The sequence below is a fragment of the Panthera pardus genome, unplaced genomic scaffold, assembly GCF_024362965.1.
Source record: "Panthera pardus isolate Hobbes unplaced genomic scaffold, ASM2436296v1 HiC_scaffold_7, whole genome shotgun sequence".
Classification (NCBI taxonomy): Eukaryota; Metazoa; Chordata; class Mammalia; order Carnivora; family Felidae; genus Panthera; species Panthera pardus.
The window spans coordinates 16637838-16752508 of NW_026527002.1; the positions used below are offsets into that span (position 1 = coordinate 16637838).

General features: G+C 39.6%; 3 protein-coding genes across 3 annotated transcripts; all 3 read left to right on the top strand.

Moving 5' to 3' along the window:
• The first annotated feature begins 7136 nt into the window (after positions 1–7136).
• LOC109269291 (ubiquitin-associated protein 1-like) lies at positions 7137–66968 on the top strand. The gene is given in 4 exon segments (XM_053896153.1): positions 7137–7310; positions 7313–7504; positions 7506–8264; positions 66657–66968. Coding segments are annotated over 4 exon segments (1422 nt in total). The 5' UTR covers positions 7137–7151.
• RRS1 (ribosome biogenesis regulator 1 homolog) lies at positions 66925–68608 on the top strand. Its single transcript, XM_019453190.2, has one exon. The coding sequence runs from the start codon at positions 67030–67032 to the stop codon at positions 68125–68127; it is 1098 nt and encodes a 365-aa protein (XP_019308735.1). The 5' UTR covers positions 66925–67029; the 3' UTR covers positions 68128–68608.
• Positions 68609–70127: 1519 nt separating this feature from the next.
• Positions 70128–104221, top strand: ADHFE1 (alcohol dehydrogenase iron containing 1). The gene is made up of 15 exons (XM_053896180.1): positions 70128–70237; positions 77392–77429; positions 79329–79375; positions 80185–80238; positions 80431–80585; positions 80729–80925; positions 82018–82025; positions 83774–83827; positions 83922–84046; positions 86174–86326; positions 88276–88374; positions 90161–90239; positions 90652–90748; positions 93346–93503; positions 101369–104221. The coding sequence occupies exons 1-15, from the start codon at positions 70179–70181 to the stop codon at positions 101450–101452; spliced, it is 1407 nt and encodes a 468-aa protein (XP_053752155.1). The 5' UTR covers positions 70128–70178; the 3' UTR covers positions 101453–104221.
• The last annotated feature ends 10450 nt before the right edge of the window (positions 104222–114671 follow it).

Sequence of the window (114671 nt, forward strand, 5' to 3'; positions counted from 1 at the left end):
TTTTACATCTTCCTATTTTCACCTGCATAAAGCAAATCAAACTTTGCCCTCTTTTTTTCATCTGGCTATCCCCCTCTATAACATGCTGGAGACATCAGTCCTGCCTCCAGTTGGAGAGGCAAAGAGACTCCTGGCAGTTATCCAGCTGATTCACACTTGCTTCAGGAGACCTGAAGACTCATTCGCTCACTCATCCACTCATTCAATGTATATTTACTAAACGCCTGTGAGGCATTGTGCTAAGTACTGTTAGAAAATAAAGATGATTCAGATCCAGGGCTTATCCTGAAGGCGTTTAGGGTCTACAAGCAGAGATAAAACATGCATATAAATAAACATTATAATGCCAAGAAAGAATGTGAGGCAATCCATAGAGAAAGAAAGACTCTATAGGAGAGGTAAAGACAAAGAGCTGTTGGAAGGCTGACAGAATCTGACAAAGCTTCATAGAGAAGGTGACATGTGCTGACATGTGCGGATAAGTAGGGTTTAGACCTCAGAGAAGGAGTGAAGGACATTTAAGCTCAACCACGAGCCTGAGCAAATACAGCAGTGGGACAGAGCACCAGAGCATACAGCATCTCCCAACAGTTCAGTACAGTGCAAAGAATCGTAGATTTGGACTCAAAACCATTGGGTCAAGCCCCAGCTTTGCTGGCTTTTAGTCCTGTCCTTTTAACCCTTCTATAAAGTGGAAAAGATAATTCTTTTTCAAACTTGCATGCCGTTGTGGAAACAAAATAGGATAATAGAGCAGTTAAAGTGCATGATTGTAAATAACTTGTATCCCCTTTTCTTAAGACTTTTCTCCCTGTTTGCTCTGCATTTCCGCCTGATTTCTCCCTACAGTTTTCCTCACCTTGCTTTCAATACCCCATCCTCACCCAACAGAAAAATAGTAACAAGAACCTCATTAAATAGTCGTCCCTGCTTCATCCAAGGTTGAATGTAGGTACTACTGTTTCCCCTTTGAAGACGGCTTCAGACTGACACTCTTCCTAAAACTATCCACAGAATTTACCCCTTTGAGACACAGAATTCTTCCAAATTCCAGCATATTGGAGTTGGTATTTTTAGCTCTTCTCCCAGTGCCAGTTTACTGTGTTAGATATGCAGATGAAATGACCTAATCATTGGTCAAAATCAAAGACACCTATACATCCTTAAACTGTTTCCTCTAATCATCATGTCAGCATTTCCTTGAACCCTAGGTTATAAATTATAAGCAATTGTGTTTGCATGATGAAACCCCTTCTAATACAAGCTTATAATCATAAAAGAGGTTAAACATATAAACAATCATGCATATTACAACAGTTATATTGTCGATCTTGATAATTTATAATTATCTATCAATAGAGGAGTGTCTTCTCTTGGTCTTGGGTTAAAAAGCTGGGTATGGGAAAAAGGAAATCGCAGAGTCACGGTTTATGCTTTTCATCTTTGTATTCCCAATGTCTGAAACAGTGTCTGGCATATGCTAGGTACTCAATAAATATTTACTGGACAAATGAATAAGTGAAAACTACATCTCTAATCCTGTCTTTAGTCCCAAATTCCATCACAAACTTCATGTTCCTGTTCCATTAGTACCTTAAATTCAACAGGTTAGAAACCAAACTCATTATCTATCCCCTCAAAAAATATCTTCTTTTTATGATTTTCTATTTCTATTATTGGTCCCACTATTCTTTGAATCACTCAAGTTCAAATCTGCATTGATTTCCTCATCTCATATTCAGTTATCAGTTATCAATTTGTATCAACAGTTTATTTAGGGTATTCCTCACATCTGTTCCCTCTTTTTTCATTCATCTCCACTGATGACCACCAAAGACCATGGACCAATTTACCTTCCGAAGACTCTGATTATTTTGTTCCCTGGAATGTAGGGGTAGGTCTCCTGTCAGATAAACTATCTAAACACTTTAACCTGGCATTCTAGATCCCCCATGATCAGATCCAGAATTACCTTTCCGTCCCTAACTTGTGTAGGTCTATTACATATACCTTATGTCCCAATTCAACAGAATTACTACTCATCATTCTCTTCAGACCCTACTCCTTTTCTTAAACCTAGAAAATCTTTACGTCCAAGCTTCATGTCCATCTTGAACATTTCCTCATCTATATGACCTCCGTGACCTCCTTGACTACAGTAAGTATCCCCTCCATGAACTCCAGGCACCTAGTTCAAGCCTCTCTTACCACAGTTGGCTTTCATTTAAAGCGTATTTGTCTTTATCATCCTCATTAGCTCATAAATTCACCTACTTGCTCAATATAAGTATGCAATACCTACTACTATGTTCAAGGAACCAAGACAGACTGAAAAGTCAGCAGTAAACAAGATAGTCATAGTCTCTGCCTTCGTGAAGCTTCCTCTGCAGCAAGAGATACAAGAGTGTTCAAGAAACAGGAAAAAGCCAGAGTGGCTAAAGGGGGAAAGTAGATGAGGCAGACAGGGCCAGGGGCCTTGTAGGCCATCATAAGAAAGGGGATATTCTTTTAAATGTGAAGAAGCCATCAATGGGCTTTATGCAGAGGAAAGGGATAGTTGGATTCAGATTTGTCTCCAAAGGTTTTCACTGGCTACTGTGTAGAGAATGTATTACAGGAAGACCAGATAAGGAGGCTGTTCCCATATCTAGTCAAACAATGAGAGTGAAGATAGAGAAAAGTAGATGAATCTGGGGTACATTCTGGAGATAAAGTCCATAGGACCTGTCAAGGGATTACATGTAAGGAGAAAGAAAGAGAGGCATTAAGGATGACTCCTAGCTTTCTGACCTGAGCAACTGGGCATATTGCATTGACTGATATGGAAAATGTTTGAGGCAGAGCAGGTTTAGGAGGATGACTGGTAGATGAGAGAAGTTTGAACATATTTGAATATTGATGGAAATGATCCAGTGGAGAGGAAGTGATAGAAGATACAAGGCAAAAAAAGAATCAATCTTCAGGGGCCCAAGGGTCACAAACTCTAGTGTTGGAGGGCTCAGTTTTATTAAGTAAATGAGAACTGAGACCATGGACGCTGGCTAACCAGGATGGAGGAAGACTAGGTTATACATGTGTGAATGAATGAATGAATCTGTTCAATGACTAAAATTCTCTATCCTAATATTTATATCTTTCAGAAGCAACATTAAAAGAAGAAATCCTAGAATACTTTTTGTCATTGTTTTCTATCCAGCCCCTCAAAAAAGAAATCTTCACTGGAAAAAGGAAGGTTACAAAGCAGTATTCATTGTGTAACCTCCTATATGCACATGTGTGTATACACACATATTTTATACATACTGATAATCAAGACCTGTCATTAAAACAAAATAGTATCTTTATAACTGGATTACAAGTATTTTTTTCATTGTCTTTACTTTATAAAATTTCTACGATGAACATGTACTATTTTTGTATTAAGAAAAAAAACTAATAAATTTATTAGATACATAGCTTGGGCTCTCAGACATACCCAAAGTTCTGGATGATTCTTCAAAGGGAAGAAGAGACTAGCAGAGTCAGCAGCATAGTTTTATTCAAGGCATTTGGTCTGCCTGTTTGCCTTGTCTCTCCTGCCACAAGGAGCATATACGTCTTTCCCAAGCCAGTCTCTATGGTCCCAACCACCATTCCCACCTGTGGGAGCTGCCACTTGCCTAAGAGAGTTCCTTTACCCATACAGAAAGTCCAGCCAAGGGACCCACCACAATTTCTCAGGCCACTATTTATAATCTTTTTTATTTTGTTCTTTTTTTCAATAAGTACTGAATTCATGTATTTTAAAATTCCAAAGTACAGACAGTATATAATGAAAACTCCTCAAACCCCTGTCCCCACACCCAGCCCCCTCCCCTGGGGGAAACAAATGTTAACAATTTTTATGTAACCACCTAGAGATCAATTATGGATGGAGCAATAATTTTTAAAACTTAATACATAATGAAGAAAAATTTAGTTTAGAAAATACAAATAACCAAGAACAACAAATAAGAAGACAATAGAATCATCCCTCTGACACTACTGACTTTTGGATGTATGTCATACCACATTTCCTTTTTTTTTTTTTTAATATAATTTATTGTCAAATTGGTTCCCATACAACACCCAGTGCTCATCCCAACAGGTGCCCTCCTCAATGCCCATCGCCCACTTTCCCCTCTCCTCCACCCCCTCATCAACCCTCAGTTTATTCTCAGTATCCAAGAGTCTTTTATGGTTTGCCTCCCTCCCTCTCTGTTTGTAACTATTGTTTCCCCTTCCCCTCCCCCATGGTCTTCTGTTAAGTTTCTCAAGATCCACACATGAGTGAGAACATACGATATCTGTCTTTCTCTACCTGACTTATTTCACTTAGCATAATACCCTCCAGTTTCATCCATGTTGCTGCAAATGGCCAGATTTCATTCTTTCTCATTGCCAAGTAGTATTCCATTGTATATATGAACCACATCTTCTTTATCCATTCTTCAGTTGATGGACATTTAGGCTCTTTCCATAATTTGGTGATCATTGAAAGTCCTGCTATAAACATTGGGGTGCAAGTGGCCCTATGCATCAGCACTCCTGTATCCCTTGGGTAAATTCCTAGTAGTGCTATTGCTGGGTCATAGGGTAGTTCTATTTTTAATTTTTTGAGGAACTTCCACACTGTTTTCCAGAGTGGCTGCATCAGTTTGCCTTCCCACCAACAGTGCAAGAGGGTTCCCGTTTCTCCACATCCTCGCCAGCATCTATAGTCTCCTGATTTGTTCATTTTAGCCACTCTGACCGGCGTGAGGTGTGTCATGCCAGATTTCTATGTGCTTACATTAATACTTATGTATACCTTAAATATTAGAATCAGATAAATAAAATGATAAAAATTTTAGTATCTATAAAAATAAATTATTTCTGCAAATACCCTTTCAAAATTTAGATCATACTATAACCTTTTTAAATAAATATATTGTGAACATATTTCCATAGTAATAGATACTTCCACATATTATCCCCCTTTTTCAGAGAGAGCAAACAAGGGAGAGAAGCAGGGGGTGGGGGGAGAGAGAGAGAGAGAGAGAGAGAGAGAGAGAGAGAGAGAGAGAGAGACTCTTAAGCAGGCTCTGCACTCAGTGCAGAGCCCAACATAGGGCTTGATCCCACATCCCTAGAATCACACCTAAGCTGAAATCAAAAGTTAGACACTCAACCGGACTGAGCCATCCAGGTGCCCCCCACATATTATCTTAATGGCCAAATAATATCCCATCATTTGAACACATTATTTATACAACCCCCTCTTGCAGGATATTTAGATTGGTTTAAATTTTTTTAATCTTGTGATGAATATTCATGAGTAGGTAGGTGAGTATGTACCTTTGTATGTATCACTGATGATATCTAGAGTATAAATTCCTATGTAAGAACTGCTAGGTTAGTTTAAGCCTTCCAGAAACAATACCTCCAACAGCTGCCCTTGAGAACCGGCACTGCAGCTCTGAAAAGCTGCTGATTCCTGATTAGCTGTGAAAGAAAGCCATTGTCATCTTTCTTTGTCACAATCTCCATACCCAGTACAGTGTTAAGAATATAATTAAAAACTCACTAAATATTTTTTGGATGAATGAATTCACTTTAAAATAGCCTAACATAAAGATGTGGAGAAAGGGGAACCCTCTTACAGTGTTGGTGGGAATGCAAACTGGTGCAGCCACTCAGTATAGAGGTTCCTCAAAAAGTTAAAAATAGAACTACCTGATGATCCAGCATTTGCACTACTAGGTATTTACCCAAATAATACAAAATACTGATTTGAAGGATTACACACACCCCAATGTTCATGCAGCATTATCAACAATAGCCAAATTATGGAAAAAGCCCAAATGTCCATTGACTGGGGAATGGATAAAGAAGATGTGGTGTACATACATATAATGGAATATTACTCAGCCATCAAAAAGAATGAAATCTTGCCATTTGCAATGACATAGATGGAGCCAGAGAGCATTATGCCAAGCAAAATAAGTTGATCAGAGAAAGACAGATACCATTTGATTTCACTCATACGTGGAATTCAAGAAACAAAACAAATGAACATGGAGGGGAAAAAAGAGAGGCAAACCAAGAAACAGACTCTTATCTATAGAGAACAAACTGATGGTTACTGGAGGGGAGGTAGGTGGGGGTCATGGGTTAAATAGGTGGTGGGGATTAAAGATTGTTGTGATGAGCACCAGGTGTTGTATGTAAGTGAAGAATCACTAAATTCTACACCTGAATCTAATACTACACTGTATGTTAACTAACTGGAATTTCGATAAAAACTTAAAAAAATAAAATAAAATTGCCTAACACCCACTGCCTGTACAAGCCTCTTCCTGAACCCTTCCTCATCCCTCACACAAGGATGAAGTCAAGCTTTTAAAAAGCTGTAAGCTGAAACACAGAGTAGTAGGAGTGCTTTCTTCACAAAATATTTTAGCTGAAAATGACTAAAACTTATTCATACATAATCCAGTTGCCACTAATTGAAGGCTTACTGTGTGCTCTGCTCTTCTATTTTATTCTATGAGGTAGGTATTTTATTACCCTCAATTTATAGATAGTAGCTACTGATTTTTTTAAAGTTCACATTAATGGAGTGCCTACTATGTTTCAGGCACTATTCCATGCATTACATACTCATTCATTCAACAAAATATTTTAGTATCTGTTATGTGCCAGGCACTTTGTAAGGCAAAATGAGGAGTAAAGAAGAACAGACAAAATCTCTGGCTTTATGGAACTTACACTGGAAAAGGGAGACAGTCGTGAAGATAAACAAGGAAGATAAACAAGGAAACTGTGACGTAAAATCATGAAAGGTACCTCAATGGAAAAATAAAGCAGGCAATTGGGATATGAAGTTCTCATTAAACCTCACAGCAACTATATCCAATAGAGACTTGTACTATATCCTTTTTTCCAAGAAAAAAGAAAAAATTGAGAGGACTTCAACATGGTGGCTGCAGTACTGGCAATGGTGATGGCCTAGCCCAGGGTGGACAGAGTTGGAGGTGGTGGTGGTCATTCTCCCTAGAGACCATCAGGAGCTCAGTGGGGACTGAGCCTGGGAGGCCAGCCAGTGCCAGCACCTTTCAGCTTGTGGGATAGCAGCGGTGTTCAGGTTCTAAATGGCTTCTAAGAAGTTGGGCACAGATTTTCATGAGATTTTCAGTTACCTTGATGATGTCCCATTTAAGACAGGAGACAAATTCAAAACACCAGCTAAAGTTGGTCTACCTATTGGCTCCTCCTTGCCTTATTGTTTACACATTGTTGGAGAAGTACAGTATATGACTTCTCCTCGTAAAAGAAAACTATTGAATGGGCTGAAGATATTAAGAAAATCCAAGAAGCCCAGCAGGAAGCAGAGTACAAGACTGAGGAAATAGTAGCTAAAGTGAATTCTAAGAGTGGCCCAGCGGGTGACAGCAAAACGAGCTTCTCTGAGACATACAGTACAGCCACACTGCCGTCTGCTATCTACCCCCTTCCTTGACAGCTTACAACATAGCATCCTCACCCTGCCTTGGGTCAGCAGCAATATCATGAAACAAAAAGTTGTCAGCCCACCTCACATAAAGACAGATTTCAATCCTGCTGACTTTAAGTGTGAAGAAGACCCTTTGGACAATCTGGAGTTTAAAACTACTGAGAAGGAAGAGCTGAGAAACATTCTAGTAGGAACCACTAAACCCGTTATGGCTCAGTTATTGGACAATAACTTGCCCAGAGGAGGCTCTGGGTCGGTGTTACAGGATGAGGAAGTCCTGGCATCCCTGGAGCGGGCAACCCTAGATATCAAGCCTCTTCACACATCCAGTGGCTTTATAACCTTAACACAGTTGGGCAACTATGAGATGTCACTATCTTTCAAAGTATCCCTCCCCGCAATTCCTGTAGTAAGCAATATCAAATCCCTGTTCTTCCCCAAACTTGACTCTGATGATAGCAAACAGAAGACAGCCAAGCTGACAAGCACTTTCCATAACACATCCAATCTCCATAATGGCACCTTCTGGAATTCCCTAACGCCTTGCACCCAAAGTAGTGCCAGTGAGTTCAGTTGGCATTATACTCTTAGGCTTTCAGCTTTCAACACAGACAGTGGCACAGAGGTGCCAACCCTGACTCCCTCAGGCCTGATCTCCCGGATGCCTTCCCTCTCTGTCTTGTCTAGGTGCACAGAATGTACAAGGAGAAAGGAGCACACTTACCATTTTCTTTTGAGGGTGGAGGGTAAGGTATGGAGACTGTGCTTGCCTGTCTCTGAGCTGGGGAGAAAGTAGGAAAGATTTGGATATATGAAAGCCTCCAGAACTGCTCTGGCTCCTTCCATATTAAATGTATTTGTATTTTGAGAAGTGTCCTCGCCACCTCGGCCCTTCAGAGAGATTTCCTGGTCCTTCTGGGGTCTGTACATCCTGAACAGAAACTTGGCCCAGCTGTTAAAAGGAGTCAGGGAGAAGGGGTGGGAGGGCCAGACTCAGTGCTGCTTTAGGGCTAGATGTTTCCCTCTCCTGCACCGATGGACTGAGCTCTAACCTAAGTTTAGTGCTAGTGAAAGGTTCTCCCAGGATTTTTTTGTTTTTGTTTTTTTCTCCTTTTAACAAAGTCTCTTAGTGCTACACTGGTCCTGCAATGTCTCTGTGATGCAAAGAATGTCCTTTTGCCCATGGGGTATTGAGTTTGCCTCTCTGCCAGTCAGTTACTATGCTTCCATGCCTCAGTCTTTCTTTTGGCATGGTTTGGACCACAATCCTCTGCTACTAAGATTTTGGAGCCTTCTGATTTAGGAAACAGTCATCAGTTTAAGAAATCATTGGCCCTTTCCCAGCATATTGAGTGGGGGAGAAACAGGCTGTGATTTCAGCAGTCCAGCACTAACTCCACCTCAGTTCTACTTGGAGAACAGCCTCTCCCTCCAGCTCCCTGCTCTAGGATGATGCAATAAGTAATAAGTAACATCAAGTCATAGAAATTAGTCTCCTTCTTCTTTTTTTTTTTTTTGGTATTATGTTGTACATCATTAAATATCTAAATACAAAGGAAAATATCTAAATACAAAGGAAAGAGGTTGAGAGAGGTTAAGTAACTTGCACAAATTTTATGGAGCTAACATTGATAAACAGTGGATAACCACTGTTACCCACTGATATCTCTACCAGCACCCCAATCCTAGATTTGAAATGAGTAAATGGTGCTTTCTCAGGATCTTATGTATAGAGCTCTGAAAAGTAGCCTCAAAGCCCCAACACTTACCAACCTAGCTCAACTGCTCTGGAAATTCTATTGCTACACAATAGATGAAGGACAAAGCTGGTACTTGATTTTCCAGTTACAGACAAAAGAGAGACAACTTATAACTCATCCTAAAAATAACCCTGGGAGACAGATATTATCCCAATAGGGACACACCAAGGCTTTACAGATGAGCAAATATAAGTTAAGTTGCTTGTCCAGTGTCATATAACTAACAATGGTTGAGTCAGGATTCCATCCCACATCACTCTGGTTCCTAAACCCAAGGGAGACAATGGCCCAGAGCAGACTACAGCTTAGGACTTCATGATGCCTTCTCAGAGTCCTGTCTTCTGAGAGCAGATGCATCAGAAGGGCCCAGGGCCAGCTGCCTGACTCCAGCAAAGGTCTTTGAGAGAAATCAATAGGTGTACGTTGAAAAAAGGTACTTATGAAATCATTTCTGAAGAAAAAACCGAAAAGACCCTTCACAAGAAACCAGCCTCAAAGAAGCAAGTGTGAAGAGGTTGGCTGAAGGGAGAGGTGGTCTTAATAAGTCTCAAGTACTTTTCCACTCCCTGAACAATTTATTGGGCTCCCCACCCTCACCCGTGTGATTAATAGAGCCTCAAGAGCTGCTCAGTCTCCAGGCCATTTTGCTCTAGGAAGCTTTAATTTGAAAAATGAGACAAGTAGTTTCAGTGCTGTCATCAATAGGAAATTAGGAGATAAAAAGAAATCTATTTAAATGGCTTTTAAATATTCACAAGGAGAGCCACTGGGTCTTGGCCATGTTCCTCTCCTCTGTGCCCCTTGCTCAGATACCCCACTGCATCAGAATAATGAACACAAACTATGCCACTGTTAGCAGATGCTGAAGACAGTTGCAGTGAATACAGCCAACATTGGCCTGAGCCCTCTAGTCCCTCAGTAACTTAAATCTTTGGGGATGAGATTAGATAAAGAATCTTTGAGCTTTTCTAGAGCAGGATGCAAGACAAGATGACTGGAAAGGTACAGGTACGGGGAAATGACAATCTGACTCAAAAGAAGTCTTTAACATTAGTTCTAAATAACTGTTTTCCTTTCTTTTTGGCACCCAAGAAAATCAACCGAATTTGAGGCTCAAGCACAGTATTCTAGAGGTCCCTATTGTCTGCAATTTGTGGTCTTTTTTTCCTTTGGAGAAGCAGGACAGGAAGTAGTTAAGGGCATGAGTTCCCGTATCAAACTGGTTTCAAATACTGGCTCTACTGCTTACAAGCTATGTGACTTTGGGCATCATATTTAATTTCTCTGAGCCTCAGTTCAGGACTCAAAGGACTCTTTTAAGGATTAAATGAAATAATGTATACAAATTCCTTTGTACACAATGAAAATCAGCTGTAATTACTGAAAGAAAAAAAAGAAACTTTTAAGGGAATATAAATTGGTATAACCTCTTTAGATTCAATTTGCTGAATATATCAAAATTTAAAAGGTAGATTTCTGGGGCACCTGGCTGACTTAAATGATAGAACTTGCAACTCCTGATCTTGGGATTGTAAGTTTGAACCCCACGTTGGGCATAGAGCTTACTTTAAAAAAATGTGGATTCCCTTTGAACTAGTGATTGCATTTCTAAGACACTGGAACAAGTATACAGATGTATACACAAAGATGTTTGCAGATACACTATGTAACTAGAAAAACAGCAAAGTAGACATACATCCATAGAGGAATAGTCAAATGAGTTAGAATTCATCTGTACACAGGTACATATTATGCAGTAAGAAGAATAAGATATATATGTTTCAAAAAGGTAACAGATCCACGATATACTATTCTGTGAAAAAAAAAAGGATGCAAGGAAGCATATACTGTATGAACCCACTTATATAAAATATTCAGACACATATTTATATTTGCATTTAAAAGACCATAATGATATAAACCAAACACTAGCAGTCAGTAGCTGTGGGGAGCAAGATGGGCTGGGGCCTGAAGAAAGCAGCCTTTCACTCTTTATATAGTTCTCCATTAGTTGAATTTGACAAGCAAGTGATATTTTATATTTTTTTGAAAGATTAGCAGGCCTCATACTTTTCAGCTTAGCCACTCACAGAATAATGAAGCAAATCAGATACAGGCATACTAGCAAATGAGGCATTAAGCATATAATCATTGTGCTTCATTTCAGGCATTTCAACTGAATAAAATTCAATGTAATAAAAAATAGAATTATGAAAATTTTACTTTGGGATGCACAATACACATTTGATCTCAAACTGTTCGACTGAATATATACTTTGTTTTTGAATCATCAATGCAAACTTTGTTTTCTTTTCTTTTCTGATCCATGAATTCCCTCACAAGCCGATATACCTGCCTGATAGGTATTTCTACCTGGATGTTCCAATGTGCTTAAAACTAACATGTCTAAAACCAAATCTGTCATCTTCCCCAAATATCCTATTTTTCCAAGGATATTCCCATTCTTCCTACCACCTGGGCTTGAAAGTCTAACTCTTATTAAGTAGTCAGTCCCTTGTCTTATTCCATCAGCAGATTGATGGTCAAGTACCTCTTGTTTTTCATCCATGATATCTCTGACATCACTTCCTTCTTTGCCATTCCCCAGGTGAGACCCTAAATGCAGGTCTCCCACCTCAATGTCACCTTGTATCTTTATTACAACATTTATAACACTGTGCACATCTCCGTGCTGCACCCCCACCAACTGTAATCCCTAATAGGCCATAAACTCCTCAAAAGAAGGATTTGTTTTCTATTTACCTCAGCACCCAGCATCCTACCTAGGGTACACTGGGTGCTAGATTAATATCTTTTCAGTGAACAAATAGATGGAAAGAAGTAATTGGTCTTTATTTCTAGCAGATTCTCCTTTCCCCATCGCCTTATCCCCCACCCATTTTCTTCAGTAGTTCTCCCTAGTTGATAATTCAATAGCATCATCATCATTGGTAATTTGCCACTTCTCAGATGAGAGCATAATCCTTTCAAATTCAGTCATGAATGGAATTTAAAGGGCTTTATTTGATATATTCAGTGCTTTTCTTTTTTTTCATATTCAGTGCTTTTCAAAGAAAATTTGAAAAATTCAAAACTATAGGACCTAAAAAAACTCCAATAGGCCTTAAATTTCCATTTAGACTTTAACAAAACAGTAAAAATGAGCATTTATGAATCATTAGAGGATTAAAGACCAAATCCTTTAATTATCAATCCTAAAATATTATTTTATGAGGGGAATGCACAAGTATTAAGAACAGAATCATGTAATTTACAAATCATTTTTAAATAGCTCTCTATGATGTTCAGCTTATTAGGAATTGTTAATATTCTATTACTCAGAGGTCATTAGCACATTCTGCTAGCAGTATAGATCACATAACATCAAGTGACAAGGAGAGAACATGAAGTATCCCAATTATGATTTCTTTTAAAAAGGGCTGCCGTGACCTTCTCCCCAGAATGTGAACTATATCTTACAAAGTCTGAAAAATGCTACAACCTTTCTCCATTAAATGGGACACCATTAGGGGAGGGGAAGATTACTTAAATAGAATAATAGCTAACATTTATTATGTGCCAGTCACAGTTCTAACGGCTTTTCAATAATTCACTAAATCCTCACAAAAACTTTAAGAGAGAGGTAGTTATTATCCCTATTTAACAGATAAGGAAACTAAGTCCCCACTGAGGTTTTAAGTAACATGTCCAAGATTGTATACCTTTTAAAAAGGGAGATGTGTAGCAGATATGGAGCTGTGCCACCCAGACAGCACCCCCCCTTCCCTTCAAGGAAGGACTTCTCCCAGCTCCTGAGAGTGCTATCAGTGACAGCCTCAAGCTGTCAGCTCCTTCAGGATACTCCTCAGCTGCAGACAGTACCTCACTCAAAACCACACCCTTCCCAGGGCAGCCCAAGCCATTTGGCTGAGTACCACTGAGGTATAAAGGTCTGACCTTTTGGGATCTCTGAGGGACAGGTGTAATGGCTCATACACACTCAAGGACTCCCCAGCGGGCCAGCGGGTACTGATGCTATGCTGGACCTACACTATAGTTCCGCTCCTCCCTCTACCCAATCCTGCTTCCTCCCTCTCCTGTCCACAAGAGTTGGTAGCAATAAATACTCTGCACACCAAACAGTATCCAGAGACCCCTCCACCCACAACACCAGGATTGGACCAAGTTGTCTAACTCCAAGCTCTTACTCTGGACTCTCTACTGTCTTCCCAGGAAGAACAACAGACAGAAAGAAAGCTGCAAATCACTCTATAGTCTCATCTTAGCTACTTATTTCTGCTTCCACTTACACCAAACATTTGTTAGAACTGTTAAGCATAGAAGTGCCTGGGTTTCCCAGTCAGTTAAGCGTCCAGCTCTTGAATTCAGCTCACAGTTCATGGGATCTCACAGTTCACGGGATCTCACAGTTCACGGGATCAAGCCCTGTTCTCACAGTTCATGGGATGATCTCACAGTTCATGGGATCGAGCCCTGTGTCAGGCTCCATGCTGAAGCATGGAGCCTGCTTGGGACTCTCTCTCTGCCCCTCCTCAGCTTGCACTCTCTCTCAAAATAAATAAATAAACTTAAAAAAAAAAAAAAAGAAGAAGAAGAAGAACTGTTGTTAAGCATAAGTAACATTGTGCCATGCTTTTGCCCAAATTTTGGAAGGAGAAAAAAAAATTAAAACTTTGGCTAATATCTGTAGATACACTAGTGTAGTGTAGATACACTAACATTAGGCCCCAAAATACGGCTTTCTGTACTTTGAATACCCTGAGATATACCTATTCATTATTCATAATTCCATAACTAACTCACCAATCCATATGCTTTTCTTCTCTCTCTCCTGTTCATCTTCCATCACTCACTGCTTAAAGTGTGGGCTGAATGTAGGCATGCTGACAAAGTTGAAGGTTTCCATTCACTCTAAATGGCTGACTGTACACTCAATGTCCTTATTCAAGTAACTCAGAACTTTTAACTTTTCTATGGGAAAATTACAGCACACAAAGGAAAATAACAATGAATCAATATCTCTCTTTCCTTCCCTCCATCTCTCCCTCTCACTTGTCCTTCTCCTTCTCTTGGCTTTCTTGCAATGTATCAGTGGGGCAACTTAGAAACAAAAGCTAGTAAGAACAGCGCAGACCCAGAAGTTCTGAGAGAGTTTTCTCAGTACGCAAGCTCCTAGGTGGCACACAAACATGACCTCCCCCAACTTCTAATGGAACTGTCAGTTCAGCACTGATACATGTTTAAAGTGTACCATATTTACATAGAAAAATAATAAATAAATAAAGTGTAGCATATTGATGAGAATCTTAAAAAAAAACTTATTCTTCAATACACATGAATTTTTTTGGATTCCATATTTCTAATATTTATACTAATAATTCAAATAGAAAAATAAATGCTAGTGGTCCTGGTATCTATTCTTGATGGTTCACCAGGAGAGCACAAATAAGGCACTTATGATTTCTGTTTCCTCACTGACAAGGAGCCCACATGTGGCTTTGCTGTCAGGGAAGAATAATTCTACATCCAGAGAGGTTCTTTGATGAGAAACAGATCAATACTTCATGCCATGACCTCAAGGGTCAAGAATCAAATATTAGCACTACAGATAATATACCACGATACAGAATATGAATAACATATGGGTTCTGATTTTGTCAGAATATTATCATTGGTTTTTAGGAAATGTGCTGGTAAAGGAAAAGGGAATTAGATATTAGAGTACGGAATCATTCCTACATTAAGATGGTCAGTCATGCCAAAACCATGAGGTTAAAACCAACAAACGAAGTGAAAGCAATAATCTCTTCAAGTAGCAGATGACACAAGGACCATTTCCTGGCTCTTCCAAACTCATCATGAGTCTTCAGCTTTTTCTTCCTTCCTTTGGCTGTTCCTATGTTTCCTTACCAGGGGAGGGGAATGAAGCCCAGGCTGTGGGAGCAAATGTAAAAAGAACAAGAAGCAAAAAGCATCCCACTCTTGCTCTGTTTTTTCCCTGGGGGATTCTCTAATTTTTCTAATCCTATCTCTCCTTTACTGCCTTTCCCAGGAACTTCCATTCCTTAGCAGGCTAGGGTTTTTTTTAGTATTTCATTGAATACCTCAGGAATTCACTACTAAGGACAAACATTTTTGACCAATACTGGATTAATTCTCCCAGTCAGGCATCCAGGATCTCCTCTGGCCTCAGCTAGACTCACCATAGAGACCAAGCACTCAGTGCCAGAGCATGCTGCAGAGCATGCCTTCCAAGAAGTACGACACTAACCCTCAGACCTTTCAGTAAAAAAAGAAGTCCCTTCACCTCTACAGACAGCTTGCACAGGAAACACCTTCTTTCCCTCAGCATCCTGTAAGGAGGGCAGGCCAGATCAGCACATCAAGCAGACCAGCCCAGTTTGCTTACAGTCACCTATTAGCCAGGGACAGTTTAAGCCCAAATCCTTACATGCCTTGTGTGTTCTTCTATCACACTTAATTTTAGTTGCACTCTGAAGGTAATTTTATCCATTAGTACCCATATACATTCACAAAACAGAAGTCTAAAACTAATTATGACTGGCTCAACAAAAGGGAATGACTCTGGCTCTGTTATAATGAGTAAAAAAGAAAATGCACTAAAATAAAAAAGATGGCCCACATGTATATTTCTAATTCTATCAGTAGAAAAAGGACTAAAGATGTCCAGTGAATTTTACATTCCTGTCAGTAGTTTTTGAGCTTTGGGAAGGCAGGGGTAAATAATAATTACAAAGGTATAGTAATAATAACAATAGCTAACATATATTAGGCACAAATTAGTCAGGCACTGTTTTGAACTCTTTATATGACATAGTTCATTTAATTCTCACAACAACCCTAGAAGGCAGGCACTATTATTATCCTTACTTTATAGATGAGAAACTAAAATTTTGAGTAATCAAATAAGTAGTATTCCACAGATACAGGATTCAAAATCAGGCTTTCTGATTCAAGTCTGTGCTCTCCTCTCTGCTACAGTGAGTGCATAACCTTGTGAAAGTCCCTCAACCTCCCAGGGTTTCCTTTTCCTCTGAAAAGTGAGGGAGTGGTAGACTTCCCATTAAACCTGGAGGACTGGCATTTATCTCTGCTCCTTCCAAAGCCCATAAAGTAATTCTTTAAAAAAATAAATAAATAAAATGATATCCGATCAGAAAAAAAAAAAAAAAAGAGAATGAGAGAAAACAACAGCAGATGAGAGATTTCAACATATTTTTGGAAGATGGAAATCAGGAGGAAAACAACTGTCTAAAACTGTGTTAAAGAGTGGATGCTGTTCCAACCTTAGAACCCACAGAAAGGGAATATGGCCAGAAATGAGCCATGTGCCTTGCATAGACCCTGCAAAGTTCAGCACTTAAAAGTAAGAGTTGGGAGAAGAGGATGCCTGGGTGGCTCAGTCAGTTAAGTGTCTGACTTCAGCTCAGGTCTGATCTCACTGTGAGTTTGAGTCCTGCACCAGGCTGTATGCTAACAGTCTGGAGCCCACTTCAGATTTTGTGTCTCCCTCTCTCTCTGACCCTTCCCCACTCACACTCTGTGTCTCTCTCTCTCTCTCTCAAAAATAAAGATTAGAAAAAAAATTTTTTTAAGTAAGAGTTGGAGGTATGGTTAAAAACAGGTATATACCTTAAAAACCTGTGCTAATTAGCTGATCTCTAGCTTCCTTCACTAACCGCCCTATCAGTGACAATCCTTCCCCCAAAGAAAACAGGAAGATTATTCTCCAGAGAAACAAACTGAGAAGCTCTAATCTTGGGGTATACCTGCCACACTGGTATGACAGAAGAAACACCATGAGAGGGAAGGAAAATAATGAAAGTCCCCTTCCTCCGCCCCACTCCCAGAATATCTTTAGACAGGTATACATACACACCCATGCATGCACAACACATGCACATACACACACAATCAGGAAAGGAAGATAATGTAGTATTCTGTGAGGGAACTGAAGGTCTCCTCCTGAAATACTTTAATATACTGCCATTTGGAACTCATTCTTGAAATGAAACTCACCAGTTGACAAGCCCCCAACAAGCACCCAGAGCGTTTAATCATCGTTTCATTGCTTCCCTTTTAAGTAAAAATGAACAGCCAAAGATTTAAAACACTCAAGGAAAGAAAACTCAAAACAAACAAAAGGGAAAAGAAGACTGGAAAAAAAAAAAAAAACCACACAGCAATAGAGGAAAATGAAACAAACCTTTAAAATCTATATCTTCAAAGAATAAGAGAATCCATCATATTTATAAAGTAAAACTGGGCTGTGAAAAGGAAGCATCAGAAAATAAGAAAGCACCGCTAGAAATTAAAAATTATAACCAGGTGAAAATTTTAATTGAAGTGTTGAAGGAAGAAAATCACTCAGAAAATTAAAACTGGGGCCAAAAGAGAAGTCATTGGAAATAAAAAGTGAAAAAATAAAACTCAGAGGATCAGTTCAGAAACTCTGCAACCAATAGAAGTTCCCCAAAAAGAAAACAATGAGGAGGAGATTATCAAAGAAAGAATACAAGAAAAATTTCCAGAATTAGGCAGAAGTCTACCAGAGAGTACACAGCACAATGCATTTTTCAAAAAAATCCAATCTACAGCTCATCATCATGAAATTTCAGAATATCATGGGTAAAGTTCCTTACAAAATCATATTCAAAGGAATGGAATCATCAAAACTCATTAAAGTCTCAACAGCAACACTGTATTCTAGAAGATAAAGTACCTTTAGCGTTCTGAAAGAAAACCAAATCTAACCTAAACTTATATACCCAGCCAAATTATTATACAAATGTAAGGGCAGAATAAAGACATTTTCAAAGAAGCACTCAAAAAATTACTTCTCATGCACCTCTTCTTGGGAAGCAACTCAAGTAGGGTCTTCTGCAATTTAAGAGAGCTCCAAGAAAAATGAAGATACCATATCCAACACAAGAAAAATGCAAAGGAAGTCCCAGGCTGACTGTGGTAGATGAGGTCTGGAGAACATCAGTCCTAATCAGAGCAAGAGGCCAAATGACTGTGGGAGAGGGACCTTGAGCAGGGATGAAACTAAAATATTGTTTAATATGCTAGAGATTTTGGAAAAACTACTGCTAAGCCAGATACATGGAGTATTGTAAAAAGGGAGAAGGCAGGAATGGACATAGATATATAGAAAACTAAGCAAATGAAAAACAAATAAACTTAGGTAGTTATCAACTCCAGAGAGAAAAAGATACCATTGTTTAAGAAAGGAAATACAATTGAAGAACACTTCTTAGCTCAACACTTCTTAGCTCCTAATCTTATAATGTAAAACTGATTCTTTAATCAAAATCTATAATATAGGAGCTTAGGGGCACAAAAAAAATGAGGTGATCATGATATAAGAGAGCTAAGTATTCAACAACTGAAGCAAAAGATTAACATCTACACAGGGCAAATCAAGAAACAACATGGTAAACATTGTTTAGATAGATGAAAGCAAAGAAAAAAACAGATATAACAAGGTGAAAGATTAAAATGGCTGTTTCTCAGAAGCAGATGGCTGTTTCTCAGAAGCAGACTAGGAGATTGAGAAGGGAAGAAAAAAGGAGTTGTTGTTTTTTTTAATGTTTATTTTTGAGAGAGAGAAAAAGAGCGGAGGAGGGACAGAGAGAAAAGGGGACAGAGGATCTGAAGCTCTGCGCTGACAGCAAATGAGACTGATGCATGGGCTCAAACTCACGAACCGTGAGATCATGGCCTGAGCTGAAGTCAGACACTCAACCGACAGCCACCCAGCCACCCCAAAAGAAAGGGTTTTTTTTTTAAAATACGTTTTTTAGCACCATTTGATGTTTTAATTATGTATGGATTGCTTTAATAAAAAATTCTAACAGTAATCAAATAAATATTATGATATCATCAGAATGGATTTATTTTATGCTTTGTGGCTAAACACTGCAAAGATGAATTTCTTGCCCATGATACATGTTCTCTGCAGGTGTTAGGGTGGCTTTGTTCACTGTGGTCCCTCAGGAACCCAGACTGATGAGACAGTCATCCTCTTGAATGCTTCTGACTCTCAATCCAAAGGCAAAGAGAGACCCTTGAAGGTCTAGTACCACATATTAAACGTTCCCATTTTAAAGTGGCACAGATCATTTCTTCTCATAGTTTACTCACCAGAATCACAAAAAGGCCAGAAATGGCAACCCCACCATGTAATCAGAAAGGAGGAAGAAATGAAAATATTTGATGAATTGTACGAATCTCAGTCATAGCTAGTGAAGGATAGGCAAGGTCAAGGGCTCCCAAGGTTGGCTACACATCTTGATTACCTGAGGAGTTTTGGTTTTTAGTACAAATTCCCAGATCCCACCCCATATCGACAAAATAGTAATGTCCACAGTGGAGGCTGGGAATACATAACACCACTTGCAGGCAGCTTGAAACCAATCCAAAACTGTGTACCTGAGATTCACACCACTAGAATGGCTACAAGGTTCCTTCCAAAGAAAGAATGCTACAACTTGTGTAGGACACAAATTTTGGTGGACCAAAGGTGGACCAAGTTGTTTTATGTATGTGAATTTTATTTTATTAATAAAATGTTTAATGTTTTAGTCCCTATTAAATCCCTCTAAAATATATTTTATGTCTTCACAAATTATATAGAGTAAACCCCTCCTTGTTGATTCTGATTGATCATTTAATCAGCAAAGAATTCCCACCTTCATTCCAGTCCTTTTTTGTCATTATGGTCCTGACTTCAGGAGGCTCAGGACCTAGTATGGCCTAGTATGGCCTAATGAACCATCTCCCTGGAAAGCACAGTCTGTGGCCATGGCCAGTCCCTTGTCTCTCCAATGCATGGCCCTGACTTCCAATCCCCACCCGAGTCTCATACTCTGAGCTCTGCTTGTCATAGAGAGAATTCTGGTGAGATATGCCCTTGACAGAGTTTATCAAATATATATAATGACTTCTTCTGGGTGGGGAAAAAAAAGTGCTTGTAAATACTTAAAGCTGAATTAAACTATTTTGATTATACATTACTTAAATATATACAAATACAAAACTAGTTATAAGTATATTATATTCTATCTCCTGTACAACTATAAAAACAAAATAAATTCATGAAATAAAACAGAACAGCTAAGAGACTGGGCACTTAAAATCAGAATGTCTAAGTTCAAACTCTAATTCTACCTGTTATAAATTATATCTTTTGAGTGTTATTTAGATTCTCCAGGCTTTAGTCTCCTCAACTGTAAAATAGGAACAATAATTCCTATTATGTAGGTTGCTTCCGGATTAAATTAAATAATCCATGTAAAGTATTAATGATTAATGTTATTACAAAATCAATAACTTTTATTATGAAATCAGATAAAATGCAAATTGAATGAATATAATGTGACACATGATATTTTGCTGAAACCAAATAACCAACATGAATATGGTACTGAGCCATGACAGGCTGAGTCTCACATACCTATACTACTATCTGTATGATGACTCAGATTACCCATCATATTCTGACTACTGGGAAAACTGCATTTGCCCAGTCCACCAGGACGGCTATGACCTTTTCCTGAGGTGAAATGCATCATTTGTCCATTGTCTTCCTCTATTCTATGCCCATCAGTTTATAACAAAGTATTACACGAAGGCGGGCTCTGAGATTACTTATCTGTTTTTGGCAAAAAGATGGTCAATGGCATTAGCCAGAAAATGTGTATTCCTATTTGTTAAATTATCATCAAAATAAAAATATAATAAAGAACATACCACCGAAACTTACAGGGGCACCCTGACCTATTGTGGGAAGCCAAGAAAAAAGCCAATGGTGCTAGATGTCAGAATTTAAATAAAATTAAAGTTAATATAAATGCAAATTCCTACACTTATGTCCAAAAGATAAACCACACAAGTATTAAAAGGAACAATCCAAATGACAGCCCTGCCTTAGTTTAAAGCTAGGTTCTCTTTTCTGCTTATTATGGATCTTTGATAAGAAATACAATTGCTGAGAAGTCTGTTTTGCTTGCTGTTTGCTACGAGCATTGTGAGGCCTTTCCTGAATGTAACCCGCTGTGTAGTAAAATGGGTTGTAAAACTTCCTAAATGTAGTCTGATATGTAATGGAATGAGTGATTGTACATAAACTAACCGGCATTTCTCGCTTCTGTAAACCTGCTTGCTTAGCACATTCCTCACCTACCCCCTTCCCCCTTTCTTCCTCCCGCCACAAGTAACGGACAAAGCCTTCCCGCCAAAGGACAGACAAAGGATGCCCAGAGAACAACAAATGTCCTTACTTTAAAATCAACTAATCAGGCCCCTCATAATTTGAAACCTCCCCTGTGCTATTTGTCTCTGTCTATAAAAACGCTATACCAACCAATTGGGGCGCCTGGGTGGCGCAGTCGGTTAAGCGTCCGACTTCAGCCAGGTCACGATCTCGCGGTCCGTGAGTTCGAGCCCCGCGTCGGGCTCTGGGCTGATGGCTCGGAGCCTGGAGCCTGTTTCCGATTCTGTGTCTCCCTCTCTCTCTGCCCCTCCCCGTTCATGCTCTGTCTCTCTCTGTCCCAAAAATAAATAAAAAAAACGTTGAAAAAAAAAATTTAAAAAAAAAAAAAAAAAAAAAAAAAAACGCTATACCAACCCTGATTGTGGCCTCTTGCGTCACCAGCGACGAGTGCGCAGAGGACCAGGTTCGAACCTGCAATAAACGACCCTTGCCGCTTGGCTTTGACTTACAACTCTGGTGGTCTTTTGTGGGAGGTTTAGGGACTTCAGGCATTACAGTATAACTAGGAAGACATACCCTGATAAGAGCACATATTTTAAGAACCAAGGAATTGTTTGTCAATAGCATGATGTGTTTGCCAAAGAACTCGTAAGATCTTGACTACAATATCAGAAGCAAAGTCTCCAAAATAAAGTGAGTTCTGCTCTGCTCCATGCAAGTGAGATCATACCGAAAGTCATGTATTTGGGACCAGCTATGGCCCTTTAATAGGTTCATTAGTAAATCAGAACCGATCTATTGTGGTGACTAATAACATGGAATCCTAAGTTCAAAAGATAGAGATTAGAATGTCAGCTCCAGCACCTCAGGCATGTTGGTTCACCACTCTGGGCTTCAGTTTCCTTACTGGCTAAGTGCTGATACTAGTAATGTGTATCTCATGAGAGTGTTGTGAAAATTAAATCAGAAAATACCCAGTAATATTTACTGTAATCTAAAGGTAAAATGTTGAACACAATGTTTAGCCAAGGTGAGATTCCCAAAAAATAGTTTAAATACTTTTAAATGCAATGAAGGATATAAGACAGTGAATTTTCCTTGATTTCATTTCATATAAAAATTATTAATAAAACCAGGAAGATTTAGCTGGGAGAAGAGTCATCTTGAAAAGAACATGGGGTTGCTATGTTCAAACATTTGAAGGTTGTCACAAAGATGAAAGACCGAGGACCAATAACTCTAAGTTACAAGAGGATAAATGGTTTTAACTCAACATAGGTAGAATGCTCAATAAGCAGTTCAAAAGTTATGCTGTTGCCACGGAAAGTGGTGAATCTTTTAGTGGTGGGAAGTTCCATAACTACTCTGACACTCTTGTGAATCAGTGAAAATCCTCTAATGCCCCCTCCACTCTGTGGACTCTCTCTCTGAATGTCTCACTGGTTAAGTTTACTTCAAGGCTGCAAAAATCTAAAGACCAAAATCCTGTATCTCCAAATTCCAGGATCATCGGAGCTTTCAACTTTTGCCCTATATTCCCTATGCCAACTGCCCTTCTCTCCTCTCATAAAACAGAAACAGCCAAAGATGTTTCTCATTTGGGGAAAGATTAAGAGGAAGCTATGAGCACAAAACAAGGTTATCACCTCCTTCAATGTCTAGCCCGAAGACAGCCCAATTTTCTTCTAGGGGAATCTCACTTCTTTTTACATAAGGCTTTAAAAAGTTCTGTCCCACTGGCAGCTAAATAACCCAAAGGGAGTCTTCTCATTTTTGCTGTTTGGGACATATTGTATTTTCATTTGTCCAGAGAATGAAGCAAGTTCAGCAGAGTGAAGTTTTATGGTATCCATTTTTAGTTTAATAAGAGAAAGAATTTTTTAACCATTATTGCTGTTTAGTAATGGGGTGGGGTGTCTTTGGGGATAGCAATGGCCCTGTCAGTGGAAGTATCAGAACTGAAGTTAGGTGGGTGTGGGCAGTTAAACTAGATTATTTTTAAAGTCCCTGCCAACCACAAGAATCTATACTTCTATCTATACGATGGTATGGTAATTTCAAATGGAGTCAAGGAAGAAACATCACTTGAGTATATAAATAAATGAACCCAGGTTGAAATGATACACATGTGCACTTACTATAAACACTTTAATTTAGAAAGTAAAATGAAAACATCCATTTCAAATAGTTTTGTTGCTATTTTCTTCACCAAGGTATTGTATTTTGAAGATTATTTAAAAATTTTTTAATGTTTATATATTTTTAAGAGAGAGACAGAGCACGAGCAGGGGATGGGCAAAGAGAGAGGGAGACACAGAATCTGAAGCAGGCTCCAGGCTCTGAGCTGTCAACCCAGAGCCCGATGCAGGACTTGAACTCATGAACTATGAGACCATGACCTGAGCAGAAGTCAGACACTTAATAAATCCCAGACACCCTGGCACCCCTAAAGATTCTTTTTAAGTAATCTCTACACCCAACGTGGGGCTTGAATTCATGACCCTGACATCAAGAGTTCCATGCTCTTTTATGAAAATTTTATGAAATCTTTTAAAGATTTCATTTTTTTAAGTAATAGGGCAGGGTATTTTAATGATAAATGCTTACAGTATATTACAAAGAAACAAGTTTTCTAAGAATATATACATAAATAACAAACAAAAGACTGGGTCTATAAAAGCTTAAGTGAAATCCCAGAACAGCAATTATATAATGTCCTCTGAAAACGTGTAACAAGGCTTGACTTTGTATGAATCACTGCGTTGTACACCTGAAAGTAATATAACACTGTATGTTAACTATACTGGAAGTTTAAATTTAAAAAAAAGGGGGGGGGGGGCTTGATTTTGGTTCCTCCTTTCACCTTCAGACCATGAAAGAAATCACCCAGTAACGTATGAAATTCAATGCAGTGAGCATAGGTGAACACAAAAATGCATGTAAGAAAGAAGCTACCACCAGATCATCTCATAGCTATTCCTATAGTTAAAACTGCCTATCTGGGGCACCTAGGTGGCTCAGTTGGTTGAGCATCTGACTCTTGACTTTGGCTCAGGTCACAATCTCAGGTGCCACGGAGTCTGTGTTGAGCTCTGTACTGAGTATGGAGCCTGCTTCAGATGATCTCTCTTCCTCTCTCTCTGCCTCTCTCTCTCAAAAAAAAAAAAATAATAATAATAATAATAATAATAATTAATTCAATTAAAAAGTAAAAACTCTGCCTTTGTGACTCTCATGTAAGAAGCAATGGTGTCCCACTGAACAATTTCATCAGGTGCTTTTGTAAAAATGAATACGGAGGCTTTTGACACACTTCCTTCATATTGCTAAGCAATATACCTCCCCCAGAGAATGTTCATTCTCTGCCTTTACAAAGAGCATGGTTGTATCAATACCTGGCATTTCCTCTTTAATAAACAGGGAACTCGTACATGAGCTGAGAAAACATCATTAAACACACTTCCTTTAGTCATTCAGTAATTTAGTTGCCATGGTAATCTTTAGTAAACTTGAAATGTACTTTGGAGGGGTCATTTCCAAAGCTTATTTTTAAAATTCTAGAACTTTTATAAGTTGTAGAGGATAAAGGAGCTGAAAATGCTTTTCTCTTCAATGCCTTACCGTGGACTCAATCGAATAGAGCACAGCTATTCACAATATGACATGCATTACACCTCTGACAATGATCACTTCATCATTTCCTACCTCAAGATCATTCTTATAGACTGTCCATATCTTCCCAACTGAGTGAAAGTATTAACTCAGTTCTCCGTGGCAGCAAAGGGAATTAAATCATGAAATAAGCACTTCCTATAATAGTCTCCAAAGCTTTTCACAATTGAGCAGTGTCATTTTTGGTCTTCCATCAATAATAGAGTGACAAAGTACACTCTGAAGCAGTTTAACAAAGGAACATCAGATAACTCAGGACTTGAACAGATCCAGGCTGCTACCCAAGGAAACACTGTCGGACAGGAGGCTCTGATGATTCACAGCTCTAACCCGCTCTGTTCATCAACCATGTCAGGGCTCAAAAGGTTTCAGGAAACACTGTCTGGAAGACTTTTTTTCTGGCTAATAGCTACATTTGACAACTGACCTTTAATCTTTACTTCACATTATCATCCTATCATTAGCCAAGGATAATACACGAGCATTTTTCAAATATGATTTGATGGACTGAAGGTGTTCTAAAGACTTTTCATCCAAAGAAAGACACTATTATTAGCTTTACCAGACTCTGACTCTACCCTGAATTTTTAAAAAGAACTTAATTAAGTAAAATTAATGGTTCCACTAGAGTTGAATAAGCAGTCACACACTATTTGTTTCCTTCTTTTCTGTGGGGCTCTGTTGGTCACATTAGAATAGGATAACACTCATGAACTAAAGCAGTGCAGGCTGTGTGGTAGAAAGAGCACTGACCTGGAAAACGAGAGTCTGCTTTGACCTTAAGCAAACCATTTAATATCCCTCATTCTGTTGTCTCATCTATAATATCTGGAGACTGAACTGAATAGGAGAGCACGTGGCTCCTATCAGCATAGCTGGAACACAGAGGAAGAAGTAAAATATGAGGTTTGGCCCTATAGGAAAGGGCCAGACCATGGCTTGTGGGTCTCCTCAAAGATTCTGATATTTACCCTCAGAGAAGTAGGATATAATCCACTGAAGATTTAAGCAAGGGGGTGATGTGATCAGAGATGTATTTTGGAAAGCTCACTGTGGAGACTGGATTAGAGATCAAAGCAGAGACATGGAACCCAGTCAATAAACTACTTCAGTAGACTTGGGATGATCTGCTTATGTTCCTGCCACTGTAGCAGAGGCCATTTTACTACTACCCAAGTAAATCTAGCCCTGCCTCAATGCTGAACTACTCTTTTAGACGGAGATCATAATCCTGCCTTCACAAGATTGTTAAAAAGCCAGCACAGCGCTTTATCAAACTGACAGCTGTCGTGTTCTCCATTCATCCCACCTTGGTCCCAGGATATGGTTATGGGATCTTGGAATACTTACTTGCCACCTGGGACCCTTCTAGAGACTCAAAACTTACCACCAAATCCTACTTCCATAGCTCACCCTTTATTTCCCGCTGCTAGAGCTCTGCCCTCCTCCCAAAGTCAGGTAATGCTTGGCACACTGTTAGAATGTCCATCAGTTTGGTCTTGAAGCCAGAAGTCCTAAGTTCCAGTCCCCATTTTGATACTTCCTGGCTATGTGAGCTTGGGCAGTTTGCTTACTGCTTGCAGCCTTAGAGTCTTCATCCAAAAAGTAGGGTAATAACTATCTCACAGTGTGGTCAGGATGATCAAATGAGATGACCTATTAAAAGCACTTTGGAAATCATTCTGCATATCCTAGGCCTCCTTGCATTCTCCATTTCCAGTAATCATATGGCAGGCCCTAGACCTTCCAGCCCATTCCACCGTGGATGAGCCCTGGTATGACAGGCTCATTTTTGCTCTTGGGAGCTACAATACATAAATCACCTGCTTCTTCAAATATATGAAACCATCGTATCATCATATCAGAAGACTGCCCTATCTGAAAACCCTCCTTTGGCCTCACTCCTATTTAGTGTCAGCTCTGAATTACCCCTTTTTTCCAATGTCACTTCTTCTCACTAGTAGCTTCAGTTTCTATCAGATTATTCCCCTCCATTCTCTGCTACAATTTTCCAAGTAATGATACTAGTTCAGACTCTTCTAAGAGAATTGAGGGTAGGAAGGTAGGAGGAGACTAGGAAGTCCCATGAAAGTTCCTAGAATGTGTGTGCATGAGGAGGGTGGCTGCTGCTTAAACAAACCTCATTAGTTTTCCAGCTGCCTCTGTGTGTGTATCTTTCCATCAACAGCGATTATGCAAATGTGATATTTGTTTTAATGAGCATGTCAGGTGTGTTTTGCTGTAACATTATGTATGACTGACTGTGGTATTAAAATAACAACTTGATGACAACTGCACAAGAATATGTGAAACTGTGAAATAGAGGTCTGGTAAACTTCTCTCTTCTAACAGGAGCACAATCTCTGCTGGACAGTAGGAGCTTAGATCTTCTAAAAATCAATTCTCACAATGTGAAGAAAATTCATATATTCAGAATCCATACCGAGTCATCCATACCTACCAAATTCCTTTGGAGGCACAAGATTGGCCTGGGGCTCCAGCTGGCCAGTTGACTAATCTTAGGGAGGCAGTCTTCAGACCATAAGTGGCCTTTTTTTGTGAAGCTGTACAGGTTGAGGAAAGGACAGATTTTATTCTGGAAGATGCAAAATGGCAGAGTGGTTTTATAGACAGACCACAACTGAGTATGAGTTCTGGGTTCCTACTCTTTCTTGCTGCATAATCTTAGCAGAGTGACTCTCTGCAGATCTTAATTTTCTTATCTATAAAGTAAGGATATAGGATAATGCCTACTTCATGGGGTACTATAAGAATTTAACGAGGTGAAGTGCTAGCTGCAAAGCACTTAGCATAGTATACAAGCCCTCAATAAGTTGTTCATGTTAGTAGAGGCTAGGACTGCCAAAGCATTAATTTTCTGTTTACTAGTCTAGACTCTGTTCACTGTCTTAGATGTTGGTGAAAATACTCCACCCTAGATTTGTAATCCCATATGTTCCTCCCACCTCCAGCTGCAATTCACCCTATCCTGACAGCTTCTCTCCACCTGTATTAAAAAAAGTCAAACCTTCTTCTGAAGGATATATGTAAGTGACCAAAATAATGGGAACTACTGAAAAGAAAGAAAGGGAACTACTGATATCTCTTCTCAAGGACTCTGACAGTTGTCTGGCAGGATCAGGAGAGGAGCTTATTGGCAAGAAGGCTCTCCACTTCAACTCCTGCTTTCATTACACATAGTTGGGCAGGGAGAAAGGTGGCCTACTAGAGGAAGATCCCCCATCCTTCTTGGAACACAAACAGGGACAGTTCCAAGAAAACCAATACACCAATACTGAGTAAGTTACAAAGACAACTTGATCAAAATCCATTTTCAGTTCCTTGATTTCACCTTATGGCTTCTAGTTATTGCTCTGGCCCTCCCTATAACAATACTTGTAGATATTTCTTCCAAATCATGTAAGGTTGGTAGTAAAGGACCAAACATCATGGGCTACCATTTGGTCATTTTATCTTTCTACTCCTGACTCTAAAAAAGTGTATGAATGGAAATTCTTAAGCAACAATAAGAACAACAACAAAACTGATGGAATACCTGCATTCTTATGACAATGATAGCAAGTCTGAAGGTTTTAGGCATTTCCTGTTGTCATAAAGGCAAAAACAAATTTCATTATCTGAAAAGTCTGAACATCAACATGGACAACAACCCCTTATCCAATATACAGCTACAAATATTTTGTCCCATTTCATAGGCTACCTTTTCATTTTTTTTTATGGTTTCCTTTGTTGTGCAAAAGCTTTTTAGTTTGGTGTAGTCCTATTTGTTCATTTTTTTCTTCTGTTACTTGTGCTTTCGGTATTATGGTCAAAAAATCATTGCAAAGACCAATGTCGAGGAGCTTCTTCCCTATGTTTTCTTCTAGGAGTTATGAAACAGGAAATTAAGGAAATATCTGCACTCCCATGTTTATTACAGCATTATTCACAACAGCCAAGACATGGAAACAACCTAAGTGTCCATCAACAGATGCATGGATAAAGAAGATGTGATATGTATACAAAACAGAACATTATTCAATCATGAAAAAGAGGGAGATCCTGACACTTGCAACAATATGGATGGACCTTTAAGGCATTATGCTAAGTGAGATAAGACATACAGAGAAAGACAAATACTCCATGATACCACTTATACCTGTAATCTAAAAAAGCTGAACTCATAAAAACAGAGACCACACAGGTGAGGGCTTGGTGGGGGGAGGGGAAGGGCAGGATTGGGGAGATAATGTTTAAGGATATGAACTTGCAACTAATAACCAAGTCGTGGAAATCTAATGCACAATATAGTGATTCTAGCCAACAATATTGTTGACTTTTTATAAACTTAAAGTTGCTAAAAGACTAGATCTTAATTGTTCTCACCACAAAAAGGAAATGATTATTATGTGACATGATGAAGGTGTTCATTAATGCTACAGTGGTAATAATACTGCAATATATAAATGTACCAATCAACATACTGTAATCTTAAATTTACACAATGTTATATGTCAATTATATCTCAATTTTTTTAAGCAAAAAAAAATATTACAAGCAAGGACAACAAGTCTGATATGTAGGCTTATTCTCTTTCCAACATCATCCCAGTCCTTTTTAACTTTGGGGTGAGCACTGGTAGTACTCTATTATCTTCAAGTACCACTTGGATCCTGCACTGCCCCAGGTGCAGGTGTGGGTGTCAGAGGAGGATGCCCCAATAGCTTCGAGCAGGGCCCGGAGATGAAAGCAGGGGCCAACATGGCAGAGAAGTTGGGGGATCCATACTTGCCTCGTCTCTCAAAGAAGTACAGAAGCCAAAGGACTTTGAACACCAGAGCCTGGGAGGAAAACAGACTGAATCTACTAGGAAGAAAATGGGAAAGCTGGAAAAAAGATGGGTGGGTAACTCCAAACTGGGGGAGATAAAAAAAAAAAAGGCCGCATGGGCACGGAGGGGAGGGACTCCCTTCTGGGGAGAGACAAAGGAAAGAGAAAGAGCAGCTAGGGAAGTGTAGGACCATATCTGGACAGGAGAGAGACCTCGGACTGAGACTGAGAGGGATCCGATCTCTAACTGCAGGGCTTTCTTCCGACTGGGGCCGGCTCCTTTTTCGCGCACTTGGGGAGGAGGGGAGCCAGGGGCCTGGGTGTAGGTCAGGGGCTCAGACCACAGTTGGAAAAAGCAGTTCCCTCCCTGGAAGGCTGCATGATAGTACAAAGCCTGCCTGCATCCTCAGTGGCTGGGCCAAGGGCACAGTCTGCAGTAGGAAAAGGCAGCCGTCTCCCTGGAGTGCTGTGGGAAAAGACAACCACCAACCCCAGGGGCTCACGGCAAGGGTGGCAGCTCTCACTCCTCAGTAGGAGAAGGCGGTCCTCCCTGAAGTGCGGTGGCACAAAGCCAGCCGGGACCACACATCGGCCACACTGAGAGGCGCTTCCCCAGTGCCAGAGCACACGGAGCGGGACTTTGAATCTTAGCCAAGCCTAGGTTCAGGGCAGTTGGCGGAGCGAGAAGGACTGCCCTGTCTGCACCCCTGGCACAGGGAGGATGACTCAAACGGAGTCCACCGGGTCGGCTCCATGGAGAAGAGACTGGGGGGTCACCATTCCCCGCCCCCCCCCAACAAAGGCGAGGCCTCAGGGATCACTCCCAGGGCTCATAGCTGAGGTGGGTCCAGATTACAGCACACCATGCCCCTTCACACTGGGTAACTGCATATCCACCAGAGCGGCACAGACCCTGCAGACAGCTACTCCCGACAAACTCTGCAGCATGGCCTGGACGGACTCTAGATCAATTCTGGATGTATAGATATATTCTCCCCCCGCCCCCACTTCTCCTCCTTATCTCTTCCCATCCTTAGGCTGGTTACTCTGGTTATTGGTCTGTCTAAACAGACATATTTAATCCATTGTCTTGCTAGTGTTCTACACCTCCTTCTTTACCCTCCTTTCTCTCTCTCTAGAATAATCAAGCCATATAGTTTCTCTGTCTGGGTAACTTTATCTTCCTTTCGTTTCCCCGCCTCCTTCTTTATCTTCCTTTCCCTCTCTCTGGATTAAGCCTTTCAGTCTCTCGGCCTAATCAATGTTTACTTTTTCTCCCCCCCACTCCCACCCCCATTTCCCTGTATGTGCTCTTCCATCAGCACCACCTCCACCCTCCTCTTTACTTGTAGTTAGTGTTTCGGGTTTTTTGTTTTTAGTCTTTAGTTTTTTGTTTTTGTTTACTTATTTGTGTGTTTGCGAGTTTTTATGTCCTGTTTGTCTGTTTTCCTTTACAGGGCTACTCCAAGGAACAAATCAAAGCACACCTGTTGGAGGGTCCAAAATATCACTATGAGTAGGGTAATAAAAAAACCAAAGTCACAACAACAGAGAGCAAGTAACAATCTCTGAAAAAACACCTCCTGAAGGGCCAGGCCCTGGATGGTGTATGACTGTCCTTTAATAGAGCAGTGCTCCCAGGTGCAGAGCACACAACAAGTTTTTAAAATGCATAAGGGACAGAGAACTAGCCAAAATGACGAAATGGAAGAATTCTCCTCAAAAGAAACTCCACGAAGTGGCAACAGCTAACGAATTGATCAAAACCGATTTAAGCAATATAACTGAACAATAATTTAGAATAATAGTCATAAAATTAATTGCTGGGCTTGAAAAAAGCATAGAGGACAGCAGAGAATCTATTGCTACAGAGATTGAGGGACCAAGAAATAGTCATGATGAATTAAAAATGCTATAAATGAGGTGCAAAATAAAATGGAGGCAGCCACAGCACAGATTGAAGAGGCTGCGGGGAGAATAGCTGAATTAGAAGATAAAATTTTGGAAAAAGAGGAAGCTGAGAAAAAGAGAGATAAAAAAAACCCAGGAGGATGAGGGGAGAATTAGAGAACTAAGTGATTCAATCAAAGGGAACAATATCCGTAACATAGGAATTCCAGAAGAAGAAGAAAGAAAGGGGCTGAAGGTGTACTTGAACAAATCATAGCTGAGAACTTCCCTGATCTGGTGAAGGAAATAGGCATTGAAATCCAAGAGCACAGAGAACTCCCTTCAGACATAACTTGAATCGATCTTCTGTACAACGTATCATAGTGAAACTGGAAAAAAATACAAGGATAAAGAGAGAATTCTGAAAGCAGTTAGGGATAAACGGGCCTTAACATACAAAGGCAGACACATAAGGATAGTAGCAGACCTATCTACTGAAACTTGGCAGGCCAGAAAGGAATGGCAGGAAATCTTCAATATGATGAGTGGAAAAAATATGCAGCCAAGAATCCTTTACCCAGCAAGTCTGTCATTCAGAATAGAAGGAGAGATAAAGGCTTTCCCAGACAAACAAAAACTGAAGGATTTCATCACCACTAAACCAGCCCTACAAGAGATCCTACGGGGGACTCTGTGACTGAAATGTTGCAAGGACCACAAAGAACCAGAGACATCACTACAAGCATGAAACCTACAGACATCACAATGACACTAAACCCATATCTTTCAATAATAACACTGAATGTAAAGGGACTAAATGCTCCAACCAAAATACATAGGGTATCAGAATGGATAAAAACACAAGACCCATCTATTTGCTGTCTACAAGAGACTCATTTTAGACCTGAGGACACCTTCAGATTGAAAGTGAGGGGATGGAGAACTATCTATCATGCTACTGGAAGTCAAAAAAAAGCTGGAGTAGCTATACTTATATCAGACAAACTAGACTTTAAATTAAAGGCTGTAACAAGAGATGAAGAAGGGCATTATATAATAATTACAGGGTCTATCCATCAGGAAGAGCTAACAATTATAAATGTCTATGCGCCGAACTCAGGAGCCCCCAAATACATAAAACAATTAATCACAAACATAAGCAACCTTATTGATAAGAATGTGGTAATTGCAGGAGACTTTAATACTCGACTTACAGCAATGGACAGATCATCTAGACAGAGAATCAATAAAGAAACAAGGGCCCTGAATGATACATTGGATCAGATGGACTTGACAGATATATTTAGAACTCTGCATCCCAAAGCAACAGAACATACTTTCTTCTCTAGTGCACATGGAACATTCTCCAAGATACATCACATACTGGGTCACAAAACAGCCCTTCATAAGTATACAAGAACTGAGATCATACCATGCACTCTTTCAGATAACAATGCTATGAAACTTGAAATCAACAGGAAAAGTCTGGAAAAAGTCTGGAAAACCTCCAAAAGCATGGAGGTTAAAGAACATCCTACTAAAGAATGAATGGGGCAACTAGGCAATCAGAGAAGAAGTTAAAAGATATATGGAAACAAATGAAAATGAAAATACAACAATCCAAACCCTGTGGGATGCAGCAAAGGCAGTCTTGAGGGGAAAATACATTGCGATCCAGGCCTATCTCAAGAAACAAGAAAAATCCCAAATACAAAATCTAACAGCACACCTAAAGAAACTAGAAACAGAACAGCAAAGACACCCCAAACCCAGCAGAAGAAGAGAAATAATAAATATCAGAGCAGAAATAAACAATATAGAATCTAAAAAAACAGTAGAGCCAATCAATGAAACCAAGAGCTGTTTTTTTGAAAAAATAAACAAAATTGATAAACCTTTAGCCAGGCTTCTCAAAAAGAAAAGGGGGAGGACCCAAATAGATAAAATCACAAACAAAAATGGAATTATTACAGCCAACCCCTAAGAAATACAAGCAATTATCAGGGAATACTATGAAAAAATGATATGCCAACAAACTGGACAACCTGGAAGAAATGACAAATTCCTACTCTCTTCAAGTTCTTCTGGAGAATTTCTACTCAATTCATTCTTATTAAATTGTCAAACTCTTTAAATATTTACACAAAATTGTTTACCTTATGAATTAAGGTCCTCTATTTCCTGTACCATCAGCAGATTCTGAGGGTCTCAGAGCTTGATCAGCTAACGTTGGGTGTAAATTTAGTCTATACTCTTCTTAGATTTTATTATAAAATGAATTTGCACCTTTCAAATAATGGAGGCTTCTTGGAAATGGAAATATCTGAAATTTTAAAAATAGCTTGGCTTTAAGATCCACAAAAAATCCAAAAACTTAAAAATAATCAAAGGACTCAGCCTTCTCATTCATGAAAAATGTAACAAGAATTCCTAACGAGATAAACTTTAACTCATTATAACATAGGATTAAATATTTCCAAACCAGGTTGCTCAAAAGATCCAAAAGGCCTAAATAATTAATTGACAGCCAGGAATTGGGTATCATTTCCAAACCCCCAAAATGGGGTTGAGCTGGATGAGCAAAGAAATGACATATCAAGTTAGACATGGCTTGGTGAGGCCTTCCCAAGCAGACGGCACAGTAACACCTCATCCTTCATAGCAGAAATAGCAATTCATCGTCATATGCTACTATCTTTTTTATTTAAGAATAGCATTTAACAAGCCTATTTTGGAATCTGATTCATTATCATTTTTAGGAAATGTAAAGACCTTAAACCTCCATACTGTGAGTATAGCTAATTAAAGTTCACATCTTTTGCAGAAAGGTGGAACATCAGTTCTAATTTTATATACTAGTGTGATCAAGGGCATAAAGCATCAATTGAAGGTCAGGACACGCAGGTTCTATTCCTGACCTGGTCACTGCTCTTCTGGCTTTCTTAAATGCCTCACTTTTTTCCAACCATAATATATGGGCAGAGTTCATTAGAACTTGGCAGAGTTCATTAGAACAAATTATGTCATCAGTATTTGTTTATAAATTATTGAGACCATACTGTGTATTAGACACCATCCTATTTGCTAGAAATACAACAGTGAACAAGAAAGGCATGATTCCTACTCTCACAGAGCTTACATTTGTTCCAAATATGTTTACTGCTATCCAGTCACTGATATGATACCCTCAAGAATCACTGAGGACATGTGAAGTGAGTAAGTTAACCAAGTCAACAAATATTTGTTGAATATTTACAATGTACAAGTCATTTTTCTATGCAATGAGAAAAAAAATGTCCCTCGTTAGATTTTTGCTGCAAAAAGATAGAGGTCATATTTGTCATTGCACTCTGTGTCCCCAGAGTCTACCCCGATGCCTGGTACTCAGCAGGTACTCAATATATACTGCTGAATGACCAAATGAGTACATTTGCAAGTGGAAAAAAATTATGGGCCCCTCTCTCAAGGCACTGGAATCTAATGGGTAACTTAAAGCATCTGTGTATCAACTACAATAAACCACAGTACGTTATAAAAAGACATAAAGGATACAAATGAATTAAAAGCAGGAACTCAAAACAAATCTAGTACAGCAATGTTCATAGCAACAATTTTCACAACAGCATAAAGGTGAAAACAACCCACATGTTCATCAACAGATGAACAGATAAACAAAACACGGAATATCAATACAATGGAATTAAAAAGAAGATAATTCTGACACATGCTACAACACAGATGAGCCTTGAAGCATTAGGCCAACTAAGATAAGCCAGACACAAAAGGAGAAATACTGTACAATTCCAATTATATGAATACCCGGAATAGGAAAATTGATAGAGACAGGAAATAAAATAGAGTGGTAGTTACCAGGGGCTCAGCAGGTGGGGGTGGGGGGCTTGGGAGGGAGGGAGAGGATAAAGTTCTGGCAATGGATAGCAGTGATGGTTGCACAACAATGTGAATTTACTCAATGCCACTGACCTGTATGCTTAAGAACAGTTAAAATGGCAAACTTTGTTATATATATATTTTACCACAACAAAAAATGATGATAATTATAAAAAGACACGAAGGAGTTTCAGAGGCAGTGATAACATCTGCCTGGTTATCTGCCTGGCCTAACCAAGGATGGGTTTCTTAGAGCTGGTATCATTTCAGATTGCTCTTCCTCTTAATGCCTACATATCAGAGTCATCACTGTTACCAGTAAGAAACAAGCATTCATTTTCTCAAGGTTCATGAGTTTTATGTGACTTCTTATACAAGAAATTGGTAAGAGTAGTTGCTTCTGGGGAGAGACACTGAAAGTCTGGAGGGTTAGGGATATAATGATCTGGGGTAGGAAATGATGTACTTTTCACTGTACATTCATTTTTTTTAAATGAATACTTTTTTAAAAAATACTTTTTTTTTAAATACTAATATTTTTTAAAATACTAATTTTTTTAAATCAGTATTTTTTAAAATACTAATTTTTTTAAAAATACTTTTTTTAAAAATACTAATATTAAATTTTAAAACAAAGGACTTGGGATACTCTTTACAAACATTCCCTAAATGTGATCCAAAAGATACACCAATTCTTGGGTTCCTATACTCCTTTATTCAAAGGACATAAAAACAGTCAATGTTGCATGTCAGCGGCATAAAGCATATAACTACAAAAGCACCATTTCAATTTGAAATTCTCACCATCTGTTCAAGGGACATCAGTTTTGTAACTTTTAAATCTCCCTCCTTGCTAATCACCCTCAACACTCAAATACAAAGAACTAGTGATATATCAAGTTATGCATATCAAGTTATGCAAACGGTACAATTCTAACTACCAACCCTTCCTACCAGATATGATTTAATCAAGGTCTTGGTTCCAGCTCTTGTATGCGCTGTATTTTAATCTTGAATTCTCTTCAAATAAATTGCAATTTACCCATTTATTACTATGGCAAAGATAGTTGTGGTGACAATGCTCTGGATTAAAAGACTAGTTTCCTTAGACTCCTTTGCAGCTAGGTGTGGCCAGGTGATCAAGTTCTAGCCCATAAGAACTATGTCATTTTCTGGAAGGTTCCTTTGGCCTTTCCTTTTGCCTCCTTCCAGGAAATGATTTTGAGGACAGAGGCATGTGCTGAGGATAGTGGAAGAGATGGGACACTCAGTCACTAGTGGAATCCTGAAGCTTCCACCCAGCACCTGGCTCCCTCATGTGGATTTCTTTTATGTGATAAAATAAACCATTGTGTGGTTAAGCCACTATTATTGGAGTTTCTATTATATGCTGTTTACATAGCTTTCTTTCCTTTTCCCCCACAAATGCTTTCTTGTTTGTGTTCACTATTTTTTTTCCTGTAATTCTTACGCTTTCGTATACTGTAATTCACTCTCTGGTTTTTGGAAGTTTTCACTATCCTGCACACCACAGCTCTTGTGGTCCACTCTGTATTTTGCAGAGGGCACTACTAGGTATTCTCCTCCAACTCTGACTGCTGTGGCTACTTTATCAGCCCCACTGTGCTGGTCTCCACACAAAATGCTGCACATTCTGCAGTTCTGCTATTGTGCAGTTAGTTCCCACTAGGAATGTAAGCTCCAAGAAGGCAGAACTGTCCTGTCTATTCACAGCGGTGCTCCTCGAACTCAGAGCAGCACTTGACTTTCAGTAACTACTCCATAAACATTTCATTGAGTTTACTCAGCAAATATTTATTGAGTACCTTTCTAAGAACTGGGACACCTCAGTGAACAGAATTGCTAAAAATTGCTTCCTTGTGGCTATTACATTCCAGTGTGGGAGAAACAAAAATAAACAATCAATCAATCAAAAAAAAAAAAAAAAAAAGCTAATCTAGAATCAATGTCAGTGGCATTGAGTAATCTAGAGGTGCTTTGGAAAACCAGAGCAGGACAAAGGGGATTAGGGGACTCATGGTAGAAAAGATGGGCAGGAGGGAAAAGGGATCACAGTTTTAAATAAATAAAGGAGTAAGAGTTGGTCCTTGGAGAAGGCAACATTAAAGCAAAGACTTGAAGGAGGTGAGGAAGGGAGCCATTCAGATATCCCAGGGGAAGATCATTCCAGGCAACTAGTACAATGAGGGAACAGCTAGTACAAAGGCCCTGTGGCTTCAAGAAATAATGTGGAGAAGAGTGGACCTACAAGAAAGTAAGCAGGAAAGAGAGAGATGTAAGAAAAGATCAGAGAGATCTCAAACTTTGTAGGTCAGTCTCAGTTTTTTTTGGCTGTTACTCTGGGTGACACAGGAAACCACTGCAGGGTTCGTGATGTGGTTTTAATTTTAGAACACTCTGGCTGCTGGGCTGAGAACAGATTATAAAGGAATCAGAATGGAAGCAACAATAGTAAGGAGACTTGCAATAATTCAGATGAAAGACAGTTAAAAGCTTGAGCCAGGATGTATCAAGAGGTAGGGAGAAAATGATCAGACTCTAGATATATTCTGAAGGTAGAAGCAAAAAGATTTGTCAGTCAACTGGATGTGGAGTATACAAAAAAAGGGGGGGGGGGTGCCTGAGTGGCTCAGTCAGTTAAGCGTCTAACTCTTGATTTCCGCTCAAGTCATAATCTCATGGTTTGTGAGACTGAGCTCCACGCTGGGCTCTGTGCTGGCTGTGTGCTTGGGATTCTCTCTTCCTCTCTCTCTGCACCTCCCTCACTTGCTCTCTCTCTCTCTCTCAAAATAAATAAAATTTAAAAAAATAATTCTTTGAATAATTCCAAGTATTTTGGCCTCAACAGTTGGAAGACTGATTTTGCCATTAAACAAAATTGGGAAAACTGCAAGTGAACCAGGACTGAAAGGAGGATTTTAGTGTGGCTGAGTGAAGTGGGAGAAGTCTATTAGACATTTGGGTAGAGGTGTTCCAGCAGACAGCTAGATATACACACCTAGAGTTCAAAGAAAAGTTCTCGATTAGGAGTATAAACTTCATCATGTATATATGAAAAATGGGCTCTGAACAATGATAAAACCTATTTTCCCTTCCTGAACGAATACTAACATTTTGCAACTACAAGAATGACTTCCATAGAGTGTGAACAAGACCTTTAACCAAAAAAACAAATCGAAACCTCTATGCTGTTTCTCATTCTTTCATTTTAAAGCAATGTGTCTCAAAACATGGTCTGCAGATCCCCTGAATCAGAATAAAACCAACCTTTGTAACAAACACTCTTAGTGATTCTCACACATATGCAAGTCTGAAAAACACCCACTTTGTGTATGTAACTCAAACACTTTGTGTGTGTGGCATAGTGTTATCTGGTAGTTTCCACTTTAATGGCAATAAGTGTAGGCTACACAAGATGGAAAGAACCTAAAGACAGAGGCACCAAGAATCCCTGATATCCAATTCATTTTGTAATAGCCATAGACTGACTCATGTTGCATGGAATTTATCAATAGTCAAGGAAATATATTCATGGGTAATATTCTGAATCATTTCCTGCAACCTTGTTTGCCTTTAAGATCTCTCTTGAGGAAAGCAAAGAAGAGCATGTGAAAGCAAGGAAAGAAAGATATGAAAACAGTGATAAGTACAGACATAGAGAACAACGAGAAATAAGTGTTCAGTCCAGAAAGAAACCAAGACAAAAAAGAAAGCAGCCTGAATTCTAGGGCAAAGGATGGGTTTCTTGACTGGGAAAGATCCAATAAAATGAGAAACAGAGACAAAGAAAGAAACTCAGAGAAACCCTCCAGTTCTGAAACATCACTGGCAGCAAAACATAGATTCACAGAGGAATGCCAAGAGATGGGCAAAGAACAAGAGGGACCACACGAGGTGAGGAACAAGTTTGCAAGGCAAAATAATGAAGAAACTGTAATGTTGGCTAGAGATAGGTACCGGGCTAGGCAGATGGACAGGTTAATGCAAAGATGAGAAAGGTGATTGATAACTGTCCCAATAGAAAGACCTGTGGAGGCACAGAAAATGATAACTCCTGGAACATGCTGTGTGAAAGCATAAAGGAGTGTGTTAACAGTGGTTGGGAGGGTGTTTTTTAATGTATTTTCAAAATTCATTATTGGCTTAAGTAAAAAATAAGTCTTTTTGTCTTGAATGTTTGAATTGATATGAATTTTGTTACCATTACCACATTCTAGGTTGCATTCAAGCAACTTAAAGAATGTGTTAAATCCCAAAAAAAAAAAAAAAAAAAAAGAATGTGTTAAATCCCTATACAGTTACTTAATGAGGAAAATTGTCTCCACTGCAACCACTAAAAACTCCTCAAACAACTCTCCTAATAATGTTGGCTTTGTTGCAGGAGGTGTTAAGTTTTATAAATATTGTATTCTAGATTTTAAAAAATGTGGATTTGAATAATAGAGAATATTGCTATACTTTATGTTTTGAAATTTGTGTTAATGTATAAAATATGGATTATACATTGTCTAACTTTCTAGCTCACAGAAATTTGGCTTAAATGCAAACAAAAATAGTGATATATTTGTACATTTATTAAAAAAAAAAAAAAGATCTCTCTTGAGGGGCGCCTGGGTGGCTCTATTGGTTAAGCATTCAACTTGGGCTCAGAACATGATCTCCCTGTCTGAGTTCAAGCCCCATGTTGGGCTCTGTGCTGACAGCTCAGAGCCTGGATCCTGCTTTGCATTCTGTGTCTCCCTCTCTCTTTGCCCCTCCTCTGTTCATGCGCTGTCTCTCTCTCTCTCTCTCAAAAATAAACAAACATCAGAAAAAAAAAAAAAAAAGATCTCTCTTGCTCTAAGTTCTAACAACTTTGGTTCATATAGCATTGTTTCAGGAAAGATGCTGCTGTTTCTCACCATATCTGATTTTCTGGTGTCAACATTCAACAACCTGTATTCCCATGACAGTTTTTCAGTTGATTTTTTTATTATTATTTTTTACTTGCTGATAAAGTTTAAGAGTACATGAGACTATATTATAGTCTCAGAAACTGGAAAGGTCCTTTCAAAGTGATCGGTTACTCAGAGAAAAAAACACACGAGACACTTGGAAGGCCTACCCAGGTACCCTTTCACAGAAATGCTAGTTCTAGGAGATTGTGCTAACACACTTAAGATGTTTCTTGAATAATCATTTTCAGGCCCAGATTAACCTATAGTAACTAAGTAATATTTTCAAAATTTCTAGACCAAGAAAGCCATAAACCAAAGATCACTTCAAATAGGTTGTAATAATGTGTGAGCTATGGGCTTCATTCAGGTCCATTGCTGAATGGCCCTGTGGTTACTAGAGTTACCATTCCTAACCTACATCAATTGTTCTCATAGGTTCAAGATCTTGGAGCTACATTTTCAATACACTGTATCAAAAAACAAAAATAAAAACAAAAAAACACTAAGTATGCTATGCTATGGAGAATCTGGTATCAGAGAATCTTTAGAAAGTTCTTAGGCCATTTTTATTTTTATTTTTTTTAATATGAAATTTATTGTCAAATTGGTTTCCATAAAACACCCAGTGCTCATCCCAACAGGTGCCCTCCTCAGTGCCCATCACCCACCCTCCCTTCCCTCCCACCCCCCATCAACCCTCAGTTTATTCTCAGTTTTTAAGAGTCTCTTATGGTTTGGCTCTCTCCCTCTCTAACTTTTTTTTTCCTTCCCCTCCCCCATGGTCTTCTGTTAAGTTTCTCAGGATCCACATAAACATATGGTATCTGTCTTTCTCTGTAGGACTTATTTCACTTAGCATAACACTCTCCAGTTCCATCCACGTTGCTACAAAAGGTCTTAGACCATTTTTAAATTATAAAACCCGTATCTGTGGTATCTCAAGGTTTTATTTTCTAAACTTCTGTGTATCTCTGATTTCTGTTCTACTGGACAAATAGTTTACATTTTAAATTACAGTTGTCACTTTCATTTATCTCAATTCTAAAATGATATCACATTAAATTTTTATAATTTCACTACAGAAAACATTAATAAGTTTGATAGGTTGCACCTAAATGCAGCAAGAGTATACACAGACTGAAAGTCCAAAACAGGAATTAGAGTTCCTAAGAATGTATGACCATGTGGTATATTAGTCCCAGACTGCAGGCCCAGAGCATCTCCCAAATGGGCTCAGACTTGACCTTTGTACCCAAAGAGAACAGGACCCAGGAAGGGGGAGGGCAAATGTTGCAGAGTCAGAAAGTGCTGATGACTCTCTGGCAGCATCCTAAGCACCTGTTCTTGCCTGGGCCCTGATGCAGGTGAGAGGAGAGCACAGTGGAGGCCCCAGGCCAAAGACAATAGTTAGAGGACAAGGTTCCCTGGGGAAGTCATTCCTCTTCTCTGAACGTAAACCAGAAGGGGCAGCAGCATCAAATAAGGAAACACTGACTTTTTCTACTTAAACTTACAAGCTTACCACTCTTGGCAGGCAGTAAGTTTTTAAGTTATATCATTTTTTATTTTGCACTGGCTACTACTGAACAGATCAGAAAGGACTTCATAAATATTGAGATAGCCTTTCAAACTTCTATCCTCCACTTTATTTAGATGGTACTTCATTCAGATCTTGTTTCCTCCTGGTAGGTACTGGATCTTATTTCCAAAATAGTGAGGTACATGACTTCCCTTCTTTCCACAAATGATAAGTAGGAAGCACGTGGCCATGAAGAGTACTGGGACCAGTAAGGGGGTATGTAAGGGACAGAGCAAATACATGCACCAGGGTACATTACATTATTTGGGAGTTACTGCCACACTTTTTATATGCCTTCCCATAATGGCATTTTGTTTTTTCTGTTGGATTAACAATCCCTGCAATATAGGCATCTTATTATCTTTCTATGGCACTTGGTATTCTGTTGCATTGGACATTCACCAAGTATTTGTTGATTCATGACTGATGCAAACTAGAAAGTGTAAAAAATAAAGATATCCCACTTTTCATGTGTCCATTTTCAAACTGCAAGTAGCGTGGGATGCTATCATGAATGTTAAATGGAAAAGCTGCGGTGCGCAGTTTACATACACGGCTAATCTGGGAGCTGTAAACAGGAAGAAAAATAGAATGTAACAAAATGTTCCCAACACTTACTTGCTTACAAGAAATTGAAAAATTACGATTTAGAAGGTATCCATAGGGTCTGCTAATTAATCTTGTTATTAAATATATTGTCAAGAAATAAATCCGTTCGTTGCATATTATAAGAAAACAGATTTGTGCAAGATTCCAAGAGGAAGGAAAGAAAGGGGAAAGGATATTTGGTAAAATGTACTTTGTTAAAATGGCAGTTGCCATTTCCGCTTTATTTTTACAGCTGTTAAAAGACAACAGAGACAACAAAAACTAGTAGTCATTAAAAATTTCAGACTATATATATTTATACATACAATTACACAATATTGCCTTACTTAGCAATTCTTTTTACAACAGCTATGTGAAATAATTCACAGAACTACCTCAAAGGAATCTCCAACTGCTCTAGTAGAAACTTAGAAAATAATTTAATTTCTCCACAGGACCATTTCCAATAAGTCAATTATGATTAACTAGTTGAATGTGAACTCTACCCTAGCTAACAACATCCTCTGTTTACTGGAAATACTGATGCAATGCTTCAAGCAATGGGAAGCAAGATAGGTAGTTAGACACACACACAGACTCTCTCTCTCTCTCTCTAGCTCTCTCTCTCTCTGTCTCTGTCTCTCTTTCTCCAAAAGCCCATCAGAGGCAGAAACAAGACCTGAGATGCAGCAAGACCTTAAATCACCTCACTGCATCAACTCCCTAATGCCTACAGCTCCCAGAGAACAGAAACACTTCTCTCTCACTCCTGTATCCCCAGTGCTGTAATGGCCCCTGGCACACAAGTTTTCAGTAAATGACCGAATAAATGTAGCACAACGTTTAACATGAAAACCCCTTTACAATCTAGCTCCATCTAACCTTCGCAGCCTCACTTTCTGCTATCCCCTCAAGTGTTTCAGCAGTTCAAAATTGTTGTTTTCTCAAACACACAATGCGTCTCACATTTCCGGTCTTTAATGGAGCTACCCTGTTTAAAATATTTCTCACCCATTTCTATTGTCACCTCCTAATTCATGTGTGAAGTTCTTCTGACTGATACATATTAAGTGAATGCCTGAACGAACAACCCTCACAAAATACCTTGCCTTTATTTCTGCATCTCACTGGCAGGAATATTCTATGAACACTGTTTCCCCAGTCTCCTTCCTGTCAAGATTCACATTCCACCACTTAATATTAACTAAAATTAGCTATGTGATCCTGAACAAGACTAAGTTTCCTTATGTTTTGTAAAAATGTGCTTGGAAAATAGATTCTGGGATAATTTCAGCCTGGGTGTATGTTTCTAACACTCTCATTGTTATCTCTCCCACTTTTGATAAACTATACCATGTGTTCAGGAAACAGAAGGATAAATCAGTACTTACGAAACACTTTGTATCATAAAAAGAGAAGCAGAAAAAGAGACCAGAAAGGTAGGTTTGGGGTGGCTTATAAATACACCCAAGTGTCATGCTTCATTCAGTATCATTTAATAAGCAAAACAGCCAATGGGGGAAGAGGGTGTGTGTATGTGATTATGTGCTAAAGACAGAGGCAATCCTACCTTCATCTGAGATATTTAGCTCCCAAGGAAACTGAGCAGAGCAGCCAGTGTAGGACACATCTTGTTTATAACTCCAGGAGGACCCAGCTACTGCAGAGGAAATTGGCTTTTCTGACCAAGCATGGGGCAATGCTAGGATTGCCTAAGAAAGAACCAGAGCTGGAACCCACTGAATCTCCCCACCATTGAGAACCACACTGCTTAAAGAGACTTCAAATCCTGACCCACACTGGATTCAACTCCTCTCCCTCCACAGCTGATATGAGCAGAGTTTGTGGACCATACCTGAATAGGTGGCTCCTATTGAGGCAGATTTAATGGCAGAAGAAACCTAAGAAGAATTTTAATAAAAACATAATGACAACTCTTCCATACTGTTCTCCAGAGTGGCTGCACCAGTTTGCATTCCCACCAACAGTGTAAGAGAGTTCCCTTTTCTCCACACCCTCACCAACAACTGTTGTTTCCTGTATTGTTAATTTTAGCCATTCTGACTCATGTGAGGTGATATCTCATTGTAGTTTTGATTTGTATTTCCCTGATGATGAGTGATGTTGAGCATCTTTTCGTGTGTCTGTTGGCCATCTGGATGCCTTCTTTGGAAAAATGTCTGCCCATTTTTTAACTGGATTATTTGTTTTTTGGGTGTTGAGTTTTGTAAGTTCTTTATATAATTTGGATACTAACCCTTTATCAGATATGTCATTTGCAAATATCTTCTCCCATTCCATGTCTTTTAGTTTTGGTGACTGTTTCCTTCACTGTACAGAAGATTTTTATTTTGATGCAGACAACTCCTGAGTAGATTTATTTCAAGGAAAGAAACATGTCTGCGCAAGTTAAAAAATAAACATCACTTTTGAATTTAACACCTACAAAAATAATCCAAAAACTAGTACTGCTGAAATACAAAGTAGTCATCATGAGTAGTAAGCCGGAAGATCTAGGAGATCAAATGGAAAAAATATGACAAAAAGAAAAATACAAATAAAAGGAAATCATTCATGAAAAGAAACATAGAAGACAGTTTCAAGAAGCCTGATATGCATTCCAGGGCTCCTGGGTGTCCTAGTTGGTTAAGCATCCGACTTCGGCTCAGGTCATGATCTCACAGCTCTTGAGTTCAAGCCTGTGCTGACAGCTCAGAGCCTGGAGCCTGCTTCACATTCTGTGTCTCCCTCTCTCTCTGCCCCTCCCCCACTCACACTCTCTTTCTCTCAAAAGTAAACATTAAAAAAAATTTTTTAAGAAAATAAAGGCATTCCAGAAGGAAGAAAAGGAATAGAAGAGAAGCTACAAATAAAAAGGAAAAACGAGAGTTTTCCTGAGCTGAAAAAAAACTTGACATTTCAAATAGCAGGAGCACACCAAGTACCAGACAGGATTAATGAAAAATGACACATGTAGGCACATTCTGGTGACATTTCCTAACTTTAAAGATTTTTTTAAAAATTTATATAAACTTTCAAAGAGAGATCAGGTTACTTAAAAAGGAAAGAGAGGGGTGCCTGGGTGGCTCAGTTGGTTGGGCGTCCGACTTCAGCTCAGGTCACGATCTCGCGGTCCATGAGTTCGAGCCCCGCGTCGGGCTCTGGGCTGATGGCTCAGAGCCTGGAGCTTGCTTCCGATTCTGTGTCTCCCTCTCTCTCTGCCCCTCCCCCGTTCATGCTGTGTCTCTCTCTGTCTCAAAAATAAATTTAAAAAAGTTAAAAAAAAAAAAATTAAAAAAAAAAAAAAGTTAAGAGAATCAGAACTGCTATCACAATCCTCATTGATAGTACTAGAGTCCAGGAGAATAAAAAGTAAAGGAATACTGTTTAGAGACTTTTTGAAAGAAGTGAATGTAATCCAAGAATTCTATGCCTGGCCAGAATATCATTTATATGGAAGTTGGAGAGCCTTCTCATTGGTGGGTCCCCTCTCCCTGGAGCCTCCCTCAACCTGCCTATACCTGAGTGAGTAATAAACCTTTGAATTACTTGCTGTTGTGGCTCTGGTGGGGTATTTCTTGACATGAATCCCTTTAAATGAGGGAAGAGAGGGCCTAGCAGTGGGCAGAGCCAAACCATAAGAAGTTGAAGAAAGGCATTTTCAAACATAAAAGGATTCAGAATTTATACCACATAAGTATACTTTTTAAGGAAATCATTAAAGACAGAATACCTCAATTTAAAGACAATTAAAACTAAATAATAAATTCATTGTAGGGGTCTAAAGTAGAAGAAATAATGGGGTCCATGAACCTAGCAAAATATATAGTTATGTCAAAATACATGGTGGTATTATGTTTGTATAAGAAAGCACACTTCTCAAGAACAAGAATGAAACCAAAAGTCAAAGTGAACAATAATCTTCAAAGTGCTGAAAGTAACTGTCAATTGAGACTTGCATATTCAACTAAACTATCTTTTACTAACTAGGGTAAACTAAAGACATTCTCAGATTAAAAAAATATAAGAGTTTGCCATTAGAAAAACTTAATGAAGGAATTTTCTAAAAATGTACTCAGAAAGAAAGAAAATGGACCCAAAAGAAGTTTTAAGAGACAAAAGTAAAAAAAAAAATGAGCAAAGATATTGGTAAACATCTAAACAAACTGATAAATTTAAACATATCATCTTTAACTACAATAATCTCTAACTTAGGAGTTTAAAAAAATAAAACTAAGGGGTGCCTGGGTGGATCAATTGGTTGAGCGTCTTACTCTTGGTTACAGCTCAGGTCATGATCTCATAGTTCATGGGTTTGAGCTCCATGTTGGGCTCCATACTGGCAGTGCAGAGCCTGCTTGGGATCCTCTCTCCCTCCTCTCTCTTCCCCTCCCCCGCTCACATGTGTTCTCTCTCTGTCTCTCAAAATAAATAAACATATAAATAAATAAATCAAGCAAGCAAGCAAGCAAGCAAGCAAAAATACTGGCCAAGAATAGTAAATAATTTGATGGAGGGTGATCAAAGTTCAGTATCTTCTACTATTCAGTCAGGAGTGTTAAGACATTGATTAACCTCACACTTCATTAAGTTACATATAAATGGAAAAAATCCAAATAAAACCTTGAAAAGAAAAACAATGCTTAACTTCTAAATAATTAGAGAAAAAATGGAAAAATAAAAACAAATACACTATCATTCAAAATGAAGAGCAAGAAGGAGATAAGAAAGGAGAAAAATAGGACAAATTTTTAAAAGGCAGATTAAGACAAATGCAAATATATACTAAATTCCATTGACTGTTAATGTCTTAAACTTCCCAGTTAAAAGATGAAGACTATCAGGTGGATTTTAAAATTCCAGCTATATACTACTCACCAGAAACATACCTAAATCATAAAGACATAGAAAAACTGAATATAAAAGGAACAAAAAATATATTCCAGGAAAATACAGAGCAATAAATGGAATTCAAAGTATCATAAATCAAAATGTTATAAGAAGCAGTGAAAGCATTACTTGAAGGGAAAGATACAGCTTTCAAATACTTACATATTAAAAAATAAAGTGTGAAAACTAAAGAACTTAAGTTGAACTATAGAAGTTTAAAAAAAAGGAATAACAAGGGGTGCCTGGGTGGTTCAGTTGGTTACGTGTCCAACTCCTGGTTCCAGCTCTGGTCATGATCTCACAGTTTGTGGGTTTGAGCCCCATACTGGGCTCTGTGCTGGCAGCGTGGAGCCTGCTTGAGATTCTCTCTCTCCCTCTCTCTCTGCCCCTCCTCCCCTCATGCTGTCTCTCTCTCAAAATTAAAATTTAAAAAAATTAAATTTAAAAAAGAATAACAAAATAAAATCTAAGTTGAATGAAGATTAATAAAATGGAAAATGAAGATACAGTGGAGAGTATCAATTAAGCTGAAAAGTAGATCTTTGTAAAAACTTATAAAATAGAAAATCCTCTAGTAAGATTGATCAAGAAAAAAAGAGAATAAATAAAATAATATTAGGAGTGAAATGATGGCTGTAACTTTAGATAAAGGGAAGAATTTTTTTAAAGGGACTATTATAAAAATTTTATGACAATAAATTTGAGATGTAAGAATATCCAAATCTCTAGAAATATATATCCTATTAAAACTGTTTTAAGAGGCATCTTGGTGGCTAAGTTCATAGGTGAATTCTACCAAACTTTCAAATAATCAGATGTTCCAATCTTACACAAACTCCACCAGAGATCGGAAAAAGAGGAATACTCCCCAATTTAGCCAGTGAAGTTACTATATAATAGTCATATCCAAAGAAAACAAGGATATACAAAGAAGAAAAATTACAGGCCCACCTCACCCATGAACATAGATGTAGAAATGTAAACAAAATGTAAGCAAACCCAAACTAGCAGTATAAAAAGATAGTATATCATGAGAAAGCTTGGTTTATCCCAGAATGCAAAATCTATCAAATATATATATATATAATTAACCACATTAACAGATTAAAAGAGGAAAAACTATATGAAAGTTTTAATTAACACAGAAAAGTGTTGATAAAATTCAACACTAACTCATCAAGAAAGGTACTGTAAGCTAGGAGTAGAACTTCCTCACCCTGTACAGGGCATGATTATTTATGGTAAAACATTATGGAAGAATTCCTCTGAAAATCAGGAAGAAGACAAGCATACCTACAATTATCGATCTACTAAACATTTTACTGAAGGTCCTAACAACAGCAGTAAAATAAGAAACAATAAAAAGTTTAAGTTTGTAAAGGAAGAAAAAAAAATAATCATTTTCACAGAAGATATTACTTTATACATAATAAATAAAAATAAATTATTAGAATTAATAAAGAATTTAGCAAGGTTGCTGGATATAAAATATTCAAAAATCAACTGTACTTCTACACAACAGCAACTTTCAAACATAGCTTATTAATATCATTTATAATAGAAACAAATAGATACGGTACCTAAAAACAGATCTGAAAAAAGCTGAATAAGACATTTATGAAGAATTACTGACACATTAAAGAAAGCCTAAGTAAATGGAGAGATGTGTCATGTTACTACATAGAAAGATTCAAAAATGTTGAAATATCATGACTTCTTCCCAAACTGATGCAGATATTACAATAAAAATTTCAACAATGCTTTTTTATAAAAACCAATTCTAAAATATATATCAGAGAGCAAAACCCAAAATTAGACAAGGCATTGCTAACAAGAATGAAATGGGATTTTTCCTAGTGGTTAGATTTTTTTTTTTTGGAAGTTATACTAATTAAGATAGTATTGCTATTGACACAGGGAGAGACAAAATAAACAACGAAACAGGAGAAAACTAAGAAACACAACTCTGTATACATTATAATGATAAAGACAGAGATGGCACTGTTGGTTATAAAGGGAAAGAATGGACTTTTAATTAAATAGTGCTAGAACAACTGATTATAAGGAAACAATAAAATTGGATTCCTATTTCACACCAAACACAAAAATCACTTCTAGACATACTCATGCATAAAAGGCAAAACTTTAAACATTTCAAAGAAAATACAGTAAATCTATGACCTCAGAGTAGAGATTTATTATACCAGACACAAAAATCACTAATAAAACATAAAGAATGATAAATATGACTATACAGTAATGAAGAATGGCCCATAAAGTTCACTATAAACAAAGTTAAAACAGGGGCGCCTGGGTGGCTCAGTTGGTTGAGCATCTGACTTCGGCTCAGGTCATGATCTCACCGTTTGCAGGTTCAAGCCCCGCATCAGGCTCTGTGCTGACAACTCAGAGCCTGGAGCCTGCTTCGGATTCTGTGTGTGTGTGTGTGTGTGTGTGTCTGTGTGTGTGTGTGTCTGTGTGTGTCTGTGTCTGTGTGCCTCTTCCCCACTCATGCTGTGTCTCTCTCTGTCTCTCAAAAATAAATAAATGTTAGGGCGCCTGGGTGGCTCAGTCGGTTAAGCGTCTGACTTCAGCTCAGGTCACGATCTTGCAGTCAGTGAGTTCGAGCCCCACGTCGGGCTCTGGGCTGATGGCTCAGAGCCTGGAGCCTGCTTCCGATTCTGTGTCTCCCTCTCTCTCTCTGCCCCTCCCCCGTTCATGCTCTGTCTCTCTCTGTCTCAAAAATAAATAAACGTTAAAAAAAAAAAAAAATTAAATAAATAAATAAATAAATGTTAAAAAGAATTAAAAAAAAAGAAAGTTAAAACATAATCCACAAGCTAGACTACACACACACACACATACACATATAAACACACAGACACACATATACATTAATAGAAACTTCTTCCAAACAGGGAAAAGAAAAAAAATCCATGGAAAAATAGTCAAAGGATACAGAAATACAGATAATAAATATATCATGAGATGTTAATTTCACTACTAATCAGAAAAATACAAATTAAAAAGTAATATCATTTTTTATCACAATACTAGCAAAAAATAAAAATACTGCTGATATCCAAAGTTGCTGAGTTGATATTTGGCCCATCACATTTCATACTTCAAAATTCTTACAAATACCACACATTATGCCACTGCGAATTTCAAATGGCAAACACCACACTTCCATTTCCAACAATACTATAGATAGCTTGAAATCTTCCTGCTACAAAACATTCAAAATGATTGGCTAAAATAGGAAAACATAATCTTAAATTCATAGTGGAAAGGATATGGAAAGGAAAAGATCATCTCAGGGGTCAAAAGCAAATAAAGAACTGGAACCAGAGTAGTTTAAAAAGCAGATGTGATAGCAGCCCTGGGAGGTGAAAATGATGTAGCACTCTTCTCCATAACCTACTAAGGATTTGGTTTTACCGCTCACAAGGAATAAAGTCTCGAGCAACATGAGGTGGGAAGTTAAAACCAAGATGCCCAAAGAAGCCAGGATTTATGAGGAACTTAGATGAAAGAGTAAACTAGAAAACAAATCTAACTACTAGTACAAGTAAATTATAATAATCTTTTTTTTTTTAACATTTATTCATTTATGAGAGACATATAGTGTGAGGAGAGAGAGAAGGAGACACAGAATTGAAGCAGGCTCCAGGCCCTGAGTTGTCAGCACAGAGCCGGATGCGGGGCTTGAACTCACGAACCGTGAGACCATGACCTGAGCCAAAGTCGGACGCTTAATTGACTGAGCCACCCAGGCACCCCTATAATAAAGAATCTTATCTGACCTGGCCTGGATCAGCTGTGGGGGAAAAAAAGTGTTACCTAGAACTTTGCTATGGACTCCTTCTCATGTAGGCTTGGGATTTGGATTTATACAACCCAAATGATTAGAAGCCCCCAAACCAAGTTATTAATATAAAAAGGGTTCCAGGCTGATAATGAAGCAAACTCAAAACTTCACTGGGAGGACATACCCTGCATCCAAACCACATAGGATGCCTACAGATAAAGAAAGCCCTGCTGAAAACAAACACACAATTCAAAACTAACAAACATGTGAAAAACCAATCAGCAGACACAACCAAAGCACTATTACACTCTCAACAACTTCAAATATTAGAACAGATAAAGGACTATAAAATAAATATCCTAAATTATTAAAGAAGCAAAAAACAAACTTGAAGTATGAAAAGAACAAGATACAATGTGAAAAGACTTGAAAACAAAACAATTAGGCTTTCTAACCAAAATCAAAAGTATAACGTGTTCATTAAAAGTCAATAGATAATTTTTAAAAGTTAGTTTAGATACAGCTGAAAGGAGAAGCAGTGAACTGAAAATAAATCTCAGGAATTACCCTAAAGGCAACACACAAAAACAAAGCAATAGACAATAAGAAAGAAGGATTAAAACTTGGAGGACAGAACAAGTTCCAATTTATTTATTTGTAGTTCCAGAAAGGAAAAACAGAAAATGGCAAATGTAATATTCAAAATTATAATGATTAGGAATATTTCACAGCTAATAAAAGACATGAACCCTTTGATTCAGGAAAAAAAATCCTAAATGTGATAAATAAATACAAAATCTGAAACTTAGAGACATCATGGGGAAACTGCAGAACCCAAAGACAATGAGAAGACCTTAAATGAAGCCATAGAGAAGAGGGAAGTTATGCAGGTTGGGTTCTCCAGAAGCAGACAGTGAGACAGAGTTTTGGGTACAAAGTATTTATTAGAGATCAACTCCAGTGGCAGCAAGATTGAGCAGAGGAAAAAGACACACTGTGATGTGGCCTGACAAAGCTTCAGTCAACCCAGCAGAGATTCAGGATCTAGAATTAACCTTCAGAGTGCCCTACATCGGACTGAAATAGTTAGGCCTTTATATCTCTATCTTGTTTGGTCACAGAATGCAGGCTGACCCAGGAAGGATGTGAACTCAGGCAATGCAGCTCTCTTCTGCTAAAGAAGACCCTGAAAGAGCTGACAGGTAGACACTGTGTGATGTCCCCACAGCTGGAGAGCATGTGTCTCCTTGAATGGGGATCTGGTACATCTCTGTATCTACCCTGGAAGTTATCTACATAGGAATGACAATTCAACAGACAGCATTTATTAACAACAACAACAACAAAAATGCAGAAAACAACCGGATAGTAACTTCAAAAAACGAGGAAAGTAACTGGCAACCTAAATTTTAAATCCAACCAATTCATCATTCAAGAGTAAAAATGAAATAAAGCTATGCCAAAAATAATTAATTAAAAATAAAAGTGCTCAACACTAACTGATCTTCTGAAAGAACTATTAAAAGATGTATATCAGAAAGAAAGAAAATGAACCCACAAGGGAGGGCTAAAATGTAAGAAGAACTAGTAAGCAAAGGAATATATAAACATATGGCTAAATTTAACTGTATGTGTTTTTAAGATGATTAATTTGGAAGGTATAAAAACAAGATGGAATTAAAGCTCAGGAAAATAGTAATGTGCAATGAAAAGGGAGCCATCAGAGTTTAACTATCCTAAGATTCATATATTTGATATGAGGAATGTAAAGTTGTTTGACCTTAGCATAGTTAAGTCAATTACGCTTTTAGCACTTAAAGGGTCACCATAAAGGAATAATAATAGAATGTTGAATATCCAAACCAGCAGGGTGTTAAAATTTAATAAAGAAAATTCCAATCCTTATCAAAATTCCAAAGGAATTTTCACAGAAATAGAACTTCCCTAAAATTTGTATGGAACCACAAAAGTCCCCAAATAGCCAAAGCAATCTTAAGAAGAACAAAGCTGGAGGTATCACATTTCCTGATCTTGAACTATATTACAAAGCTATGATAATCAAAACAGCATGGTACTGGCATAAAAGCAGATATGTGAGACAGAATCAAGAGACCAGAAACAAACCCATGCATACATGGTCAATTAATTTTATGACAAAGGAGTCAAGAATATACAATGGGGAAAGGGTAGTCTCTTCAACAAATCGTGTTGGAAAACTAGGCAGTGCCACATGCAAAAGAATTAAACTGGACCACTTTTTTTTTGTTTTGTTTTAAAGTTTATCTTTGAGAGAGAGAGTGCGCATACAAGAGAGAGGGAGGGAGACAGAATCCCAAGCACTGTCAGTGCAGAGCCCTATGTAGGGCCCGAATTCACGAAGCGTGAGATCATGACCTAAGCCAAAACCAAGAGTCAGATGTCTAGCCAACTGAGCCACCCATGCACCTCCACTGCCCCAACTTCCTTACATCATACACAAAAATAACTCAAAATGAATTAAAGACTTGAATGTAAGACCTGAAACCATTAAAATTCCTAGAAGAAAACATAAGCAATAAGCTCCCAGACATCAATCTTGGCAATGACTTTTTGGATTTGACACCAAAAACAAAGGCAAAAAAATCAAAAATCAACAAGTGGAACGACATACAACTAAAAAACCTCTACAGAGCAAAAGAAACCATCAATAAAATGAAAATGCAACCTACTGAGCAGGAGTAAATATCTGCAAATCATATATCTAATAAACAGTTAATATCCAAAACATAAACAACGCATACCACACAATAGCAAAAAAAACCCAAACAAACCCACAACACACACACACACACACACACAAAAAACACCCACAACTATCCAATTTTAAAAATTGGCAGAAGATATGAATATCTTTTTCTAAAGAAAAAGATTTTTCTAAAGAAGATATACAGATGCCCCAGAGGTACCTAAAAAAGTGCTCATAATCTCTAATCATCAGGGAAATGCAATCAAACCCACACTGAGACATCACTTCATGCCTGTCATAATGACTAGTATCAAAAAAGGCAAGAAATAGTAAGTGCAAGTGAGGACGTGGAGGAAAGGGAACCCTTGTGCACTATTGGCAGGAATGTAAATCGGTGCATCCACTATGGAAAACAGTATGGAAGTTCTCAAAATATTAAAAATAGAACTACCACATGACCCAGCAATTCCACTTTTGGGTGTTTGAAAACAAAAACACTAACTTGATAAGACCCATGCACTCCCATGTTCATTGCTTACAATTACTTACAATAGCCAAGACATGGAAACAACTTGAATGTCCATCAATGGATGAATGAATAAAGAACGTGTGATATATACATATAACGAAACATTATTCAGCCATTAAAAAGTAGTCTTACATCTGTGACAATATGAGTAGAACTTGAGGGCATTATACTAAGTGAAATAAGTCAGACAAAGGAAGACAAACGCCATATGATCTCAATTATGTGTGGAATCTAACAAACAAACAAAAACCCAAACTCATAAATACAAAGAAAACCTTGGTCGTTTCCAGAGATGGGAGGTGGAGAGTAGGCAAAAGGGGTGTGGGTGATGAAAAGGTATAAACTTCCAGTTATAAAATAAATAAGTCCTGGGAATGTATTGTACAGCATGGCAACTATAGTTAATTATATTGTGTTGTATATTTGAAAGTTTCTAAAAGAGTAAATATTAAAAGTTCTCATCACAAGAAAACAAACGAGGGGTGCCTGGGTGGCTCGGTCAGTTAAGCGTCCGACTTCGGCTCAGGTCATCCCCACATCAGGCTCTGTGCTGACATCTCAGAGCCTGGAGCCTGTTTCGGAATCTGTGTCTCCCTCTCTCTCTGCTCCTCATTCTCTCTCTCTCTCTCTCTCTCTCTCTCAAAAATAATAAACATTAAAAAAATTAAAAAAAAAAAAAGAAAAAACGTAACTATGTATGGTGACAGATACTAACTAGACTTATAGTAGTGATCATTTCACAATATATACAAATACATAATCATGTTGTACACCTGAAACTAACATAATATTATATATCAGTTATATCTCAACAAAAAGAAAGAAAGAGATCTCAATCAAGCTAATAAGATACAGAAGCAAAAAAAAAAAATAGATACAAAACATACCAGGTAAATAAAAAGTATATAATAAAACTGAAATATATTAGTAATCACAATGTACTAATTTGTCTAAATGCATTGATTAAAAACTGTCAGATTTGATTAAAAAAAAAAAAGCCAACCAGGGGTACCTGGGTGGCTCAGTTGGTTGAGCATCAGGCTCTTTTTTTTTAATGTTTATTTATTTTTGAGAAAGAGAGAGAGACAGAGCATGAGCAGGGGAGGGGCAGAGAGAGACAGAGACACAGAATCAGAAGCAGGCTCCGAGCTGTCAGCACAGAGCCTGACATGGGGCTCAAACTCATGGACCATGAGATCATGACCTGAGTCAAAGTCGGATGCTTAACTGACTGAGCCACCCAGACACCCCAAGTGTCAGACTCTTAATCTCAGCTCAGGTCTTGATCTCAGGGTTGTGAGTTCAAGCCCTGCACTGGGCTCTGTGCTTAAAAAAAAAAAAAAAAAAAGGATTTCAGTCATCAGTTTGGAGCTTCTGGGTGGTTCAGTCGGTTAAGCATCCCACTCTTGATTTTGGCTCAGGTCATGTTTGTGAGATTGAGCCCCATGTCAAGCTCTGCGCTGATGATGCGGAGCCTGCTTGGGATTCTCTCTCTCTTTGCCCCTCCTGTGCTTGTGCTCTCTCTCTCTAAATAAATAAAATAAACATTAAAAAAAAAAAAAGAAAATACCATTTTAGTTATGTCTACACTGGTCTAAAATCTTCCATGGCTCCTTAATTCTTGATCCTAAAAGTACTCCAAATTGGTACTGCCCTACACATTCATCCAAGCCTATTTCTTACCTGTCCCCAATACAAGTCATCTGTCCTAAGCAAACCAAACTGCTAATGGAATCTCTATCGTGTAGCATTTATATGCTTGGGTTGGGATTAGATTAAAAAGGTTCACATCCTGGTTTACCGTTTATTAACTGCATGAACTTGGGTAAGCTACTTAACCCTTATGATCATCAGTCTTATTGATAAACAAGACACTGTTAATATCTAACTCCTAGTCCTATTGTGAGAATTTATAAAGATAACCAGTGCCTGGTATATTGTACCTGCTCCATAAACACTGACACATGCTTTTATTCATATTGTTACCATCTACTAGAACACCCCTCTTCGTCCTCCCATCTATTCAAACCTTACTCAGGCTCAAAGGCCAACTCTAGTACCTCTTCTTTCAAAAAGCCTTCATCATTACTCTAAGGGAGACTTCATTTATCTCCCTCTTCTACAAAGTACAGTAGTTATTAACCATGTGGAGGAGGGGGAGAGAGTCAAAAATGCCTTAAAGAATCTAATGGGGGGGGAATCTTCTATTCACAAAAAATGCACATGCATACACACATACATTTGCATAAAACATCAGGGGATTCGTGTCCTTCGTAAATTCACCCATGGAACCCCAATTAAGAATCTCTGTATTTGGGTGCCTGGCTGACTCAGTTGGAAGAGCATGTGACTCTTGATCTCAGGGTCATGAGTTCCAGCCCCATGTTGGGTGTTGAGATTACTAAAAAATAAAACAAAATAAACAAAAAAAATTTAAAAAGAACTTGAGTCTTCAAGTGTGTTTCACCATCACTCATTCTTTCTACCTGAGACCATCTTAACAAAAGAACAAGATGCTACATTGAGCTAGATGCAGCATAAAGAAGCTAGTGAAACTCAATTCATAGATAAGGAAACTGACAAAGAAGTGAAGTGACTTACAAAACTACACAAAAGTATAGAGTAGCAGAGATGGAGCCAGAATCTGTCTCCTGATTATCCCTCTAGGTTTCTTTGCAAAAGTGGTTTGAATAATTTATACCCAACTCACAGAACTCTAAAATTGAGATATACTGTTAGCCCATTTTTCAGGTGGGCAATGACCCCTTAGATAATTTGTCCCGAAGTAATCAGGCCAGAAATTAGCAAGATTTATTCTCAGAATGATAGTTACTAAACATACCAGCAATATTATTGTATTTTATTCTACTTCCCCTTCCTGATATTGAAATTCTCTCATTAGCTTTATCTGAAGCAACACCAAACCAGGAAACACAAAACTGCCCCAATTTTATTATGTGAGGGCATTAACTTCGAAGCTTTTTAAAAAACTTTTCTACAACTGCAACATTCAAAGATCTAGATACGGTCTAGATCTTGGACCCAGACAGACACAAATAAAGTCAATTCACAAACTTTCATTCTCAGACCTGACTTTATAAATACAAACATTTTATAAATATATCGTCTATCTTCTTCCCTCTGAGACATTTTTCCAGAGCAACTAACAAATAGTAAAATGGATTATACCCTGCTCACTCTCTACCCTATGTTCCAAGTCTCAAAGAAGTTTAATAGTAAGGAAAAAAAAAAAGAAAAACATCATAAATAACCTACAGAACACAGTAATCAACCTCTACATTTTTAAAAATTGATTAGTACTCATGTAGTCAGTCTTCTTGTGCATTCAAGGAGTTGTTTCACTATGTGGAGTCATACAACCAGCCTAGGAAATGAGATCAATGACTCAGGAAGAGGAGGAGGTTTGTAAAATGAGGAATATTGGTCAAAAACTTTAATTAGCAACCAGAAAAGAAAGTACTTTATAGAAAAATAATAGTGGAGTGCCTAAAGAGCACAAGTTTTTAACAAAAGAAAAATATCTTAGAGATGAATGGTGAAGCCCACCTAGCCAAAACCTTTCATTTTCCAGATGAATAAACTGAAGCCTGAAACCTAAACTGTATCACCTCTAAAATTCATACACTTTCCAGAGAAGGGAACCTGAGAACCCAGCATAAGAAGTCAGCTTGCCCAGAGGCTACTGGGTGGCTCAGTCGGTTAAGTGTCCAACTTCAGCTCAGGTCATGATCTGAGGTTCATGGGTTTGAGCCCCGTGTCAGGCTTTGTGCTGACAACTCAGAGCCTGGAGCCTGCTTCAGATTCCGTGTCTTCCTCTCTCTCTCACTCTCTCTCTCTGCCCCTTCCCCACTCATTCTCTCTCTCTCTCTCTCTCTCTCACTCTCTCTCTCTCTCTCAAATATTAAAAAGAAAAATTTTTTAAAGAAGTCAGCTTGCCCAGCTGAAAAGTCATGCTGTCTTGGATAATGAGGCAAGTATAATAAATACTGGAAAATTCCAGGAACATTATTTATACATTCTAAATAATAAGTCCTTCTTAAGCCTTGGAGGAAAGTACACACACCACAAGCAACAGGATCGTCTGCATTACAAGTGGCTCAGGGACCTAGATTAGACTGCAGTGCACTTCTGGATGCTGACAAGGATACAGTGTCACACCTAATTGTCCTTAAGGCTTTTTTCATTTGCTTTCTTTAGCAAGTAAAAACACCTAGAAAAAGTGTAGGCTACAGAATTTACCCTATATGTGGTCATACTTTTAGTGTTTCTATCCATTGTTTTTATTTTTCATAAATGTATTCTAAAAATAATGGAGTTAACAAAGATTAGAAACAATTCTAGGTTAAGAGGGACCAAGAATTACTGTTTATTTGGCATAACAATAGCTTCACTATGTATTCTTTATATTGCTTATGTGGGAAATTTAGCAGAAAAATTTTATTGGCAGATTAATACATGTTTACACACGGCAGATGATTGCAAGGACAAATTGAAATCTGCATGGCAATGAAGTTGCTTTCCTTAGGAGAAAGAAATTCAGGACTCAGATGCCTAGAGTAAATCTACTCTAAACTTTTACAAAAATCATTCAGACTCTATCAAGAAAAACAGGGACGCCTGGGTGGTTCACTCAGTTAAGCGTCTGACTCTTAATATCAGCTCAGGTCATGATCTCACAGTTCATGAGTTCAAGCTCCGCACTGGTTTCTGCACTGACAGTGCGGAGCCTGCTTGGGATTCTCTCTCTCTCCCTCTCTCTCTGTTCCTCCCCTTGTGCTTGTGCTCTCTCTCTCAAAACAAACTTCAAAAGAAAAAAAAGAAAAGAAAAACACAAAGAGATTCTTTGCTCTTTGCAATTTTACTTTCATAAGTTAAAATATAATAGAAAATGATTTTTTAAATTTTCTGTTACCGGATTCTTTGAGTGCAAAGATCCTAAAGTTCTGGAACTTTAGTTTTCTTTTTATATCAATCTTTTATTCTTATATTGAACTTCTTACGGAGATAAAATATAAAGCCTAACACCAATCACAATCCCTTGTGATTTAGTGAAGAAGTCTTATGAATGAAAACCATCAGCCAGTGGTGCTTACATATCTTACAGGTGGTGATAAGATTTTGGGAAATGCAGTTTTCTCGGAAAACTGCACTTGCCAATTTTTGAAAAACAGAAACCATTGTGTATTTTACAGACAGCAATCAACTTAAGTCAATTCTAAAATGCTACCATCATTTTTCTATCCTAAAATCCAAAGTTCTTTCTAGGCAAATGTACAATGTTTGGTAATTATTCTATCTGCTTCAGTACTAACTACACAAAATCTGAATGCTATGTCTTCTGTGTTCATTTGTAAAACAAAACAATGGATTTTTATATAGGTTTCTGACTAAAACTGCACATGAATACGCAGATTTTGTCTATAATGAAGAAATTTTCAAAATTAATTTTTGCCTTCAAGTACTTCCAAATTAAAATTATAAATCAGTAAAAATGAACCATGTGGAAATAACATAAGCATTTCAAGGGCCCTTTTCTGCTATTTTATCAAATTACTGGCACACTGAACTTCCTAGACAAAAACAATCAAAATAACTATGTTCACAGCAGGATTAAAGATTGAATCATCCCTAGCAATTTCCGCTACCAAAAAGGGGCAACTGAGAAACATTTAGAAAGTAAATCTAAGTTAACGCACCATCCAAAAAATGGAAAAAAAAACGCTTACAAAAATGTTTTACTGGGGCGCCTGGGTGGCTCAGTCGGTTAAGAGTCCGACTTCAGCTCAGGTCACGATCTCGCGGTCCATGAGTTCGAGCCCCGCGTCGGGCTCTGGGCTGATGGCTCAGAGCCTGGAGCTTGCTTCCGATTCTGTGTCTCCCTTTCTCTCTGCCCCTCCCCCATTCATGCTCTGTCTCTCTCTGTCTCAAAAATAAAAATAAAAAATAAAAAAGTTAAAAAAAATGTTTTACTAAACAAAGTTATGTTTTGAGGAAACATAAAGGTATTACTTTCGTGCCTTCTTGCCCCTGACTGGGGAGAAAAAAATCTCCTTCTAGGTTCACTTTTATTATTGAAATATTTCTCAGTAGTTGCTACGAAAATGTAATTGTTGATTTTTCTGTCCTATGCCTCATTTTTGCCATTCTTGAGAAATGTTCTTAAGGCTCTAGAAAGGTAGCTAAGATAGAAAAATAGGAGTGGGGAATAAATATTTAGAAAACAAGCCTAAGGAGCACTATGATGCCATAGAGTAAAGAGCTATTCGGGGCCAGATCATGACCATCCAAGACCAAGAATAATCATTATTTTGATAGGTAGAAAAGGGAGTTTATGAGAAGCATGATTTTGCCAGATGGGTGGAAGATAAATCTTCTGGACTGACCTGAAGAATGAAAGCAAGGAACTGGAAGAATGCTCCTAGAATAGCTCCCTGGGTATCGGTCAGAGTCTTGGCAGGAAACAGGTAGCAGTCAAGCCAGGTAATTTAACAAAGATCAACAAAGGGAATATTACAAAGATGTGGGCACGGTTTAAGGAAACTCACAAAGAGTAGTGCTACAACAGCAAGAGCCATACCAACCTCTAGGCCTCCAGCAACCAGGGTAGCAACTAGAGGATCTAAGAGAGGGTAGCTAAATGGAGAGCGCTGCCTGATTGGAGCTATGGCCTTTCAGAAGGAACCAACCAACCACAGCAATCTGCAGAGAGCTAGAGGCATAGATGCCCTCACCTTAACCTCTTTATACCCTGTGATCTTGGATCATTGCCTCTTGCTGGCCACATCTCACTGGAAGCCAGGGACAGAGAGCAGAATGGAGAGAGGATCTGGAGAAGCAGATGGAAGAGACCCAGTCTAAGGGCAAGGTTGCAGTAGTGAGAATGAGAAGGATACAGTACAGAGTCAAAGTTAACAGAACTTTTAGACTGATTGGATTTGGAGCTGGGAAAAGAAAAGTCAAGGATAACATCATAGTTTCAAGCTTGAGTAACTAGCCTAGAATGATGATAACATCAACTGAGGTGCTTTTACTAACCATTGTATTCCCAATATCCAACACAGTACCTTGGCCATGAAAGGACTTCCATAAACTTTTATTGGGAGAAAAAAATGTGGATGGATGGATGATGGAAGAAACAAATTTTCAGGAAGATGATGTGTAACTTAGTCTTAGATGTATTGAGTTTAGAGTATTGTGAAAGAGCCCACCAAGTGGTTTGAGATTTGATTCTGGAACTCTGAAAAGGAAAGGAATAAAGATGTACCTCTAAGAACCAGCTGCACAAAAGTGGCAGCTGACACAATGAAAGTGGATGAAATGGCATAGAGAGCAGGTATAAAGAGAAAAGCAGAGTCTGATGACCAAACTTGGGATCTGTCTGTATTATGGGACAAAAGAAGGGAAACAAAGAGCAAAGGCAAAGGGGAAAAAACAACAAACGATGTACAGCCATTGGCTGTACTGCTAAAATATATTCCCATATATTTACACATCCTTGGTAGGCTTCCTTTTTCCTGACACTACCAAGTCTCACCTAACATAAAAATGATATGAATGGAGACCAGCACTTACCTACTTGCCTCACTAAGAAATTTTTAAGCCATTTTACTAATTTTGCTCATCTTGAATCTAACAGCCAACATTAATCCTTTTTTGAATTCAAAAAAGTCTATTTAATAGGTTTATTCATTTAAGCAATCATGTATCAAACACCTGTTATGTATCCAGAGTTATCATTGGCAAAGTAAATGATGGGAGACTCAAGTCATTTTACACTATATGTCAACTAACTTCTATTTAAATTTTTAAAAAATTACAATAAAAAACATTCATCATAAAACAATTAGAGGGGCGCCTGGGTGGCTCAGTCGGTTAAGTGGCCGATTTCGGCTCAGGTCATGATCTCGCATTCCATTAGTTCGAGCCCCGCGTCGGGCTCTGTGCTGACAGCTCGGAGCCCGGAGCCTGTTTCGGATTCTGTGTCTCCCTCTCTCTCTAACCCTACCCCGTTCATGCTCTGTCTCTCTCTGTCTCAAAAATAAATAAACGTTAAAAAAAATTTTTTAATAAATAAAAAATAAAAAATAAAATAATTAGAGTTCAATTAAGAGCTGACACATATGATTCAAACCAAATAGCATTTCATACAGTGCGAATTCATACCATTTAACACCTGTTGACATCTGCTTTTTTTTTTTCCCTAACTCAGAAGATTGACAGAAGAGCTAAAACCTACAAACATGTACTTCCTATTAAAAGCTCAATCATACCATACTGTAAATTTCTCTTAACCTTTTTTCTTCTCCACTGTTCCATACAGTCTCAGTAATCTTTGTATCTAGTGTCTGGTATATGGCAATCATTCAAATGTTTGTTGAATGAATGAATGAATCAGAAGCTAAGCCAAGCCCAGGACAGCTTTACTACTGTTCGTAACATTCTCCTATGGCAAATCACAAAACCTTTTAAGGGTCAAGGCAGTTACCTACTACGGCCTTTGACCTAGCCTTAACCCCACAATATGAGTGCTATTAAAAACTTGGTGGTGAGTGTTAAGACAAAGGCAGAAAAACTCCTGAAAATCCTAAAATGCTTTTAGAAAAGAAGACGGGCGCCTGAGTGGCTCAGTCAGTTAAGCATCTGACTCTTGATCTCAACTAGGTCTTGATCTCAGGGTCATGAGTTCAAGCCCCACATTGGGCTACACATTGGGCATGAAGCCTACTTGAAAAAGAAGAAGAAGGAGAAGGAGAAGGAGAAGGAGAAGGAGAAGGAGGAGGAGGAGGAGGAGGAGGAGGAGGAGGAGGAGGAGGAGGAGGAGGAGGAGGAGAAGAAGAAGAAGAAGAAGAAGAAGAAGAAGAAGAAGAAGAAGAAAAAGAAGAAGAAAGAAGATTGTATCACATTGTCTGATGCATGAAATGTGCTCACTAAATGTTTGATGAGTGAATGAACAAAGGAGAGCTGAGGAAAGACAATGAGCTCCAGAAACCAAACTCAGGGGGCAGGTACAATAGATAGGGCTGTGTCTAATGTCCTCTCTAGCTGAGACTCAACCGACTCTATTTCCTAAGAGCTATGATATCTATGGGTTAATTTTCCAGCATAACCCCCTCTACACTACTCCTAACTTAAAAACAAAAACAAAAACAAAAAAAAAAACAGGCACCTGGTTGGCTCACTTGGTAGTGCATGTGACTCTTAATCTAAAGGTTGTAAATTCGAGCTCCACGTAGGGGATAGAGATTACTTTTTAAAAAAATAAATAAAGGGGGCACCTGGGTGACTCAATTGGTTAAGTGTCCAACTTCGGCTCAAGTTATGATCTTGCAGTTCGTGGCTTCAAGCCCCGTGTCAAGCTCTGTGCTGACAGTTCAGAGCCTGGAGCCTGATTTGGATTCTGTGTCTCCCTCTCTGCCACTCCCCTGCTCATATTCTGTCTCTCTCTCAAAAATAAACATTAAAAATTAAAAAAAAAAAAAAAAAAAAAACCGAGGCAATAAACTGCACAATCAGCAGTATGCCTCCCAAACTTGATGTACATACTCATAACCCAGAGATCTCCTTAAAAAGAAGGTTCTGAGGGGCTCCTGGGTGGCTCAGTCAGTTAAGCGTCTGACTTCGGCTCAGGTCATGATCTCATGGTTTGTGAGTTCCAGCCCCACATCGGGCTCTGTGCTGACAGCTCGGAGCCTGGAGCCTGCTTCAGATTCTGTGTCTCCCCCTCTCTCTGTCCCTCCCATGCTCATGCTCTGTCTCTCTGTCTCTCAATAATAAGTAAATGTTAAAAAAATTAAAAATAAATAAATTCATAAAAGAAGGTTCTGAAAGCAAGGGATGTTTTTCCATCCCCATATCTGATCCCTGCTAAAGGTTTAAAACCTAGAAGAAGCCATCAGATATAATCACTTGATTATTTCCCTCTGGTGAAACCTCTCATAAAAGAGACTTACACTATCCATTGTAGAAATCTAAGATACATAAAACTTTGTGCATTCCAAGGTAAATGCTGCATAATGGGGCCTTATCTCAAAAGGAGAACTGACATCTCAAAAATATAGGGTGCTCAAAACTTTTACTGTCTGTCCTCTTAGGCATTCTGAACTCAGAACTTCCTGATCTCAATGACAAGGAACATAAATTTTTTGGAGCAAAAAAACACATCCAAATTATTGGTTAAGATTATCCTACATGTAATATTGTCAGTTCATTTTTTTTTTTTTTTTTCAAGATTTGCCTCAATTAAAGCTTGGAGCTACTTTGTTTTTCCTAAAAAAAAAAAAAAAAAAAAAAAAAAAAGGTTCTGAATCATTACATCTCAGTTAAAGCCAGAAACCAATTCTAACAACTTCCTGGTGATGCTATGCTGCTGGTCAACAGACCACACTTTTTATGTATCAAGAGCCTGAAAGACATTGCAGAGAGTATATATACAATCTTAAAGCTGGAGTTAAGATCCCTCTTGCTCCCACATTTCCTGTTGTATAACCACAGACTCATCTTACAGCTCTGAGCCTTCTTTTGCCATCGGTGGAATATAGTGATTAACTATTGCTAACATTTACTGAGTGCTTACTATGTACCAAGAATTAATGTTCCATATTTATCAATTTATAAATTGAATTGGACTTAAGTTAAACAACCTGTTCAAAGTAGGTACTGTAAAGCTAGATCTGATTCTAGGTAGTTTGAGTCAAGAACCTAGTGTATAATCTCTGTGTAAGACTTTTTAGCTCCTAGAGCCATTACACAGATAAATAATTGGTATTCAGGGGCGCCTGGTGGCTCAGTCGGTTGAGTGTCCGACTTCCGCTCAGGTCATGATCTCACTATTGATGAGTTCGAGCTCCGCGTCGGGCTCTGTGCTGACAGCTCAGAGCATGGAGCCTGCTTCGGATTCTGTGTCTCCCTCTCTCTCTGCCCCTCCCCTGCTCATGCTCTGTCTCTCTCTCTCAATAATAAATAAATATTTTTTTAAAATTTTTTAATGAATAATAATTGGTATTCACCTAACATTTATTGAGCGCTCATATGTTCCAGACCAAGCTCCCTTGGAAGCATATTAACTCATTTAACCTTATAAAAGCCCTAAGAGGTAGGTACTATTAGCACCCCATCTTGCAGGTGTTTGTTTTTTTTTTAATGTTTATTTATTTTTGAGACAATGCGAGAGCCAGAGTGCAAGCAGCGGAGGGGCAGACAGAGGGGAGACACAGAATCTGAGGTGGGCTCCAGGCTCTGAGCTTGTCAGCCTACAGCCCGACCCGGAGCTCGAACTCACGAACCGTGAGATCATGACCTGAGCCGAAGTCGGACGCTCAACCGACTGAGCCACTCAGGCGACCCTTACAGGTTTTTAAATAGGCCCAAATACCCAAAGATCCCACAGCACAGCCAGGACTGGAACTCAGGCAGTCTCACGGCAGAGCTCAGTGCTCTTCTACCACAAGCCTGGAGAGGATGCGATTCCAGGGCTCTGGGCTTCCAGACACCAGCTTGCCGACGTGGGCGCACCCTCGCGTCCACTTAGGGAGGTCTAATTGCCAGCCCCTGCTCGCTTGCAAAGCAAATCAAATCTTCCACAATTAGCTTTATGTGTACCTGTGGGAAGTGTCTTTCTCGGCTCACACCCAGGACCCCCATGAACACGTCAGGGCTCTGGCAAAATATAATTTGTCTAATCCCAGAAAAAACTGAGAAGCTAAACATCCTGAGAACTGATTTACACTGAAATTGTTAACAGTCGCAGCGGGACCCCCTCAAACCGCGACCCCCCAAATTTGCACCGCCCCCTTACGCCGCTGCATCCTGGGAGCCACAGTCCCAATTAGGCCTGGAATCTGTAGTTTGGACTCCTCGAGCCAGCACCGCCTACCTCCGGGCCTCTGGTGAAGGGCCTCCGATAATCCCATCTGCTCTCCAATGCTGCTCTCTGCCGGCCTTTTCTCAGGTTGCCAGGACTGTAAACCCGTTCCGGGTGCTCCGGAAGCGAAGCTTTCTCTTCCGGAACAAGCGTCTCGGCGACCGCACGTGGTTGCGTTGCCCGGGCTTCTGACGGCGTTTGCAGAGAAGTAATTTGGACTGTCTACCCGAAACGAGTGAGCCCAGGCGGAGCCATGGAGGGCCAGAACGTGGAGGAGCTGCTGGCAAAGGCTGAGCGGGACGAGGCAGAGAAGCTGCAGCGCATCACAGTGCACAAGGAGCTGGAGCTGGAGTTCGACCTGGGTAACCTGCTGGCCTCGGACCGGAACCCCCCAACGGGGCTGCGGCGCGCGGGACCCTCGCCGGAGGCCGAGCTGCAGGCCCTGGCGCGGGACAACACGCAGCTGCTCATCAACCAGTTGTGGCAGCTGCCCACGGAGCGCGTAGAGGAAGCGCTGGTTGCGCGACTGCCGGAGCCCACCACTCGCCTGCCGCGCGAGAAGCCGGTGCCCCGGCCGCGGCCGCTTACACGCTGGCAGCAGTTCGCGCGCCTGAAGGGCATCCGTCCCAAGAAGAAGACCAATCTGGTGTGGGACGAGGTGAGTGGCCAGTGGCGACGCCGCTGGGGCTACCAGCGCGCTCGCGACGACACCAAGGAATGGTTGATCGAGGTGCCCGGCGGTGCCGACCCCTTGGAGGACCAGTTCGCCAAGCGGATCCAGGCTAAGAAGGAACGGGTGGCCAAAAATGAGCTGAACCGGCTGCGTAACCTGGCCCGCGCGCACAAGATGCAGCTGCCCAGCACGGCGGGCATGCACCCTACGGGACACCAGAGTAAGGAGGAACTGGGCCGCGCCATGCAGGTGGCCAAGGTTTCCACTGCCTCTGTGGGGCGCTTCCAAGAGCGCTTACCCAAGGAGAAGGCGCCCCGGGGCTCCGGCAAAAAGAGGAAGTTTCAGCCCCTTTTCGGGGATTTTGCAGCCGAGAAAAAGAGCCAGTTGGAGCTGCTGCGTGTGATGAATAGCAAAAAGCCTCAGCTGGACGTGACGAGGGCCACCAATAAACAGATGCGGGAGGAGGACCAGGAGGCGGCGGCCAAGAGGAGGAAAATAAGCCAGAAGGGCAAGAGAAAGGGGGGCCGGCAGGGCGCTGGCGGCCAGAGGAAAGGTGGCCCGCCCAGCCAGGGAGGGAAGAGGAAAGGGGGCTTGGGAGGCAAGGTGAATTCCGGGCCGCCTCGCTTGGGTGGCAAGAGGAAAGGAGGACAACACCAAGGAGGAAAGAGAAGGAAGTAATTTTCATCCTCGGACCCGCCTGTAAACAAAGAACTATACTAAATGTTAAGTGCGGGGGGGAGGGGGAGACCAAAGAAAGCGGCTTCTGCTGCCTTCATTGAACTTGAGGTTGAAGGGATAGGCTGACCTCCCCCCAAGACAGATGTAAATGTTGGACTTTACAAATGAATGTTTTTCCCACAACCAAGAATTTGGCTGGAGATTAAAGGATGTATTTAAGGACATAAGAATCAGGGAAAGAATTTGGTGGAAACTGGAAACGAGTTCTATTTTTTAAAACACATCTTTTTTCTTTTTAACTTTGAATATGGTGAGAGGGAGAGGAGAGTTGGTCATATTTCAGCCTTGTAATTGATTTCTGCATTATTTTTATGACAAGTGTATCAAAGCAGAGGTGGGAACAGAAAGATTACATTTTCAAAACTGGACTTACAAGTAACTGTTAACCAAGGTTATTTAATAAAAGTCTGTGTCTAATGTTGCTTTTGACTTTTTAAGTGTTGGTAGAAATCCTAAGTAAAACCAAGGGAATACCTGGTTCAGATTATTTTCATTTACTTTCTAAAAAACGTAAAGCAGTTAATTTATGATGATTTCAGTGAGGCTTATTAGGAAAACTCATACTTCTTTTGGTATCAGATATAATACTGAAAGTGTAGTAAAACTGATACCTCTTTGTAAAAAGATTTTATTGTTTTTTATACTGTGAAAACATTGCTTTGCTGTAAATTATAAATTTGGGCTTCACTAAATAATAGTACTAATCCTCATTAATCCAGAAAATACTTAAATCCTCTTCAACATATATGTCCCCAATTTTTCTTTTAACTTCAGTGGGGTCTGTTTTAAGAAGAGATAAAGAAACCCACCAAATCTATAAATTGGTACGCTGTTATCTTTGATTCATTTGTCAAACTGACCTGGTTTGATGAGGAGGTCAAATGTTGACAGCTATTATGGGTCTTTTTCCCTAATCTCAGTAACTTGTCTTTGTAAAAATGAATATCTTCTTTAAAGGATTCATAGTAGATCTAGATTCCAGGAGGGCCTTTTTGCTGCTGTTACAGCCCTGTGAGCCACTCTTACTGTTTTTTGGTCTGTCAATTGATAGGAAATTAAAGTTGGGAGTTCATTTTGTCTTTTTTTCCAGTGTTGCCTCATTTTTATGTTACCTTTAGAAATTGCTATGGAAAAAAAAAAGCAAATTTCATATTCCAAATTTCATAATACATAACAAAAATTTCAAAACTCATAATACGTTACTAAAAACACAGATGTCCAATTGTTACTATCTTAGGATACTTTGCCATCAATGATCAACTCTTCCACAGGGACGTGAAGCACTTGGCCCTGCTAAGCCACAGAATACAGTGAAATCCTGGCAAGTTTGCAACTACTGATGAAATCATTTAATGGTACCTTAACTTCACCAAAAGCCAAACTTTTCATAGAGCACTTAACATCTTTTAAGTTCTCAACCGTCCAGGGTATGTTGTTGTTACTGTTTTGTTTGAGGATTTTTCTGGTTTTTTGTTTTTAGACTTGATTCAGCAGTCAGACACAGCACTGGCCCTGTAAGAGATAACCCTTGGTGGGCTTTTTGCAAGGTCCTTATTTACTATTAAAACAGTTTAAATGCAGTGTCTTAATAATTTATTAGGAAAACACTTTAGGAAGGCAAAGTAGCATTTTAAAGGAATCAGTGGAAAAAGAATGCCCCTGTTTCTCTCCCTTACCCTACGTCCCCAACATGTGAAATAAAGGGTTTTAAGTAGAGAGACTTCTGGAAGTACCCAAGATCCTACAGAGAAGTTACCTTTACCGCAATTTCAGAGGTGGATTGTGGGACTGCAGCTAAGGCAGCGGAGATTTTGACTCGTGGGAAAATGGTCCTGATCCGAAAAAGGCTAATGCTGTGACAGGAGACTTAGCAGAGGGGATAGGCAAGCTCGGCCGAGTGGGCGGGAACAGGAAGGCGGCGGCCAGGATTGGCCAGTGGAGGGGGTGGAGGGGTAGGAGGAAGGGCTGGCTACTGAGGAGACCCCACGGCCATGGCTGCAGCCACTCGTGCCCGGGTCGCGCACTTGTTGAGGCAACTGCAGCGAGCAGCGTGAGTGCGGGGCGGGAAGGCGGGGGGCCAGAGTATGCCTGCGTGCCCATGCCGGGGGCGAGCCACCCGGGCTCCACGTGTTCTTCCTCGGGTTACTTACAAGAACCTGGGGTAGGGTATACTGCTGCCTGCACCCGCTCCGCGTCAGAGCCGTGCGGCCGGTGGGACAGCATTGTCACAGGGTGCCAAGCAGCCATGCACAGCGCGGTGAGGCAGGTTGTACCCTGCTAGGTCTACCGTAAGGAAACAAAGGCCCGGAGAGGTCAGTGCCTGATCCCATGTCGTGGCAAACATTGGAGGTCTTGACACAGTGGACAAAAGACACATTCATGTGTCCAACCAACACATTTGTACTGGGTGTATGTTACATGCCAAAAACTATTCCAGGTGCTGGGGGTACAAAGGTGAAAGATTCTGGAGCAGTTTAAAGTCTAGCAGGTAATTGGATGAAGGAACAGGGTTTGTGAAATGGGCCTGTGGGGAACTCAGGGGACAGAGAATGTAGAAGAGAAAGATGGCTGTGTGAAATCACCAGGAGCTTCACTCCCTGGCATGTACAGGCAGTCAAGGTATTAAATGTTATGACATGTCTGACTCCCCCTCCAGAAATTCCAGGTATATAGTAGCCACCTGATAAATCCTTGTGGAATGTGCAAATGCACAAGTCAGCCTGGGAAAAGCATGTAAAATTTTGAGCCAATAGGTAGAGGTAAGGGGAAAGGAGAGGGATTAGAGAGGAATTTCAGACAAACTGCAAAGAGCAGCCCCTTTGGCAAGAGATGTAGTTCCAGGAGCTAAAAGTAGTTAAAATCTGGACCTAGTTTCATAGAAGGAGATGAGAATGGAGAAGACCCACCCTGAATAAGAATATAGCATTTATCAGGCACTTACCATGTGCCAGGCACTGCCCTACAGGCTTTACATGTACTATTAATAGTAACTGTAATCCTTAGAACAACCCTATGCCAGACTGTATTATTATCCTCATATTACATACTAAAAAAATAAAAGCATGAAGAAAAAGAATTTGTCCAGTTTCACACAGCTAAGCAAATGGCACAGCCATCATTTGAGCCCAGATATTCTAGCTTCACAGTCCTTGTTTTTAGTCCTATGCTAAAGAATTTGAATTATGTCCTATAGATACCGAAAGCTATGGAAGCAATAGTTCTCATTGTGAACCACTAATACTTTGAGATGCCCCATGGGGGGAAAAAAATTCCATGGCCAAATAAATGGGAAACTGTTCTTTGCTGCATAGCGCTTTTGGAGAGTCAGGATAATTAGCACACGAAAGGCTCTGAGAAGTCCTACAGGATATAAAAAAAATAGTTTAAACTCTTTAGTGTATTTAAACTCTTTGTTCTAAATCTGTGTTATCATAAAAATCTTTCTATCAAAGAACACCATTCATATCCTTTGGAACCAGTGTCATGTAGAACATGTTTTTGGAATGGTTGTATGACAAAGGAGTGTGGCGTGATTAAAATCATGTTCGAGCTTTCTGGTGGCAGTGTACAGTGGAGAGGAAAGACTAGAAGTAATTGTAATGCTCCAGCTAAAAAGTGACAGCTTCAGGTACCAAAGAGAGGCAGTTGGTACAAGGAGTAGATATGAGAAATATTGAGGAGTCGGTTAAAATCAGCAGGATTTTGTATCTGATTAGTGAGATGGAAGGAGAAGTTGAAGTTTCTGGCTGGGGTGCAGGTACACATTAGGGCCATTTACCAAGATGGGAACTAGAAGAAGCCTAGCTTTAGGAGGGAAATGATAACTTCCTTTAGGGATTTCAAACTGAACATCCCTCATAAGTCCAGACAAAGACCTCCAGCAGGTAATTGACTATATAGTTCTGGAGCTGAGGAGCAAGTAGGAACTCACCCATGTGTATAGAGGACTGTACAGAGGATGTGGAAGCAAAGTCCTTGGCAAACTGTAAACCTAGATGGGTTGAGAATAGGTCCTAGGGAGCAGCATTGTTAAGGCAGAGTAGCAAAATGGGGCTTTTTTTTTTTTAATAGGGTAAGCATTTAAAATGTGGGAGATTTCAGGGGCACCTGGGTGACTCAGTTGGTTAAGCATCTGACTTCGGCTCAGGTCATGATCTCACGTCCGTGGGTTCGAGCCCCGTGTCGGGCTCTGTGCTGACAGCTCAGAGCCTGGAGCCTGTTTCAGATTCTATGTCTCCCTCTTTCTCTGACCCTCCCCTGTTCATGCTCTCTCTCTCTCTGTCTCAAAAATAAATAAATGTTAAAAAAAATTTTTTTTAATAAAATGTGGGAGATTTCAGATAAAAATTTTAGAAAATTAGGAATGGCATCTTTGGGCCCACATTTCATCTGGGGAAAGTCTGCTAAGGCTGAGGTGAAGTGGGGGCCACCTTCTTTGAACAGGGCAAGCACTCCAGCTTCCTGAGAGGCCCTGGCATGCAGCCCACCACTTACTTCGCACAGCAGCTGCACAGCCAGCCAGCAGCCTCTCATTTACATTATCTGCCAGCCTCCTTAGGCGCTTGGGGTTGCAAATGATTTGCACTTCGAATGAAGGAAAAGGAGTCAGCATAAAAGGACAGGAACATAGCCAGACATATAGGAGAAAGCCCAGGAGAGAAGGACTGTACCTCCACTGCTGATTTGCAGTGTTCTCATCCCTGGGGTACAGCAGGAAACAAAACAGCCTAATATCCCTGGTGCTTAAGTGCAGAGGTGGGGCAGGTGGAGTGAACAACAGACTAGTAAAGTTTACAGTATATTACATGTTACTTAAAGAGAAAGTAAAGGAGGATGGGTTAGAGGAAGGGATGCAATTTTAAAGAAAATGGTCAAGAAGACCTCACTGTATTAGTTTCTTATTGCTGCTATAACAAATTACCGTGAACTTGGTGGCTTAAAACAACACACATTTATTCTGTTACAGTTCTTAAGTCCAAAATCAGTTTTACTGGGCCAAAATCAAGGTATAAGAGGGCCACAGTCCCTTCAGCTGCTCCAGAGGAGAATCCATTATCTTGTTCTTTCCAGCTTCTGGAGATGCACTTCTTGCAACCTTAGATTATAGCTCCTTCCTCCATCTTAACAGCCAGCAATGTAACAACTTGCTTCAGTGGTCACATTGCCTTTATGTCAAATCTCCCTCTGCCTCCCTCTTAGGACGATGCTTCTGATTACACTTAGGGCCCACCCAGATAATCCAGGATAATCTTTCCATCTCAAAATCCTTAATATAATCACATCTGTAGGGTCCCTTTTGCTTTCTAATGTTCACAGGTTCCAGGGATTAAGACCTGAATATCTTCCGGGTCTCAGCCAACCACACTCACTGAGAAGGTAACTGTTATGGAAAGATCAGTGGAAGGAAGGAGTGAGCCATGTGGCTCTTTGGGAAGGTACGTGGAGGTTGAGAATACCTGACATGGTTTTGGAACATGACAACTGGAGAGGAGTGAGGGGGAGGTAAGGTCAGAGTTGTTGGGGGCCAGATAGAGAAAGCCAAGGAGGAGTACAAGGTTTTTTTTGCCCTGATCAATTGGAAGGATGAAGTTACCATTAAACTCAGGTGGGGAAGAGGTTTTAAGGGAAGACCAGGAGCTGAGTCTTAGGCAGGTAAATATGAAATGCCTAATAGACATTCAGGTGGAGATGTCAAGTAGGCAGCTGAATCTGGAGTTCAAGCAACATGTCTAAATCAGACAAAGGTGGAAACTGTCAGTATGGAAGGCATTCAAGACCATGAGACAAGGTGAGGTCACTCAGGGAGTGAGTGTAGGAAGAAAAGAGCATTCAGAGTCAATAGCATGAAAAGAAACTAGGCCAGGAGCAGCCTGGAAGCCAAGGGAAGAAAGTATTGTCAGGGAGAAGAGAGTGGACAGGAGGATACCACTGATAGGTTGGGTAAGACGAGGACTGAACTGAGAACTGAGTGATATATTAGTGGGGTGAAAGGCATTAGTGACCTGGTAAGCTTAGACAGTGGAGTCATGGAGCAAAGGCCAATTGGAAGAAGTCCCAGAGAGAATGGGAGAAGAGAAATTGGAGAGAGCATGTATAGTCAGCTAAAATCAAGAAGAGAGGTGGGGGCAACATCAGGAGAGGGAAGAGGGACAAGTGAAGGTTGTTATGAGTATAAAACAGGAAAAATAATATTTTATGCTGGTGAATAAGATCTATTGAGAGGGAAATTTTGATGATGCAGGAGAGAGATGATGCACTGCTATCCTTGAGTAAATGAGGGAGGCTGAGATTCCACAGGAGAGGAACTGACCTTTGCTGAAAGCTTGGCTAGTTTATCCTGGCAGTGATACCAGGAGGAAGGCCAGAATAATCAGGCCAGAGCCAAAAGGTAGGTAGATGAGAGCCTTGCTCTAACTGTGGTTTCCTCTGCCTCTCAGGAGGAGGAGAGAAGCCCACCAGTGGTTTCAGACTATCCTAAGAAAGTGGGGGAACCCACAATTTATTCTATTCTCCTTACCCCATGTCAGGTTCTGTGTCTTGGTACACAGGAAAAGAGAGAAGAAGCTAAGAGGATTTTAAATGTCTACATTTATTTATTTCTTCATTTACTCGTGCCTTCAGTCAGTATTTCTTCAATCAGTATTACTTTGTGCCTGGTACAATGGTAGCCACTGCAAATAAAGTCATGATCAAGGGAGATCTTATCTTGCAACCACAAAATTTACAATGTAGAGGCAGACGGAAACAGGAGAATGGTGCCAACAGTACATGTGATAACAGTTCTTCTGGGGAGGGAGGCGTGGTACAGACCACAGAGAGACAGTACCTACCTGGGGCCTCCAGCCCTAGGGAAGACTGCCCAGGGGAAGTGACATTTGCACTGACACTAGAAAGGACACTAATTACCCAGAAGAACAGGGGAAGATACGTTCCAGGAAGAGGAAATAGCAAGCACAAAGTTCAGTTCTGGAGGCAAGAAAGAGAATGTGTGGCCCATTCAAGGAAAAGAATAAATTTTCAAGGAGCTCCAGAGATGGAGCAAGATGAGAGGCCAGGCTAGAGAGATTAGCTGGACCAGTGAGGATGCCCAGAGGGCCATGTCTGAATCAGGGCGGTGGGGAGTGGGGTTTGAGTGATGAGGAGGGGGGTCATCAAAGTACGTTTAAACAAGGGGGTGACATCACTGGAAATAAGCCCCTGACCACTGTGTGGCAAAGGTGGAGCCAAGAGAAGCCTGTTAGGAACTCTGTAGTTACCCAGATGAGAGATGACACTGAAACCAGAGATTGGCAGAGGACCCAAGAGAAGTGGATGGATTTGGGTACGGAAATATTTGAGGCCTTGATGCGTGGTTTGCCATAGAGGTGAGGTGTGAGCCCAGTATAGAACCCAACATTTAAGGAATGGGGAGGGTGGAAAAAGAGCTGCAGAAAGAATAATTAGTGGAAGCCCAGGTGAGTAGGGAGTCCTGAAAGCCGAGAAGAGCACTTTGCCCACCTGAGGAGAATGTGCTCCATGGTGTTCATTGCTAGGAGAGCAAGGTGCTGAGGGAGTCTAAGTGAGGGTACAGCAGAAGCTGGAACTTGTTGAGACAGCAGCCAGATTTCAGGGGGCCAAGCAATGTGTGGGAGGCAAGAAAATGGAGCCAACAGATGTATGCCAGAAGGGGAGACCCAGAGGGTGAGCAAGCCAGAGGGGACAAGAGGTTGAGACCTTTAAGCATGAAACTCTTAAATATGATGACAAAGATTGAGTGAGGAGGAAGACCAGGAAATACTGGACAAATGGAGGTCCCAAGAAGGGAAGACGGGATGGGATTCAAACCATAAGTAAGAAGTAGAAATGATTAATCAAGGTAGCCTCAGAACCTTAAAAACAAAATAAAAAGAAGTGGGAAGGGTATAAGGAAGCATGTGTTCCCACGGTAGTGGGCATTGGAAAGTTTTGAGTCTGGCTGTTTTCTTCCCTTTGCCTCTGCTTCCTTGTCCTTGGAGGGGGTAAAGCAGGGAAAGTTCTCCAAAGTAAAACCCACCTTTGACGGACAACAAAGTTGGCCTTGCCCACTTTGATTTCCCTGCAGCAGCCTGAGGATTGCTCACCCCACTGGGATGCTCCCAGGACTCTCCCCCACACTGGATGTTTTCAGCCGTGTCCAGGAGGTGGCAGGCTTGACTCATGGTAGTGCTCTCACCACTTCCCACGTCAGCTTTGACTTAAGTCTGTCTTGGAGGTCTTGAACACTATTGAGCTCAGCACTTTTCCTTTCTTCCCCATCTTCCCCCTCAGATGTTTTTGCTCCAAATTTTAAGGGGGAACAAGGTAGTTGGGGGGCATACATTCACGTATCTGTTGGGATCCCACTATGACAAGATCCTCTGGCAAGAAATAGAAACATTGAAAAAAAAAAAAAAACACCTTACATGACACTCAAATGTATAAGGGAACAGGAGGAAGGGGGACTGTCCAGGAAATAGGAGGCAACCAGGACTGGGAAGGGACACGGAGCCAAGGGTAGAGAAGTGGACTGGGAACTGAGATAAGGTGAGGGATTCGGGGAGGAGAGGGTGATGGGCATGAGCACACTTCAGGCTGCTGGGGAGGGGGTGACACAGAGGGGACCAGCAAGAGGCGCCCAGGGGCTGGCAGGTCGCTGGGGCTGGGAGGAGGAAGGATGGAAGCAGTAGGTGGTGACCTACTGGTGGCCTGCAGGCAAGTGAGGGCTTCTCATAGGGCGGGGTCCAGAGCCAGTTTCAAGAAAATTAAACACCTTGAAGACAATGGGGAAATACAAATTCGAGTTCCCCCGGGGTAGGGGGAATGGGAGGGGAGGCACAGTGAGTAGTTAACCTACTCAACTAACTTGAGCAGTCAATTTGATCAAGCACCTAACCTAGTAAAAGAGCTGACACCTCACAGAGCACTGAGACCCCATCTCAAACTTAATTGTATCTCCAGAGGGCTTATCTCAGCTCCCTGCAGACATTTATTAAGTACCACTTGAATACTTCTTGAAAGAAGGATCCCGCAACACTGGAAAAATCCTGAGTCAACTTTTTTGTCCATGATGATTTCTGGGTTTTCCTATGTAATGTTTGCCGATAGCTACTGTTTTGACAGCATCTTAAGACTAGAATGTAGTGGGGGGTTACATTAAAGCTTCTTCTCTTGCTTTTCTATTTTCACTTTTTTTTTTCTTTTCCCTAGATGCCAGTGCCCTACTCATTCTCATACTTACTCCCAAGGTAATAATATATTTTGTGTTTTTAAACTGGCCAAAATTTCCAATTTCACCCCCCCACCCCACCCTTTGACACTCATATTACATTTAGGCAAAGGATAAATCAAGAAAATCAAGGGATATGAGAGGAAAATTGAAGTGGTTGCCTTTTCACTTGCAGTTGGTAATATGTAGTTCTAATTATATGATGGTAGCTTAATGCATGCTACTGATTATATGTTTGGCTTAAGTATATATTTAATACTATTTATGCTGTTTTTCTATTTCAAACAGAATTCTTTGCCAAAGCTACAAATAAGATTTGTATAAGCTTTGTGCTTTGTAAAAGCACAGATAAGATTTTAATACTGTCTGAGTCAATCAAACAGAATTAAGATGAAATCTTTGGAAAGTTTTAATTTATCTCAAAAAAGAAAGAGGCTAAAGAACAAAGCAGTTCCTAGAAGGAGAAAACTTGTGTCTATCATTTTTTTTTAAACTAACATTCTATTTCTTAATAATTAAAAATAATGACTTAAGTTTTCAGTTCCCACAAACGTCTTAATCCTTACCAACACCATTGTCCACAGAACAGCAGGAAGCTCATTGTAGCTTCAGCGTATCCTCAGAACGTCACATGAATTACTGACACAAAAACTGATTTCACCTCGTAGAAGGAAAGGTCAAATCTAAAGGGCACCGTAAGAATGGAAATGAGGGGGCCTGCCCATACGGGAAACTAAGCAGAACCCACAGAGAAGCCTGTTGGGGAATCGAACAGATAGAGTAACTAACTGAAGGCTTTTTCCTGCCACTGGTGTTGCTCACCATTTAGAATAAAATAAGCCAAGGGACCTCCCAGTCATTAAGGACCTTCTACTAGGTGAAAGCTTGCCCAGCCTTTTAGGTCCTCAGGGACATATGCAGAATTTTGTCTTCAAGCTGGTTTTTTCCAATTATTAGTTGATTTCAACAAAGAATTAGTAGTTTCCTATTTGGAAGAGTAAAATTAATAATTTAAAGAAAGATAACCTCGCTGTTTTCTAAGATTCGATTTAGGTCTTTTTCTAAACTTCAGTAGCAAGAGTAATAGGTTATTTCTTTAAAGTTGATGAGGATCAAAGAAATCTGAATTTTAATTAAGGATACCCTTGCTCTTGGGAAGCCAAAAGTAGACTGTCGTCTAGTGTAGTCTCTTTTCCTTAAAAAAAAAAAAAAAAAAAAAAAGGCAGTAAAAATTGTTGTGTAGACTTTTTTTCACTCTTATGCCTACCCAAGAGTAATAAAAATCAGTGGATTAAAACAAGGCTAAGACTCATTAAATGGAGCCTTCTTGTTCTAACACAACAGGAAATCATTTCTGCCATAACCAAAACCTGATACATTACAAAGAAATATCAGTTTATAAAAATTTTTATTAAATTTCACAAAGAAAACTAAAATTTCCACATGGGTTCACTTGAAAAAATGTAAATATCTTACTGTGATAATTTTTTCCATGGAAAAACTTTAAATTCAAACAACCGATCACAGCTGTTATAAGTATAAGCAGACTCTAATTAATGAATTTACTAATAGTTGTTCTCTAACAGTAACCCAACTCTAGCATCTAGAAGGTTTTTCTTTTCTAGAGGGTTTTTACACCTTGTTTCAAAAGTATATTTTAACTTCAATGAAGAAAATATTTTTAATAACTTTATTGTCACACAATCAGCATCAAGTTAGCATTTCAGTCTCTTAAAATGCAGGTTTTAATTCCAATTTGATATGAAACCTGAAACAATGAAAACTGAAAATATATTTTAGTTAAGGCTTTTTAAGGGAGATGCTTATGTTGACTGGCAAAATACCAATTTACTATCAAATAAAAATATTTTTGCTTTGTTTTTGAGGCTTACGCTGATGCTGTTTTCTACATTTCTAGCTCTTGGACTTGCACCTTCTGGGAAAACAACAGATTATGCCTTTGAGGTAGATATAATAAGTCCATTCTTTCCTTTAGGAATGACTTGAAAAAATACTCCAGTATTTTGCTAATGCATTATTGTCTCATATGAAATCTGCTATTAATTGATGTTCCCTAATCTCATTATTTGATCAGACCCTATTTAGAAAAGTACTTTGTTGGGGTAATGGAATATAAATCTTCTGATAACATGAGTAATGTCTAAAATACGGTCTTTTGTTCAGCTATCAAAATAGGACAAATTCCCAGGACACCTGGGTGGCTCAGTCAGTTAAGCATCCAGCTCTTGATTTCGGCTCAGGTCATGATCTCTCACTTCCTGAGATCAAGCCCCATATGGGGTTCTGCGCTGATAGTGTGGAGCCTGTTTCGAATTCTTTACCTCCTCCCTCTGCCCCTCCCCTGCTTGTGCTTGCCCTGTCTAAATAAATAAATAAACAAATAAACAAACGTGAAAAAATTAAAAGAAAAATAGGACAAATTCCCAGTTCTACAAACTCTCTAGCTTCTATACATTGTATGTTATACCTTCTTTAGTTTTATAACAATCCCAAAAGAGAACCAAGTAATCTTTTGAAGCAAAAACAAAGGAGCAATGAATTCTGATGAATTTTTATCACACTACAATTATATAATCACTTGTTTTTATCTCTGTCCCCTCCTAGTTCAGGAGCCATAAGTTAAAATGAAGGCCACCCTAAGAAATATACACTTTATTCTCTACACAATAAGGAACATTCATTTCATTCATAGTTTTTAGAAATGAAATGGCCAATCCTCTAACACAGCCTATACCTGAATCTTTTTTTTTCAGATGGCCGTTTCAAATATTAGATATGGAGCAGGAGTTACAAAGGAAGTGGGAATGGCAAGTATTTAAGAATTCCTACAGTCTTCTACTATAAATGTTATATATCTTTTAAAACAAGTACAAATTGACAACAATTGAGTCCTTTGTTTTGAAAAATGCACAATGTTAAGTTTACGAGAGAGAGAAAGAGAGCCTATTACAGTTCTAGGGCAATCAAACCTAACTTATAAATTATTTTTGTTATTGTAGGACCTACAAAATATGGGTGCTAAAAATGTTTGTTTGATGACAGACAAGAACCTCTCCCAGCTCCCTCCTGTACAAATGGTTATGGATTCCCTAGTGAAGAATGGCATAAATTTTAAGATGTATGATAATGTGAGAGTGGAACCAACTGATAGAAGGTATATTTTATTGTTGTTATTTACTTTATGTAGAAGCCAACACACCACTGTTGCTTAAAGTTTGCCCCAAGTCTTGTTTAATGGCACAGCAACTTATTTCTGAAAAAATATGACATAATGGCTTTTATTTTCCCTTCTCCAAGCTTCATGGAAGCTATTGAGTTTGCCAAAAAGGGAGTTTTTGATGCCTACGTTGCTGTCGGTGGTGGCTCCACCATGGACACCTGTAAAGCTGCTAATCTGTATGCATCTAGCCCTCACTCTGATTTCCTAGATTATGTCAATGCCCCCATTGGGATGGGAAAGCCTGTGTCTGTGCCTCTTAAGCCTCTGATTGCAGGTAAAAATTGTTTGTTTGTTTGTTTGTTTGTTTGTTTGTCTGTTTGGCTGTTTTATTTTGCAGTTGGCAAAAAGCCTTAGGAAAGATACAAGCCAGGGATTTCAGGGTATATGTTTCCAAAGCTTTCTGATTTTTTCATTTCAGTGCACTACATTGTTTGGAGAACAGAACAGATATCAGTTCATTTATGTTTACAATTCTGATCTTCATTATTGTACAGATAGAGACAATTTGGGTCAGTATAGGAAAGTTTGCAGATTTATGCTAGGAAGTCACTGTATGGAGGAGGGGGGAAGGTTATCATTTCTATATTATTAGATCCCTCTATTGGCAGGTTTGTCTTTTAAACCCCTCTCTGCTTTGTCCCATTTTGCCAGCCACTGTGGAGTTTAAGGGGAACATTCGCTATTATTTTTCTGGTGTTGACTCAACCCTTTCTTCCACACAATGGCTCTTCAGCTGACCTGGGGCTTTGTCTCTGCCCTGGGACATGTGGCCAGCAAGGCTGCATCACTCTGGGCAACATCTGCTCTGTGGCTGTCCTGGGGACAGACATGCATGCAAATCCAGATCAGAATAGCTCGTCTGTCCCACACAGACCTTAGGATCTTTTGGTCTTTTCTTTCCTCCCATTCTATGGCTGTTAGCATATTACTGTGTAAAGTCTTATAGTTAAAATGCACTAACTGGTAACTGGAAAATATCTGTCTCAAGTTTTGTCCTTTTTCTTCTCCCTCCTGTCTGCCCCTACTGCGAATGGGCCTTGTGATGGTATAGGAGTAAGTTGAAGGCAGATGAACTGCTTTGACATGAATAAGCAATCAGCAGGGAGCAACATAATTGATGTCTGCAAAATGGAACCCTCTAGTGAAACTGTGTCAGCATCACACAGAGGGGTGATTAGTAAAGTTTAGAAACTTGACAGAACTACAAAACCACGGAGCCCAGCAAAGGCAGAGCATTACTGTGCTTGCTGCCAAGAGGGAATAAAGATGTCTTTTAGAAAAGGCGAATATGAGTTTTCTAACCAGAGATGCTGAGCAGCTTGTGTTTGAATACCCGGCTGCAGCTGCTAAAGTTCTGTTGCTCGAGTTCCCAGAGTTCCTAGATGTTTATACAGAAACAGACATCACACATACAGGTTAAATATTTAATTTTTTTTATTTTTTTTTTTTTTTTATTTTTTTTTTTTTTTTTTTTTATTTTTTTATTTTTTTATTTATAATTTTTTATTTTTTTTTTTTTTTTTTTAATTTATAATATTTTATTTTTTTTTATTTTTTAATTTTTATTTTTATTTATTTTTTTATTTTTTTTTATTTTTTTTAATTTTATTTTTTTTTTTTTTCTTTTATATCTTTCTTTATTTTTTATACACTTCATTTAACTTGTTTTTTATTAATCATTTCCTCTCTCTTTTAAACATCTTTAATTCTTTCTTCTTTTTTATTCATTAAATTCTTCTCCTTATACTTTATTCATACATTTCTTATTATATATATATAATACATCTTTTTCTACTACACTTCTAACTTCCTTCTCTAACTTTTCTCCTTCTTCCTAGGCTAATTATTATCTCCTCTTACCTTTATTTAGTAGCATTATTTAAATTATATTATTTTTTCTAGTCCCAACCACCTCTGACTGATGAAACTACATTCATCTTCTTCTTTACACTTTAATAAAAACTGGTAAGAACTTTGCCCGTAACTTTTTAAAAAATTCTCTCTTACCTTTCAACCCCACCTCCTTTTCTTTAATCTTAATATTTAAAAATCAAGGAGTTATAGAGTTAAGGGGAGGGTTATGTGTATACATATACATTTTATTTCTCTCTTATTTTTTATTTTTGAGAGAAAGAGAGCATGAGCAGGGAGGTACAGAGAGAGAGAGGGGCAGAGGATCTGAAGTAGGCTTCATGCTGACAGCAGAAGCCTAATGCAGGGCTCAAACTCAGGAACCAGGAGATCATGACCTGAGCCGAAGTCAGACACTCAACCAGCTGAGCCACACAGGCGCCCCTACACGTTTTCTTTCTTTTTCAAAGTACATATAAACTATGAAACAGTCCAATAGACTTCTTTCTGAGAATTACCTACAAAAGGATATTGAAATGCCATAATCTCGATTGGCCATTTTTCGGCCGAAGTTAGTAACTATATGTCAGTGGTAAATGATTATTCCCTTCCTTGGACATCTTTTCTACACTTTAAATCAATTTCATTGAGATACAATTTTTATATAACAAAATGCATACATTTTAATTGTCAGTTTGATGAATTTTGACAAATAGATACACCCATGTAATCACTACCCCAATCAAAATAACAAAACATTCCCATCACTCCTGAAAGGTCCAGAGGTCCCAGGCCTTTGTAGCAGAATAAATTGATATTCAACTGCACATTTACAGTAACTTCTCTTTTTAAAATTAAATTACATTATCCTTTGACATTATTAAAGATAATAGTAGCCAATACTTAAATTCTACCTTACAGTTTTTCTAAGATTTTTACATACTATTTTCTAATGTGATCCTTACAACAGCTATGAAGGATAGAAGCCCTACATTGTCATGAGCTAATCTAACAAAGAATTCAGACTAAATGACTTGCCCGAAGATACATAGTAAGTTGCAGAATGATGACACAAACCGGTGGTGTGCTAGTAAACCAACTCTTGGGAATTTAATCAGCAAGAAAGCACTGATTTGTAGTACTGGCCAATTTCTTTGGTGTATAATACTCCCACCATAGCCAGTGGCATCATTCAACCCAGAGTTGGGAAGAGATGCACATACTCAACTCTTTCAAACCAGAAGGAGCTTCAGACCCACTGTAAAACCCAGGTTTCTGGCTCCAAATCTCTTTCCACTGGTCTTGCTGCCTCCCTTCATGAGAATGAATCTCATCTCATATTTTTAATTTTTTAAGAATAAATTGTTATCCTAAAGTAATCTAATTTTTTTAAAATGGTGTCCATACCTAGAGCCTCTATTGAAAATCCCTGTCTTAGGTATTGCTTCCAGAGCCATCAAACCCACGCTGGGACTGATTGATCCTTTGCACACTCTGCACATGCCTGACCGGGTGGTCGCCAACAGTGGCTTCGATGTGCTTTGGTAGGTACTAGTGCCATCTGGAGGGGCTTCTCCAGTTCCTGGGGACTGTATGGACAGTATGGACAGTATGGACAGTGCTTTCTTGCCAAAAGCACTTGCTAAGCATTCATTGGTTAGTGTTCCACAACCATCCCAGCTTTGGTTCTCATTATTCCCTTCCCTAGTTGAAAACATGGAACCTATAAAGGTTGGTGACTAGGTGAGCTCCTGGGTGCGCCACAAAGCTGCTGTTCAGGACTGACCATTCCAGCCACAGCTGCAGCCACAGGGACACAGTGAAAGGAGCAGTTGGAGCTGGCATGCAGCATCTCAGACCCACGACGCCTGCCTCTAGGGCTACACGAAGCAGGAAATGCCCAGGTCTGCCACACTGTGGAAGAGGGCAGGAAAGGGAGCTAATGTTTCCCAAGCTGGACTGTGCTCACCGTGTCAGCACTTTACACACCACCACTTCACCATAGCTCTGTGCCATACGAAAAAGAAACCTGGCTTTGGGATGTTTAGTAACTTCCCAGAGCCGTACTGCAGGCTCTCTTGACCTCAGCTGCAATGTGCTGATGGATCCCTGAGCAGTGTTCCTTCCAGCGGCTTCACAGAGACGCACAGACACTTCACGTTCAGCATGTCCCGAGCTGCCTATTTCATCCACTTGCACATGCACATTTTTTTTTCACATTCTAACATACCTAAACTCAGAACACATCTTAAAATCTGTGGCATGACAGTATGGTTTTCTTCCTCAGTGGTACTATTTTTTTTAATTGTGTATCTTATAATGGATGACATCTTAAATTTGATGAAATCTGATAACTATCTAAACCCCCCACCCCCACCCTCACAGCCTCTCCTCCCGAGTCCCTTAACTTAGCAGCAGTCCCTTAACTTCTTTCTCATGCCCACACACAGCTGGTATTTCCTACCACTTATTCCGCTTGAATCTCTCTCCTGTCTGCTCCCTCCTCTCGAGCCTCATTACTTCCGCCATGGTTCAGACCTGTCCAGCTCTTGCTTGGACAGTTGCAGTAGTCTCCTCATCAGTCTCCCTGCTTCCACCCTCTAGTCCTTCTATCTGTTCTCCATACTGGCCTTAGCAAGTTTTCAGAATGCAATATAACTATCACACATCTACATGCATGCACACACACATACACACACCTCTACCTGACAGGTCTTTTAGTGGCTTTCCACTTCTACTGCCTGAAGGCCACATTTGGCCCTGGAATGTCCCCAGTGCTCAGCTGTTTATCTGCTTGGAGAATTTATCTCCCAATTCCACTGGAGCATTCTTGCCTTGATGGAACCTTTGGTGACCTTCCCCATTCCTTTCCTGAAGTACAACTGACCACTCCATTCTTTACTCTTCCCCATTGGGTGGCCTAAACATTCTTTCTGAGACACCTCCATTTCACATACCCATCTCCTTCACTGCACTGTGAGCTTGATGAAGACAGGACCATCTTACTCACTTCTCCATCCCTGCCCCTTGGCACAGTGACTGTCACATCATAGGTATTCAGTTAATATCTCTCAAATAAAATTCACACAAGCAGGAGGTGGCGGAGTTAGGATTCACACCCAGGACTACCCAAGTCCATGGTCTGCTTTTCTCACTGTATTACATTGCCTGCCAAGAAAGTGGAGAGAAAGATTTACAGCTGACCCCAGGGTCTGTGTTCTCACCACTGCAGCATACTCTTAATAGGAGGCTTGTGTAACTATGACCCTCCTTGAGTAATATGGTATTTGATCAAATACAAGAGATAAAATGGTAAATATATTTTAAAAAGAAATCATTTTTTAGAGTCAGTTCTTTTCCTCATTACTCAAATATTTAAAAATTCAATATCATGAAGATTTATTTGCACCAGAAAAGAGTCATATGTAATCCAGTAATACACACTGGTCAAAAAACACTATAGTGCTATTAATGTAAACTTCACTGTGGCAACTTCTATAATAAGTAATGACCATTGTAGACCAGAGTCTGGTGGAATGCACTGTGATTATCACTACTACATAGCACATCTGTAGCGGAGTCAGTACTGAACAAGAGAGTTTGTAACCTGAATGGAGGGGAAAAGTGAAGAAGATACTTTCAATCTGTGTGTTTTCAATATTTCTTGTTAGCCATGCCCTGGAGTCCTACACTGCCCTTCCCTACCACATGCGGAGCCCCTGCCCTTCAAATCCCATCACCCGGCCAGCATACCAGGGCAGCAACCCAGTCAGTGACATTTGGGCTGTCCATGCACTACGGATCGTCGCTAAGTATCTGAAGAGGTATGTGGCCCAGAGGAGATGGAAACAAAACAGAAAGGGTGCCTGGTTGGGTCAGTCAGTAGAGCATGTGACTTTTGATCTCAGGGTTATAAGTCTGAACCCCATATTGGGTGCAGAGATTAGTTAAAAATAAAATCTTAGAAAAAAAGGAAAAAAACAGAACAGAAAAACCACATTCCACCCTCACATAAAATGTAGCATGCCAGATCCTGAAATATCCTGAGCAAGTCTGTTCATGAAAAGATCAGTTCAGTGGACATAGAGAAGCACCAGAGACCAGCAAGCTCCGGAAGGATGCAAAAGTCGGGGAGGGAGACACATGAGGATGGATGAAACCTGGATCCTTCAGTCTGAAAAGGCAAAGGCAAGGGGACAAAATATGAGCCCCTGATTTATGAAGGATGCATATAGAAGGATTATTCATCAAAGCCTCAAAACCAAAGCTAAGGTGAAGGGAGATGTCCTTTGAGAGTTGGTTACACCAAGAGCAGTAATGAGACTCAGAGAGGCAGATCTTGGCTGTGCCCATGCAGGCCCTGTCCAAAGGTACACTGAGTCAACCCATTAAGCAAACTCATATGAACTGAGTTTAAGAAATACATGTGTAGAGTTGTCTGTCCCAGGAGATATAAAAAGCTTCCTAAAAGATTTTGAAAGATTTATGAATGATGTATCCATGATTGGCTCCTAAGAAAGCAAAGATATACTTAGAGATGAAAGCTGATCCCTGAAACATTAGGAACTATGCAAAATCAGACTCACTTCTGTACTTCTACATAACGGAGGGAAAGAACACAGCAGTTTGGACCTAGATGTGAACATGGTGCTTCCTGTGGCCCCTGGTTAGAAGCTGTACTAGACAGGGAGCTCAAACTGTATTTTGTAGTACAGCAGGGGGAAGGGACATAGAACCATTTCAGGAGACCATCAGAGAGCATGGCAGCATTTTCACTGGGTAGATGCAGATCCAGATAATGGTCAGCCAGTGTGTGCGACAGGGACAGAAGGCTTGGCAGAGCATGCTGGAAGGTAAGGGGGTAAAATGGACAGAGGACAAGCTAAAGCCCCATCATCTGCTATTTCATCTTGTTATTCAAGGAATAAGAAACTAACCCCAGTTTGGAAAGGAGCCACAGAAGCCTCACCATTCCAAATGAAAGGAGATAAAAGACTATAGCACTCTATATAACAGAAAACCTTACTCCAGGAAAAATCAGAAAAAGCAAGCGACAGAGGGTTCATTTGGCAATTTTCAGCTTCCTCCCTGGGGCAGGGTTTCTAAGCAAGTGTGTATGAGACGGTTGAGCTCCATCTGCAAGGGGCCTTTGAGAATTTGCTTTTCCAAAGTGGCACTGGGGACATCTAGAGCGAGCAAAGCCTCGTCCTACAATAACATCCCACTTCTGTAATGATAAATATTAAAATAACATGTGTAGTTTCCACAGATACTAAGAGGCCTCCAGAGGGTTCTATTTGGGGTAGTGTCACAAAAAAAAAAAAGATGGCTGGGCAGGCTGTAATTAGCCTGCAGGTAGCCTGAGGCAGCAGGGACTCTGAGAAGCGGTCTGAACCCTATGCATTCTGAGTATATGTTTACTTGAAGTCCATTTACAGCTGCAGTCAAGGTCATTGACAAATGAAGAAGAAGAATGAGTCTCAGGGCACTTTTCTAGAGCAGCTCACAGCCCAAGGGTCAGTGCTTTCTTCCCCTGGCACTTTTATCACAGGAGCAGCCTGACAGAGTATTTATTATGCCTTTGCCCAAAACCATTGATGAGAAAATATGTTTCCCTTCAGTTTTCATTTAGAAGACAAGATGTCGTTTGAATAAGTTCCCTAATTTTTCTTCCTACTGAGTAGCATTTCTTTTTTCCCCAGATCTTTCCCTAAGGCTGCCCTTTCTTTGTAGGAAATGCCAATGTTGATGTAGATATTTATATCATCCACAGGGCTGTCAGAAATCCTGATGATCTTGAAGCAAGGTCTAATATGCACTTGGCAAGTGCTTTTGCTGGCATTGGCTTTGGAAATGCTGGTGTTCATCTGTGGTGAGCAAATCTGAGACTATATTTATTCACCTAAGCTATTGCTTTTATTTTTAAAATGTTTATAATTTGGGACAGGTGTAAGATCTAAATATGCCATAGAAAGAAGAAATTTAACTTTAGGTACTGGAATGTTTTGTTAATTCAAATGTGATTTGTTGAGTCATAGATTTTTTTTAAGTTTTTCTTTTTAAGTATATTTTACCACCAATGTGAGGCTCAAACTCATGACCCTGAGATCAAGAGTCACATGCTCTACTGACTGAGCCAGCCAGGTAGCCCCTAAATTTTTTTTTTTTTTGGTAACAGCCTTATGGAAATACAATTTACACACTATAAAATTCACCCACTTAAAATGTATAATTCAGGGACACCTGGATGGCTCAGTAGGTTAAGTGTCTGACTCTTGATTTTGGCTCAGGTCATGATCTCATGGTTCATGACATAGATCCCTCCCCCACAGAGGCCACTTGGAATTCTCTCTCTCCCTCTCTCTCTGTCCCTCCCTCTCAAAATAAATAAATACACATTTTTTAAAAAGAATATTAAGTAACAAAAGCAATGTTTAAAACTGTATGCACATACAATCATAAATTAAAGATATGCATAAAAAGACCAGAAGATGTACTTTATAATGGTTATCTTGAAGAAATAGGATTATGGATCATTCTAATTTTTACAAGGAATATATACAACTGTTAAAATAAATCGAGGAAAGTCATTCGGTATCATTAAAAAGTTACTTTTGGAAAATACATGAACTCTTTCACTTCAGGAAAAGACACTACACAATATTTTTCCAAATACTGTGAAGCCTGAGAAAGGCAAAGTACATTCCTAAGTGCCCAGCAATTCAGAGAACCAACAGCTTCTGATCTGTCTCATGAAGACTAATAGGCAAGGGATACCTTTTTTGATAAGTACTCATACAGTTCACCAAAATACTTCATCTTTCTATGAAATGTAAATCTTTTGGTGAATAACCCCAAAGTCGTCTAATAACCCACACAAAAAGACTTACAGACCATTTTACTATTATAAAGCATTTCACTTTCAATATTTTAATTATAAATACATTAACTTCTCACAATATATATATTCTGGGTCATCTAGCAAACTATAATACTGTCCTATTTGTTCGCTAAGAATTCAAGAGGATATAAAGAGGTTTTGTTTTTTCTTTTTTCATTAAAACAAATTTAAAAAAACCCACAAATGAAAACCATGGTGCCTTTTCTTGATAACCTTTCAAACTGCAAAAATCATTTATGATCCAACTATGTTAGTATATAACATTTGAAAGGATATATCAATTATTGATGGGACAGATGACTGGCAGGTCAAGCTTGCATATCTAATGCAGCACATCTTGGCTCCTAAAACTCCCACCCACATCATGAGCTTGGGCAGGAACACGCTGCCAAGGCAGTGCAGAGCAAAATAGAAAACACATGCCCTGAAGCTTATTAAAGAAACTTCAAAGTAAATTCTTCAAGATCATCAAGTTAATCAATGTGTTTGGGGATCAACTTCTGCATGAACACTTTTTAGTGGCATACAATTCCATGAGCATTTGAATTTGAACATTTCAGAGGTTTTGTTAATGAATACACAAAATGTCCAATGCATAATCATGTATTGTTGTATCAAAGAAAACACAATGTATAACTTTGTGAGATAACTATATGGTCAACAGACTGTGAAGGCTCTCCCATAAAAGTATCTTTGTTTTGTTAACCTGAATTTCTGGTATCGATGTGTCAGCATAAGGACTTTCTTTCTTTTCTAGCCATGGAATGTCCTACCCAATTTCAGGCTTAGTGAAGACATACAAAGCAAAAGATTATAATGTGGATCACCCACTGGTGGTAAAAACATAAACTCTTTAATTAAATTTCATATTCCTGGAGCGCCAGGGTGGCTCAGTTGGTTAAGCGTCCCAACTTCAGCTCAGGTCATGATCTCACTGTTCGTGAGTTCCGGCCTTGCGCTGGGCTCTGTGCTGACAGGCTCAGAGCCTGGAGCCTGCTTTGGATTCTTTGTTTCCCTCTCTCTCTGTCCTTCCCTGGCTCGTACTGTCTCTCTCTGTCTCTCAAAAAATGAATAAATGTTAAAATTTTTTTAATTTCATATTCCTCGCAGTTGCCATAAATGTATTTGTTAAATATATTTGTCAATACTTGATTGTTTGGAGTATAGGGTAAAGTAATTTAATATCTAGAAAATGCATGTTGAAAACCAACGTTGCCTCACTGGTCACCACAGTTTGTTTCTCTTCAGCCTCATGGCCTTTCTGTGGTACTCACCTCCCCAGCAGTGTTCACTTTCACAGCACAGATGTCTCCTGAACGGCACCTGGAAACGGCAGAAATATTGGGTATGAACCATGACACATAAATCTGTGACCCACATATGTGGAGCATATCATAGGGTTGCTTCTGAAGATAATCCAGAAAGGATAATAATACCTAGAAAGTTGCTTTGAAATAGCTTAATAATAAAATGTGAGTAACCTACCTGAAGTCTGTCTAGCACTAAAATTCTGTAATTTTGCTTCTATTAACAATGAAATGGAACCAAATATTGCTTATGTTAAATTTGGAGTAATAATATTTCTATTGTTTTCATCCCCAAGAAAAGTGACTCTTTATATACTGTTAATGTTACAACTGGCTTTTGCTATGTTTAGTAGGTAATAAAATGAATCTAAATTGGACGTAACAGCACATTCCCAATTATAAAGAATCTAAACAACTAGAAACTTTATAAAAAGATCCCAAAAGAAGAATCTGTTTTGCTGCTCTGTCGAATAAATAATGTCTATAATAAGACACCCACAGTGCTTTTTGAATCTTATAAGAAATAAAATTATATTCAGGATAGCTTTAGTGTTAAGTAAAAATTTTTGGTATTTTTCTAAGATGAGAACTCTTTCAAGTAGACTTTGAGTATTTGATTAACTTTCCAAGCATTTTATTCCCCTACTTGTGTTTAGGGTAGGAAGGGAAAAGCTAAAAAGAAAACTTCATTATGCTCTTCTAGCTCCAGCCGTTGGAGAGGTTATTTCCAAAAAGGTAGGCATGACCACAGATTCCTTCCACGTGTGCTGCTCCCTCCACTTCTCTTTCACACTCTGACGTTTGTGCTTTCACAGAGTTCCAGGTGTTGTGCTGGGAATGCTAATGAGAGAAGCCAGGCTAGAGAAGCTGTGCAGGGGCTTGATTTCCCAGCATGCGCTGCTGGAAATATGGCGTCGACCTTCCCAATGATCTTGTTTCTTTTCCCTTTCGGACTGGGGTTTATTTTTCAGCTATTTTGGGGACTCAGATGCCTAGATGCCTTGTAAATATGCAGTGTAAGTAGGAGGGAGCCCAAGTAGTCAGCTACACGTCTGGGAAATGGGAAAGTCTTAGAAAACCTAAAGGTAAATAAAATTCCAGGCAACCAACAACACTACTGTGAAAAGCAATTCTTCTGGTAGACAAAGCTCAGGGTGGAAGAACCTACCAATTCTTCCTCCTTGCATAGGAAGTTTTGTTTAATGTTATTCCATACTTAGCCATCAACTATTTTAATTCCTTGTGTAATCTTAGATTCTCTTAGCTTTATACCGATTTATTCTCTTTCCCACCCTCTTTTTCTAAAACACTTCACAGGAAAACCCAGACGCTTTGATGCTGTGTTTTATGGCAGCAATCGCAGGAACATAAAAACCTCATAAACCTTGTATCGTGTGTCACCTTTCCACCTAATCCATATTTCAGCTGCCACTGTGTAATACAGACTGGTCTTGTCAGGCAAAGTTTACCTTCCATCCAGCTGCTCTCCCAGCTAGCCTTCTATCTGGGTCTATTTATACTTTTTTCCGGATTACTAAAACAGTTCTTGCTCCCATTGAAGAAAAAGGTTAAAACTAATAGTGTGCTTCAGCATGGAGGTAAACTGTACATTCTAGTCTCCTGGTGAACAAGACAGAAAAAGTGGACTTAGACTCAACATGAGGCATTTCGGATAATAAATAATGCTACATCTGTTTGGAGAGTGCTTCACTTCCTGGCAGTAAATGTGTTCAGCTAGAATGGAGGGTGGCTGGAGTGCTAAGGGTCTGGACCTCTCACTGCTACCCCTGCCTGAGGGCAGAACCCCTGGCTCATCCAGACTGATGTCTCTATGATTTCATGTATTAACTATGAATCGTGTCTACATTTTTTCCTTACAAATTTCCAACCCTTGGCAACCTTCTCCCCTCTTCACCGACATCATTATTATCTACATACTAAACACTGTTTTCTCAGAGTCTTGTTCTTGGTTCTGCCTGACTAGTCCTGTAATATTTAGAGTAACCTGCCCTGGCCCTTAAAATAAAAAGTTTCATAGAAATAGAGAGGAAGTATTTCCTCCCCTGGCCACACATAGTCCATTTTTGTCATTTTCTTCCTTTTGGGCAGTCAGTGTTGGAGCTTTTGCACTTCAATATATCCTTGCCTCACAAGGTGTTTGCAAAGGGTTTGTCTTCTTTGCCTAAGATGTTGCTGGGAAAAAAGACGTTGAACACATATACCTCTAGATGTCAGCAAATTCCAAGCCTTGATAGTTACATAACCTGTGTTTGCTCCTACGAATGCTCCTGCCTCCTCATCCAAACACCAGCCTTCTTTTTTGGTCTCCTCCCTATGCCTCTTCTCTTGGCTCGGTTCCTCTTCTTCCCACAACACTAGGGGCAAGGAGCCCATTGGAAATGTGAGAGCCAGGTTAGCACACCCCAGACGAATTCCCTGCAAAGGGTATTGGGGTCCTGCAGGCTGGCCTGGCCCATCTGTGTTCTGCAGGGTTGATGCTGGGCTGGCCTCCATGTGGAGGCACAGCAGTGCCCTTGTCCTCGGTGGTAGGGAGCCAGCAGTAGGTTATGTATTCAGCTATCGTGTGACTGAATGACACCCTCTCTCTCTACAGTCAGCACTTTGTGTCTTCTAGGAGCTGACACCCGCACTGCCAGGATCCCAGACGCTGGGCCTATTTTGGCAGACACGCTCCGGAAATTCTTATTCGATCTGGATGTTGATGATGGCCTAGCTGCCATTGGTTACTCCAAGGCTGATATCCCTGCATTAGTGAAAGGAACCCTGCCCCAGGTAAGAGATGCAGTGTGTCCTCATGCCTTTCGGAGAAGCACAAAGCTGCTGGAAAAACATGGTCCACTTGGTGGGGGGGGGGGGGGGGGGGGGGGGTCTTAGGGGAGAGGAAAACCCAGGTCTCCTGCATACCAGAGAACAGCTCTTCTCTTCCCCTATGGGAGGGGCCAGCCTCCCTTACCTATATATTCCTCCATAAACCTGTGGCTTTTTGGAGCTGTTATGATGTAACTGAAAGGATCTTATATAAAAAATCAAGGCAAAACCATCCACATTTGTCTTGAAGTGTAGCAGAATTTCCCTTTTTACCATTTCTGCTCTTTTAAGAGTCCTCTATAAAACTATGTGAAGCCATTCCAAAAGGGCCACTAATATTGTTTTATATTATAAAGTTAAAATCCCTACTATTTTGTGAAAAATAGGCATGGCCTTTAAATTGATACCATTACAAAATCACTTTTTAACATATCTGGGAGAGTGTACATTTTATATACATAACATCTGTATACACATCTGTGTCACTTTGGGTCTTATTTATCTGAATGTTGCTACACAGATTCCCGCTTACCACAAGTAGCAGTGCTTTTCCCTCACCCCTCTGGTTAAACAAAGGCCTCACACTAGCTTCTTCGCCACTTGGCAACTGCTTAGAATGTTGAAGATCTCACCACTCACGTAAGATGATATTTGTATGGATTGGGTTAACGGACTCACATGTCCTCAGGAGGTAGGTAGGTAATTGCAATGAACAAAGTAATTTAAAGCAGTAGGGAGTGGCGGGGACTTTCGTGAACTGGAAAGCTCATAATCCATCTCATTGGGTGAGCATCTTTTCAGCTACAATTTATTATCTCCAAGCAGAAATTCAGGTCCCAGTGTTCATAGAGCATCCAATTAAAAGTATATATGTATCAGCAATCTGGATGTTTGTATTGCATTCCCTGTATTACCCACTGTACAAACCAAACATGGCCCATGGGCCAGCAGTTTCTTTCATTTACACTCAAATCCAGTAGCCTCAGTCGTATCTAAAAATACAAATGAATGAGAAAAAGAAACATCTCAAAGTGTAACTGAGCTCCTAGGCTAACTCAGAAACACTTAGCTCTAACCAACAAGTCCAAGGGACTAAATAGCCAAAGAATATGACCATCACAGTTATTTTATCCAAACTTACTAGACTGTAAGTTCCAGGAGCGCAAGGACGTGTTTTGCTCCTTCATCCTCTACTGCACCTAGCACAGGCTAGTAAACATGTCAAATGTTTGTAAACCTGCAGCCCTCTCTCCTCCTAAGTCTTCTGGGCAGGTGAGCTTAATGGCTGAATGGTAGTAATTTTTTGAGAAGTTTCCTTACACCTAATAGGAGTCAACTAATGACAAGAAGCCATGAAAGCCTGTCCAGGGACACCAGAGACCAAGTGGTCACCACAGTCTTGACATGGTGCTTGGCTCTTATAGCATGGTTCCAGTGATAGTGTCCATTCTTCAAGACTGGGGGAGGAGGTGATTTCTGAAGAATTCTGTTTGTTCAGGAATGTGTGTTTGTCAACCTCCAGGGACGGTATCCATGATTTTCAGATGAAACTGTGTGATATTCTTGGCCATTTGATTGCTAGTGGCAATGCATCTTCTTGCCATCAGCACACATTGGCAAGTGTTTACTGTTTAAATTCTACTGTGCTCAGTCTTTTACTTTCAGAAACTGTTCCAGATAGCAATCCAAACTAACATTTGAGACCATCCACTAAAATAGCAAGTTAATTAGGTATCATATTAAATGCCTCAGTGTACATGTCATACTGGGAAATCACAGATAGCAAAACCTTAATTAGACAAAGCTAATTTCTTAGTTTCACAAAAGATGCAAGACAAATTGAATCCTTTGAATACAAGTCAAAAAGCAGGAGGTCAGGATTTCCTCAAGTTGTATTCATAAAGCAGCCCCAACACGTATCCTGCTTTTTTTTTTTTTAAATCATGTTTCTATGATTGGGAGAAACATACATAGTTAATTTTAATAAAGTAGCACTAGTTCCATTTTGGAGTCCATGTAATTGAGTCAATGTGTTCTATATATGGAGAGGACAGGAGAGATTCACGGAACTTAGAAGGCATCTTAGAAATCAGCTTGTCTGTTTTGCAGATGAAGAACTACTATGGGTTTTTTGTTTGGTATTTTTGGCAGCAGTGAACATTTTACAGGAATGCTATGGCAACTTCAGAATTTTACACATGCACAAGCTAATCTTCACTTATTAGTATCTACAGGATTTAAGGTAGTGAGAGGGATATATTGGTTGCTGCAAAGAATATTGCCAGAAAGATTATTTATGTAGTCGACATTTGATAAAGCTTCTTTTATGTTCAGCAAGGAGGGATCAGTTTTCTCTGGAAGGAACAACCAGGCCAGTATTCTTGACCGAACACCACATCCCATACTGATGGCAGCAAACAGCAGCCCTGTGTGCAGAGGCTTCCAACCGCCATACCCAGGCTGCAAGGGGAGCAGGCAAGAATAAATTAATCTTCCAAGTGGGGTTTCTGAAACCTCTGGAAAAAAACATTTACATTTCAAATCCAAACATTTCATTTCTGAGGAGAGCTGTCTACCAAAATGAGCACTTCCACGCCCTGGCAGACAGGCCAGTCGAAATGTTGTTTTATGAATGTGCTAAAAGTAGTAGTCAGGATTTATTTCAGTGCCCATGTTAATCAGTTGTCCTTTGGTTTTATGCATCTATAAATAATAGCGCTGAACACATCTTAATTCTGAGAGTTTGGCTTTTCTATGGCATAGATGATACATGGGGGGATATATCACAAACATTACATCCTTGCCCCCATTTAACCAATCATGGAGCTTTAGAAATGTGAAGGAGAAACCCCGATCACTTGGCCTGAAATAATTCTGAGAATCCTGAACTATTTCACCAAAGATGAACAGGATCATCTTAAGGGACTCTGAGATCACCAGATAAGATTCTCTCCTGTTATAAACAGAATACTGTGGCAATAATTGTCGGCCATAGCAAATGCTGAATTTCCATTCTTGACCCTGCCGCTCACAGGTATGTAGGTCGCCATGAACAGGTCTCTGCCTTGCTCTGGATTCTCAAAATTCTTTAGAATCTCTGAAGATCTGCTGCAGTATAAACTCTTATTTGGTTTCACCCACATTCATCATATTGTCCCCCATCCTTCTCCCATCTGCCTTTCCATCCTTCCTTTTGTCTTTTTTAATGTTTATTTATTTTTGAGAGAGAGAGCAAGGGAGGTGCACAGAGAGAGGGAAACACAGAATCAGAAGCAGGCTCCAGGCTCTGAGCAGTCAGCACAGAGCCTGATGCAGGGCTCGAACCCACAGACCATGAGATCATGACCTGAGCCAATGTCCGATGCCTAACCAACTGAGCCACCTAGGCACCCCTTTCCTTCCTTTCTTTAATTTTTTTTTTTTAATCATGGTAAAATATCTCTAACATAAAATGTATTAATTTAACCATTTTTAAGTGCATAATTCAGTCCCAATGAGTACATTTAGTATGGTGCAGCCATCACTACTATCCATTTCCAGAAAATAGAAGCTCTGCTCTATTGCTTAATGGTAAACAGTAACTCCCCTTCCCCAACCTCTGATGACCTCTATTCTACTTTCTGTCTCTACGGATTTGCCTGTTGCAGGTACCTCGTTTCATAAGTGGAATCCTACAATATTTGTTCTTTTGGGTCTGTATAATGACTTCACTTAGCATAAATCCTTAATGTCAGAATTTCACTCCTTTTTATGGCTGAGTAATATTCCATTGCATGGATATACCACATAATTGCTTTTCCATTCATGTTCAGATGGACACTTGGGTTGTTTCTGCCTTTAAGCTATTGTGAATAGTGCTACTATGAACATTGGTTGTATGAATATGTTTTAGTCCCTGCTTTCAATCTATTTGGCTATATACCTAGGAAAAAAATTATAGATCATAGGGTACACCTTCTCTGTTTAACTTTTTGAGGAACTGCTAAACTGTTTTCCATAGAGGCTGTACCATTTCGCATTCCCACCAACAATAAGTGAAGTCAGCAATACACAAGGGTTCCAATTTCTCCACATCTTCACCAAGATTTGTTTTTTCCATTTTTTTATACCCACCCTTTTATACCATTTGTTTTTTCCCACCCTGATGGATGGGAAGTGGGAACTCATTGTGGTTTTGAATTGCATTTTGCTAATGACTGATTTCATGTGTTTATTGGCTATTTATATATCTTCATTGAAGAAATATCTATTCAAGTCTTTTGCCTATTTTTGAGTTGGGTTGTTTAGGGTTTTCTGCTGTTGAGTTGTAGCAATTATTTATATATTCTAGATATTACTCCCTTATCAGATGTATAATCTGCAAATATTTCTCTCATTCTGTCTTTTCAACTCTCTTGAGAGTGTCTTTTGACGCATAAAAGTTTCAAATTTGGATGTAGTCCAATTTACCTATTTTTTTTTATTGCCTGTGTTTTTGGTGTCATAGCCAAGAAAATATTGCCAAATCTAATGTCATGAAATTTTCCCCTATTTTCTTCTAAGAGTTTTAGTATTACATCTTACATGTAAGTCTTTACATTTAGATCTATTTTGAGTTAATTTTTTTTAATGTTTATTTGTTTATTTTGAGAGAGAGTTTGTATATGAATCCCAAGCAGGCTCCACACTATCAGCATGGAGCCCAGTGCAGAGCTCAATTTCACAAACTGGGAGATCATGACCTGAGTCAAAATCATGAGTCAGATATCTAACCAACTGAGCCACCAAGGCACCCCTGAGTTAATTTTTTTAATACATCCTTCTTATTTTCATTCTTCCTTTTACCTTACCTTCCTTTTACTTACTGAGGTCCTGTTTTTACATGCATTGAACAGGATATGGTAAGGAGAAAAATAAAGTCTCTTCCCTACCTCATAGACCTAACTAACATTCTAGTGAGAGAAGACAGACAATGGGCATCTAATCAAATCTATAAATAAGGTATAAATGAAATCATTCCAGTTAATGATTAATGATATGAAGGAAAACCTGGGCAATGAGATAGTGATTTCACATGGGACAGTGTAGAGGGAACTCCAGCGAGGGTGGTCACAGAAGGTTTCTGACTAGAGGTGGAGGCAGCCATGTTGAGATCTGGGAGAAGCACTCCAGGCAGAGGGGAAAGGCCCTAAGACAGCATGAAGATGAGCATTTTTTTTTTAATTTTTTTTTTAACATTTATTTATTTTTGAGACAGAGAGAGACAGAGCATGAACGGGGGAGGGTCAGAGAGAGAGGGAGACACAGAATCTGAAACAGGCTCCAGGCTCTGAGCTGTCAGCACAGAGCCCAACATGGGGCTCGAACTCACGGACTACAGGATAATGACCTGAGCCGAAGTCAGACGCCCAACCGACTAAGCCACCCAGGTGCCCCGAAGATGAGCATTTTTGTGGGACTGAGAGGGGATGGTGGGGCTAAGTGAGATGAACTGATGGGAGAAGAGTCAGAGCTGAGGTGAGCATCAGGGCCTGAACAGGGTGGCACTGGAGGCATAGTCTTGTAATTGCAGTGGGAAGTCATCAGAGAGCATGAAGCAAGCAATGATAGGAGCAATTTATACTGGGGTGGGGGGCGGGGGGGAGATATCACCTGGCTGCTCTGTGGAGAATGACCTGTAGGGGGCGAGAGTAGAGCAAAAGTGGAAACAGATTTGTGGAGGGGAGAGTGAGGATGACTTAGACTTGGGTTGTGGTGGAACAGGAGGTGAGAGGTGGTCAGATTTGGGATTTACTTTGGAGGGAGACTGGACAAATTTGCTGATGGAGTGAACCTGTAGAGAAAGGAAAGAAAATCAAGAGGACTCCTAGGCTTTTGCCTGAGTGACTGGGTATCACTTCTGAGATGAAGAAAATGGGAGTCAGGAGTTAGAGTTCTGTCTTGAATATGTGAATATTTGAAATGTCAATATCCCCCCTCCCACCACTGTCATTAACTCATCAGATAACTGTTGGGCACCTATGTGCCGTGTGTCACGCACTCTCATAGGCACTGGGCATGAAGACTGAACACAGCTCTGCCCTCATAGAGCTGCCTCATCTACCAGCTATGCTCCCAAATAGGTGCTTAAAAGAAAATAAACTGAGAGACCCATGAGAATGGGACTAAAAATATAGCATACATCTTAATTTTTTTTAATTTTTTATTTTAGAGAGACTGAGAGAGAGCACAGGGGAGAGGGGGAGAGGGAGAGAGAATCTCAAACAGGCTCCACCCTCAATGCAGAGCCTGGCATGGGGTTTGATCCCATGACCCTGGAATCATGACCTGAGCCAAAACCAGGAGTTGGACACGCAATCCCTATACCTTAATTTCATTTAGGCCCAGAAATTTGGACACAGCGTGGTCATTATAGTATCTTTTAATCCTTTGTCCCATTGGGATTAAGAAGACACTGATGGGGGTATATACAGCAATAGGATGTGTTGGCTGTCTTTGCTAACTCCATTCAATAACATTGGAGAAATTAAGCAAGTCGCTGAATTCATGTGGGAAGGCAGAAAACCTTAGTTAATATTAAAAAGGAGTCACTTGGGGCACCTGGGTGGTTGAGCGTCCGACTTCGGCTCAGGTCACGATCTCGCGGTCTATGAGTTCGAGCCACACGTCGGACTCTGGGCTGATGGCTCGGAGCCTGGAGCCTGCTTCCGATTCTGTGTCTCCCTCTCTCTCTGACCCTCCCCTGCTTATGCTCTGTCTCTCTGTCTCAAAAATAAATAAACATTAAAAAAAAAAAAAAGGAGTCACTTGTTGCCTGTAGCCTGAGAGTTAAGTCCTAATGAAATCTTTTTAAAATATACCTTAAGTCCGGGGCACCTGGGTGGCTCAGTCGGCTAAGCAGCTGACTTCGGCTCAGGTCACGATCTCGCGGTCCGTGAGTTCGAGCCCCGCGTCGGGCTCTGTGCTGACAGCTCAGAGCCTGGAGCCTGTTTCAGACTCTGTGTCTCCCTCTCTCTCTGCCCCTCCCCTGTTCATGCTCTGTCTCTCTCTGTCTCAAAAATAAATAAACGTTAAAAAAAATTAAAAAAAAATAAAAAATAAATAAATATACCTTAAGTCCAAGTTGCAAAGTATACAGTCTTTGAAGTCAAGGACAACCCAGTTCTATTTTCCTTGGCAGCACATGCTGTTTCTGGGACAGTGCTCTTTGCCCAGAAAGACCTACCTGGCATAGGCTGCTGACCAATGCAGTTTGGTCATTATAGGCGGTGTTCTACCCGAGCTTGATTTGGTTCTATACTTTGGGCAGGCTATTGCCAGAACGTAAGCATAATGGCTTTTGAAGGCTTTGTGGGAGAGGTGTCATTTGATAAACTTCTGACTTGGGGATCAGCTAGAATAGGGCAAACAAGAAATAGGATTTTTTTTAAGTTTATTTATGAGAGAAACAGAGACAGCGTGAGTGGGAGAGGGGGAGAGAGAGAAAGAGGGGGGAGAGAGAGAGGGAGGGAGGGAGGGGGAGAGAGAGAGGGAGGGAGGGAGGGGGGAGAGAAAGAGAGAGAGAGAGAGAGAGATTGAGATTGAGAGAGAATCCCAAGCAGACTCCACACTGTCAGTGTGGAGCCTGATGCAGGGCTTGAACCATGAAACCGTGAGATCACGACCTGAGCCAAAACCAAGAGTCAGATGCTTCACTGACTAAGCCACCCAGGTGCCCCAAAATATGATTTCAAAGATATAACTATTATCAAGTCATTGTTTCTTATGGCCAAGTTAATTTACATAACCTAGTACCTTTTACAAACTGTCTTTTCAAAGCCCTGGGTAACTGCTTTTGTTTACTGTTTCAGGAAAGGGTCACCAAGCTTGCACCACGCCCTCAGTCAGAAGAGGACCTGTCTGCTCTGTTTGAAGCTTCAATGAAACTGTATTAATTTTCATTCTCACTGAAAGAATTACCACTGGCCATCACAGTCCTGACAACAGAAGCCAAGCTAGCCAGAACTTTGTCTTTTTATTTCCACACATGACATACCTGTTACCAATCTGAATGTGATAATAAGTTTCTCCTGCAGAAGATTCCCTAATGCTCAAAGTCAAACTACTTCTGTAAACAGTGGAAGAATGCCCACTATGTTGGACCTTGGGCTAGACATCAGCATTCATGTTCCTGCCCCAAACCACACAGATTTCAACTGCTCTATTTATAAAATGGGCAAAAGCTCAGTATCTATCAAAAACATAAATGCACATATCCCGTGCCCAGTAATCCCTAGTCTAGAAATTGAGCCTATAGAAATATGAGCACAAGTGTGTTAAGGAAGATGGCAAGGATGTTTCTGGCAGCACTCTAATAAAAAATCCGAAAGAACCTAAATATTCATTAATAGTATACAGATAAATAAATCAGAGTATATTAAGTAATGGAATATTATAGTGCTATCAATAAGAATGAGATAAACATATTGGAAATATGCCCATGATATACTGCTAAGTTGGAAAAAAGCAGAACAATTAAATATTTGCATGGTCTGATTTTTACTTTTTAATTATACATAAGTATTTGTCTATATATAGGAAGAAGAATGATACACATCAAAATAACAAAAGTTATCACTAGAGAAATTGAATTTGGGGTACAGAAAATTAAGAGAAAATATTCACCTTATATTTTATACTTCCCCTTTTTATTTTATAAACATCTGTATTGTTTGGATTTGTTATAAGCACATATTTTCTCATTTTAAAAGGACCAGAGAAAAGAGAGAAATATCATTTTATTGTTTTAGGTCAGATTCATCTTAATTTATGAAAATACTAGTAACTAATACTTAAAGATTAAAGCAGATCCAAAGAGGTAAAATATGAGAGACTGATCCTGTGGTAAATAAACAAATTGTTCTTTGGAGAAAAACACTAACACCCTACATGGTAATTCCCTCTTTGGAAAAATGTTTTTGGTGCTCAGAATAAATTAATTCAAAAGCAAGCAGTGTTGTAGTTAATAGACTTCAGCCTTGCCAGTAGAATCTAAGTAGCATGATCATTTGCCTCTCTGTCAATCCCAGCCTACAGAAACTTCTACGGCTCATTTCGCCTCACAAAGGTAACCACACTGATGTTTTTTGCCTGCTCAAGTCTTTGGCAGTCTGGATCTCAGTGCCCTTGTGGATTTATTTGTGTTTTAAGCTGAATTAAAGTTTTAATCAAATAAGTAATGCTATATATAATTACATCAGGATTTTTAAAAATGGAAAAGAAGTGCATTACTGTGCCATTCAGCCTGACCAGGCCCACTTTATCTGTATAAAAGTCTTTATGTCCTTGAGATCTTTTAAATAACATTGAAATAATGTTTCTAGAGTTTTCTCTAATTATAAACATAAAATACATTTGGTACCCAAAACTGGTAAACACAAAAGAAAATATTTGTTAATATTGAACCATCCAAAAGATAGCCACTGTTAAAAATTTGGTAGATGTTTTTTATTATATATATTATATGTGTGCATATATTTTTGACTTAGAAACGGTATCATTAAGATATAGTTTTAATTCCTATAGGACATTCAAATGTATATCAAGTGCTCTAAAGGCAAGCATAGGACAGTGCCAACAGAATTTCAGTTATACCTTGCAGACCACATCTAGCTAAAATTCCCTCCATTTCAAGAGTATCATGGATTCTGAAAGCAGAAGCTGTGTGAACGAGGCAGAATACAGCTAAATTCTCTGCCAATCTGAAATCCTTCAGGAAAGTTTAGTAAAAGTTGTTAATGTCTCAAAATACATTTGGCAGAGAAAAAACATATATGTGTCTCCCCACCAACCCAACCCCCCCCAAAAAAAAAAGTCCAGGTAAGTTCTAGAACTCTTTCATTCTACAAAGTGATGTGGTATCATTAGAACAGCATTAGGCTAGGGGTCAAAGGCCCTAGGTTCCACTCCAGTCCCTTGGTCTGTCTTGAGTTTTACTTTATTCAACCTAGGCCTCTTCCAGCTTGAATATGCTACGACTAGATTTTATGTATTACCTAATCCTTAATGTGAAATTTTGAGTTTGGGAAATTTAATGTAAAATAGTGTGAGACATAAAAATGAATTCTCTATCTCTTAAACGTTCTCTGCCTTTACTATCAGTAGCCAGATGTCTAAATGTGACTCACCAGAAGTGTTTGGTATTCACAGTGATGATCACTCTGTAGAGGAAGGATTTAAAGGTCAAGCATGAAGAAACAGATTGAGGAAGGCTTCATGTTTTTTATCTTTATACCCATCGTGCTGGTCCTTACACTTTGAGAATATGGAAAAGATGTGTTTCTTGACTTACTGGCTATTAAAAGAGCCTGAGATAAGAAAGTCAGCCCATTTCTGTAAACCAAACACTCTAATGTTTCTGCGACAACAATTAAGTGCATCTTTCTAATTCAAATCCTATTTTGTTATTGATTACCTTTAAAAGACCAAAAGTTGTTAGGGGTTATAGCTCTATTTATTTGGATTCATTTACTTGCTAAGGCAAGAAAAATTAAAAGAATATTATTCAAAAGTTTGTATAATATCACTTTCAGTCAACTATCATATATGGTGGAATTTTCACTTAAAATCCTTGCGCTTCCCTATGCTACAGAATACTAATTTGTTTCAAGTACGTCATGTTTATCCTTTTTGTCAAGGGTCACAATAAACAGACTATTTGGTTTGCACTTGTATCCCTTCTCTGTGCACCGGGTCCATGCTGGGCTCAGCATTTTTGCATAGCTGTGGACACAGCTGTGGGGTGTTTTCCAGTGGTCAGTGAAGTAAGTCTGCTCTTGCAAAAGACAGACAAGTACAGTACCAAAACAGTGAGCAAAACTTGCTTTTCTGGCCTTTTAACCCTGAGAAAGATTAATGGCTGTTTGGATTAGAAACTGTACCCTAATGAGGGACTGTTGCCTCCAGGGAGTGGGTATAAGAAAGAGGACTGTTCACCTCCAGGTCAACATTGCACAGGCTGCCTTGTCTCTGATGACCAGCAACCCCAAGCCCAGACAGCTGCCCAGGCCCTCCATCAAACGCCTGACCCTCTGGGAGCTGTTGCAGAGGCCAGCCCACATCCCCGCCATCACTATCACAATGGCCTGCAGGAGGTAGTCTCCAGGGATGAGCCGCATTTTGAACGGGCAGAAATTGGTTCTTGAAGCCCTAGATTGAATTACTGGCAGCTGGGGGTGGGAGGGTCTAGTTTCTCTTGCTATTATTCCACTGTCTTTCCAACCACCGTAACAACTCGGAATAAATGCATACCCCCCCACAAATCGCAATAACTGTTTGCAATTTTGTCCCCTGTGAAATCCCTCATGAAGCTCTGTGCGGAACAGTCAACATTAAAGTAACCACATTTCATTCTTTCTGGCTTTAAATATTGGCTTTTTAATTTGGGTATTTTTAATTGGTTTTCCAATTTATAAAATTGGAAAACTGATTAAAATAATCATGAGCGCAAAAGAAAAAACTACCATCATGCCATTACCCAAACACAGCTGTTATCATTTGATGTATTTCCTTTCCATCTTTTTCATTTGGGTAGTGTAATTTTCAGCTCTTTTCCCTTGAGAGATGACATTTTAAGTATTTTCTATGTTGCCACATAATCTTCACAATCACTATTTTTAAAAGTACACAATGTTTTGTTGAATAGAAATTTAATAATTTATCCTTATTATAGGGCATCAAGATTGCTTCCAAATTTTTACTCCTACCAATGACATAGCAATGAATAATGTATATTTGGCTTTTTTCATATTCTAAATTAACTTCTTAGGTTAGTTAATCCCCAAGCTGGCTTTTTATATTAGAAAATGGGCATTTTGGGGCTCCTGGGTGGCTCAGTCGGTTGGGCATATGACTTTGACTCAGGTCATGATCTCACGGTCCGTGAGTTCAAGCCCCGCATCAGGCTCTGGGCTGACTGACTTGGAGCCTGGAGCCTGCTTCTCTCTCTCTTTCTCTCTCTCTCTCTCTCTCTCTCTGCCCCTCCCCTGCTAGCACTCTGTCTCTCTCTCTCTCTTAAAAATAAATAGACATTAAAAAAAATTAGAATATGGGCATTTTTATGGCTTTTGATTCACACCGTCAAATTATTTATACTCCGCTGTTGTCTTTGTTTCCCCTCTCCTTCAATCTTCTCTTCAAAACAAGTAGTAGTGCAAACCAGAAAGAAATGAAACAGAGCTCACATGCGCCACCAGTACTGGGCTATTTGTGCAGGCCTGCAAGAGTCACCTGTGGTTTTTTTTTCTTTCATGTCAGTATATCTTAAACAGTTCACATGAACAGATACAGATTTAAATTCCCAAATAAAATTATGAAACTTACTTTAGTGTTACATTATTGCTTTTTAAGTGAAACTGTAGACCACCAAGTCTGCTTTTGCTACTCACATTTTTTTTCCTTCTAGAACCCTCCATGGGCCCCGAAACCTACAGGTTTGTGTTAGTACATTCATGGTTCCCAGTTTTCCCGGCCAAGAAAAAAGACCCAAGGGAGGATATAAATATCCTTTTCTATAAGGTTGTTCTAGAACCATCCAGGTCTGTGAGTGCAAGGACTGCTGCACTGGGAAGAGGCAACACCAACAACCATCTCCACCGAGATCCCTCCCAAGGGTCTAAGTTGCTCCTCTCATCAAAAACCTCTCTAATCTCTGCAATTACGCACATTGGTCCCAGTGGCTTTGGCAACATTTACTGGAGACCCATGTGATTGGTATACCAAGCACTACATATGAGAAAAGAATGTTTGTAAGGCAACATATAAATGGAAAGATGTCCAAAGAGTACTACCAGGCTGGAGTGGCCACCTGAGTAAGGACAGGCTAATTTCCTTTCATTTTTCACATCTCCTTTAACTATTATATACTCAAAACATAGCTTGATACCTTGACAAAACAGTTTTCCAAAGGAGGAAGGAGACCACAGATTTGGGGAGAGGAGGATGGGGGTTCTGCAGGTAGGGGTGATTTGGGGGTGCTAAGGAATGATTATAGGAACATGACGTTTAGTAGTATTTTTAAGCCAAATTATTGTCACTTTATAAACACCAATATCAACTCTTATCAAATGCAGCAGCCAATTTACTAGGGCATCTACTACAGCTGGCAATAATAATCAACTAAACACACTAACAGTTTATTTATTGAGTCAATTTAATGCACCCTCAACCTGTGGCAGGCCCTTTATCAAGGGTTTACCCACTATGAGAGAGGCACTGCTATGTTCTTTTTGCACAAATGAGGAAACTAAGACTTAAGTTATATAAACACACACACACACACACACACACACACACACACACACACACGCCACCTGCCAACTTCACACAGCTAGTAAAGGGTAAGACTATCACTTGATCCCAAGGTCATCCTGACCCTCCATTCCCAGCCACCAAGTTCACTGCCTTCCAAGTGCCTTCTGTTGTCTAAGAGCTTCTTAAATTGTATTTAAATACTGTATACACTTGTGTACAACACAGTGCTTTGAACACAGTAGGGACCCCATAAGTACTTGTGAAATAAAGGATTCTATTTTATTAAAAGGGGAAGAAGGAAAAGGAAAAGAAAAAGAAGATTCTGCAAGCCTTTGACATGTCAGAGAGAAGTTGAGCTGCCCATGCTGGTGGCCACACAGAAGGGCATTAGAGGTAATAAAACCACCTTGGGGGTGAATCCCAGCCCTGCTTGTTACTGAGTAACCTTGGGTAAACACTTAGATTGTCTGAGCACAAACTTTACCTCATAGGGTTGTTATAAACAGCAATAGGAAGTAATATATGCTACATGTCTAGAACAGTGGCTAGCCCATAGTCCCATTGTCCTGGCTCGTAAATGTTAGTTCTCTTCCCTTTCCTGAATGCTAAGCTTGCAGGAAGACTTTTACCCCAGCAGCTGACTATCAGATCACTGCAGCGATGTCAGTTGGGTACTAAGGGCTTACAAACTTCCCTCAGAACAAGAATTACCTGGGACGCTAGTTCTAGGTCAGTCTTTTCCTCCTATCTCCCCAGAAATTCAAATCCTGCCAACCTGGGTTGGAACCAGGGGTCTGTGGTTGAGTTGATTTGGTAAAGGAAAGTTAAACTGCACTTGGGCCTGTTTGGCAGCCTCTTGGCATAGGTGGTGACAGAAACAGAGCAGTGGTGGTCTCAACCTTCAGCACACATCAGAAGCTTCTGGAAGCCTTAGTAAAACATGTGTTGCTGGGCTGGGTCCCCAGAGTCTCTGTTTCAATAGGTCTGGGTGGGGAGTGAGAATCTGCATCTCTAACTAGTTCCCAGGTAATGCTGTTGCTCCAGGAACCACACTTTGAGAGGATTGCAATTTTCTCACATTTCAAATTTAGCGGGCTCAGATTTCAGCTGGAATTAGTTCTACCCAGTGTGTGGCAAGACCATGAAACCCCGAGGAGAGTCAGGACAACGCCCAGAAACTTACCTCAGGACTTCACCAGACTGGGAACCCATGCCTGAGCACTGTCCTATCTCCTCCCCACCATGACTGGCTCGCCAAACAGCTTCTGCCTCTCGTTTCCACTTTATTTTCAAGGCTGAGACCTTTCGGGATGTACCCATCAAAGCCTGAGCAGAAAGGAGACGCTTGCTTATGACTCTAGACTTGATGGTATTTGCTTCAACCATGATGAGACCATTAAAAAGTACCAGAACACTGAGTTTCATTTCAGTGTAATTATTTTAAAGAATGTAAAACTCCCAGCTACAAGGTTACCAGACTGATAAAACTTCTGTCTTATCTCTGTTTAAAAAAGAAAATAACGCACCTGGGTGGCTCAGTCGTTAAGCATCTGACTTCAGTTCAGGTCATGATCTTACAGTTCATGAGCTCGAGTCCCACATCAGGGGAGCCCTGCTTCTCTCTCTCTTCCTCTCCCTCTCTCTGCTCCTCACTCACTTGTGCCTTCGAAAGAAAGAAAGAAAGAAAGAAAGAAAGAAAGAAAGAAAGAAAGAAAGAAAGAAAGAAAGAAAGAAAGAAAGAAAGAAAGAAAAAGAAAGAAAGGGAAAGATCCTCCTTGTTATATTATTATTTTAAAAGTTATGTTGGGGGCACCTAGGTGGCTCAGTTAAGTGTCCAACTGGATTTCAGCTCAGGTCATGAATTCACAGTTCGTGAGTTTGAGCCCTGCATCTGACTCTGTGTTAACAGTGTGGAGCCTGCTTGGGATTCTCTTTTTCTCTCTCATTCCCTTTATGTGTCAAAATAAATAAATAAACTTAAAAAAAAGTTATGTTGTTAAAAGTTTCCATTTTAACAGGAAAGGAATGTTGAAAGAGTGAATACATACATAGTAGTGCATGTAATTATTGGTACAGTAGCTCCTTGGATACAAATTAGAATCAAAATGTGCTTCAAGGGCAAAAGTGTCAAAGTGGAGAAAAGAACGACTACTCACATCCAGTTAGAAAAAGACAACCCAGTGGTCCTGCTGCTCACTGAGAGGCACCACAGGGCTCCCTGTTCTGGCTCTTCTTGCTGACATTGAACATTAATTAATTACCACATGCCCCCATTAACCATAACAACCAGTTATTTTACCAGCAAAAGATGGTTTTATTTGGGAATAGCAGGGAATCACGATCAAGGACAAGCATACTACTGCAAAAACAGAAGCAAGTAGGCAGAACAAAGGAGAAGAGGGAAGTTGGGAGGGCGATTATAAACAAAAAGCCCATTGGAGTAAACTGGTAGTTTAAGGTATAGTGGCTTTTCATTGGCTGAGTTGTGACTGTCTCTCGTTGGCTGGGCATCTCTTCCTCCAGCTGGGACAGCTGTGTCCACTGCAAGATCTGGCTCTTCCTGTTGGGTCTGCAATTGACAAGTGGTGGGGCCTAAGAGCACCCCCTGCTGGCATCCAACTCTACTCTAAACAAGATATCCTTTTATTAATTTTCACACCCTTGATAAAAGGTTTCGGATGAGCTCCCCAGAAATGAGCACTGGCCAGGAGGGCTGTCATGCTCCTGAAACACCAAAATCTATAGATTTCATTTTTTTTACTTAAAATTGAGTACAAAAAGATATTCCCTAACTTTATGGAGGGAGAGAGACGGAGAGGCTCTCAAATTTTCATCGATTGCTCCCTATGACAAACAGGAGGGATATTATCTTTGCTAGCTTGGATTCTCAGCCTCCCTTGACTAATTGTCTCCCCAGAATTCGTATGTTAAAGCCCTAATTCCCTCAGCATGAGACTGTATTTGAAGGTAGGGCCCATAAAAAGGTATAAGGTTAAAAGGGGTCATGTGTGTGGCCCTTAATCCAATCTGACTGGGTCCTTATAAGAATAGGAAATTTGGACACAAAAGAAACAGCAGAGATGCGTGCACACAGAAGACCATGTGAGGACACAGTGAAAAGGTGGGCCAAGAAGAGAGGCTTCAGGAGAAACCAGACCTACTGACACCTGATCTCGCACTCCTGGCCTCCAGAACTGTGAGGAAATAAGATTCTGTTGTTTAAGCCACCCAGTCTGCAGATTTTGTTATGGTAACCCTAGTAACCTAGGGTTTGCTGGCAAATGACAGTCTTGAAGGATTTACATGAGAAAGGGCTAAGAGCCAGTGGCAGAAAAGAAAGTAATTAGTCAAGAGGCAGGAAAGAGAAGGAAAACCTTGATGTGGCAAGCTGAGTGTAGAGAGTCTTGGGGGAGGTGAGCAGAGAGGGAGAGATTATGGGCAGCTAACAAGCAAGGCCCTGGAAGGTAAAGAGGGGAAGGAGAGTGGTTTGTTTTTAAAGTTTGGCTCTGTGTTATGAATGGAACCCCTTTTGGAGTTTCTTGGGAGATGGCAGTAATGATATAGATTGTTTTAAAATTATTTCTGCATGTCAGACTTTTGCTGTGATACTTTTGCTAAATGCAACACTAAGCCAAGACTGATTCAAACTACAGGGAGTTAAGGTTATAATTACACACACACACACACACACACACACACACACACACACACACAGTTCACAAAGGCTTCATGAAGGAGGTGACTCCTGTGTTGAACCTTGAAGGAAAGTCAGAATTAGATGAGAAGTAGGAAGTCACAGAGACATTCCAAGTAACATAAACAGCAGGAATGACAGACAGCACAGAGTAAAAATAGGGTGTGCAGAAAATTTTCAACAATTCAGTATTGCTGGAGTGTCACATGCAAGGCAAGAGGTGGTAAGCTGAGGCTGAAGAAGTAAACATGGCTCAAGTCTGGTGCCTTGTTGGAACTTGGAATGTATTCAGAAAGGTGGTAGAAGACCATCAGGGCCTGGCTGGTATGCCACAGACAGATCTGTATTACAGATCGGTCACTTGGACAAGAAGTTAGATTAAGTGGTTACTGATAACAATTATAGAATAAAAAAAGATAATTATAAATAATCTAATATTTTTCATCTTTCTCTGTACCTTTTTTAAAATTCTTATTTGGAAATAATTGTAGATTCACATGCAACTGAAAGAAGTAAGATCCCATATACTGTCACCCAGTTTCTCCCAATGGTAACACCTTGCACAATTGTAGTATAATATCACAACCAGGAAATTGACATTGATACAGTCCTTGCACCTTACTCAATGTCACCAATTTTACATGAACTCGTTTGTGTATGTGCTTAGTTCTATCAAGTGTTATGTGCAGATTCACGTGACTACCATTACAGGCCACATCTGGAACAGTTCCATCACAAGGATGCCCTGTGCTTCCCTTTTGGAGCCATAGCCACTTCTCTCCCTCTCCAATCCCTGGCAACTACTGATCTATTTCCTATTTCCATAATTTTGTACGTTTGAGTCATGAAACCTTTTGAGGTTGGCTTTTTTCCCACTAAGCATAATTCTCTGGAGATTCACCCAGGTTGCGGTATCTACCAATAGTTCCTTCTTCTTTATTACTAAGTTGTATTCCGTGGTGTGGATGTGCCAGTTTGTTAACTATTCAGCCACTGAAGGACATTTTGATTGATTCCAACTTGGGGCTATTACAAATAAAGCTGCTATGAACAATTGTGCACAGGTTTCTGGATGAACACAAGTTTTCATTTCTCTGGGTTAAATGTCTAAGAGGGCCATATGGTAACCACTTGTTTAGTTACATAAGAAACTGCCAAACTGTTTCAGGGGGCTGCACCATTTTACATTCCCACCAGAAACGTGTGAGTTTCCCCACATCCTACCAGCATTTGCTGTTACAACTATTTTTTGTTTTAGCCATTTGGGTAGGCATGCCATGAGCTCTCCTTGCCGTTTTCATTTGCATTTCTCCAGTGGCTAATGATGTTGAACATCTTTTCAAGTGCTGATTTGCCATCTGTATATCCTCTTTGGTAAATGTCTGTTCATGTCTTTTGCCTATTTTCTAATTGGATTGTTTATGTTTTTACTGTTAAGTTTTGAAAATTCTTTATATATTCCAGATACAAGTCTTTGGTCAAATACAAGGTTTGCAAATATTTCCTCCCAGTCTATTGCTTGTCTTTTCATCTTCTTACAGGATGCTTTTTCACAGAGCAAAAAATTTTAATTTGATTAGGTCCAATGTATCATTTTTTCCTTTTATGCATCATGCTTTTGGTGTCATGTCTAAGAACTCTGACTAGCCACAGATCTAGATCTATGATTTTAGCCTAAGTTTTTCCTAAAAGTTGTGGTTTTATATTTAAGTCCATGATCCATTTTGAGTTAATTTTTGTATAAGGTATGAAACTTAGGTTGAGGTTTCCTTTTTTTTTTAATGTTTATTTATTTTTGAGAGTGCGAGAGAGAGAGAGAGAGAGAGAGAGAACGCGTGGGGGAGGTGCAGAGAGAGAGGGAGACACAGAATCTGAAGCAGGCTTCAGGCTCTGAGCTGTCAGCATAGAGCCCAATGCGGGGCTCGAACCCACACACCAAACCATGAGTCATGACCTGAGATGAAGTCGGATGCTTTGACTGAGCCACCCAGGCGCCCCGAGGGTTTGCTTTTCATTCCTTATACATGTTCACTTGCTCCAGCACCATATATTGAAAAGATGATCTTTCCTCCATTGGTTTTGGTTTTTTTTTTCCGCCTTTATCAAAAATCAATTGGGCATATGTGTATGGGTCTACTTCTGTGTTCTCTATCCTGTTCTATATGTCTATCTCTTCACCAATGCCATAGTTTTGATCACTATAGCTATAGAATAGACCTTAGTATTGGTTAAGATGATTCCTATTTTATCCTTCCTTCTCAGAATTGCTATAGCTATTGTATGTCATGTACCTTTCAATATAAATTTTACAGTAAGCTTGCCTATCCCAACAAAAAATCCTACTGTGCCTTTAATAGGAATTGCGTGAAACCTATTGATAATTCAGGGAGACCTGACATCTTTAGTATATTCTTTCAATCCACAAACACAATGTGTTACTCCACTTATTTAGATCAGCATTTCATTTCATCAGCATTTGTAATTTTTAAGACATAGTCCCTAGGCATGTTTTGTTACTTTTATATCTAAGTATTTCATTTCCTTTACATCAATTATAAATGGTGTGTTTTAAAATTTCTGTTTCCACATGTTCATCATTGGTATATATATCTGTGATTGATTTTTGCACATTTATATTATATTCTGCAACACTGCTGAACTCACTAATTAATTCTAGAAGTTTGGGGGTTTTATTTGTTGTTTTTTTTTGTAGATTCCTTGAGATTTTCTACATAGGCAATCATGTCATCTGCAAATAGGGACAGTTTTATTTCTTCATTGTTAATAAGTATGTCTTTTTTATGCTTTTCTTGCTTGATTGCACTGGCTAGAACTTCCAGTTCTATGTTGAGTAAGAGTGAGAGCAGTGAGAGGAGTGACAGCAGATATCCTTGCCTTGTTCCTGATCCCAGGGGAAAAGCATCCAGACTTTCACATTACTGTAAGGTTAGCTGTAGAGTTTTGTAGGTGCTCTTTACAAACTGAAAGAATCCGTCATCTTTTAAAAATAATATAATAACATAGTAGCTTTTATTATTCTCTGATGTTTATGCTTAGATAATTTATTGGAGCTGGTTATTTTTGTAATTAATAGAAAAAGCAATCTTCTCTATTCATTATAATCCTGTTAAGGTACCCATGCAGGTATTATAATTTCCATTTTCAAAGAAACCTTTTAAAGATTTCTTTTAAAGAGACTCCAGGGATCAGCAAAACTAAAAGGCAACCGACAAAATGGGAGAAGATATTTGCAAATGACATATCAGATAAAGGGTTAGTATCCAAAATCTATAAAGAGCTTATCAAATTCAACACCCAAAAAACAAATAATCCAGTGAAGAGATGGGCAAAAGACATGAATAGACACTTCTCCAAAGACGACATCCAGTTGGCCAATTGACACATGAAAAAATGCTCAACATCACTCATCATCAGGGAAATACAAATCAAAACCACAATGAGATACCACCTTACACCTGTCAGAATGGCTAACATTAACAACTCAGGCAACAACAGATGTTGACGAGGATGTGGAGAAAGAGGATCTCTTTTGCATTGTTGGTGGGAATGCAAGCTGGTACAGCCACTCTGGAAAACAGTATGGAGGTTCCTCAAAAAACTAAAAATAGAACTACCCTATGACCCAGCAATTGCACTACTAAACATTTATCCACGGGATACAGGTGTGTTGTTTCAAAGGGACACATGCACCCCCATGATTATAGCAGCACTATAAACAATAGCCAAAGTATGGAAAGAGTTCAGATGTCCATTGATGGATGAATGGATAAAGAAGATATGGTGTATTACTCGGCAATCAAAAAGAAGGAAATCTTGCCATTTGCAACTACGTGGATGGAACTGGAGGGTATTATGCTAAGTGAAATTAGCCAGTCAGAGAAAGACAAAAATCACATGACTTCACTCATATGAGGACTTTAAGAGACAAAACAGATGAACGTAAGGGAAGGGAAACAAAAATAATATAAAAACAGGGAGGGGGGACAAAACAGAAGCCACTCATAAATATGGAGAACAAACTGAGGGTTACAGGAGGGGTTGTGGGAGGGGGGATGGGCTAAATGGGTAAGGGGCACTAAGGAATCTACTCCTGAAGTCATTGTTGCACTATATGCTAACTAATTTGGATGTAAATTTTAAAAAATAAA

What these genes read in the sequence shown, in the direction of transcription:
- ADHFE1 (XM_053896180.1), top strand. Translation starts at nt 70,179, where the DNA reads ATGGCTGCAGCCACTCGTGCCCGGGTCGCGCACTTGTTGAGGCAACTG. An exon ending in TTCTCATACTTACTCCCAAG is followed by an intron (nt 77,430 to 79,328) that starts GTAATAATATAT and finishes CTACATTTCTAG; the next exon opens with CTCTTGGACTTGCACCTTCT. An exon ending in CAACAGATTATGCCTTTGAG is followed by an intron (nt 79,376 to 80,184) that starts GTAGATATAATA and finishes TTTTTTTTTCAG; the next exon opens with ATGGCCGTTTCAAATATTAG.
- RRS1 (XM_019453190.2), top strand. Translation starts at nt 67,030, where the DNA reads ATGGAGGGCCAGAACGTGGAGGAGCTGCTGGCAAAGGCTGAGCGGGAC.